The sequence below is a fragment of the Chroicocephalus ridibundus genome, chromosome 1 (genome assembly GCF_963924245.1).
Source record: "Chroicocephalus ridibundus chromosome 1, bChrRid1.1, whole genome shotgun sequence".
In the NCBI taxonomy this organism is placed as follows: Eukaryota; Metazoa; Chordata; class Aves; order Charadriiformes; family Laridae; genus Chroicocephalus; species Chroicocephalus ridibundus.
This window is the reverse complement of record NC_086284.1, coordinates 85,621,835-85,758,439: the sequence shown is the minus strand read 5'-3', so window position 1 is coordinate 85,758,439 and position 136,605 is coordinate 85,621,835. Positions and strand designations below refer to the sequence as shown.

The 136,605-nt window shown below is 42.0% G+C and overlaps 3 protein-coding genes across 5 annotated transcripts in view; 2 read left to right on the top strand and 1 right to left on the bottom strand.

The window, feature by feature from the left end:
* Positions 1-11,673, top strand: part of CLTRN (collectrin, amino acid transport regulator) — a 22,208-nt gene extending 10,535 nt beyond the window's left edge. For both annotated transcript variants that reach the window (XM_063342254.1, XM_063342243.1), the window contains 3 exons: positions 2,652-2,768; positions 5,554-5,748; positions 9,860-11,673. In XM_063342254.1, coding sequence (XP_063198324.1) covers positions 2,652-2,768; positions 5,554-5,748; positions 9,860-10,016 — 469 coding nt within the window. In that variant the 3' untranslated portion in view covers positions 10,017-11,673. The remainder of the gene's footprint in view (positions 1-2,651; positions 2,769-5,553; positions 5,749-9,859) is intronic.
* Positions 11,674-20,713: 9,040 nt separating this feature from the next.
* Positions 20,714-46,243, top strand: ACE2 (angiotensin converting enzyme 2). The gene is made up of 18 exons (XM_063351789.1): positions 20,714-21,041; positions 23,740-23,898; positions 25,832-25,925; positions 26,552-26,695; positions 27,971-28,083; positions 28,636-28,744; positions 29,474-29,571; positions 31,057-31,226; positions 32,278-32,504; positions 33,303-33,447; positions 35,043-35,141; positions 35,806-35,928; positions 36,289-36,461; positions 37,867-37,925; positions 42,108-42,208; positions 43,191-43,307; positions 44,581-44,775; positions 45,427-46,243. Exons 1-18 carry the CDS (start codon positions 20,859-20,861, stop codon positions 45,548-45,550), a joined length of 2,433 nt encoding a protein of 810 aa, XP_063207859.1. The 5' UTR covers positions 20,714-20,858; the 3' UTR covers positions 45,551-46,243.
* Positions 46,244-48,048: 1,805 nt separating this feature from the next.
* BMX (BMX non-receptor tyrosine kinase) lies at positions 48,049-79,890 on the bottom strand. 2 transcript variants are annotated; one of them, XM_063351580.1, is made up of 19 exons: positions 79,830-79,890; positions 78,988-79,134; positions 77,891-77,995; positions 72,976-73,057; positions 72,279-72,398; positions 70,405-70,466; positions 65,528-65,706; positions 63,461-63,523; positions 62,418-62,477; positions 61,631-61,685; positions 59,970-60,049; positions 58,703-58,830; positions 58,217-58,291; positions 57,302-57,473; positions 56,166-56,382; positions 53,269-53,333; positions 52,203-52,321; positions 50,078-50,235; positions 48,049-49,103 (listed from the first exon to the last, which is right to left on the bottom strand). In XM_063351580.1, exons 2-19 carry the CDS (start codon positions 79,123-79,125, stop codon positions 49,029-49,031), a joined length of 1,953 nt encoding a protein of 650 aa, XP_063207650.1. In that variant the 5' UTR covers positions 79,126-79,134; positions 79,830-79,890; the 3' UTR covers positions 48,049-49,028. The 2 variants fall into 2 exon arrangements, with proteins under 2 accessions (XP_063207650.1, XP_063207725.1); XM_063351655.1 differs by lacking the exons at positions 58,703-58,830; positions 61,631-61,685.
* Positions 79,891-136,605: the final 56,715 nt, after the last annotated feature.

Sequence of the window (136,605 nt, the reverse complement as noted above, 5' to 3'; positions counted from 1 at the left end):
AAAAAGTGGCAGTGAAGCCAAGTTTTGGGTGCTTAAAATCGAGCAAGGATTTTAGACACAACAAGGAGCAGGAAGAAGGCAAAATTTACATATCCTACTGCGAGCCTTGCTACCTGACACATTCAGTACTGTTTGTTCTAGAGAAAGAGAAATGCTGCCCCAAATGATGACTGACTGCCCTATCTCAAGTTGAAAGCCCTTGACACTGTAGGGAAGACCCCAGGCTGAAGAGTCTCTGAGTCTCTGAATGAGAAAGTCAGGGTGTTCTGACAGTCTTTGTCTATCAAATTTATTTTTCTCTTTGGGGATTGGACTTTCTGCGCTCACCCCATTTTGAGAACATCCGTAGGGCAACATGAACACAGATTTTCTAGCTGGACCAGTTTTTGATTGTGCCACAGAAATTCCAGCTTTAAGAACTGCAGAAGCATGAAGATTTAGGTCCTATGGTTATAAATTCTCCTCATGGAAAACTTCCTCTGCAGATACAATTTTAGATATTCTGTGAAGTCAGCAAGAATTTGTCAGCCACCAGCCAAAAGTAGACTCTTCCCCTCCCCCGCCCTCTAAATTTTGTGCTTTGCTTTTGTTTTGCAAGGAATAAATCTGCTTTCATCTTTTGACTGTTGCCAGCAAACTGATGTGAACATCTTTTCAAATTCCAGAGGATGGCTTTCCTCTTTTATCCATAAAAATTCTGTATTTGCAAAACTGACATTGTTCCAGAGAGGTAAAAGTGGATATTTCAGCTCTGCAAAATCATTGCTTTCCATTTTACTGCACGTGTCTAAGGAATATTTACCTTTTCCGTAAAATGGAAGGTTGCACTACTCGAGGCATCCAAAATACCACCTCCAAAAAAAGCTTTCAGCAGTAAGTAAAATATTTCTGCAGAATATCCATAATGAACTGCTGTGATCAAGCCAATACCTGTCCCACTTTAAAAGTGGGATGGAGACTACACATTCATCGGTAATTTTGGCTCCCTTACATTCCTTCCTACCTCATGCTTCCTGCTTCTCAGGCCGCCGTAGAGGTTATTTAATTATGTTTGTAATTAGCCAGCAGATGGCACTACAAAACAGAGCTCTGTGGCAGGGGAGATGGCTTGCAGCGGGAGACCTGTCACCCGGAGAGAGAGGAGAAAGAGCAGAGGTGGGAAAAGAGATGTTAAAACTTGCGTTTTGATGGTGGGCAGGCCAAACTTTAAAACCAATTATACTAGTTAGTAATGAGCATTACAGACATGACTGTAGTTAATTAAAAGAGGAACTGCATTCTTCTTTGCTGGCTCACAGCGGGGTTTCCTTCTCCAGAACAGCAGGTAGTGTCTGAAGACTGATCATCCCAAGCAGGGTCTGTCAAGAAAGGGCAGCTGTGGTGTGTTTGTGGCCAGGTAGACCTCATGCAAAGGTGAACCAAGTCCAGGCTGCTCCCTGGAAATAAAAATGATCCTAATTCTTGGTTCTGGACTTTCAGAATATCTGCTCGCTGCTTGGATACGGCCAATAAATCTGAATCCTGAGCAAAATTCTTTGGGTTGTTTATTAATGATATAGAACTAAATATTTTTTTCCCGTTTTTATCTCTCTAGTTATCTGTCATTGAATTTATAATGGCTTTGACTGTCCTTTTATGATACATGCTGTGTTTCTTGCCGTGCTGTAATAAATGTCACCTTGTACAATTCCTGTATGTTACACAAGTTTGCCTGGTTTGTTTCTTAGTTGCGTGAATAAACTAGGAACAGATAGAAGAACACAGGGGCACTGTCTTCCCTCATTCGCTGTTGATATTAATGTATTAGCCTTCACCTATTTAGTTTGAATACTCATGATGATGTAATTCCACGAGGTTTTTCTAATGATTGTTCCACCGTTTACTAGTATTAGTGGTAGAAAACAAATTTGTAAGAATCTGAAAAAAAGGAATTTAAAGGACATTTGCACACTTTTTACATAGTATGCCATGAGAATCTGCGTGCCTGTGCCCTTCCAGTATTAACTTCACATAAAGCTGAGCAATCTTCTTTTAAAACAGATAAGTATTTGTTATAGCATAAGCTAAAGGGCATAGGCTGGTGCCAGTAAAATGTCTAAATTTAGCCTGTTGCCTCCACTCAGTGCCTGACTCTGTGAACAAAGATGTCAAAAAGAATAACATCAATTTCATTGCTCTTCCCTCCAACAAATATATCCTGTAGAAGGAATGCACTCACTTGAAAATCATGTGGGGAATCTCCCATGCTTTGTTCCTGTGGTGTTAGCTGTCAAAACCAAAATTCTTAGTTCACCAATGACTTTGCCCTATTATATGGCCTTTGTCACAGCCCTGATGATTAAGATGCAAATATGTATTTTTCCATTTGATTACACTAAAAGAATGTGAAGACCATGCAAGTTTGTAATAGATTCAGAAATTTGTTTGAAGACTCAAGTTTGGTCTCAATAAGCTTTTTTTCTTTTTTATCATATTGGAAAATGGGAAATGCTGTAAGCGGTATTTCTTCTTTGAGCATTAACTGTTAACTTTTTTTAAAAGTAAGACTTTTCCCCTCTTTAGATGAAAGCAATACTTGAAGAAAATCTAAAATATGTCAATTATTCCTTCCGTGCTTCTTTGATGATGATTTTTGTTTTAATTATCTGCAGAATTTCCAATGTGCTGCTCTGCAATGTGACAGATCGGGTGTCATTTTGGTTTGTGGTCACAGATTCTTCCAAAAATGTGACAACTGTTCCTGGAAGTGAGGTAGAGGCAGCCATCAGGTACAGTCACTGCTTCTGCAACCTTTTCTTCCTTGCTGATTGAGGATGCTTTCTCTCTCTGGGGCTTGTATAAATGAGCACTCTGCCTCTTTAAGGATGAACTAATCCAAGTTGTTACAACACCAGGGGGTCAGTACTCTTTCATGCATGTGAGGTTAGAAGGATTTTTAACAGTCCCACAGAATGCAAAGCATGTGAGCCTTGGGATTATAACCTCCGAAGGAGTCTTACTCTTAATGCTGGAGCCTCAGAAGAAATAGAGTCCCTTTCCAGAGCCCTACCTGTAATTTGCTGTACAGTCTGTGGCACATACACTGCTCTTATCCAGCTGCTACATTTCCCAGTGAGAGAATCTTCTCAGATGACAGAATTGCACACTTTCTGGGTGGGATTTATATCATTTAACTTTCTTTGTGTGCCACATGCACATCCATACGTGGACTAATGACCATAGGCTCCCTTTCGGTGCTTCTTGTCTGACTTAATTTAGAAGTCAGTTTTCACATGAGAAGAGCTCGTGTGAACTCTTCATGAGCAGAGCTGGCTGTGTCCCAGCTTGGCTTAAACAACCTTATACTCACATTCTTTTCATACCAGCTCTGTCTAGAATGCCAGTCCATATCTTAGCTGAGCATTGCTTGTACAAAGTACCATGCGGTACAGATCAGTTTGCTTTCTACTAAATATTGCATTCTGTAGACAATAAAAGCAAGAGTGTGGAGCTGAAGAGGGGAAAAAGAAAAAATGGGTAATCTCACTTCAATAGTTCACCAAACCTACATAAGGGGTTTATAGGGATGACTCCCACAAGCAGCATAACGCATGTACATTTCTCGAGCACGGAGTGGAAAACAGACCTCTTTGTTTTCAGGCATTCTGTACTTTGTCTTGAAAATTCATGTTATCTCTATGGAGGTGTAATACCTAATTCCTGATGAATGAGTATGCGTTCTTTTGGAAAGATTAACTTTTAAGCTTATGAGCAGATTAAACTATTTCCTACAGAGACACCAAACAATAGCTTCATAGCATTAGTGGAGGAAGCAGATTATTTATTCACTGAAGCTCTCTGTAAGAGTGCTGGAATGCAGGGTTTTTGCATTTCTGTTATTCTTTGATACCTTCAGTAGCATAAGCTGATTTATTTAAGTCTTTTATGTGCCCTGTTTGCCACAGAAATTGGATGCTATTATAGTATGTTTGTTTTTTTAACTGTTGTCTGTCACCCAATAAAGAATATGCTATTTATGAAAAGTTTTAATTCCTGCCTAACTTAGAAACAGAAAATAAAATGGTCTATAAAACTACAATACTTTTTATTCAGCCATTTCTGATTGCAGGCTTCCATGCTAAACCATTATTCTAATTCTTCATACTGCAGTAGCACATAAGAACGCTACTCATGGACCAGAATTTTATTGTATGAGATTCTCTACAAAGTAAGAACAAAGAGGAAGGTAAATCTTCTCAGAGCTCTGTATGAGACCCAAGATCTTGCATAAGTATACACAAGATATATTTATGCATATACAAACATGAAATGCACCTGTAGTTGCCTGCATGTGGTTCAGCACATAATTCTGTAACTCTAGCCGTTAGATGAGGGTGAACAATGCTTATTTCAGCTGTTCACAATGATCCTTTCATCATCATAAGGATGAAAATCTTTTCTAAATCAAAGACGGCTTACTGTATTATGAGTCTTATCATATGCAATGGCTTTCAGTCCTCTCCAGGAATCCTAGCTTTCCATTAAGGCTAAGAACTTCCTGTTTAAGGGACAGTCAAACGTTATGATTTCCAAGAAAAGAAATTTGCAGAATTTCACCTCTAGTTCCCATATATCTGTTCTTAGGAAATGCTTGCTCTATGGTAAATAAATTGAATTGTATACAAGAAAGAGCTGCTGTAAATCATACAACTGCAATCGAAAAGAAGCTCTCAAGACCAATACATGAAACACATTTTCTCAAAAAATGTTAACATTTTGGAAAAGCTAATGAAAGATACTGCTAAAACCTCTTAAGGCTGCATAGACTCAGATCCAGAAATACCTGCAAATGCTTAGAAGTAGTGAATGTGGCTGAAGATATCCATTAAAGGATAGTACTTGTCCTACTCATGTGAAAAAGCGTATTTCTCAGACTTACAGTTTATCTAACGGAAAAAATATGCAAAGTACAAATCCCTTTAGCTGCATCCTGCAGGGAAGAAAGGCATGTTGGCAATAGGGGTGGATTCTTCTGGACCATCTTGTATCCTGTGCCTCATGGACCTACGAAAATCTATAGCAGCGAGAGCAGATGTACTGGCCCTTAGCATGCAGGATGGTTCAGTTTGAGGAGCCAAGGGGCACTGATAAGTAAATCCTCTGAGCATTGCAGGGTAGATCTGCCACTCCCATGCTAATCTTGAATGCTGCATGAGCAAGACAACACAGCCACCCTTACAGATTACAACCTGCTATGTCTTTGGCACATGGTCCAAACCAGAAATAAATGCTAATACTGTATGTACTTTAGGTCTCATCTATATTTCTACTTTTTCAGATAAATACATACATAAGTCTGGTGTTCAAAACCCTGTCTGTGGGTGTCTATGGATTACTGACAAGGTCTATGTTAAAAGTGAAGGTCTCTGTAATCCTACCAACATCATGCTGGATCCAATTCAGCCCTGCCAGACTTGAAGCAGACACATGAAAATTCTTCTTTTTTTCTTGTATCTTTTTAACTTATGGAATACCGTCATAAAGATTTGTGATATTCTTTGTGTTTTTATGAAGGATGAACCGGAACAGAATCAACAGCGCATTCCTACTGAGTGAGAAAACGCTGCAGTTCCTGAAGATAACCTCAACTTTATCACCTCCTGTTGAACCGTCCACACCTGTCTGGCTTATCGTATTTGGTGTTGTTCTTTGTCTCATTGTGGCTGCAATTGTTTTCCTCATTGTTGCAGGGATTCAGCAACGCAAGAAGTAAGCGGCTTAGCCTTACTTCTGTTTTCACTGAATACTGACTGGCAAGTTAAGTCAGCTGGGGTGGTTTTGCTTTCCAGATCAGCCTCAGAGAAATTATAGCTGTGCCCTACCCGCCCCCTCCCTCCAGAGGTAAAGAAAACCCATGTGTCCTTTACTGAGGAAAGGGATTAAAATTTTCAACTGTGAAGTATAGTATATCTTAGTAATGCTGGGCTGTAATGAGGAAATAAGTATAAGAATACGATCCAACAAGCCACGTATCTAGAGATGATAGCTTTACAAAGAGATTTGCTGTCATTCTTCTCAAGGTTTAATGTGCCACAGGTGAGCCTCCTCTCACAGATTACTCAAATAGCTACCAAGAGGGAGAAGGCTGGCAGTGACTGTGTCTCTTCCTGTGTCAAAAGCTGGCGGGGCTAAAAAAAAATTTGCTGCTGCGGTTTGAGAAGCCTCAGTAGAGGACACAATAATGATTAATGTATGGCTTAAGAGGGCCTGCTCAGTGGAATGGTGGTGCACGGTCTCACCTACCATTGACCTGATGAGTCCAAAATACCCAGCCCTTCACAGTTCATGACCAGATCTCCCCATGAGCCTAGGAGTTTGCTGTTTGTCAGCAGGGTAGGAGAGAGATACTCTCTTTTCCTTTCAGTTTCTGCCCTGGGGTGTCACTGGTGAAAAAGGGAAGGCTCTTCATGCTTCCCTAGTGTGAGCATGTTGGAGCAAGACAGTGAGTATGTGGAGTTTTGGTTCTGCCATAAGGGGTAGGAATTTCTCAGCTGAGCTGAGATTCTGCCACAGAAGTTCAGCTGCTGCCATGCTTTAGGCTGCCATGGGGGTTACGTTAACACAAAATTAGGACTTCAGCAAGAGTCGTACCGGAACAGCAGAAGAACTTAAAAAGGGTAGATTTCTGCTGATAACTAGATAATTTTAAAGTTGTTGACTGTGTGGTAGACTGCATCTGCAAATATATCAGAATAAGGGATTAGTATATGAAAAGTGGTGTGTTGCAGAGACTTTTCCTTTCTGCCTCCTTATCACCTTGAAGAACAATGTTAAAAGACCTGAGAAAAACAATACTTACTGTGAAGGATAAGTGCTTCTCATAGACAACCCTTAGTAGTGTAGTCAGAATCTCTTCAGTTACATTTTGCATTCAGAAGAGTTGCATGAATTTGCAAAAACCCTTTCTGTTTTCCAAAAAAAAATTCAATAAACAATAAATGAGAGATGCTGTTGGGGAAAGCCTGGGTAGGTACTTGGGTTCTGTGAGTAGTTTAAGCCCTGTCACAACCTTCCATGTGGTATGGGCTGAGTTGTTTTATCCCCTGAAGCTAGGCAAACTCTCCTGTAAAACTGGAGAACAATGTTGCTACCTGGAGCCCATACCTGCCCTCTGTGTAGTTTCGTGGCTCTGTGTGTCTATATAGTGCCTAACTTAAAGGGGGTCTTTGAACATTTCAAATAAATGTAATATAAATAAAATATGCTAAATAGCTATGATTTTTCTATCTAAAATAATCTTTTATTTCTTCTTAATTCTTCTAATTTCTTCATAGTTCTTCATATCAGACTGAAAGACAGCATTTTCCCCCCTCTGTTTTCAAAATAACTCAGCTGAGCTTGAGCAGTTCCCTTCAATATGGTGTAAACTACATGCTCTTATTGTCATATTACCAGTAATATGGCTTGTTGCTGCCTGCCTACAGCCACTTGGCATCCTCTCTGTCTCATGCTCTTGTTGTCCTTTTAGTTGTTTGCTCCTTTTCACTTCTGCCTCTGCTTGCCTACTCTGCCTTTACGTATCGCTTTTCCTCAGAGCAGATTCATCAGTGATTGAACTCTAACCCTCCGTTCACATCAATGGCATCTACCGGCAGGGGCGGGGGAGTGAGAGGGAGGGTAGGACAAGCATGTATTTCTTCCATCTACTGTTGCAAAGACTGGAGAGGTAAAAGGGATGGTCTGGGCTGTTTGGCTTCTCGAAAGAAGAGCCAGACATCAGAGAAGAGAATTTTGAAAGTTCTCATCTCTTTTTCAGGCACTGAAGTATGTGACCAGGTTGTCAAAGACTTCAGCATGTCCAGTAATGAGTTTTCTTGAAAACCTGTCCAGAGCTGGCATAATGGCAGCTCTGTTGCCTAGTAAACTGTGTTGGAAATCTGGCCCCAGGGATGGTGTTGACTTCTCATAAATCTGGCATTTTGTCTTTATAGGCCTTTAAAGTACCAGTTAAATATCTTTGTTCAGATAAGCCCAAAAGCACGTGCTTCAGGCCATTCTTACTCAGGGTGGCAGGGAAACACATGATTGGCCTATAATGGAGTTTCAGTAATGAGTTAGACTCATGCGTCATTTCTTGAACTGAAAGATTTTCTTAATTAGGTCTTCACTGTGCATCCCTGCCAGCATATAAAATTCCAAGCCACAGCTGCCTGCAGCTTGAAGAGCTCTGTGTGATTATTGCCCTTGACCCTACAGTGAGCCAGATCAGACACACTGTCTCCCAGCCTCATGTTTGTTCTGCTGTCATTGCAGCAACAGGACACCTCCCTCTCCGATAATGGATTTGGCACGTACCCAAGGCAGAACCATCCTCTACTGGCTGTGCTGAACTAGGCTCAAGTCTACCCCTACCCTCCAAAATACCATCTGCAGCAGAGGCCATAAACATTTGCCTTGGGAAAACGGGAAAACAGAATAAATGCACACAGTGTTTCCCTCTATTACTCTCCCAGCATCTGATTTGCAGCTGGGGACCTTCCGAAGCTGTATTTGGTCTTCGTGTATTGGGTAACCCACGATGTTTTCTCTTCCCTTAAATTGTTGAATCTCCCCTTGGACACACAGAAATTTTTAGCTTCTCTGAATTCCTGTGTCAGTGAGTTCCACACATCTCCTACTCCTCACATTTCTTTTGAACCTGTGTCTTAGTATCTTCTTTTATGTTCTGCCCCCAGTTTTTGTATTAAAGGACGCTCCTTTTATCGCTGTAAGAGCAGATACAGCAGACAGAGGTCAGAGGTTTCCACTACCACCCTCCCCCCATTTATTTATAGCAAGTCTGTAATGCCAAGAATCTCCCAAAGGCCAATAAAATTTTATTATTGTTAATATCGCTGTTATTAGCAGTTATACTGAGTCAGGTTGTTACGATTGTCCTGAGTCAGATTGTTACAGTATATGTTGCGGGATAGGAAGAAGCAGTGGAGCTGACCTTTGAGTTTCTTATCCTCTGAAACCGCTGATGCTGCAGGCTGTAAAGTACAGCAGGTTTTTCAACTATGAACTAGTAGATCTTAAGGTCAGAATAAATCTGGAGTTAAAGGAACAGCACGACATGTTGACTGGTATTTCTGCATTACATCTTCTTGTGGTTGTATTTTTTGGTAATTTTATTCAGCAACTATTTTAATATGCTTTTGATGAGAACTGAAGCCTGGAAAAGTGAAAGCCGTGCAATTGCTTGATCTAGAAAACAAAAATATAAAGTACTGGATAGGAAGGTGGCTGTTAATGAAGTTTGAGCTAAAAATGCAGATTTGCAGCATTAAGAGTACCTAACTTCTGGAGAAGATCATCAAGGAGTGTGAGGGCATTCAAGTCTCCACATTTGGAGTGTATAGTCTAAAGTTGATCTGTTTCTAAAATGTATGTTTTAATTTGTCCACATCATGGGGTGAAATCTATGACATGCATAACAGGGCCAGATTAGGTGTTTAGTGCAGTCCTGCCTCATGTAAAGCGAAAACCGATTTAGAGATTTTGTCCATTTTTTTTTTTTACAACAGCTTTTCCTTCTGCAACCACCAGTCATTTTACAGAATAAGGAGGTTAAGTAATATTTATAACATACTTATGACATGATTACTCTAGGTTTTCTGATTCCCAATCCTGATCTCAGACCACTAATAAGGGCTTCCAATTTGTGGGCCTCCCACCTTCCGTGGTATATTTGCAACAGCAAAGAGGTGCGCTGTTTTATGCCTTTCAGAATATAACCTATGATAAATTTCTGTCTAAATGTCCAGTTTTCTGTCTGTGGAATCGTGGTGGAGTGCTGCAGGTCAACAGAATAAGATGATTTTCTCTTTCTTGTTTTTAGAAAGAATAAAGAGTCAACAGAGAGAGAAAATTTAGAAGAGAAAGACGAAGTGACAGTAACAGTAGAAAATGGCAGTCCTTGCGAAGCGCTGGATTTAAAAGCAGGCCATGTTAATGGAGTCTTTGCAGCAGATGATGAACGGTTCACGTCCTTATGAAATGCTGCCATTGCTATCTGGTGTTTTTTGAAAGACTCCTGTGTCTACCTTATCTCGTCACTACTCCTGAATGTCAAGCATGAAGACAAGAAAAATGTCCTTTCACTTAATTTCCCTCGAGAGAACCTTTTGCTGATAACACATCCACTCGAACCTCCATTGCAAAGCTTTTGTTCATGAGCAAAGCAAATGAGAAGACCTCAGATTATATCCATTAAAGATTTCCAGAAGATGTGTGGCCAAACAGGGGTGAAACCTGCCTTGTGTCAGACATTTAATTTTAATGATTATTTAAATATGTCCATTGCTTGTTTTTCCCTGAGGTGAATGTGAAACGGCATTATTCCTGCATGTCACGGGGGAGATCATCTATCATTGTCAATTCTTGCTGGGCTTTCTTTCAAGCCATATGCAAAAGTTTCTCTGTAAAATGTAAAATTCTGTTTGCTGATATGCAGTAAGCCTTTGGATGGAATAGTGATCAGTGCATGAAAGTTTTCATTTATTGAGGAAAAAAAAAAGCAAGCTTTGGCAGCCTCCATAAGAGCAAGTTAAAAAGCATCTGGGTCATCTATAGCTTTAGGGCTAGCAAAGATCTGGTGCTTAAAGTGTTTTTCACTTAGCAGTTAAAGTCACAGATTACATGACCTGGAAATCAAAAGTTGCAAAAGTTTGAAATTTGTTGAAATTAAAAGTTGCAACAAAGGGCAGATTTTCCAAAGGTGCAGTCTCTGCTTAGTGGCCCAGCTCCCAATAAATCTATGAGGCCATTTCACAGCTCTTTGAAAAAATCTTACATTTTTAAATAATAAAACTAGAGTAGATTTCCAACACATAGCCAACCCGGGGTCAGATGAACCTTCATGTGACAGCTGGATAGCTTTTGAAAGACTCGGTGCTTGAAACACCAGCTGCTGGCCTTGGTGCACCTGAGCTGGAGGAGAACGTGTAGGTGGTGGTAAGTTGGCAAAGACCATTCAGTTCTGTGTTTCCTTTTTGCGTGGCTGGGAGTTGAGGGCATCAAATGGTGCCAGACCCTGAACTGCATTGTTGGATTACTTTGGAGTCCACCATACATAGAGACTGCGCTATCTGTGCCCTAATCGCATTCCCATTTAAATCAGTGATAAAATTCTGACTGATTTCAGAACTGGGCCCCAGTAAAGGGGAGTTGTATGTGTGGGTAACTGTACACAGAGAATGGAAGTGTGTTGAAGCAAATGATATCTGCAGTCACCAAATAGCTGCCCACGTTACTGGAGGCAGGATTTGACCATTAGCCATCCTGTTTCCAGTGTCATGTTTGGAGGCAATATTAGAAAACCCATTTACTTATGAGGGTTATTCCCTCAGACTCCTCACCAACAGGAATGGGGTAAAACAGGGTAAAAGCTGCTTGTAAAGGACAATCCAGTGTTCTGAAGGATACAAAGGTTTCTTGTCTCCCAAAGTACAAATTCTTCAGCATTTTGGCTGTTTTGAGCACCTTTGGCTGCCCATTTGACTCAGTGCTGGCTCTTGGGAACGGGGTGAGCAGAAGAAGAGGAATGGAGAGGAGAAGGGGAAGCAGCAAGAAGGGAAGAAGCTGAGCGAGGGAAGGCTAGAGGAGGCGGGGAGAGAAGGGCTAAATGCAAAATAAAACTATGGAACCCACTGATCATTTGCCTCACTTGGTCTCATCTGTCATGGTTGTCTGACGTCCTGCTGATGGGTCCCTCTGGACAAAGGCTGCATCTTCTCCGTGTCCCAGGGGGTGCGCTGCTCCATTCTGTAAAAGGATTAATAAAGTCAGTTATTAGTGATAATATCTCAGTGCTTCAAAATTGCCATCCACAACTTGGAGATGTATTTCTGACAAGAATGTCAAAGATTAAGGTTACCAGTGCTTAAGATCGTTTATAGAGTACGGTGTTATTATTGCATCTGCAGTCATTGCTCCAAGGTCTTTCACTCAGGCAGAGTGTTATTGAGGTAATGCAGATCCCATCGTTTCTAAACCTTCACACTTTTCACATTCGTCGTATGACAGATAGCTACACTGCAGTGTGACCACAATGGATTGCCGTAACTGCAGCACCTCTGCCAGAACCTGTGAAGGATTTTGGTGAGAATATCTTGGCGGTGCAAGAGCAACCTCAAGCTATCAATTAAGATTTACTGTTATCCTGTATTGTGGTATATGATACCGAAATAAAATTCACGTGATATGAAAAAGGGCCAAGCATATCTGAGCATACTTCTTGGGGCCTGAGCGACGGTTCAATTCAGCCCATGGCACTGGCCAGCGATTTGAAAATAGACTGAAAGCCTCTGAACAAAACATTATGTGATGTGGGCTGACTCTGGTGCTAAGTATTTAATCACCGCCTTCCTCCCAGCTCACCTTTTAGACGCATAATTACTTTACAGCAATTTGGCGTCTTTTCCGCTAATGATGATATGGGATTCACCCAGAGCATACATCCTTTCTGCTGACAGAAGATGGCTTGAGAGGAGCAAATGATACATGAACAGGGAGGTATCACGCTTAGCAACGCTTTGAAGTCAGTGTTGGCATTAGCTCTTTCAGTGAAACAGGTACCACAAAGTAGGTTAATCAAGGGCACGGTGCTACAGAAGAAATAGATCTCTGTTCTTCTCTCTGTGCAGCAGAATTGTATTAGGAAACAAAGAGCACTTTGATTTGGTAAAGCCTGTCCTCCAGAGCCTGCAAATGTTACGATGACAATTTATATCCCTTGAGGATCTGGCCCAGATGTTTTATGTAACTTTCACCGTTTATTTTCCCCAAACCACCTGCCATCCAACGACCTGATAATAAACAGGGAAGTGAGTTACAAGCAATACAGACTATACTGTAAACTACTCCCTGAAACAATGAGTCGGTTCTGCTTTCAGTTACATTTGTGCCATGCTAATGAATTTCGACAAAGGAACATGGTGTGCCTGAGACTGAACTGTTTCATTTTCAAGAGCTGCATTTGAGAAAAGAGAGGAGAAAAGAAAATTCAATTAAGTGAAGGAATAAAGCCAGAGAAGTTCTGTTTGAAGAAAATCTGCAATGCTTATTGCTAGCTCCACATCCCCAGCGAGTCGACGTTTCAGGAAGGACACTACAGTTCTGTTCAGCTTACTTGAGAGAGAGAATTGATGTCTAGCTTAGAATGAGCACAAATCATGCAGGAGTAAGTCGTTTATGATGTCCATCATTAGCTACACATTTGGAGGGCTGGAGAAAGTCAGGAACTCCGCAGGGCCCTCCTTAAATTAGGGACCGCGTTGGTCGTGACACAACCATTTGCTGTGTGCAACCTTCGGCATTGTACTGGCCAGAGGCTGGTTTTGTGAATGAAATTAGTAGTCCTTGTTTATCAATATTCGTTTAGGAAAGATTGCAAAGTGTGGGCAGATGCTGAAGTCCTTACTTGAGCCATTCTGCCACTTGCTTTTAGGAAAGCTGACCACTCTGTCCTGCAAGCTGATGCTTACTCTGTGTTGGAGAAAACTAGACTGAAGCTTGTTCTGTCACATCAGCGTTTGCCTCTTCTCTTCCAGGACAATGCACAAAATCTTGAGAGAGTCTTGTCTGTGGCACTCACCCCTAAACGTCTCTCTATCAGCCCACCTTGAAGTCTGGTACTCACAACTGGACCCAGCATTCCCCCAGGGCTCTGCTGCTGCTGAAGAGCCCAGAGGGCTGACCTCATGGGCCGCTTGTAGACCGTATGCTCCTATTTGTCTGTCCAGGTACGACATTTGCTTCTGTTACATTGACCTTCACAGAGAGCCCTTTGCTGGCTATGCCCTCGTAAAGGGACACCTCTGTTCTGCATTTTGAGGGAAGACATAACTGAAGCCAGTTCACTGTTTCTGCTGTTTTTCACAGAAGAGAAGGGTGAAGTGGGCACAGCGAGACTCAGGGCAGGATTCAAGTCTTGTTCCATCATCACTGTGAGAATGAAATAATTCCCAAATTAGCATCAATCACAGCATTAGCACAAGAGCTTCTGGTTTGATAATTTGGTTCCAAGAACTGGACATCAGTTTTGACCAAGCAAGCGTTATCACATCTTGACAGAAAGATTTTTTCATGTGTTACCTCCCACATGTGGGAAAACAAAAAAAATTACTTTAAAGTTTAGGGCAGAAGTGCAACAAAGACCTAAAATAACTCCCAGTGAAAAGTGTGAGTCTATGTTTCTAGATACTCTTAAAAACATGGCTCAGATGCCCTCAAAAATTTGGTGGGTTCATCAGTGCAGTAACCTGTGACTCATGAAATGAGCTGTTTTAAATGCGCCAAGTTTTTATAGAAAATTCATTGACCAACTGTCCACAATCCATTAGCAATTGAGCAATCTGTGCTTGGTCTTCTATCAGCAGTTCCTTTTGGCCTCTCATGGTTTTTGTTTCCTTTTAATGTGGCGTGCAAGAAGGCATGTGTGCGACGGAGTGACACCGCATTTTCCTGTGCTACTGGGCAATTGCTAATGAAAAATTTGCAGTGTTAGATATGCCTAATTTGACAAATTGAACTTGCTAGTTTTCAAATCACATGAAGCTAAAGTACGTTGGCGGTGATGAGCGATACACACTTGCCAGCACAAATGTGTCAGTATATTTGGTTTTGTGAACACATTAAGCACTGTGGATGCACTTAGCATAATGCATTTACGTTTTAACTGGATATTCTGTGGCTGGACTGATGTTTGCATCAATCCAGTGGAATTCCACCTTTGTATCATTGATTCGACTTTGTTCTCAGTGAAGTCAGCAGGTTCAGTAGGAACTGAATTTGTCTTAAGATTAAAAAGTTTGATTTTGCTAGTCTGTCCTCCTCTTTCCTACTGTTTTTCCCTTTCCCATAGAGGTGGCAATCTGAAGCTATCAAAGCATATTAGCTACAGCAATGGCTAAATAGAAAGCATTTAATTGGAGAAATGGCGAATGTTCTGGCATTATCTTTCAGTTTCTGCCTTTCCACTATCATTTAGATTCTAATTGCTACAAGTTACAGTGCATAGCTTTTATCAGTTGTGGACCATCAGGAGTTTTTGACTTTGGACTACTGTTCTCTATGATGTTATATCTAAATGACATGCTGATGTTCACGGACACATGGTCACTGTAAAATGAACTGGGACCATTCACTCCCGTCTTAGTAAAACTGAAATGAGAAACACAGGTTGCCTAGATGAAAAGCTGCATTTCACAGGATCGATACCTTTCCCTTCATTGGTGGGCATGGTGGCTCTTTGTAATGGACGAGGTGTAAGGAATACACAATATTGTGCCTCTGAGGGGTTCCCTCTCCTCTGCCTTCTTAACGTATGGTCTTGACTTAACATAGGGTTTTGACTGTGGCCTTCAGCAATGACACTTTATGATATGCTAATTTAACCTGCCAGTTTGTACGCTCATCTGCCTTCCTGAAAATCATTCAGCTTCAAAGCTTTCTCCTTTCTTCCTGGTGCTTCGGGCAACTGACAGCACCGCTACGCACCTCCTGACGTTGTCTTCAGTTCTGGGGCTAGCCCCTGCCCACGGGCACTTTCCCCCTTGGTGATGCTGGGCATGCTTTGAGTCGGGAACAGCCACCAGCCTGCGCCTCCCTTGGAGCCCAAAGGACCGGTGCAAAGGCAACACCTTCTCTTTAGGTCTGGCGTCCAGGGAGCAAAGCAGCCTGTCTTGGGACAGGAGGTTATGGAGGGATACAGATTAGTCATCCAAGGCACTGGCCCCAGCCTTGCGCCAGAGGGGTGCGAACCCCTCCCCACTTGGGGTGGTCACTGGGATATGGCTGCACGGACAAGCCAGCTGCAGGAGGTGGGTGCAAGCCAGGTGGCAGCTCCCCCTCACTTCTTCCCCTCTGAGACAGAGTCCCCCAGTGGGTGGAGAGTCTCTGTGCTCTGCACTCGCCGCCTTGGCCTCCGTTCCTGCTGGGCAACAGGGAATTAATCCTACCAGCTGCTGATCTGCCCTGTCTCTTTTCTGCAGAAGAAGAGCCAGCTAAACCCAAACTGATGATGCTCGTGCCAAGGCTGGCTGCTGGTACGTGCCTTTTGCACGGGAGCTGGTCCTGGGTGTCTCAGAGGTCGAGCAAGATGGTGTGTGCCTGCCTGCAGAGGAGCAGAAACATCCATCCCCCTCGCTGCCACACAGCTCTGCTCCCTGCCACAAGGATTTCATGAAAGCCCCCTCTTGTAGGAGGGCTCCCAGCATGGGGAAAACCCCGCGTCGCACGGGCTGAGGGCAGCTGGTGAGCCAGGGAGCCAGCGCCCCCGCTCCAGCACTGGCAGGAGGGCTTTTGTCCGAGAAAAAGCGGATGTCACGCATGCAGAAGAGTTAGTCATGTGGGAAAAAGGCTGCTCGGGGGATTAAGAGGACTATTTGCCCAGCCCCCAGTTCGAAGCGCGAGGAAGAGGGAGAGGATCTGGGATTGCCCCCCCAGAGATGCCCAGGTGCGGCTGCGGCACCGTGTTCCCTCTGCAAGCACTACTGCCCTGTCAGGGCGATGTGTGGAGGGGCTGAAGCCACCCCCGGGCCGTCCGCTTCCTCCACAAAGCCACTTTACAGGGAGTCCTCAGAGCAAGGATTTGACAGGTATTTAACTGATGTGAACTGCTTTTTGGCAAATGGCAGAGGAGCTGCGGCTGCAGCCCTGCGCAGGCGGTGGGGTGGCTGTCCCCTGGCAGCTCATCCTCCCTGGGGATGCTCCAGGCCAGGCAGCCCCCGGCATCGTGCAGTGACAGCCCTTCAGAGCCCCCCTCTGCAAATCAATCACCGAGTAATGCTTATGTCCCTCTTTTATGCAGTAGGCAGAATGACAGAGTATAGCAGAGAGCTTAAGCAGTGCTCCTGCCTGACAAAAATGGCCTGACGATGGTATTATAAGCAATTTTAAGGGTGTGCGGTGCCCAATACGCATCACGGTGGTTTCTTATTGAGGCATGCCCTAAATGCAATTCTTTGTTATTGCAGTCCTAGTTGCATAGCACAGCTCAGCCAACAACATGAGTGATGAGGCAGAAAAGTGCTCTAACAGAGCCAGGGTACCGCTGAGCATTGGTGGGCAGCTATTTAAGCAGATGTCAGACAACTCCGACCCTGCGGGCTACCGAACTGGGAGTACCAGGTAGGAGCTGGGAGCTGCAGCTCATGCGGCAGACCTGAGGGGTGGAGGGGAGGACTGGCACACACCGGAGGAGAACGAGCCTGTGCCATCATGTCAGGGCACCCACAGCCTCTGCACTGTAACGGTGGCAAAATGACATAGTCGCCTTTGCTCTGAGCCAAGCAGGCTGGCCGCCATCGCGTACCACAACGTATTTGCTCAAGACCAAATTTTAACTCCCAGTTGCCCCGTCTCCCATCACCCAAACACAATGGCTGCTGCTTCGCTGCCCTTGCTGGAGGTTTTTTCTTTCCTGGCAGCTGGAGGTACTTCCCTTTTTCAGTTCTTTGCTGTTTCTTTTTTGGTGTGGCACAAACTGTCTCCATGCTCTTGCCAGCTTTCCAGACCAGCCTGAAGGTCCACCTCGAGAAATGCTCCCAGCTCATCTGAAGACGGGCGCATCCCCTCCCCCTGGACCTGATGTCACCATGTCAGGCTACACAAATCACTCCCCGCTTGGAGCCCGGCCATCCTGCAGAAAGCCTGCTGTGGTAGTAAGGCTGACGCAAACCAGTCTGTATCCAGTGGTCTCCCATGTGGCCTGCTCCATGGGAGCAAATCCTTCCATGAAAGTGTGATGTGTGTGGGGCTTAGTGGCTCCCCACTGTTGTAATGCTGTTTTTCAAAACGTAACTTTGTGCTAATTCATCTCACAGCTTAATTTTTTTTTTCTCTTGTGTTAAGGCAATGGCAAGAAAGATGCAGTATAATTCTTGTATTATTCCTCAGATACGATATCAAGTATTGCATTTAGGTACGCAATAGAAAAGAACTTAGAAATAAGGCTGAAAATTTGAAGCATAATTCAGCGTGACTCTCCCTACTACATTTTCAGCTCACCACAATGCTTGCACGCACACTCCCTATATGAAATAAGGTGACACCCTTCTCTCCCCTCCAGGTATCCCCCAAATATCCCGTTGCTCGGGGACCCCTGGGTCGTGCAGGCACCCCGAGGGGTTTCAGGGCTGTGCAGGGGCAGGGGGCAGCCCCAGGCTGGAGCGAGGTGCCTGGGTGACTCCTGCACCATGGCAGGGAGGCAAGAGCTACCAGGGCTGCCCCTGAGGAAGGCACCAGAGCGCTGTAAAGGGTGGGGAGAAAATAACACCTGTAAAGAGGGAATTTTGGATCAGCCAGCTCTGTTTTAGTACCCTAAAAAGTACTGAGTCCAGTGATTGTGGAGTTACCTTATCAGCATAGAAAAGAAAATACAAGACTTAAAACAAACTGGGGTTGTTCAGCCTAGAAAATAGAAGGCTCTGGGGAGACCTTATAGCAGCCTACCAGTACCTGAAGGGGACCTACAGGAGAGATGGGGAAGGGCTGTTTGCAAGGGCATGTAGCGATAGGACGAGGGGCAATGGTTTTAAACTAGAGCAGGGTAGGTTTAGATTAGACATTAGGAAGAAGTTCTTTACAATGAGGGTGGTGAGACACTGGCACAGGTTGCCCAGAGAGGTGGTGGAGGCCCCATCCCTGGAGACATTCAAGGCCAGCTTCGATGAGGCTCTGAGCAACCTGATCTGGTTGAAGGTGTCCCTGCTTACTGCAGGGGGGGTTGGACTAGATGGCCTTTAGAGGTCCCTTCCAACCCAACATATTCTATGATCCTATGATTCTATGAAATAGTCAACACAGTCCCTGTTCTCTACCAGTGGAGAAGGAATCATACCGAGGTAATAATAGACATAATTGTGTGCTCTGACAGACAACAGATGAGACAACAGGACAAAAACCTTTCAACATTTCACCATGTGACAGTCTCACTGACAAATTAATGAAAGATGAGGTAGACAAGAATCACAAAAGGCACATAATTACTTAAAAACCATGCTGCATGGTTCTCAGTCAAGGAGAGGGGCCATTTTAAGTGATAGCTCTCCCGGGCCTTGCTGTATCCCATTCAGTCTGGGTGTGGGAAGAGAAAACCTGTTAACAGGTTTGTGGGCATTGCCAAGCTGTGAGTCCTTTGAAGGATTACAATTCCAAATGATCATAAAAATTTGCAAAAATGGTCTGAAATCAGCGCAATGGACTTCAGCGCAGACAAATTCAAAATGCACTAATTAGTGCCACCCTAGAACCAGATGTACAGGGACAAAAAAGGGATGAGCTGAGCAGGTAGCAGTACTACCAGAAGGGTCACCACTGGAACATAAGTCAATGTTGGCTAATGTCACCAGAAAGATGGTGTGTATCAGCAAGGTACAGCATGTAATACGCAGACGGTGATTGCATTACTGATCGTTGATTAGATTTCAGTTATGATGGAACAGATGTGGACACCATGGCTGAGGAAGCACAAAACGTGGCGAGTCTGAATATCACCAAGAAGAGTAACGTGATTTAGGGAACATGACCTTTGTGGAAAGGTTAAGTGAATGTTGTTGTCTTTCCCTTGAAAAAAAAAGATTGTTAGCGGATCGCACACGGATGAAAGAGATCACTTGTCCTTGGTCCACAGGACACGGGTATCAGAAGATATTGAAGCAAGGTGCTTCCTCAAGGTCCCTCGTTTCTGGCTCTGCTTGCTGGGGAAACCTGTTGCTGGTGTTCAGCCCATCGCAGGTGGGAGGGATGGAGCTCCTTTCTTGGGGTTTGAGAGTGAAGGGGCTCATTGCTGCTGCTCCCACATAGACAGACTTATAGTGGTTTTGGAGAAGCTCTGCTGGGAACTAGAAACCAACACCATGGATGTGGCTGCAGAGTTGTGTCTCAAAAAGCCTCCCCCCCACCCAAGGAAAAAACCAAACAAACACAAAACAAAACCAACCAAGTGATTCTGAGCAGAAATAGGCTAATTTAAAAAGTACTAAGGTATTGTCTGATCGATAACACTCAACCCAAGCTACATTTCCAGAACTAATTTATGCATCGATTTTCCCATTGATTTGCAGTAAGTGCTACGTTCCCAGCTAGATTAGCAAAGGTATTTAGATATTAAACTGGAGTCATTTTAGTAGTCTTAGTCACCTTAGTACTTAAATCTAGTTGATTTATAGTTCAGATTAAGTCTCCACACAAGATGCTGTTGACCCCATGGAGTCTCTTGCTACTTTTTGTTAGTTCAGTGAACACATTTAAAAATCTGTTTTTAGCTGCGCCAGTTGCTTTGAAAATGAGATATATTCTCCAAATCACTTAGGCTTTGCAAAGCCTTTTAAAACATGGGCCTAAACACCCAACCAAGTACCCTATGTCAGGCTAACTGGGGTTTCTTCCTGCATGGGAGTTAAGGTTCATGGCTTGGTGTTCCAGTGAAGTTTCCAAATATTTTTACAGTTTATCACCAACCTGTTAAAGGATTCACAGATTCTGAGCTACCAAAGACACGAGCAGGCTATAGATAGAGTGACCAGCTGTATCATTGACAGCACACTTGGGAAACATTAACCAAAAGTAAAAGCCTTTTATAAGAAGGCCATAAAATGGCAGGAGTAATTATGTTTTTCCAAAGTTAATAATTGACTTTTGTTTATTTGACTTTTTATAAAAAACTTTTTCCTTTCTCTCCTACAATGGATAAAACCTATAAAAGGCTTGGCAAATTGGATTCAGCCTTTTTTCTTCACGCTAGCCATGCTTAAAGGCTGATGAGACAGAACCTGACAGAGAAGCTTGCCTGAGGAAACGTACTTCGTTGGGAGGTTCTCAGCCTGGACACGAATATGTTGGCCCACCTCTTGCTTCTCTGTGGACTGAGCGCTGTTGTGACCCCCCAGGATGTCACACAACAAGCCCAAATGTTTCTACAAGCGTTTAACGGGAGGGCAGAAATTATCAGCTATGAGAGCTCCCTTGCCTCATGGAACTACAACACCAACATCACTGATGAGACTGCCCAGAAAATGGTAAGTGCTCCATCCTGCAGGGTTTACTGTTTTTTTTAGGAATGTGACAGCTCCTTTCTACTTTATTTTGGTTCCACCGAGTTTGGCTGAAAGTGGAGTGCTACTTCTTTGGTAGCTGTGGTTTATTTTCAGGAGAGTAGAGGGGCTTGCTTTAACGTACCAATGCCTCATTGGAGGTGCCTGAGTTACTACCAGCCTCTACCGCCTAGTGTTGGTGCTTGCACTGCATGGGGACAGCCAGAGGCTGGACTTCTCCCTAGCCATCACCCTGGTAAGCAGAGGGAAAAGGCGAGGGAATGCTGCATGATTGGCCCCAAAATCAGAGCTGGATGGAGAGAGACACCTTCTTCTGCTTGGGGTCCACCACCACCAGTGCCTCCTGGTGTGGCGTCGCTGTGCAGGGCCCAGTTCCTCTTGGAGAGGGCACAGCCTGGAGGGATGGCCTTCTCCCCAGGGCTGGGATAGGTGCTGCCCTGCGGTGCGAGGGAACGGGATTCAAATCCTGTCCCCACATGAGCTCAGGTCTCCCACTTTTCGTAAGACTGAACTAACACTGGGCTTTTTACTGACACGGACAATGCTCTCTCTTCACTGTTGCTGAAATTGTTTTATTTCTCACTGAATAGGCAAACATTTTCTGAATTTAGGCATTCTTTTAAAAATGTTTGCGGATGGTTTTATATGGTGGTCCCCACCCTTTACCCAGTGGGGGACCTTCCCCCCTCCACCTCCCATCACTCTTCACATAGTCAGGGCTGGTGCTAGACTGCCTGGAGGTATTAAACTGGGAAAAATTAAGTGAGTTCATGGATTTCCAATTGCCAGCAGTGGAGTTTATAGTACAGTGGTCTAGTATGTTGGTTTGAAAGTCAATTTCTATCTGCAGGAAGGACCAGAGCATTTGTACTTATGCTGTCTTGCAGCAGTTTGTCCTACTTCTCAACACCAACCTCTAGCTGTCCCAGCCAACGGGGTCTCTAGGCAGGCATCATGTTTATCAAGAGCAGTCAGCCATGATCTGCCTGGCTACCGATACTGCCATGCCTCAGCTAGCATCTTGTAACCTTGGAGTTAATCTCAAAATGAACAAAAACACCTTGAATTTTGTAGCTGTGTGTATTTTAAAGTCAACTCGAGTTCTAGAGAAAAACAATTCAGAGCATAAAATGAAGCTGAACGTCCTACATCTTCTTCTGTGTAATGGTTTAAGTCTTCCACTTTGTGGTTTTATAGCTTAATTAAAACATGGTTTAATTATCATATTTCCTAATTAAAGCAAGGAGACTGGTTGCTGGAAGAAATCCTAATGGCTAATCATTGTCAATCTGGAATGTTTTCTGAGGCACCGGGTACTTAAACTGTAACGTTTCCAAACACGTAAAATGAAAGCCCCGTATAGTACTTTCAGCATTAATGAGATGATAATAAAATACATGAGGAGATACCAGCAATAAGAAACAATTAGTCCAGTGCTCAGAGAGGACATTTTCTCATGCTTGTTCTCTTCAGTAGCGTTGGTAATAAACCCACTGCTTCTCCTCCCCGCTTTCTGCTGGAGGAGCAGAGTTAATGAATACTGTCCCTTCTGGCTCCTACCCATCCATTTTCTTTGTAAATTGGGCCACAAACGCAGTAACTGTTTCTCTGACTTATCAACCAGTTCCTCTAATTGGGCAAAAATCAGAGAGTAAGCTAACTTCTTTCCCCCGGCTTTTGTAGCCAAAGAGCCCCACTCTTCTGCCCCGCCACTCCTAAAGCTCCTCTCCATCCTTGCTCCTGGTGGAAGCACAGGGATGAAGTGTGACTGAAAGAGCTCGTCAGGCACAACATGACATTTGTGTTTCCTGATGCCTCAGCAGGGAGGCACGGGTGTTAAAAGGTGCCCTCTCCACAACCTGGGAAGTTCTGGCATGAGCACAATTAATTCAACTCTCCAAAGGACCCAGGTTAATTAGTACTGTTCTTGTTGCCATTTTGGATGGGTGGTGATGTGCTAAACTCTGTACAAACACATTAAAAAAAGGTGAATAAGACAGTCCCAAATCCAAATAACGTTGTTACGGTGCTACTTTGTGCGCTGAAATTTGTGAGCTTCATGTGTCACGGAATGTAATCGGAGCAGGGGTAGAAACAATATCTCATGCACAACATTCAGGTTTCATATGCCCAATTTAAGCATCTGTTCAGAGCCTCCTGTGCCCAAGTATAATCTTGTATTTACCAAAACTTCAGGCAAAAGTGGTATTTGTATAATGAAAAGACTCAAGATCAATATCTCGTCTGCTGTCTGTCACTGCTACTGAAGCAGAAATGGGGAATGACGTCGGGGTCTGGGAGCTCTTATGCCCTGGCTTGTATGCGGTTTCTGTTAACCAGGGGTGAGTGAAGGAAAGCACTAAGGGAAGAATACGTGGTGATTTAGAGTGGCAGGGAACATGGCTAGGTGATGCTGGATCAGTTATAACAAGCATGGTGTGAGGAGCCAGTCCTGCTTTTTGCTATTTCCAAAGAAAAATTGTTATCTGAGTATGCAAATAAAGCCAAAAACTGCTTCAATTGTTTCACTGCGCAATGTAAGTGCTCAGCCCGCAATCTGCAGGTGGTCTCCACAAAGTAAGTTCTTCCCAGAAGTAATATTTTTGCCCACTGCTGCAGTCTTTTGGTGGAGTAATTCAGAGTTTGTGTGAATCCCTTTCAGGCCAAGGCAGATGCCAAGTGGTCCGCATTTTACGACGAGGCCTCCAGGAACGCCAGCAGCTTCCCGTTAACCAGCATCCAGGATCCTCTCACCAGGCTCCAGATCCAGGCTCTCCAGGACAGAGGATCATCTGTGCTGTCACCGGAAAAATACAGCAGAGTAAGTTGCTGAATGTAGCTCATTTTTGTCAGGCAAGTTGAGCTGCCTCCCACAACAGCTCTGAGCGAGGGCATGGTGCTGCGGCCACCCTGCTTGTCTCGGGGTGACGCTGTCTCCCACTGTCGGTATGGAGAGCGAACCTGTGCAAGGTGCTCATAGCAGGACAGGGCTGCAGGGGGGTCTGGCTTGGGCAGCTGGTTCCCATTCAAGTCAGCGCTTTTGCCATGTAACCCATGGAATGAATTCCAAACACACACACACACGCCTCAGAGTTGTCCTTGCACAAATGGCCAGATTAGTCATAAGAGGAAAGAGGACTTGGAAGTGCTTGGCTAAGTCCAGACCTAGGGCAATGAGCAGAAAGAGATGGGTGAAAGGACGTTCAGTGAGTCAAAAAGGTGGAGGTAGAAGAAGTCCTTCATTCTCTGCACGTGTTGCAGTATCAAACTGTGCAAAAACGGGGATGTTTCTGTGCAGGGGACACCCCAGGATGCCTGACTTTGGGGAGGGTTGGTGACCTCCTTCCACAGAAAGCTGCTGGAGGCCATCAAGATTTAGCACGATTCACAATGAGATTTGATATTTCCACTGACAAGTTCATGTAAAAGGCATGTATATGGATAACGACTATATGTGGAATTGGAGCGAGCAGCTATGCAGACACAAAAGGGATTTATAACCAAACACTTGAGGGTTAAATTAGTTTCCTTTTGGTGGAGATCAAATTGAAAGACAGCACTGAGTTAGGGGATCCTGCAGTCCTGGTTATATAAGGATCCCGAGATTTTTCTGCTAAAATCAGCAGTGTTAAACCACTGCGCAAGAAAAACAGCGAACTGGCTGGATCTCCTGTCTGACCCAAATGAGATGTGTTTCTGGAAAGACAGATTACCTTGGTAGGAATGCTGACAGTTCATACAAACTTATATTTATTTTGGAGCACAGCAGTGCACTGATGGTAATACTGTCTCAGTTGAGGAGGAAATTTCTTTGGTATCCTCCCTGTTTAGCCACTTGCAGTTTCCCATATAAATTGACTTTGGGGCTGAAATTGTTGATTCTTTCTTGAAAAGTGACTTTTTGAACAGTCTGATGGGATTCCATAGGAAGATACTTCATTGACACAAAAATTTCCCTGGGCGCACACTTATTTTAATGCTGACAGAGATAAAGTTAGAGCTAGTCATTAACAACCCCTCCCACTGACAGCTCTAAATAGTTCTTATTTAAAGCTTTAAATGAGAAATAGCATACTCCTAAAGGAAAAACTAAAAGTGGTGCGTGTTTTTCTTGAGGTATGAAAACCTGAAAACAACAAAAAAATGAAAACAGAGCTATGTAGCATAGTTTCGGAGATAGTGCTGGATGATTTCAGATGCATTTGGCCTTCGGCTGACCCAAGACATAAGCAATAATTTCTCTGCAAAGGAGTGTATATATATATTTTTTTAAATATATATGTGCAATCAGTGCGTTGCAATGTTAAAATCCACAAGTAACAGTCAGCCTGGCAGCACCTGCAGGAAGGGACCCTTTCTGCTGCCATTCAAAACTGCGACCTACCTGGAAAGTTTAGGTGGGTTTGTGCTTACAGAAGCACATCGCTAAAGTTTATTGTTTTATTGCTGCTGTATATTGATAGCTTTCTTGTGACAGTCTGTGCTCATTAAATCCAGAGCTCTGTCTGACTGGATATTAAGGACCTGTAAATTACGTCATATATTTGGGAGATTATCTGTCTTTTCCAGCTAGATCCTCATTCAGTAATGCATTTAGGCAAATTCTTTCATTAATCTCTACTGAGCTTAAACATATGCTTAAATGTTAAGCTGGTGGGTGAAGTGTTGAATCGAGCTCTTAAGGAATTAGCATAATTGGCTGTTATTTTGCACAGAGTGGGTTTCTAACGGGCTATCTCGCATCTAACTTGCAGCTGAGCACCGTGCTAAATACAATGAGTACCATCTACAGCACCGGGACCGTCTGTAAAATCAACAACCCGTCTGAGTGTTTGGTGCTGGAGCCAGGTACGGTACTAACCACTGCCCCTGCTGGGTCCTTTACACTGAGGGTTCAAGGACAAAAAAAGCCCAAGGGTGGCTCCTGACTGCAAGAGAACAGGCTGAAGTTCCAATAGATATACCCTGCTATCTAAACCTTAGTCATATTTTAATTGCACCTTGCAGTTCAGGGACCTCCAGCAGGTCTGCTGCCCACGAGACATAGTGTCTCCTTCTTGGAGTAGACAAAATTTGGAGAGGGCTGCTCAGCTTGTGTGACAGCCTGCCTGTCACCTGGGGTTTGCGTATGCCACAGAAAGTCTATTTTTCTTCCCCGTCATCAAAGTCTTGTTGGACTCAGTGTTGCCTTGAGGCCAGTCCCAAGAACGCTACCAACTTAAGGGAAGCTAATGCAGAGAGAGCACTAAAGGGACTCATGATCTGCTCCATGTCTCTTAAAGAGAAGAAGGGGAAAACCTTAAATCAGAAAAGGATGCAATAGAATAATGGAATGTTTCAGTATATCAAACACAAAGTGTTTTCTTCTTAGTTAATGAAATTTCTCTCGGTTTGGCTCATTTGCCTGCTGTGAAAGAAAAATAAAAAGATTCTGCTTTTTCAAGAACTAGTACTGATTTCTTTTGTTCTGACAGGTCTGGATGTTATTATGGCTAACAGCACGGATTATCATGAGAGACTGTGGGCCTGGGAGGGCTGGAGAGCTGGTGTTGGCAGGATGATGAGACCATTATACGAAGAGTATGTTGAACTCAAAAATGAGGTTGCAAAGCTTAATAGTAAGTCGCAATTTTTATATTTTTTTTCTGGCTTCCAGAAATTAACAAACATACCACAGTCTTCCACAATTTGCAGAGGAATTCAAAACCCATACTTTTTTACACATTGATAAGCAGTGCTTTGCACATAATTTGCTCCCGGTGTGCACATTGCAAAGTGAGACGCCAGGCAGACAGGTGCCATTGACCAGCCTGGAAGAAAAGCGGGATGTCTTTGTTGGCACCTTTCCCAAACACCATAATGTATTGGTGCCCTTCATTACATGCTGTCTTACCCAGAACTGCACTGCTTGTGACTTATGGGCAAGCATGCTCAATTTAAAAAACTTCTGAGTGCTGCTGAGTCTTCGCGACATCTCCTCTTTTCTATCGGCCTTGACCTTCTGGCACCAGCCAACATTTATAAGGATTATGCCCTAACTGGAAGGATTTTGCACTGAGGGAAGTGTGCTTCCAGTCAGAGATCTCCAGACAAATCACAGGGAACTGTCTTTTCGAGGAATAATGGCAGATGGCTGCTAATTTTCTTTGGGGGTCTTCTAAAATAGTTTCTGAAGTAGCTACATCATCTGGGTCTTGGCCAAACTGCAGCTGTATCACCTACATACCTATGCTCCCTGTGTTCTGAAAATTGTCAAGCTGGAGCTAGACACCAGGAATGAGAAATTATGGTCCAAATAGTTAGACAGGGAAAAATCAAACATTAAGAAATAGTCATTATGACCTTCCTCCATACGACTAAGGAAGAGACCTCAACTATGAACCATTTCTGCTCCAGCTTTGATGGGGCTCAAGGATTGGAAGATTTAGTGGAACTGGGGGCTGAATTTCAGTCCTAGTGTCTACACTTGCCCTGGTGGTTTTGTTGCTGGAGGAGGGGGCCCATATTCAATGTCCACCAGCTTATACCTTCTGTGAGAACCCCTTAGTATCCAGCCTGAGCAGAGGCTGCCCTCCCTCATAGCCACAGGAGCTCCAGTCAGGAGAGACGATTTCCTTTGACCTCCATCTCCAGTTGGAATGACCCTAATTAGCAGATAACCGTGACTGCAGTTTCCACCTTTCTTGGATATCTCTGGTGCCTACGCGTTCATGGGACAGAGCCTTGGGGGAGCACTCTCCTCACCACTAAACCCAGAGCACCTCGTGCTTTGCCACTTTGCTTTGGGGGAAAAGCTGCAGGTCTGCATGTGGTCAGCAAGGAGCTGCATGGCTCCTGCAGACCTGAGCAGCGTCGTGTGTGGTGTCCTGATGTGATGCATCCGTGCTTTACAGGCTATTCTGACTATGGAGATTACTGGAGAGCAAATTATGAAGCAGACTATCCAGAAGCATACAAATACAGCCGTGACCAGCTGATTGAAGATGTGGAGAAGACATTTGAGCAGGTAGAGGCAGGAAAAAGCTGTCACCTGGGTCATGGGATTGTGTTTGGTGATGGTGGGCTCACGTGTAAATGTTGTGAAGGAAGATGAGACCTGCTCTAAACTGGCTAATCTCAGTCTACATGGGGTTAAGAGATGTTGGGAGACGTACATGACATTTTTACCTCTGCAGCCTTTCTAGGACCAGCTTGGTCCCCTCAGACTGCACAGCACCAAAGGCTGTGAAAGAGGGACCTCTGCAGATCCATGTCTCTCCTCCAGGTAGGGCCCATGGGGAGAGGTATGTTTCCCATAGGGTAGGTGGCATCCTTGGTACTCCGCATCTAAAGTTAGCAATGCTCCTTCCCTCCTAACCGAACAGGACTTCTGGAGATAGGATCTGGACTCAGCGTTTGAGCCCCCAGGCAGTGGACAAAGCTCAGCTGCAGGTTTGATGTGCACTTACCTGTCGGGGGAATTTCATCAGAGACACATTCGAGTTTCTTTGTTTAGGAGGGATGAGTGGTGTAGAGCAAAAAGAAAATAATTTATTTCCTTGTCCTCCTCTGCCTCCAGATAAAACCTCTGTATGAGCAGCTGCATGCCTACGTGAGGCACCGGCTGGAGCAGGTCTACGGTCCCAGGTTCATCAGCTCCACGGGATGCCTCCCTGCTCATTTGCTGGGTATGTCAACGTGCTGTGTCACACAAGCCTGACTTTGTACATGGGACAGTCACCTTCAAGGCACATGAGAACTGAGTAATCTGCTTGTTTAATCAGGATATTAACAAACAGGTTACAGATAAGAGAAGGGGAGAAGAGAAATGGAGAAGTCGTCCCTGGCAGAGATGACACAGGTGCTTAGCAGCAGAGGCAGGTAGGGAAGGCAGATGTCCTCATCCTCAATGGAGCTGGCACCACCCAGCTCAAAACTCCAGCACTGGGCTGGGACGTTTCTGCAGCACTTGTTTTCCTTAGAAATGAGAGTTTCAGAGAGACTTGTTTTTCCCTTTAAATCTTATCCTAAGCTCCTATGCATTTCATGACTTTGCTTTCAAAGCATTCAACATCAAGCTGCCGTAACTGTAATGTACCTGAACACGGCAGCGGCAATCACATGGACTGGCAGCATGGATGTTCAGTTGCAAATAGACTTTTAGGAAGGTGAGGTGATCAGTCCTGAAACTGTTTTGTACAAGAATAGCTGATCTTGGGGAATAAAAGGATCTTTGATCTAAATTGGACCTGTGCATGACTTCCCCGAACTGCTCCCCTCCACATCTGGATCAAGCCTGTTTAGATGTACAGGAGTCCCTATTTATGACACTGCACAATTTATAGAACTGTCCGGACCTTTTGAACAATATGTAATCAATCATTTAAAGTATTTCTACGTTTCTCTCTTTTTCGAAGGTGATATGTGGGGTAGATTTTGGACAAATCTGTATGACTTGACCGTTCCCTATCCAGCCCAACCAAACATTGATGTAACTTCTGCAATGTCTGAAAAGGTAAGACATGCCTTTATGCGATAGCCATTATGTAACAAATCTAGATGGTATAAAAATTATACGTCAGATGTCAGCTGCTCTCCAGAAAACCATAGCTGTCCTAAGGCAGACACGCCACCAGCAAAGCATTGCTTTCCTCATCCTTTTTTGCTCTTCACCGTAATGTGTTCATGCATTTTCCACTGTACCTTTTCCCTTAGCTCTTCTCTCTTTCTTCTCCACCCTCTTTGACTGGCTTAATATTGGCTGCAAGTCTGTTTTCCTCAGAGACACCCATCCATTAAGAGATATATTTTGTACATATAAATATTTCAGCTCTCATGTAGCTGGCTGCTATCAAATATGACCTTTGCCAGCCATTACCATAATCAAATAGTTTGTATATCGCAAGGGAATTTTTTTGCCAGTCTTGTTTATTTGGATACAGCTAGGAAACTGCAATGCTGCCTGTTATCTTTTGATAACTGCATAGTACCATAAGGTCCGTGTTTGAGATCTGTAGTACCGTGTAGTTAGCTGTGACAGCACCTTTACCAGACTGAGAACATGGGTGAAGATAACTCTCCGTAGTCTTACCTAAGCTTCATGCCTTTTATAAAATAAAAGGTGGTCGATGGAACCTGATTTCTGAAATGTGATTATTCACCTGTAATCTATCCTCCTCTCACAGGGAGCAGTCCGTGCAAATGTTATGCTGGCAAGAGAAGGAATAGCTAAATTTGATTCATAAACAGTTTGCACAAGTCCGCATTACTCTCACCTCTGTTTTACAGTACTCACACCCTTGTGGTCATAAATGTGTATATATTGAAGTACCACCATGAGGAGGGAAGCATTACTCACAGAGCCTCGGGCAAGAGCTGGACTCATCCTTGGTGGGGGTTGTGCCCAATTTAGGTTTCTCATCCAACTGATCTGACAGCCACCTAAATCTCTGCAAAAACTCGGCACAGGAAACGCAGAGCTCCTGCTATACAGAATAATAAAACTGCTGAATGGCAAAAATATTCTGGACATTAACACACAGTTACAATCTTATAAGCAACTCCTCTGGATACCTTCTGGTGGAGATCTCCTCTCACACTCATCTGCTGGGAGCGCAGCTCCACACCCTCAAATGACTTGCCCCTAACTGAAGTGGCTGAAGGGTCGGATCCCAGATCTGACATGCTACTGACAGGAATGCCTTTTTTATCTCCTCTACCTTATCTTTTATTGAGGGCTTCTCTGGTCTGAGTCAGGTGCTATCTGCTGAACCTCTGAGTGCAGAAACCTGTTTTGTTTGAGGGGAAAACACTTAATTCCAGTTCCCAGCAGAATTTACAGAAGTGCCGAAGGCAGACACTACCGTCTTACTCTCAGTAAGTCAGGTGCTGATCTGAAGTCGCTGGGAGATAAATATGAAGTCAGCTACCTTGAAGAGATAAATATGAAGTCAGCCAGCCGTGCAGAAGCAGTGGTTAATGGTTGCATTGTCTCTTTCAGAAATGGGATGCAATTAAAATATTCAAAGCCGCTGAGGCCTTCTTCACCTCCATCGGCCTCTACAAAATGACGGATGACTTCTGGAATAAGTCCATGCTCACAGAGCCGACTGACGGCAGGAAGGTTGTCTGCCATCCTACAGCGTGGGATCTGGGGCAAAATGACTACAGGTACTGCAATTACTATGACCCCTTTTTATACCATCTCCTAGAACATTCATATTTTCACTAATGGTGCACCATGCTGGTTTAAATTATAATTTTCCTTATTTTTATTTTCTTCTGGCTGATAAGAGGGGAAAGGAAGATGAGAGAGCAGGGATCCTGTGGGACTGTAAACCATTCTGTATAACTTCTTCTGTGAAGACCTAAGGACTACTCTCAAATTTAAGCAGAGCAGTAACTATTATTTATATGAATTAGAGAAATAATGACTGTGTTCTAGGGCTTAAGGAATAAGCAGAAGTGCAGGTGCTTGTGGATACCGGCGAGATTTGTGCACACCTGAACATTCTGCAGCAACGGCACAGGGTCCCTGGGTAGCAAGTGAAAACCTCCTGAGAGCCCACCATCTACCTTTAGCAGATATATCCAGTTTCGTGGAAACCTATCAATCTCTTCCATATTTGGGAAAGGAGAGGGGCAGCAAGTTCCCACACAATGAAGTCTCCTGGGGAAATTTTGTCCTCTCTTGCAGTCCCTGCAGTTACCCAGGGAAAGAGGCTGGTCCTCAGCAGAGCCTTAGTGAAAACTGCCAGCCTCACACCTCAGCCATCTGGGGAAGGTGAAAGGAAACCCTATTTGGAAGAAATTCCTTCATTAAATAGTACCTATGCGAGGATGAAGTAGCAGGAGTCACTGACACGCAGTTTTTTTTCACGCTACTGCCTGCCTAAGTTTGATGGTGGGTACTCACTCCAACACACACAAGGAGTTTATCGCCAAGTTTCAGAGAGCAGCTGCTTCTCACAAAACCAGAAATTTCCTCTTGCTGCCAGCACAATTTCAAGGTGGCTGAAAGTGTTTTGCCGAGTTCACCTCCAAACCTCGCTCTTGCTGGAGGAACTGTAGCCCCTGCTAGGATGTGGCCGCCCAGGTTTTGCGGGGGGCGTTTGCAAGCTCTGGAGGCTGCTTTGCTCCCTGGTTGTGGCAGGCAGGGCTTGGTCAGCAGCTGGGTGAGCCACCATCTCTCTAACCACAAATACTTCGCTTTGGTGCGTAGGATCAAGATGTGCACCAAAGTGACCATGGACGATTTCCTGACCGCGCACCATGAGATGGGCCACATTGAGTACGACATGGCGTACTCCACGCAGCCCTTCCTGCTCAGAGGCGGCGCCAACGAGGGCTTCCACGAGGCAGTAGGTGAAATCATGTCACTTTCTGCAGCCACTCCTCAGCACTTGAAATCTCTTGACCTCCTAGAGCCAACTTTCCAAGAGGATGAAGGTAAATAAATGCATAAATATTACATATTTAAGTGAAAACACTTGCATGCCTTATTTTGTAGCAGAAGATTGTGTTTGCAAACTGAGTCATCAACTTAGAGGCTTCTGAAAATCTTACCCCACTAACTTATCAGAAATACTATATTTTTTCCCAAAATCACATCATGAAGTAAGGATCACTACTTTATAATGCTGCTAAATAATTTAGAAACAAGTAACTAGCGCTTCATTACCCTCAGTACTGAACAACTCATCCCAAAATCTACATAGGTCATTTAGATGAGGCTCCAACAGTCTTTTCAATTTCTGTTGCATGAATCCGTACATATATATCTACCAAGGTATGTATTTAGCAGTTCAAATGAAACTGAAACCTGGAGATTTACGTCTCCCACTTAAGTGAATATTGAGTGGACAACATAGGTAGGCCCTTACTATAATGCAGTTTGTCTGGCTTCTCTGAGTATTACTTTAGAAGGATGGAGATGTACCAAAGTCTTCAGCTCAAAATTCCCCAGAGCCTGGGAAGGTTTTCAGTGGAGGATAATGAAATGTAATTGCCAAAGGGATGAGTTATTTAAGAAGTAGGGGTAAAGAAAGAGAGACAAAACTGTACACAATACCTAAATGATCTTTTCTTGTGGTTCTTTCAGTAGTGTTCTTCCTTCCACTTTTTCCTTAGTGAAAATCTGTAATTCAAACCAGATGTAAGCATTAGCTGTAAAAGGAAGCAACTTTAGCTGCCTAATCAGATACTAATTGCTACCATAACCATTACCTTAACTGCTTCTCTCTTCAGAAACTGAAATCAACTTTCTGCTCAAACAAGCACTAACGATTGTTGGAACAATGCCTTTTACTTACATGCTGGAGAAGTGGAGGTGGATGGTGTTTAGGGGTGAGATTACAAAGCAGGAATGGACGAAGCGGTGGTGGGAGATGAAGTAAGTTTGAGGAAAAAAAGAGGATTTTTTTGCAAATGAACCTGCAAACTCAACCCTTCATAGTTACTCAACATACTGAGGTGCTTGTGCCCCCATAGGGCAGGATCTGTCTCTTGGTGTTTCTACAAAGCCTAGTAGGGTGCCACCTAGAAACACCCAAAGTGATACAGACAGCATCTCACAAGCCATGCATCCCCATTAGTACTGCATACTGCCCTGGGAAGCTTACCCTGCCTCTCAGTAGACTTGCTCCTCATTTCTAATGTCAGCTTTTCTGAGAAAGACAGCCATTTGCCTTCACACAGGATGTTCAAGATCCCAGGATCAACATTGCTGTCCCCCCGATGCATGCCCTGAGACATCTTTGTAGCTTAAGTACAGCCCTTCCCTAAGTCTCATTGGGTGTATGCTCTGGTTTGCTCCCCACCTCCTTAAGGACAAGTGAAAAGTGGAGTTCATCATACTTGCCAGCCTGAGAAGCATACAGATCTCAATCTACCAAATATCTGTGCACACTTCTCTGCTTTGCGTTTCCTCCCCATTCTAGAGTGGTTTTGGAGGCAAATTGTCTGAAAGACTCCAGACTGATTGTTTCCTTTCTTATGTATTAAGGTACCACCTTTTTTGGTCAAGAAAATACAGTTACCTTGGCAAGTAAGATTCGGAGGTGTCTTTTCAGATTATGTCCAGCAGCCAATCTATTTTCAACACCTTGGAGCTCAAGATTAAAAAGTGGTTTGATTCGTACTGGAGTCTGTCATTTCCCGGGTTGGTTAACAAGGAGGCGTAAAAATGCAAAGAAACTAAACAAGCCCCACAGTGAAAATGGAGTCTGCACTCTAACATGAACACAGTGAGCCTCCATCAGCAAACAAAATCTATAATAAAACTTGATATAGGCAAGCCTTCTGACCCACTGTAAAAATCAGTCAGCTTCAATTTATTCAAAAGTAGCAGGGATGTCAGAGAGATGGAGAATGACAAATTGTTCAGGGAAGCTTATCACATCTGTTGTAGCAGCACTGCAAAGCTCTCTGCTGGAACAAGACCTTGAAATGCAGGTTTATGGAAGATATTTCCATGTAAGTTTACTACCATTTTCAGAATTTAGAGCATGGGTTTGTTTCCATAGTACTGCTCAGGAAACACGCTCTCAGGAGAGGAACATAAAGAGCAACCTCATGTCCAGCCCAGTGGCACAGCAGGCTATACACCTTTTGAGTCACCCAGTCTCTCCATGGACTTGCCCAGCACAAAACCGCAAGTGTTAGTCTCCAAACTTGGGATGGCCCAGGGCATGAAGTGTATGTGTGAAGCTCATGTCTTGTAAGTTATTTCATACGACTAATTACTCCCTGCATGCCCTGCCATCATACGAATCCCCTTCTTGCACTATCAGTTTAAAAGCAGCTTCTCTGTGGTCTCCAGCTGTGGAGCAGTACTCATTTGGGGTTACTGACAGCTGTATGGACTTCTTCTGTTTGGAAGTGAGAGAGGTGCCCATACGTATCAGACAATACAGAGGAAGAGAAGAGTAAGATTATTTTTCTTTATTACCTGTTAACAGAAATCCTGTTTTTTTCCTTCATCCCCAGGAGAGAAATAGTTGGCGTTGTTGAACCAGTCCCTCATGATGAAACCTATTGCGACCCTGCAGCGCTGTTTCATGTGGCCAATGATTACTCATTCATAAGGTAGCTCAGTGTTTAATTCATGACTTACATTTTGGCTACAGAACAAGCCCCGACTACCTAAAGCATCTACTGGAGAGTCTCAGGACACAATCTTATTTGTTTAAAGTCCTGACTGGAGGCTGCTGATTTCAGTGGAAGTTTTTCTGTGGACATCAGGGGCTGCTCCATAGCAATTTCTGAGCAGCGAGGGGGTTGCTGAGCTTCTAATTGAATAGAGAAGCTTCACGCTGCCATCAAACCATTGGGAGCACATCTGTACGAGGCGCTTGCCTTTTGGGGAGACAGCGTGTCCTGTACCACTGTCACTCGGGCCGTGCACGTGCAGCCCTGAAGCAAATAACTCTAGATGTCCCTCTGTGTCCCAGCCATCTCATTTTAGAGGACTCAGCCCAAGCAGAGACTTGGGCCTTAAAAGCCTTACTTGCTCCTGGTTTATGTGGCAGCAAACAGATTTGGGGCTCTTCTGCTGAATTTGATCTTGGCATTTTGTTAAACCTGAGTTAGCATAGCCTATAAATATCATCTGGCCTCTCTCCCTGCAGTGCAGCCTTCCAAGCAGGAACACTGGCTGACACAGCAGAGCATTCCAAAGGCCAGGGGCTTGTAGGTTTCCTTGCCAGATGACTAACAAAACCCATGCCTTCCTTCTCCTTACCTCGTTTAGGTATTACACCCGGACCATCTATCAGTTCCAGTTTCAGGAGGCACTTTGCAAAGCAGCTAACCATACCGGCCCTCTTCACACATGTGACATTACCAACTCCACAGCAGCTGGTCAGAATTTGAGGTAACAAAGCAAATTCCTCACACATAATAAATCAGATCATAACAAAGCCTAATTCATTCTTGAAAGTGTCTGGAGTCAATAAGGTTGCATCAAGAATGATCCTAGCTTGAAAATTTAGCATATATCTGCTCAGTTTATTTTGACAAGTTGACTAAATTTATATTCACTGAGGATCGAAACATCAAAGATTTAATTGCCTATTAATGAGAAAAAAATTTATTTTTCCTAATAGGAATGATGGGAGGAAAGAGGGAATTCAAAAGCAAAAAGAAAACGTTGATACCGATTGCAGATTGTTTTGCTAGATGTCCAGACGGAACATGGCAATAACATATATTACCCCTCCTTTCACATACACAGAGAATTGCTTGAATTAGGCAGATCCAAGCCCTGGACTCAAGCACTGGAAAGCGTAACCGGAGAGAAATACATGAATGCAGCGCCCTTGCTCCACTACTTCGAACCTTTGTACAAGTGGCTGCAAAAAAACAATTCTGGCAGATACATTGGTTGGAAAACAGACTGGGCTCCATGTACGTATGGCTTGTGGGTGAATTAAGTACCCTTGACCAGCAAAGTCCCTCTCTCTTGCAGCTGTTGAAAGCTCTTCTGCCTAGGGAAGCAGGGTTATGGGAAATACACACCGAGCAGTAAGTTTTACTCTCGGGAAGGCAGACAGGCTTCCTCATGGCCAAAGCTGGAGAAGTCAGCACATGTGGGGTTTGTCACAACCTCACCCAGTTTTCAGAAATAGAGTTTATTTTGTTATATAGTGTCAGCGCTAAGAGTGTGGGATGGCTGTGCAGAGGGAAGAAAGGCCAGAGGCTTGGACTTGCATGACGCTTGCCTGAGAGCAGTATGCCTGTTCTGCAGGGCTGGGAGCCACCAGTCCTGGGAGCCAGAGGACCCTGAACTGGGGGCATAGGGGCAAACCAGTACAGAAAAATTACTATTATTTTGTTTGCTGTCATGTGCTAATCAAAGAAGGGGAGGAGCTCACGGGAAGGAAAAGGAAGAGATCATGGAAAAATGGTCCAGAGGAGGGCCATGAAGATGATCAGAGGGCTGGAGCACCTCTTGTATGAAGACAAGCTTAGAGAGTTGGGGTTTTTCATCCTGGAGAAGAGAAGACTCTGGGGAGACCTTATAGCAACTTTCCCGTATCTGAAGGGGGGCTACAAGAAAGCTGGAGAGGGACTGTAGTGATAGGATGAGGGGTAATGGCTTCAAACTTGAAGAGGGTACTTTTAGATCAAATATTAGGAAGAAATTTTTCACTGTGAGGGTGGTGAGGCACTGGAACAAGTTGCCCAGGGAAGTTGTTGAGGCCCCATCCCTGGAGGTGTTCAAGACAGGGATAGATGGGGCTTTGAGTAGCCTGGTCTAGTGGGAGGTGTCCCTGCCATGGCAGGGGAGATGATCTTTAAGGTCCCTTCCAACCTAAACCATTCTGTGATGCTATGCTTCTATAAAAATGCATTTTTTTGCCTATTGTGGAGAGATTGAGTGTTGAACCATGCAGGTCATATACGTGTAATCACTGCCAGTACTGGAGGGCACCATAACTCTTACAGTGCTGCGCCAGTCTCTAATGGTGGGATTCACCTAACCAGACATCAACATCTGCATCTGAGCTGCTCATGCCCAATGGTGGAAAAGAGGCATTTCTTTAGGGAGATGTCTAAAGAAGACCAGAGGACTGCACTCTGGTGATGTGCTCGCTCTTTCTGTCTACTACAAAGCCAGACTTGGGGGACTGACAGCTCAGATGCGAATGTTTGCGGTAGAAGTGGCTGAAGGGAAACAAGATCAGTCCCACCAACCTGGCCTGGGGGAGCAGGGGAACCTGTAAGGAAACTCTAGCTATCCCAGCATTTCCCAGGGACAGACTTTCTGTCGCTGCAGCTCTGACACGGCCCTTCTTTCTTTCTAAACCAGATTTTGACAATGCCATCAAAGTGCGCATCAGCCTGAAGTCAGCACTGGGGGACGAGGCGGTAAGTGTGTTTGTGCTGTGGCACTCTTCCCATTGCTCGGGCAATAGAGATGTTGAGCTAATATCTCTCAGAAAAGAAGGCAGGGTATAGCTGATCTTTGTGTCTGAAGAGTGGCATCAGATCAGGTGAAAGGTTATCCCATAAAAGATGTCTCGTCTGCGTTTGTGGTCAAGACTCCCTCTACAGTTAGTGGAGGGACCTCTCCAGGGAGCAATCCCACCCATTTTAAGAGAGACATCTCAGCTAGATGAATTGAGTTATTCTGTGGAGGTACCAATCATTTTTTACCTGCTAAACAGGTAAAAACAGGCCTGGAGGGCTAGCACAGAGGAACCCATCTACCTGAAAACAACAATATTTTTCTCAGCTATGCTGATGCATCTAAATAAAACTTCTACCTAATTTCTTCTAATTTCCATTATCATAGCTATGGTGGCTGCCTTCAGAAGTTATTATTAGAGCAGCTACTTCATGTTTAAATGTGGGCCTAAAGCAGAGGGACTGAATCCCATTCTCTATTCTGAAACGTTCTTGATTTCACACTGGAACACTTCTGTCAGCATTCCTTTGCAGAATTTTGTTTGTTTGTTTGCTGTAAACTTTCCAGGCTCTGGAATATATTCGGCTGCCTCCTTGCCCTCCAACCTTTATGCAGAGACAGCTTTGTTATTAAGATTGCGGGGGGGCAGTGCAGCCGCTTCTGTTTCAGATGAGAAGGGCTTTCCTTCCCAAGAGTTTGTCTGCTTTTCTCCAATTATACCAGCTGGTCCAATAAAACGTAATACAGCAACCAAAAAAACTCATCAAAGCCAAAGATGGTTTTTAAGATTTTAAACAGAGCGTTGTCTTAGCCCATCTGCTTAACCCAGGCTGAAAATTTGCTCCTTACTCTGGCTGTGCCTCTCTATGCTAATCTCACAGAGGCAGCCTAGAAGGCTTAAGTGCAGACACTTCATTCCCGTTAATAGCCCTTTTCACCTTGCAGAACATTAGTAATTTTCCAAGACTGAGTATGTCATCAGGCAGGTCATTTAGACCTGCGCGTCGGAGCCTATTGGACTAGCAGGGACACAATACCATGAGCTCATTCTTCATATGAATTGATGCTCTCGCTTCTATCGCTCTCTCACATGCGAGCCCCACTGGAGTTTTATTGCTTCCTAGACCGCTGAGTTCAGTTAGATACAATTCAAAACTGATATCAACAGCATGAAAATGTTCCATATTACAACACGTTTATTAGTCATTATGGTTAATGTTTAGCTTAATACCATTTTTATGCCTTCCTTTTGCCATCATGGTCTTTTGTTGTGCAATTGAGCAGCTGTAAAACAATCTCATACAGATTACTTAATTTGAATTACTGTATGGACGGTAGGTTCCTAAGCTCTGAAGAGCAAGCCATGCGTTTTCCTCTCAAAAACAGTCCACATCAACAACTTGCAAGAAACCTTTTCCATTCAGTCGCTTTCTGAGTCCCCACAAATTTCCCTTACGCTGAGCTCCCGGGAACGTGACTCTCAATGCTGGAATGCCGGCAGTGGGTAATGGTACATGCATGAACTGTCACAGAAAAAGGCAGGGGGAATCTCGGGCAGGAATACGTTTTGGCTGCTTTATGCGGCTCACAGCATACAGAAGCCGGGAACCCAGTGCAACTGTTTGTTTAAGATGTTATTTCGAGCTGCTTTGCACCCTTTGGACAGCAGAAAGCATTCTGAGTGTGCAGTATTTCTGCTTCTTAGCACTGGATAGAGCAGAAAGGGAAAGACACCCCTCCCCCTTTTCTGCATAGGGAGCTTCCCTGGGGGGCAGCGGCAGCGCAGGCAGTCCTGCCCCTCTCAGCTACATACCCTGGCTGTAACCAGTAGGGAGGATTCAACAGCCCAAAGTTCTGACAAATTAAGCATCCAGACTCATGGATGGGCTTACACGCCAGCTGTGCCAGAGCGTGTGTGCTGCCGCAATTACCCTACTAATTGTTTTCAGGCTGATGAGATTAAAGCTGCAGCCTTGGCATGGCTGGATCACCAGTGTAGCTGATGAGGCTGAAACACCCACAGCTTTGCTTCAGCTGGGGCTTTATGCAAGTGCCCTCCCAAAGGAAACTGCTACAAGACCCCTGCTGAATCACTCGGGGTCTGTCTTATTTAAAATAAAGGCTTCCAGGAGCGTCAGTCCCCTGACCGGCGCTTGAAAACAGGAGCCCTCTTCAAACGTTAATTCAAAATCCCCCGCTGGGGTCAATGTCATACGTGTGATTACACTGTAAAAGGCTGGCACACAGGACGGTGTTAGGAAACGGAGAGCTGTCAGCCTGCAGGCATTTTCATGTATTTTACAATGGAAAATCCCTCTTTTGAATTAGAGGCCAGACTTGCACTGTCTTTCAAGCCACACGTGGGGTCTTGGAGGGAACGTGCTATAACAGAGCAGGGTTTTGGCAAAGTTCATTTCGCTCTGAAAGGCAAAGTAGCCTCTAATGAACAGCGAGCGTCACGGTAGGTTTCTGAGATGTCTAGGGAAGGCGTGTGGGTAGTCATTACTCAGACACAGATCAGAAGCCAGCTAGGTACTTCCCATCCACACAGCCTGTAATGGTATTTATAAAAGCACTTCAGAGGCACAGCGGCAATTAGAATACATTAGAGTTAAAAAGACAAAATATATGCCACGGAAACAAATAAATGATTAAAGATGCTAAGTACAGAAAGCAGCAGTAGAGGAATCAAGCTCAATTAGCTCCTGGGTAAGAAAAAAAAAAATAAAATAAAAAAAAGCACTGCAGAGCCTAAAGATGTTGGGGATAAATGAAAAATGGAACACACCCCCCCCGCAATGGCATTGTCGGCTGTGACGGTGAGCACTGCCAGCTGCTGGAGACAGTGGCTGTAACAACGGGCCGTGGTTCAGCGCAGGGCTTTGCCTGCCCCCCAGCAAGACAGAGAAAGCCTGGGGCATTTGCCCAGGCACAGGTGACTCACAGCATCCACCTTTGCCAGCGGGAATCGCTGGAGCTGGCGCAGCCCCTGCCCTCTGCCGGGATGGGGCTGGGGGCTGCTTTGCTGGCGTGGGATTTAGGTCGCCTGCATCTTTCCAGGGGCCTGATCCTGCAAGGAATGACAGCAGCTGGCTCCTTCTGCTCTTTTCTCCCCTGAGCTTTCCCTCTTCGCTTTATATCAGTGTCAAGAGGAGGACAGGGTTGAAAAAGGTAGCTGGGTTTTATACAGCCTGTTACCACGGAGCCGCCTTCTACCACACCTTTCCCGAATGATACTCGAGTAAGTCAGGAGCTGTGTAAAACTGTCACTGACAGCAGCTATAGGCATTCCTGCTCAAGTACCGTAAGTGCAATCAAATCTAGGCCTCCGGGGGATAAAAAAAAAAAAAATCGCCACAGAGTTCAAACAGGAATTTTCCCTCCACGTACACGTGGTGTTGCACAACAGACCAGGCTGCATTATCAGGTGTTTTTTGCCCCTGTACGGCTCCCAGTTTCTGCCCCAGAGAAGCTGTTTTTGACTTCCACTGCAAATAACTTTGGACTCATAAGGCAGGCTGGGAGGTGCCTGTGCAATGCATTTTTTATATCACCTATCTATTCTGCAGTGAAAACCAACAAATATATGCCTGCTGCAGAAATACCGATGCAAAGAGTTTTTTACCGAAACAAAACAAACCTCAAACAAAACTCCCAGCTCATCAAGCAAATAAATGAGCCACTTTCACACAACAACCCCGCCTCGAAGCTCCTCCTTAAAGGACAGGTCTGCAAATAAAATTATGTGATTAAAAGAAGATCTAAATTATGAAATCTTTAGACTTCAAACAGAATGCATGATATTTACTGGGAATAATGTTGCTCCTGCTGCCTTTCCCCCCCTAAGGCAGAGAGATGGGCTGGGACTGCAGCATCTTCAGCAGCCCCACCTAAAGGTACCAGAAAATGCAGTGTCTGGCAGCAGAGGTGCCTGCTTGGTTATTCTCCTGCAGAGCGCCCAGAATAACAGAGCTAAAAGGTTTGAGTAGGTTCCTGAAGTGCTATCATGGTGCAAATAAATAATACTGAAGTGCATGCCATGCATTACAATGGCTATTTCTTTCTAGAATGATTTCTTAGTGTCAGATAACTTGCTGTAGAATTACCATCTCTAATGAATTTCTCTTGCGCTGTTTTTGCAGTATGAATGGGATGAAAGCGAGCTCTTCTTGTTCAAGTCATCCATCGCCTATGCCATGAGAAAATACTTTGCGAAGAAGAAGGGACAGGAAGTTAACTTCGAGTGAGTGCCTTGCTTAATTGTGCCAGCTATGTCTATATTGCTTCTGGTTCACTGGTGGCATGAATTGGTGGAATTAATTGTGCCTTCTGTCAAATGTAAGGCGATAGCAAACAATGTCAAACGTCAGCTGGTTGTAAGAGGCAAGATGCCAGCTTGGCTACAGGCTGTCTTTTCTCTTTACTCAGGAGCCTGAAGTTTAGGAGTAATGTGCTAAAGTTAGGTAACTTGAGTGGATTCAGAAGGCTTTGTATCCCGCAGTTTACCAGTGGTGGAAGTGAGCCTTTAGAATTTGTGCCTAACACCTCTATACGAATATCAGGGAAGATACGTTGATTAGAAATAAGAATTTCTGACAATGTATGTTTAAGATACTGAACACCCAAGAGGTTTTGGGCCCAGGAAAGATAAACTTGTTGATTATAAAGCACTAGAATTCCGTGCAGACTTACTAATCTTATCTAGGTTCACTTACAAACATAAAATCTATCATCTGAAATTGATTTTGGTAAGAAAAAAAACCCTTTTTATTAGGTCTCTTCAAAAATATTCAGAAGCTATCTACTTAAGCTATTTGATATTACTTTATGGAACATCAGTCATGTAATGCCTAGGATCTATTCCCAGACAGTATAAGGAAGAAGGATTTTTTTTTTTCACTTGGTACTTCATACATCACTTCATTCATGAGGCCTGCCCCAAACACTGTTCTGCAGCTGATTATGCCCTTTGGAAAATTACACCAAGGATTGTCTTAGCTACGGGGTAGACTCTCTCCATCTCAAATTTGAATTAGCACATAGAAAAAGAAATTCTGTCAGGAAAATTGATTTTGCTTCCCAGTTGAGGTCACTAGGAATCATTTACTCAGTATAAACTAACCTCCTGGCATTGCTGATCAAACACAACTGTTCACATGCCTGAATTTAAAGCTAATGTCATCTCAACAATCAAAAAAACCCTTTCTCTTCTCTTTCTCATGCAGGACCACAGACGTTCATGCTGAGCAACAGACACAAAGGATCTCCTTCTACCTTACTGTCAGCATGCCAGGTAATATCAGTGATATTGTGCCCAAAACTGACGTGGAAGATGCCATCAGGTGAGTTTTTGCTCTCTGGGGAAAAAAAACCACCAAACAATCAGGTGAAAGGGTGGAAGGAAAAGCAGTGCGCAAGTCAGCAGAGGCAGAAGGGGTCATAAGAAAGTCTGTTCTGCAGTTAGCATAGAAATAGTGAGATGAGAGAAACTGTTATGACAGAAAGAAAACAGTCCATCTATCTGATGGTGTCTTGGACAACAGCCAGCGTAAAATGCTTCAGGGGGACTTGTAAAACTGCTGTAACGAATCTAATTGCATCATACCTTGCCAGGAAATATCATTGCTCAAACTTTAACAGGAATTATCTAATATTCTGAAATCCAGGGCACAGTAACAGTGTGTGCATGCACGCGTGTTTTCTTCCTCTCGTTAGTGAAGATTCAGTGCAAGAATTATTGTATAGCAAGGACTCCAGAATAATGTATTAGAAAGAATGATGTATTAGAAAAACAGCCAGATATATTTGATCATACAGAAAAAGAAGAGGTCAGAGCAGGAGCTAGTTCCCACTTACGTGTCAATGAAGAGCTCTTTTATAGCACAGTATGACACCACTGTAAGTCATTGCTGTAAAAATGATAAGCAGAACTGCAGCTCTGCAGGTGGTCACGGGTAACGTACAGTGGGAAATGAAGAGGGCACAAATCTAAAAGCAGCAGCAACATGAGATGGGATTGAAAAAGCAGTTAGAGATGTTGGTGAACCAAGGGAGAAGAATATGGCTATGAAAGTCACTGTCCGGTTAGCACCCAATAGCAGAAGCAGAAGTTCAGGGAAAAACAAGGCACAGAAAATATACCAGGGAAAGGGATTTCAGGGCAGTGGAAAACACAAGAACCAAAACCGTGGAAGACTGTAGAGTGGAAACAGGTGAAAAAAAAAATCAAAGCTGTGGTTTTCTGTCACATATGCAAGAAGCTTATGGATAGCCAAGAAACTTAGGGTAAAGAGAATGAGGGGCAAAATGCAAATAAAGAGGGAGATCAGAAGGCTGTTTGCCTCATTTTGATAAATTTTAAGAGTAGTTTAAGAGTTCATATAGTGTCTGAATGTGTCAGTTAAGCTGCAACAGGTTAAGGGCTCAAGATACTCTGCTTGTCACCCACCACCCTGTGCCAGAAGAAATATGGGTTTAGCAGTACCCTCAGTGCAGCCTTCTCAGCTGAGCAGTTCAGGGGAAGCTTGGCACACTGGAGGTTTATAAAACAACTGAAAACTGTTTAATTCCTTCCATTAAATGTGTGAAACTCTTTGAATTTTCTCTTGATGGCAGAATGTCTCGGGGACGAATCAATGAGGCTTTCAGACTGGATGATAACACCCTGGAGTTTGTGGACATACTGCCAACGCTGGCCGCGCCTTATGAACCACCAGTCACCATCTGGTTAATTATATTTGGGGTGGTCATCGGCATGGTTGTCATTGGAGTTATTGTCTTGATCATCACTGGGCAGAGAGATCGAAAAAAGTGAGTAATATTTTTGATACTATGATCATGACCATTGGGAGACATCCTGATGATTGAATCATTAGGTTCCTTCCAAATGGTATGCCAAACCTAACCGAAGAAAGTTAAGGAATTAAAGCTTATTATCCCCCTCCCATCAACCGTGATGGTTAAAGGTTCAGGTCCCTGCCTTTCAGTGCAAGACAGCTTTGGTAGAGTACTGCAATTTCCCCGTCAGCAGCAGTTTAGCCAAGGCAGCTGGACACTGTGGCCGCAGGGAGCCACGGTGCGGCCAGGCTTCTGCCAACCCCACTGTGAGGTGGATGGAGTAGCCCGCAGGGAACACAGCGCTTTCTCCAACAGCAGAGTTTGCCCACATTCCTCATCACCTGTGGTTTTCAATAATCTTGTTGGAGCTTGTCCAGTAACATCATTTTCCTTAAATATTACTGCATTAACAGCAATATAGCTGGGTTGGTTTTCTACGTCTCTCCATTAACGGGGTTTCTAAGAACATAGCAAGTTTGCTACAGTTCCCCTTAAAACCAACACAATTCCTTTTTGTATAAATATTCACAGTTAAGCACAATATTATTTACAATAGGTTCTTTTCGGGACCCATAAGGACTCGAACAGAACAGAGGCTTCTAATAAAATGAATTTTCATTACAGGAGAGCGAGAGGAAGTGGGAATGACGCTGGATCAAAATGTGAGGAGGTGAACCCTTACGCTGAAGAGGAGGGAAAAAGCAACATGGGGTTTGAGCCATCTGAAGAGACACAAACAACATTCTAGAAGACACTAAGGGTTTCTGTTTTTTTTCATTTAACTTTTAACAATAATGCCTAGCAAGGACCAAAACACTATGGGTGTTATCAAACATAATGTCTTCTGCTTGACTGTTAATCTACCAGTTCATAGACAACAGCAACTAAATCTGCTGGTTTTGTGGTAACTAGAAAACATGCAAAAATTGAAGAGGTATGTGTCCTGTGGCTTTTCTATGAATTATGCGCATAATATTACACACTATTTGTACTGCTTTTCCTAAGTGAGCTGCATCCAGCTTCTCTTTGTTTCCTCTGTAATGAGATCCAAAAGCTTGGAAGTAGAGAGTTGTATACAGATCAAGACAGACGTAAGAATAACACATACTCCTGATGCCCATGAGGAACATCTTGATCTTTCCAGATGGAGACCTCAAAAGTATATCTAATAGAAAGTGAGAAAGAAACCTGATCACCAGAAGAACCTTAGTGATGAAGAACTCAATTTGATATGAAAAAACTGCAGTTTTTGCACCTTCAGGAAATCTGTGTCCATGTAAAGCAGATACTGAATGAAGACTAACAAGCACTGGAACTTTGTTAGGAAATTGTAACATAAGTTATTTTTCTAACTGTTTGCTTGATAAGTATTGTTGAGACCAAAAAGCCCCTGCCCCCTCAGAAAAAAATATTTTAAAAATCTGTGTTTTATTGTCATCTAAAAATGGAATAAACTTCCTTAATACTAAATGATCAAAGTTCCTTTTTTTTTTTGTCCAGTACTTTAGCCATTGCCTCTACTATTACAAATGCTGCATACTACAAATACAAATTGCACCGTTACATACAGGGAACAGTAGACTGAGGCTTGGAAGGTTCAGGTTGCACGTGCAAAAGAAAAGCTGTTCACAAGAAGGGTAGTGCAGCACTGGCACAAATTGCCTATTCCATGCTGTGGGAGAGGCTGTGGGATCTCCACCTTTAAAAGTGTTCAGGGCTCAGGTAGACAAAGGTATGGCTGATCAAGTAGTGGGGACAGTCCCACTCTGAGGGAGAAGTTTGGCTAGATGACGCCCACAGGTCCCTTCCAGCCAGCGTTTCTATGATTTTATGTCTTGTACGTCCCTTGCCAGACCTGCCACCATGCCGGTGCAGTTGTTCTCTGCACACCAGGGTGACTGAAAGCACGAGGTGTCTACTCAGTCCTGCACTCTGACAAAGACCAGTGGCAAACACGAGCCTGCATGAAAAACATTCAGCAAATGCACAGACTCTTGAAGTCCAAAATTATCAGAAACTGTAAAAAGCAGTCAAACATATATCTGAAAAATACAGCTGGAGTCTCTGAGCTCATTAAACGCTTTCCTAGTGCTCCACACTCATTTCCTATTTAAGAGACAAGACCCTTAACTGAGACAGTTCAAAATGGTAGGCAGATGATACTGATTAACTGCAAACTAGGCAAGAATATAAAAGAATTAAAATCATTTTTCTTTCAGTTGCCTACCTACACCACATATCCCATTGTCATAACATCCCCAAACTTAGTACTTTAGCTGAACCTTTAAGATAAATAATTCAACTCTATGTGAACTTCCCACTTACTGTGCAGTAACAGAGAAAGGGAATGGCAAAGCCGGAAACAATCAAGTAATGTAATTAGTCATGCCAGCCGTCTTCAGATCTGTTGTTAAGATTAACACTTCCATTAAGGCAAAGCTTTCATTTCAAAGCAATTCGTCTTAAAAGCTGTGCTATGAATCAAAAAACACCATTCACAATTGTCAACACATAAAACCACTTAGAAAAATATAGCAGGATGTCGGAAGAACAGAAATAAAAAGACCATGTTTATATTGAAAAGCTCAGCCGCATGCACTACCCCCAACAGTCCCTCACACCCTCTGTGCCGGGGTGTCCACCTTCCTCTCATATTTCACCCGTGCCAGCGCTCCTCCCAGACCCTTTCCCTGGATCAGCACTCCTTGCCCCAGCTTGATGCACAGGCAGCACCACACCATGCCCTACATCTCCCTCACGTGCAGCCTCCCATGGCCCCCCCAGGCCTGTGCAGATCCCCACATCATGACCCCAAATGCTGCTTTCCCCCAAACAGGCGCACAGCTCCCCAGGCAGACAGGGATGCGCTCTGCTAGCCAGCTTCCAGTGGTGGGACCAGGCAACGTCAACAAGCACCGGCGCCAGAGCCTCTGGCTGCCCAGACACCTTCATTTTTTTCTCCCCTCCCCTCTCCCCACATGTCCGCACCCTGCGTTTCTTGCTCCTTAGGTTCAGGTAGGCTCAAACTGGAGCTGCAGAGGGCTCCCCACTAGGGCTGGGCCAGCTCCACCAGGGAACGGGGGAGCAGGCGTCGCTTGGAGTCTCAGAGGCATCACCCACTGAACTACCTCAAATACAAGGAGAGGAGAGGATTTTTTATTTTTTCCAGACCTTACTTTATTTTAAAACCCCTTTGATACGTATTAGATCAGCATTTTACAAATGTCAGTGTCTGAGTTTAGACTCCTCTGTTATAGTTATGTAGCTTCAGATGTATTTGGTATCTCTAGACTTACTGAAGTTAGCATTAATTCGTGTAGTGCTATGCACATTTGAAAGTTGGGTGCTCTTATTTAAGAACTCACTGATAGCATCAGGAGCCAAATTTCAGCTCCTCAGCAGGAAAATATTTGGCTAAGCAACTATACTAATAGCATTTTCAATTCCCTTAAAATCTTTGCTCTTCAGGTTTTATAGAGATCAGCAAATTTACCATTTACGATTGCAATGGCTATGGAATTCTGCATTGAATTTTTTTTTTTTCTCCCTTTTTACCTTTAGGAGGAAGCAATAACAGTCTAGTAAACACCTCATATGTTGCTAAGTTGCAGATATCTCAGATAGGTAGCTTGGAATAAATTCCAAATCAAGCATACACCCCGAGGGCCCAAACTAAAGTCAATAGTACTGGTAAGCAAACTGATATAATATTTTACCATCAGTAATTTCTAAATAATTGAAAGTGAGACTATAACGATTTATGTTGCTGCCACTTGCAGCAATTCTAAATTTGACTTCAGGTGTCAGCTTCGAGTGATTATAAAGAAAAAACACATTCAGATGAGTTATGATAATCAGAAAACCTAACAAGCATATATTTCCCGGTTTACATTTCCAGTTAAGGCCAAATAGTGACAGCTTGGACGCACTGAAGGAGAGTACGCAGTTGGTATATATATCTCAGTGTCTGAGAAATCCTTTGAGACGATGCTAACAAAATGAATTATATTCTTCCGCAGTATCCTTCCAAATTCTGTCACCCGCAGAGTGTCACAAAAGCTTTTTCCATACACGTCTTGGTCAACTCCCTGATTAAATGAGAAGAACACTAATATACAGAATAACAGGGGGGGCTAATGTCAGGCAGATTTCAGATTTAGCTCTTGTACAGAAGACAGGTGATATGGAACCAGCGTGAACAGTCATCTGTTTATGAATCTTCCTTTTCAAGCTCTGCTGTCTTCTCTCAGTGCCTCAAAAAATGACAAGAGCTGAAAAAAGGCAGGGCGCTTTTCTGGTAGCTAAATGAAGCAAAGATGATGGGTATGGTTATTTAATTTTGAAATCACTCAAGAACTGTAATTTGCATTAGTGTTTCTTGATTTTAGCATGCAGAAATTCGTAGAGACAGTGATGCTTATGAGGCAAAGAAAATTGAAGTTACTTTTAATATCTTTCTTATGTTGTGATAGTGTAATCTTCTTTCTTTGCATTAACATGTCCTCAAATATAAGTTTTTTTTCCTCATTTTTCTGACAATTATCTCTAAAAAAATCCCAAATCACTGTCATTTCATGGTATCACCAGTAATGTGCCAAACAGTTCTTTGTTGCTGGTGAGAAACAAATCACATCCGCAGACAGCTGACTAAAATTTAGACGAAGAAGAACAACAAATCAGGGTAATTCTTGGCACCGCAGACACTGATCTCTCAAAATAAAATGAGCATGATCAGCATTTGACTTACAATTCCTAGGGGACTCACAGATGGGGTAACACATCCTTCCCATTCTAACAGAGGGATTATTTCAAGCAACATTAGATATCTAAAAAGGTAGAGGTCTAACAAAATTAGTTAAGACCTCTATGCATGAAAGCAGATACCTTTTATTCTGTGGTGGCTAAGACAGAAAGAATAAACGAGCATGGAGAGGTACCAGTAATGATCCTGTAATTATGGAAAGGATGTAGACAATCAGCTTAGCTCAGCACCCAAATTTTAAACCATTAAAACTGGGTGAGAAGAATCTCACTCTGTATCTTATGTTGACGTTGAAGGGTATTTTTGAGAAGAAGGGAGGCAATCTTCCTTTACGCCCTGTTCCCTGTACTAACAATGTCCTGAACTAGACTGCTATATAGAAAGTACTACACATAAGCAATGGCTTTTATAAGAGATATTTTCCACTATGAACATTAGTTGGTCTATCAACAGCGGCTCCTAGTGACCCCTATTATTTTGTTTTCTCCAGTTTGCATGTGCAGATATACATACCTCATGCCAGCAGTTGTACATTATCTGGTAGATGACGTCGGAAACTAGTTGTGGCCTATAAAGTCTGTATCCTTGCGTCACTTTCTCAATCACCTGGATGTTGTCATAAAGCTCATAGGGCTGCTTTCCCAAAGTGAACACCTCCCACATTAAGATACCTGCAAAAAATATTCACGACAATGGAAGACAAGAAATGAAAGTCAAGAAATGCAAGATAACCCCTTTTTCCTGGAACAAGAGACACATGCAACATGTGAGCAATCAGACTCTTCACAGAGAATATTGTCCAAAGAAAAGCATGGAGATGACTGACAAGTGTGATTCTGTACCCAAATGTAAAACAACTTCTACACTAGTAGAAGGTGAAGTTAGATTATACAATTAGTTATAAAATATATTTAATGTGGGCAATAAAGGACAAAACCTAAGACATAACAATCCACAGATTGTAGTTTTTACAAAATACATACAAACATCCCCTTAGCTGTGTGTGTCTGTAAACAGAGAGGGAGAGAAAGGGAAGGAAAAACAAAATGACAGCTAGAGGTATCTCTTGTTTTTGTAGAGTAAATCATAAGAAAATTTTTACTGATTTTGTGAAGTGAGTGGGACATATACTCCTTTGGTATCAGAAAGATTTCTAAACGCTTTATAGTGTTATCTATACATGCCTATAAGAACTGGATTACACTGAAGCAATAGAAACACTGGATAATATCATAATAATTAATTCATAATGATAGCATTGCAAGAAACAGTTTTTGCGCAACTGAACATATGTGATAATTGTGCCAACTGTAAAGTAAAAAAATAATTGTGAAATATTTATTTCACAATGGTATATAATACTGGCGGCAAAGATTTTTTTTGTGAAATAGATTTATTGGACCTTTGACTTCCCTCCAGCTTGAAGGCTGGGGCATTCTTGTGTCACAGTGGGATCAGAATAAAATGGTACCTGAATCCCCGCTTTCCCTAATGAAAACATTAGTAAAAAGATTATTTGTTCTCTGACACCTGCTTTGGGATATGAATACATCAGTTCAGTTCTTTAGCTCTTTGAAGTTTCATTAGTTTAAAACAACCAAACAAGAACTGATGGATCCCACTCTCCCCTTGCTTCCACTGCATCAATGGAAAGTGTTAAAATGAGAAATGACCTTCTAAGGAAAAATAAGGTTTCTCACTGAAGTGAATGACAATATTGAAGTTAACGACAATAAAGCCTGGAGCCAGGATTTCATTGATAAGAGCAAAAAGAAAAGGTAACAGCAGAAAATCCAAGTCCTGATTTAATTGTATATATTATAAACAACTTGTAAAGGGCATGAGCGAGCTGTTTCTCTGCCAGAGTCTCTAGTTCAGAGACTAGCAGAAGTTAAAGATAAGAAGCAGCCCAGCATTTGGAAACACTTTGGTCTGCTTTATTCATCATTGTTCAATGTCAAGAACAGTGGGTTGCCAATCTTTCATTAGCTTGACAGCCGCCAAAATTTTCCTACTGGAGGACCAAACCCATGTAAGTGTAATTTAAGCCCGTTCACAAAAGGCTCCCTTTCCTTTGACAAGTTTTGCGGACTTTTAGAAACACTGAACAGACTCCAGGGATTTGAAAATCAGAGCTTGAAAACCACTGAAGTAGAAGTTCAAATGTTTGAGATTCCTGGGTAGAAAGTGATCTGCAAATGCATCTTATTTTTGCTGAGATACAGAGTCCCAGCTCACCCAGACCCTCTTCCGCAGCTGGCTTAGGCACAGAGCGCACTCTGACCTCTGCAACTAACAAAAAAGCTCTTTTGACTCGGGCAGAACTGATTTACGGCCTAGACACGCCAAAGATACCGTTTGATCTCCGCTGCCAACAGTTCACTTTACCATATTAAACAGGTATACAGCAAATGGGGAGCAGGCAGAGTTTCTACGGGCCTAAAAGAAAAACAGTGGGGCTAAAAAAATCCAAAGGGGATCGGGCTTGGATGCATAAAAATATTAAACAAGAACATAAGCTGTAACTGCTTTGTACATTCCTTCAGTGTCTTAATGTCTAGCATTTCTGCTTAGTAAGCGGAGGAAACCCAAATGTAATGGCATATATACATATTTATATGTCAAATTCCATACATACCAAAGGCCCACACATCTGACTTGCTGCTAAATTTGGTGTAATGAAAAACTTCTGGTGCTGACCACTTCACTGGAAACTTGGTTCCTAGTGAACTTATATACAGGTCATCCAGAACATACCTACAAGGCAAGAACCAAACTTGGGTTTAACAGAGTTACAGTGAAATGCTATTTACTGCTTCTTCCTTGTGTATCACAAGGTTCCTAAAAAAAGCCTGGGCAGAATCCCAGATTTCCAAAGGATGCTTGCTAGGGGTATTAGCTATAATCTATAGAACAGATCACTGCTATCAACTTATTAGAGAAATAATGCAGAATCATAGAAGTGCCTGTTGTAAGGCCATCTAGCCCAGCCCCCTGCTCAAATAGGATTACTCCCAACAGTAGGTCAGGTCAGCCATGGCTCTGTGTACCCAAGTCTTTAAAGCCTCCAAAGACTGCAATGTCGTAGCCTCCCTGACAGGCATGTTTCACTGTTCCACCATCCTCCTGGGGAGTCAACTTCTCTTACTGTCCAGCTTGAACTTCCTGAGCTACAGTGTGTCTGCTGTTATATCACCTGGCATTGATAAGACTTATTTGGCCCCATCAGCTTTGTAACTGTAAGTAGCTGTAGGCAGCTTTTAGATCCCCTCTTAGACTCCTCTTCACCAGACTACCTCAGTCTCTTCTCGGGGGACATGTTCTCTATGCTGCTCATCCTCAGATGCTTCTCTCCATTGAGGCTGCTGATTAAGATGGCTGGCCCCCAAATTTGCAGGGAGAAGGAGGGGGGCTAATGTACAAATTTGTGTACAAATTACTTGTACACAAAGTAAACTCTGAGATTTCTTTAACAGACCCGACTAGTGAACTCCGGCCTTTAAGCCTTAACTTTTTGAGACAGCAGAATGACTTTATTCTGACCCCATAACAGCTTATGGTCATTAATGGAAAGGAGACACAAAGAGCTGTATCGCTCCCTGTGGCTTAACTTTCCTAACAGGAAGTTGCTACCTGATCAGTGCCAATAAACTGTAAATACACTAACATAATAGCTTCACAAGGCTCCCAATTCTTTTACTTACCTAGTCATCCCAAAGTCAGATACTTTCACAGTAAGATTGCTGTCAACCAAACAGTTCCTAGCAGCCTTTAGTAGAGAAATGAGAAAAGAGATGAGTGGAAAAAAATATAAAAAGAAGCAAATAATGTCATGCCTTGGTAATTTGTTAATAATAATTTATATCCTCTAGCATTTCAGTGAATAATGGCATTCTTTGATTGAAGCAATTAAGTTTGGAACTGTAAGGGAACAGTAAGTAGCTCTCTTATTTCGCTTTCTGACTATTGATCGTAAAACATTCTTTACCATTATCCCAGCTTTATGAATAAGGACATTGAGGAAACAGAGGTGAGAAACAAACATTCACCTAGAAAAATAGCAACAGATCCAGAAACTAAACCCTGTCTTTCAAATTGTGTCCTACTCCAGGGTCTTTTTCAGTAGTCTCAGAATTTACCAAGACATCAAAAAGTGAAAAACATTGATTGGATTATTTGCAATACACTATAAACAGAGTGGAGCAATGAAAGGTGATTTAAACAGCCTGTTTTATGAAAAGTTCAATATAAGCCTAGTTCTGCAGATGATCACTTGATAACATTTATCTAAGGCTGTATACTCTGCCCGCATGTTTATTAATTTCTCTGATAGAGTTTGCACCTACAGTCTTCAACCTGAAATCAAGCTCAAGTTTTACTTCTGTTTTCCCATGGTGTACAGCCAGGTTTTGGGAAACTGACTTTATATTTACAACTTGAATTCTGCTACCTAAGCTGTCTGATATTTGTGATTTCTGAATCGGGGTGTGAAAACTGGTGAGATAACAACTTTATTTATGCATAAAGATAATTCTTTGAAAGCATCAACAAGACATTTAAAATGCTACCTGAGAAGACCACACCCCTATTAGAAAATGAAGCAAATATGTAACAGAAATTGTCACAATTTTTCCAACACATTTTCGTCTAGAGCTAGAAGGCAAAATACTGCTACTGACTGTGAAGTGCAATACACCAGAAATCTGGATAGGCTCACTTTTAGTAGGCCAATAAAATAACAGCTTATTTCCCCAAAGACTTATGCCAGTATTCTAGAAAGCTAAGTTTTGCATAAACTTTGGGTCTAAGTCCTTGAAAGCACTGATCATCTTATTAAAAGCAACTTGAAATACTTGCTTGAAAACTGGCAGATAAATGTATTTAAAAGAGCTAGGCAGCAGCAGACTTTCAAGTTCTGCTCCTGCTTGCAATACACCAGAGTAAATTCCAGTTTATCCTAGTAGTGTTCACACTTATTTTATAAAAGAAATAGTTCCCAAATGGATAAATCATTAAAAACAGTCTAAGTGTCCCAAGTCTTTAATATTTCACCTCTTTCTCCTGGAGAACTACAGCACCATTGGACAGAACCCTTTACTTCAGTGGACTAATTTTACAACTGGAGGTCTGTGCCGCTGAGTGATGCATCAATCCTTGAGGCTAGAGCCCGTAAATGTGGGCAGGGCAGTATGCAGGGCTGTAAGTCTGTCAGTTCAACTCCGAAGCAGAACATATTAGGCTTTTGACGCTGTCTCTCATAACATCCTCCTTAGGAAACTGAGGAAGTGTGGACTAGACGAGGGGACAGTGAAGTGGGTTGAGAGCTGCCTGCGTGACAGGACTCAGAGGGCTGTGATTAATGGAGCAGGGTCGAGTTGGAGGCCTGTAACCAGTGCTGTCCCCCAGGGGTCAATACTTGGACCAGTATTGTTTAACGTATTTGTCAATGACCTGGACGAGGGGACAGAGTGTATCCTCAGGAAGTTCGCTGATGATACCAAACTGGGAGGGGTGGCTGACACCCCAGAGGGCCGTGCTGCCAACCAGTGTGACCTAGACAGGCTGGAGAGCTGGGCAGAGAAGAACCTAATGAGGTTCAACAAGGACAAGTGTAGGGTCCTGCACCCGGGGAGGAAGAATGTCAGGCACCAGTATAGGTTAGGGGTGGACCTGCTGGAAAGCAGCTCTGAAGAAAAGGATCTGGGGGTCTTGGTAGACAGTAAATTATCCATGAGCAAGCAATGTGCCCTTGTCAAGGCCAAGAAGGCCAACAGAATTCTGGGCTGCGTAGGGAAGAGTGTGGCCAGCAGGTCAAGAGAGGTCATTCTCCCCCTCTACTCTGCACTGGTGAGGCCACAACTGGAGTATTGTGTCCAGTTCTGGGCTCCCCAGTTCAAGAGAGACAGGGAACTACTGGAGAGAGTCCAGCGTAGGGCAACAAATATGATTGAGGGCTTGGAGCATCTCCCTTCTGAGGAAAGGCTGAGAGAGCTGGGACTCTTTAGCCTGGAGAAGAGAAGGCTGCGGGGGGACCTTATTAATGTTTACAAGTATCTAAAGGGTGGGTTTAAGGAGGATGGAGCCAGACTCTTTTCCATGGTTCCCAGTAACAGGATGAGGGGTAATGGGCACAAGCTGGAACATAGGAAGTTCCGTTCAAATACACGGACAAACTTTTTTATGGTGAGGGTGACAGAGCACTGGAACAGGCTGCCCAGGGAGGTTGTGGAGTCCCCTTCTCTGGAGATTTTCAAGACTCGCCTGGATGCAGTCCTGAGTGATGTGCTCTAGGCAATCCTGCTTCAGCAGGGGAGTTGGACTAGATGACCTCTAGAGGTCCCTTCCAACTCTGAAATTCCGTGATTCCGTGATATTAGCTTGTGGGCAGTGCTGTTTACATGGAGCTTTAATGCTTTACTTGTACAGAGCTGCCTTGTATTGAGCGTCTCTGGGTGTCTCTGCTCAGCAGACCACACTGCTTTTTGGGGTGAGTGCCAACAGAGGCGGTGCAGCTGTGGCTGATCCTGAGGGGTAGGACTGCCTGGCCTTTTATGTCATCCCTTTACCTTTCCTGTTCCACTTCTCCCATGGGGTAGCTTACCAAATCTCGATGTATGAACTGACAGCTCTCCAGAAATGCCATAGCATCACAAACATCATAACATATTTCCAGGAGCTGAAGGGGCTGTAGTTCCTTCCCATGACTCCTTAGGTAGCTAAGCAGACAGCCATTAGGCATGTATTCCGTCACTAGATAGATGGGATATGATTTTGAGCATACACCATACAGTCTAACAAGTTTGGGATGGTTAAGTTTCCTGAAATAAAGAAAGATAAAATAATCAAATAATAAATAGACATGATTGTGCATTTCTGTAGGTTTTGTTCTTCAAATATTAATACAAGGTACTGAAAAAGAGACTGGATACAGTCCCATCTCAGACTTTAAATATTCTTTTTCAAGAAGAAGTGGGCGTCCTTCTGCCTATTACTTTGAAACTCAGTATTGACAATCAAAAGAAGACTCAGTATTGATGAAATGACAATTTTATAGTCAAATTTGAAATAGGATTTAGCAATTTAGCAGCACAAAAGTGCAACTTTCTTGGTGGGAGAAAATAGATCTGAGTTGGTGGGGGACCTTAGGTCTTAAGATTTTCTGCTAAAATCATGTTGCAAAATTTTCAGATGGAGAATCCTGATCATATCAGCTAGTTAACTGACAGGAATGTAGTCCCTTCCTCCAGGTTACGAGATATCCAAAATATTCTTGAATTACTGGCTTCAATTATCATGTCATGGAATTTCACTGGAAAGTCTAACATCTTTACCTCTTTGGAGTCAGACACTAAACTTCAAGTCTAGTTCACATTTCTGGCATTTCTCAGTTATTAATCTGTCTCATTCCTACCTGCAGGATGGCAGGAACAGCTTTTTAGCTGTTTCTGTATATATGCTAATGAAACATAGTTTTAAGTGACATAGATGGAACCTCTGAAGTTGTGGAAGAGATGTTAACTGAAAACTTTGTAGATGACCCTATCAACCTTTCTGAAGTTCCTTTGGTAATACTTCACATATCCTGTGTGGGTACCTATTTAGCTTGTGCCTAAGGTACTCAACACTACTTAATGCTATTTTTAAGAGGAAATTCTCTTTCCTGTGTGTGCTATACATTACCGATTAATGTTTGGAAAGATCATTATTTCCAAATAATTAAGCAATGCCATAGCTTACATCATGGTCTGAGCTTCTTCTATGAATTCGTCTTCTGACATTGCTCCCTCTTTAATCATCTTTATGGCCACATCGTATTGTCTCTTCCACTTTCCCAGATACACCACTCCAAACTGACCACTCCCTAGCTCTCTGAGCAGGACAATTTCTTCTCGTTTCAGCTCCCAGATTCCTAGTGGGACAAAAGAAATTCCTTTAGCAAAAAAAAATAATGCAGACATGGTATCCCACACATGCAATGATGTTGTTTTCTCTAGAGGGTTGCAGAACCGTGCAGCACTGAAGCAACATACCTGTCTCTTGGCTTTGTGTTTGAGTAATGGAAGGAGACTACACTTCTACAAGTGCTGGTTGCTACTCCTAAATTTTAAGCATTATAAATACTTTTAAGAAAGATTTATGCATATATATAATGATATATTTTCACGTAGGGGATTGAAGAACAAGTATTACTGTGCCAGGTAATGTGGAAAAGGGAAAGAATGGCCATGACTTGGATGTACTGGGGAAGGAAGCATGAGAGGTCTTGCACTGTTGATAAAACTTGACATAAAATGCCTTAAAAAGGGCACAACATAAAAGTTGATATAAAATGCCTTTGCATTCACCTTGCCCTGGATGTGGACTAGATGCACTTGTAGGAAGGGATACCCTATTTCACAGAACCATAAAGTCTCAATGCTATAGTGGACAAGAAGAAACCACAGGAGGAGCTATTGACTGAAAGACCATCCTTCCCAAATTCTCACATTGCCTCCTCTGTGGACAAATGGAAGTGGCCATGAAACAGTGAGCTTAAAGATCCTGTGTAACCTCCTGCAAGCCTGAAAGCAATAAGAATCATGATTTCCTGGTTATTCTTTTCTTGGTGACCAAGACAGACATCAATTTCAAAAAGGAAAGTTATCTTCATACCATTTCCTAATGAAGCTGTGGTTGGGACTTTATTTACTTGTGTAGATACCGCATGCCGCAGTCTTGTCACCATACCTACAAAGAAAACCTGTTAAAGGTCACGAGTCTTCTGAAATCAAAGAAAATACAGGGAAACTAATAGCTCCCTCAACCTGTCATATTACAAGCATCCAGATAACGACAGATATTCAATATTCAATATTCAGCATCTGCTGCATCATGACACAAAATTGAAAATTTTCTGTGCTTAAGGGCTAGTCCAGCAAAGCTATTGCAAGAGGAGGTAGTACAATACCAAAAAGCATTGTACGGCAAAGGAAAGCAACTATATTGATTGTGAATATGTTAGATCAAGTTCCACCCAAATTCTCCCAAAAGATGTTTCAGTATGTAGAGCATTCAGTATCGGAAGAGATTCACCATGACTCTGAAAAGTCCAGAAGCCTAGGCCAAAGTCAATCAAGTAGAAAGAACATATAGGATTACCGGCTGAGTTGTGCTGATGGTAGTGTATAAGCTTGGGAATTGATTCAAAACAGTAATTTTCAGCGAGGTAATACTTGTTGTCAGGAGTTTTGTGCACATGGTAATGTTTTACTGTTCCTTTTTTACTTCTGAAAAACATCACAAAGTGCTGTATAATTCAAAGCTTCGCAAAAGGCCTTCCAGCCCACCCGTTAATAGATTAGTCCGTTGCTGCATGAACCGCAACACATCAGCTGGCCAAATAACAAAATATGTAGTAGGTGCCACCAGGAAGACTGTTAATTTTGCTTCAGTCCCGTTTTTCCCCCCTTTACAACTGCTGGCTGTGTAGTACAGGCTTCTAGCACGGTGGAGACTTCTGCTGCATACTCTAATGTAGTCTGATGGTTAGTACTTGTCTCTCAACAGTTACATCTGGAGCAAAAGACTTTCATATACTGCCCTTGCAATATTTCTACATTGAATTTTGAACACATTTCCTTTCCCTTCCCTTTCCCTTTCCCTTTCCCTTTCCCTTTCCCTTTCCCTTTCCCTTTCCCTTTCCCTTTCCCTTTCCCTTTCCCTTTCCCTTTCCCTTTCCCTTTCCCTTTCCCTTTCCCTTTCCCTTTCCCTTTCCCCTTCCCCTTCCCCTTCCCCTTCCCTTCCTTCTCTTTCACTCTTGAGACTGATCTGGTTTCAGCTGGGATAGGGTTAACTCTCTTTCTAGTGGTTCCTGTGTTTCAGATTTGGTGTGAAAGGAATGTCAATAATGCATATTTGTTTAGTTGTTGCTAGGTGATGTTTATTCTATTCAACAACTTTTTTTCAGCTTCCCATAGAAGCTGAGAAGAAGCATAGACAGAACAATGGAATGGCCAGTAGAATATTCCATACCATAGACATCATGCTCAGTATATAAATGGGGGTTGCCTGGGGGGCCGGAATCCACAATCACTGTTTGGGATGGGCTGGGCGACCAATTCACTGGGTGGTGAGAGTGATTTGTGCTGTATTACTTTATCTTGTATATTATTTTACCATTATTATTATTGTTATTGTTATTTTCCCTTTTCTGCTATTGTTCTATTAAACTGTCTTTATCTCAACCCATGAGTTTTTTCCCATTCAGGGACCCAGGGACATATATGAGTTCAGGTAACTCATATGACCTGAACGTGCCCGAGGTTCACCTTTAACACAATGTAGAGAATTTTTTGTTGACCAGTGACACCAAGCAGCATGCCCACAGCATGTTCATAGAAATTATACATATTCTTTGGATACTCACTCAGAAACCTTGCTGAATACAGACACAGTATACATTCCTGCTTGGCTAGATTTCCGAACCATAAAAGCACCTTCTTTCCCCTAATTTAAAAAAAAAAATAGTTACAAGGAACAATGATATTGGGATTCATTTCAGTGAACTTTAGGCTTTTACACTGTAATGTCCACAACGTATAGAAGGAGACATGATTCATCGGACCTTCTTTAAGGACTGCATTAGGATAAGATGAATTATGCCTTAGAAATATTTCTTTCTCTCCACTAGAAAGGGGGTCTAGGTAGCTGGTTGTGGTATCCCACTGTAAATCAGGTGAGTTTTACCCCAGCCCAGACACGAAGCAAATAATCTGCAATTTTGTTTTGGTGCACAGATAAAGATTTATAGCTGGGGAGATGGGGAGTTGTTAACCCCATCTCCTTCTGCATGTCCACCTCCCGAGGTAGTACATGGTACCGAAACACTGCCACATGCATCCCATCTGAATTAGAGCTCTATCCACCACACTCAGTTCCTTTACATAATGCACTAGATTGATGTATTTTCTGTTGCCAAAGTATTTCTGCATTACTGAATAAGTAAAAAGATTTTTGCTGCACTCTATTATATTTGGACTATTTTTAGCCTTTACGTGGCATTCCAGTCCTAACTTTCACCATCCGCTTTTACTTCTGTTAATGGTTTACCATACTGGGCTGGAAATTCTGGTTTTCAGAGTTCATTTAGCAGCTACACCTCTAATGTACTAGGAATGGCTATTGTGGGGATGAAAGAAGACATTGGAACCTCACATACAGGCCAAGGGCCATTGCTGTGAAGTTCAAAGGAAATTTCATGTCCCCTTAAAATTAACTGGAGTCTGGAGTATCCAGCACCTTTTGGGAATGGGACATTCTTCAGTCTTTCTCCAGTGATCTGCCACACTTTAATTTCATTCCTGAAACCTATGGTGGGGGTCTAAGGGAAAGGACACTGAGCCAAGGCTCCCAAAGGGTCCGGTTATGTCAAAGTAGTTAGTGGCTAAGCGCCAAGGAGACAGGCTGTGAGAAAGCAGCAAAACATGAGGAGAGAACTTGTTTACACAGCACACCCACGCACGAAGCACAGCTGAGGCTGCCTCTCCTCCAGCGAGATACATGGACAAGCCCTTCTGCGCTCGTATCCTGCAAAGACTTGTACACCTGACTAGTCCTATGGTGGTATCCATCCTTGCTCCTAGTCAGCTGTGCCCAGCCAATGCTCGGTGGGCATAGCCTTGGAGTTTGGTCGGGGTGGTCTGCTTGTCTGGGTGAATTTCTTTTACTCCACATTTGTATATAGTAAAACCATCACGGAGAATTCCTCTAGACTGACCTGCAGAAAGAGCCACCCTGGAGCAAACAACACAGGCCCAGAGGTAAAATCTAAAAGCAGAGCTTTGAGGGGAAATGCACTCAGTGTGGCTTTGTTCCAAGCCTATTTTAGAGGTGTATCACTTATGCATCCAGACATTTTTTGAGATCTGTTTATCAACACTAAGTTAGCACAAGAGTTTCTAGCACTCTCTAATACTACAGCTATTTAAAGAGCATCAGCATCCTCTAGCTACACAGTATAGCAAAGACAACAGACACAGAAACATTTCCATGGTTCTTCATATACAAGTGATAAAGGATATGTAGGACCTTCTGACGGAGCAGCTGCTCACACTGGGCACGGGAGATATTACCAGCATACCAGCTGCAAAGAGAAATATTGGGCTTATTATTGACGGGCTGATTTCTGAATAGGGCACAGCAGACACGTGAAAAATGCCAGCCATAATAAATATTTTCAAAACTGCTTTTAAAAGCCAGAGGGTAGACTTGGGACTTGTCCGTCTGCTTCCTCTCATCCAGTGGGTGTCCTTGTCCTGAAACATCCGTGCCCACTCTGTGTCTCTGACTTTTTACATTATCTCTTTAGAGGAGGATCCTGCTGCCCTAAAGCTCTGGCAGGAGCCCTATCAGAAGTAGTTTGCTCTGCCTCCTGCAGACCATAACACAGCTGTCTCCCTAAAAGCTGGGACGTGCTTAATTCTCCTCTAACCTTGAACCTTCTGGTTGTTATAGTATTTAAGTAAACTGAGAGATCCCAAAGGGAGGAAACAAGCCAAGCACGCTCTGTCAGATCAGTTCAGGGAGTTCCAATCAAGTCCTTTTAATAGCAGTTCACTTTTATGAAGCATCCCTTTTATTGGCGTACAAGATTGATCTGTCTAAATGACTTTTTTGTCTGAAAGCAAATACATTCACACCTTTGGAAGTCCCTGAGCAGTGATCTTGCTGATGACAATATCTATAATTACTATATTATTATAACAGCCATAAGTAGGATACCATTGCCCTAGATATAGTGGATTTGTGAAGTGGAAAGACAATCTCCGCCCAAAGAATCTTTTGGTTCTCATAAAGACGTATTCTATGTACTCACTCATGATTAGCAATACTCTGCTCTTCTGCCAATGTCTGTTCACTGACACTGGAGTTTTCCCTGAAAAGATAAAACGTGATGAAATTGTGAAAAACTAGTTATGAAAAATACCTTTCTTGGTTTAAAAGTCATACTACATGTATTTTTTGAGTAGTTATGCCATGGTCTAAGGTGAATATTTAAAAAACTTGAGAAATATTTAATTGTCTGGATTTTTTTATGACTTGGTAAACACTTATACAGCCTTTCCCCTCCAGTGTGCAATGTGTTGGAAAGCCAAATATTCTCTGTGCATGCTGTTACAGCCAATGAAACTACACATCCCTTTAGTGACCTTATGAAGAGATTGCATCTACCTATTCAAAATTTACATAGAAGGTTTCCAAATCTGCGCAACCCTAGACTTTCCAAATAGTTGTTCTTAGCATGACAGACAACAGAAGGCGTTCATGTGGCAGACAAAAGAGGCCTTTAAAATAACGTCTTGTGCAGAAATAATAATGATTCTATTTATGTTGTTTTTTTTTTAAGGAAACCTCTGAATCTTGTCCAGTATGGTTTACTATGAGACAATCTGTTACGTTTCTGTGAGATTTTTATTCAAATACTTACACATGCATTTAACGCTTACAATGTCATGTCATCTCACTAAAAAGGAAAAGATGGGTCTGATGTATCACTTTGACAGACCTGGACTCCCTTTGCCCTGTACTGGACTACTCACGTACATACAAAGGCATGAGAGTGCTAGCAAGGCTGCTTTAATGCGGAAATAAGAGCACAAAGTTTGAAATCCTAGCATTATCGAAGTCAGTGGCAAAACCCTATTGATTTAAATGAAACCAGGATTTTCAACTGATGTTTTCTGCCTTAATGTATGACTCAAGAAGACAAATTGTATCTGATTCTATACCTTTCAGGAAACTTTATGCTTGGTAGTCAGAAAGTTATTTAAAAAGAAAAATATTCCAGAAACATTGCCTAATCTTTACTAGAGTGGTGAGGAAAACATTTGAGCAGTGGATGGCTGCATATTGATTCACCTTGGCTCATCATCATTCAGAGATAACTTTCTCAAGCAAGTGCTTGGTACGAAACCTTCATTCCTGCAAAATAAACAGTTCACAGTTTAGCTATCGTACATGGCTGCATCTTCAATTTGGTCACTTAAAATAGGAAAAGGGATTAATCAGAGAGTCACTTTTCAGAATGTCACTAACAGAAATGCTCATGGTTAAAACATTTCTGCTGTTACTTACCATGTGGAAAAATACAGAAGTAATTTGTTTTAGAAAATTACATTTCAATGAAGTACTCTTTTTGCTAGTCTCTGAAATGGCTTCTTCCTCTGTGATCGGTTTCATCATATGGAATATTGGAGCAGCTGTTCCACAATATCATTACATGCCATCTCAGTTGCTGTGATGAAGGACGCCAGTGACTAATGGGTTCCAGCAGAGTATCCAAGATTGAATGCAGAAAGTCAATAGGTGGGCTCAGCATTCTTCCCAACACAATGCCGGATGCAATTGAGAAGCTAAGCTAAATGAACATGGACAGTTGAGCTACCACTTAAAGCAACTGGCAGCATGGCACGTTCGACCTAAGTTAGGGGGACCAACAGGCACCTGTAGTTGTAACGGGGTGGGCTGTACACTGTGCCCATCAGAATAATAAATAGAGAGAATAAATTGTATATTTGAATATGGGTTGACATAGAAAGGAAAGGTTTCTTTATGAGATCTCAGTAGAGTGAGAAGAAAACTAAGAGTGTGTGGAAACAGGTGAAACGTGTAACTCCTGATGTTTGTTCCTACTACATTCGAGAAAACAAGATCTTCATTTTTTTTTCAAGCAGAATGTAAAGGTTTTGTTACGATGTATATATGACTTGTAGTGATGCAAAAGTCTCAGTTTCTCAAGCCAAAGAAAAAACTGTAAATGTCGGCCCTTTCTCTTGATCGCTCTCTGCTCCATTCATCTTAGAGCCCTCCACTCAGGGTCTAAGCAGAGCTGCCTGTATCATATGCTTTTACATAGCCATAAACAGTCCAGTGAAGGCATTTAAAAGCGTATCTCAGTTTACTAATTTATTATTGTCTTTGAGTTGCAGGGATTGTGTGCTGCTTTCTTCATCCAGAACAGCATGGCAATACTGTGAGTTATAAAGTGCAATAAGTTAAGGCTGCTTTATTTGTTGGTTTTCTTGCAGTTGTAAACTTAATCAGTGAATTATGAGTGGATCAAGTAATTACATTCTGTTCCAAACCTGTTTGGGCGTCCCCTGGCTCAAAAATTCTTCCCTTCCTCAATTCTATCACGTACAAAAAATCAAACTCAGCTAGCATCCATCATGAGACAGGCAAGGAATCTTATCTCTTCCAGGCAGCTCCTGTTTGTTGCACTTCCTTTGTCTCCAGTGTACTCCTAGAGCTGTTTCTCGTTTAATAACTCGAGAATAGACTCCCTCTTCTGCCTCAGCTGGATATTAACCAAAAATAGCTTATTTTGAGGTGCTGAAGGGGATTCCTCCACTTGTAAGCCTCAAAGAAAATAATTAAACTCTTCTTGTTTTGCACAAGATGGGGGTGCTCTGTCTCTGTGGAAAAGTATTGCTAAAGCTGGGGAGAGACTGAAGTAAGAAGTGATTCGCGCTTCAGCAGTTCTCACTGGTCTCCCTGCTGTCACTGCTATTGTGGTAGTAACAGTGATAGTCTAAAAATGGTTTAGTGCAAACAAAAGAGGCAGCATTTGTGAGGAGAAGTTTCATCTTTCTATTCACTTAAACTAAATAGTTCGAAAAAATGGGCAGCTTCTGTATACACAAGCCTTTCTTCAAGCACATATCAAAGTTAAGGCCACTGGGTGCTGTCTTAGTGTACTAGGCAGTGACTGTTGTAAATCTTACCCAACCTGGCAGCTAAGGATGATAGTGAAAATGGAGTTGTACAGAAGACAATGAGGATTCTAGAGCAAGGTTTAAAATCTACTAAGGTAATCCCAACATAGATCCTGAAAGGTACCAGGACTGGCTGCAGTGCTGTCTATGAAGATGGGATATGTGAAAGACCATAGTCATGGAACAAAAGTATGCTGCAGTGTATACTTACCCCTCCAGGTCCCTTACTTTCCACCATTCGGAATCTTCCTCTTGCAACACATAGTATTTATTGCTTCTGACAAGCCGGAAAGCTGAAGTTCCTTTGGGGTCATAGTTGCATTGGGCCACAGCCATTTTCAGGACTGACGTGTCTGGTGACAGCCCCTGGGGCAGGCTTCTATGCTTCCGCTTTTGAAGACAGAGGGAACAGAATGATAAATAAGGAGATGCAGCACAGGGCACAGTAAGAAATAACACATGACATGTACACAATCACTTATATCTTCAACATGTATAATGATATTAGGCAAATTAATCAAAGCTAAGAAGATGGGCACAGACAAGCAGGTTTTTCCTCATCCATTTAGAAGCACAACCCAGATACTGTTGTCCAGATTTGTGAGACAAGTGAGGACAGAACCAAGATCCATCATGATGACACCAGGAGCAATTAACTCTGAGTGGAGGATGACACTGCTGTAATAGGAAGATCTCATCACCAGAATTATGTGATAGACTTGATTTGTATCAAAAGCCTGCCACTTACCTGAAAGTGACCTGTTGCAATTCAAATGCTTTGGACACCAAAAGACCAAATTGTGCTTTACTATAACTAAGTGCGATGACATCCTGTTGTATCAAAAGACCCTGTCACAAATAACTTTGGGTTTTTTTGGATGGTGTTTGATCAATAGTAATGTTACCAAGAAGCCCAACAAGCATTAGTCAATTGTTACTACTAATCACTGAAAGCAAAAACCTATGCTAATTCTAAATCATTCCCTTTCATTACCATCTTTAATTGATGTTCCTCTGCTAAGCATGTTGGATATAAGGAATCTCACTCATTGGTGCCTAACTTTCCCTGTGCAGAGTTAAACAAGTGTAGGTATGTAACTATGGGATTCATCTTACCTAACTTTGACCCATGTCTTCACGTGAAATATGTCATCCTACAGAAGTGCCTACCTCCCATCACTGGTTGTTGAAGACGTCTACACAAATAACTTAGATGAGAAGCCTGACATTAAAGTGAGATGACATCAATCAAATCATGGGCAAAAGAGCATCTAAAATTAAGGCACTGAAATGCATTCAGAAATCAGGGAAATGTCATAACTGAGAAAACCCAGACACTACACTTGAAACACAGAGCAAAGGACGAGGGAAAATAAGACAGACTTAGGAGAAAAGGCTCCAAATGCCACCTATTTATTACTGAAAACCACTGTGATGCAATGCAAGGGAAGAATGCCAAGTGTCCTGAAGCAGGCTGTGATTCCTTTAAATCAAGTTCAAGTGATCATGACATTGTATGTTTGCTTGCTTGTTTGTTTGTTTGTTTTTATTGGCATTTCTATACTTAATTTAAACAAGGAAAAACCAAAAAGCCAAGTGAATGCTTGATTCAGTCCACTGAGCCAGAAGACACACATGATCTCTTCCTGCAAACAGACAAAATCTCAGTCTCCACCAAGAACCTCACCAAGCTCCAGTGGAGATACTAATTTTTAAAGAGGTAGCACTCACAGCAGCGTCCTCCTCAACTGACTAGAATTAAGTCTCTTGCTTGGCGAGTACTACTACTTGAACCCAATATGGGTGGTTCCTGTTGGTCATATCTGACTTCAGTGGAAAGGAGCTTTTATAGCTTGAGGGCCAGTGTTAGGCTGGAGTTGAGTCTTTGACTGCCTGTTCGCTTTGTGGAATAGTGACAGAACTAGAGTTGCCTTCAGCTGTCAGAAAGACAGAGAAAATTGTAATACAGAGATTAAACTGTTTTATCTTTAAAGCGTCTAGTGATGTTAGAGCAAGCTGATATTCAGTAAACGTGTTTATGAGCTGATGCACACCTCTGAGCTTTGTCCTTGGTAATTTTTGGAGATCAAACTGTTCTTTCTTAATTTCCTGTATTTCGCTTACAGAACAATCAAGGTGTCATCCTTTGATGGAGCTTTCATCTTTTTGTGTGAACAAAAGAAAGTGCAAAGCATTGGCCAAAGTAAATGGCAGAAAGAATTATGATCACAGAAATGAATTTTGCTTTGTCCAGCCTGCCTGGGAAAGGAACCAGCCAAAGATGAGGACATCAGATTTGCATCCCTTTGGGTTTCACTGCTGGATGTGTATTGGTCTGTTGCAATATTCTGGATGGACTTCATTTGTAACCTCGTACAGATTAATGTCCTGATTTGTGTCCATACATACAGCTTTCCATTTCCAGCACTGGCTAAAAGCCCCAGAGCATTTCCTAATAGTAACTGAGTGGATCTTATTATTCCCTTTATGCTGGCAGTGATAGCATTGTGGTTTTCATATTGATGACTGTACCATTGTCATCTAGAGAGCTGTAGGTGACAGTCTGAGATTCAGCTGTCATGTGCATATGGGGAATGGCCACCATCCGCAGAACTGCACCCCTGACGAACAGCTGGAAGCATGTGCTGGATCACTTCAGCTTCCATAAACCTTATTCAATACATATGCATGAGAAGATATGTGTGCGCACTCAGTGGACTTCTGTGATCCGATCTACTGAAGTACTGGTCTGACCTACATGAACCATTTGCCGTTGCAAAGATGGTGGCTGCCAGGCCCCAGCAGAGGTCAAAGTGTTTCTGAGGTAGGAAGCTCCTGCTTCCTGCTGTTATTAAAGCACAGGGGAAGTGCCCACTGGTTCCCATGAAGGGACATTTGTGCCCACTATTCTTTGTAATGGCACCACTCGTTAGGAACCAGCTCGTCTGCGGGAGACTAGAGGCATAACGCTGAACCGGTGACAGGGACAGAGGCATCAAAGGTGCAGGACGTAAGCAGGCAAAAGTAATGCCTCATGCAAAATTCAGTGCCTCTGGTCAGTTTTGCCTACATGCAAAAGCAAATGCCTCTGGTCAGTTGGGAAGCAAGCAAAGGAGCAAGACTTGCAGAGGCTGGAGAGGCGAGGGACAAGAACTGGGAGAGGCGAAAGGAAGGCTGGGGCTATGGTGGTACCTCCGACGATCAAACTGAGTAGATAAAAGGGCAAAATAAAAATGTGCAGAGAGCTTATAGAAGTAGCTCCGTGGCTAAATATAGACTGTTCCTCACCATGAGAAGTCAGTATTAGCCTCCTTAAGCTTGGGAAAATTAAGTCAGGTTGTTCTAACCAGATGTGGTAGCTATTATATCTGCATTTACTGAATCTGTTTTAGAAGTACCCATCTGCAAACTGTCATATGCTTGCTTTTTAAATTTCCCTTTCAAAATATCTTCTCTGAACTCAAGCAGATAATAAAAATAAATCATAAAGGCCTAGCAGAAGCCAGCATGTTCAGCAGCAGATTTGCATGACTGATGATCTCTCCAGATAGACAAAGCATCCCCTGATGGAAGCCAGGCAAAACAGACCACGGTATTCAAAACAAGTTACGCTGCTGCATGTTTACAATGCTATTACTTTCAGATCTCATTATGAGAAAAAATGTCAAAAGGTTCTTTGTTCATAGCTTCTTTCCAAGGCTTTATTATTATTTTTCTTAAAGCTCCCTTTTACAGCTTTTGTGGTTTTATCTTCTATCTCTTGATAACCTACGTGTTTCTTAAAGCCCTGTCTGTTCATGTCAGCTGTATAGACAAAAATTCCACCTTTTTTTCTTTTTTGTTAAGTTACTTTCTGATTAACAGAGAAACTAGGAAATAGACCCAGACTGTATTCTAAAGATACAGAACAGAAGACAAATTAAAATAAAACAGAAAATACAGATTTAAAAACGGCATGATTTGAAGCCAAATCTGGTTTAATTTGGAGGAGGCTGGGGTAACAATCTGTGAATACACAGGGTTTTTTTAAATAGATAAAAACATCATAACTTAAACCACTTTGTTCTCTTCTATTATGTTGTCAGTTACTTCCTTTCTACCTACAAACCTCAATAATTAGGCTAGGCAGTAAAACTAAGGTCAAAGATACCACTATTGCCCTTGTATTTGTACAGGAGGAGATAGATGAGGAAATAAACACAGAAGTGCATCTTCCAGTCTTGCTTTTATTTATAACCCTGCCAACTGTTGCCCTTCTTCATCAAGTGACTGCTGTACTAGAGGACTCAGGCTGAATCGAGCATGAGCAGTGCTTTTTGGCATCCTGTTTTTTTTTCTTTGGGTCTGTGAACGCTTAGCTTTCTCAGACGGACAGTATGGCCCAGTGGATGCTGGTGGGACACCACACTCTTGGGTTTCTGTCTGATATAAAGTCAAGATACAGGCAAGAGCACATAAAGAGCTCAGATGCACTTCCCAATTAATTAACTTAGAGGCTGCCTCTGTAGAGTTGGGCTAAACAGACCTTCCTAACCAGCCGTCTGTACTTCTGACCCAACCCTCTGGGGCCACATCTTGTGACTTGCCAGGGATATTTTCAGTTCATCCGCCATTTCTCAGCCGTGTAAAGGAGGTATATTTGTTCACATCTTCAGTTACAATGTTGAGCACCGTTTTCACTGGGGAGGGTGGTGGAGGGGAGTTTTTTGCGTCTCTAGGAATGGGGACCTCCTACACACTAATTTTGATGGCATTCCCTGATCCCACAGGAAATAAGTGTATAAAGTAAAAGACATCACTACAAGGGCTGTGAGCAGTACTGCCACCAGCACATTAAAGTGAACTGAATGTGGCTGAGACTTTCCCAGTTTGGGAAAGTAAATGGAAAGTCTTTCCATTTACAGCACATGGAAGAGGGAGATGAGTCCTTCCCTCTGACATGCTGGTGGACACAAGGAAGCTGAAGCTGCACTGCAGATTAGAGGCGTACATCAGCTTCCAGTGAGTGGTGGTTTGCCATTCTCCGTTCTATCCTACACCCCTCCCAGGTCTTTCCCTGTAGCCAGATACTCAAACGTTTTCACCTACCAGTGTTTGAGGGACTGGAGGCAGTGGTTTCACAGACCCAGTTGTGCAACACAGAGTCACATCTAGAAGAGAGGAAGAATCAAAGAAAAAAACCTTGAATTTAATTAAGGCTTTATCTCTGGAGGTTTCATCACTTGCAGATCTATGCAGTGGCAGCAACAGCATCAGGCCAGCTGGCATTTCACCTCCCTGAGGTATCGACTTGCTTTAGCTCTGTATTTTCCAACTTCCTCTTAATTGAAGCACCACCTCAGTATCTTTAAAAACCCCATTAACCATTGTTCTCATCTATGCCAAAATACAAATTCATGGAAATTTGTGGTTGTATTTAGCTTTGTGGTTTTCTCAGTTCTGCTAGCTTATTTGATTACATACAGAGAGAAACATATATATGCTTTATTTTTATTCTGTTTTGTTTTTTGTTTTTTTTTTTTTTTTTTAATTGTTTCATTGACATTTTTAATCTGTGAAGCAGTAATTAAGAAATACCACTTTCTATTACCCGGTGATTACAAGACTGAGGCTGTCTGGAGTCATCCCTACATAGACAGTCTCCCTGTGCTCCACACATCTCTGTTAGCAACCTCAGGAATTTATTTAGGAACAAATTTAGAGTAGATACAGCACATTATCCTGCATGCATTATTATCTCAGACATAAACGAAACATTCAATACACAAAAACCTCTTTCTAATTTGCCTCTTGGCTAAGCCATCCATGACTGGTAATGAGGTATTTCCTTGTCCTTGCCACTGACTGGGGGTTTCATGGCCTTGTTTGCTTTTGTAATAAGTGGTTTTGCAGCTGTATGAAGCTATTCAAATTACTGTTACAAATCATCTGACAACTCTTTACATTATTTAGTGTGCTACAATAATGAAACCTGTAGTAATAGTAGATAAGCCTATATCTTTAATGTCAAATTTCAAAAGTAAATGCTATACTGTTACAGGCAGCCTCACAGGTATAAGTCAGGTTCCTAACTGCTCACACCTACATTTTTGAATTTAACATTTAATTTTGGATTCATACTTTTTTGATTGGGAGTGCAAATGCTTAAGACCCAGGTTCAATCATGACTGAAATCAGTAGATCTAACAGTGCTCTATGATTCCAAATAATCGAGCTTTAGAAGGCTGGAGCCCAAACACTCAAAAACTGCCTTGCCCTCTCCCAAACATGGAGTTTCACTGTTAAGCATGTACACAGACATGCAGGAATTCTCTTCTGAAAATGTGAAACCTAGGAGGGTGCCACTTTACAAATTTTCCTCTCTCTCAGTCATTCCAGATAACAGCTAAAACGCCTAAATAATTGCAACTAAGTTCTACACAATAACACTTTAGAAAAGCACGTCAAAATAAAAAAAAAATGCTGCAAGTTAAATCACAGTTTAGAAAAAAGAATCATATAAATATAATTATATATTAATATAAGAGTTTTACTTCTATTTAGTTATGAAACTGTGTTGTGTTACCCTCATACACACTCTTGTGCTGAATTTCTATTGTTCCTACCCATCCAGCTTAGGGGACATCATCACTAGACGGGTCTTACAGCATAATGCTACAATTTAGCTAGAGATTTTAAGAATAAGGAGAAAAAATAATCCCATCTGGTTTATTTTGTACATAAAAATATCACTAAATTTTTGATCAAACACTCATATATAGATACAAGATATAATTTAGTGTATTATTTCCCCCAGTTATACTATAAGATACAGTGCATAGCAGCTATGATGTTAAAAGGAGCTTAGCACATACATGAAAAAGTGTAAGCAGATTAGCTTTTATATTGATTATACTGCCTTAAGTGTCCATGTGATTTGGCAATACTGTGAAAAACATCAAAGAAAGAAAAGAACACATTACGTTTCTCCCAAATCGTACATCCAGGGGCTGCTTTACAGGTCTGGCTGCAACAGAGAAACTTCCCGTTGATGAAGAATCCTTTATGATACTTGTTTAGTAAATCAGAATTGTCTTTAATTTCTGGAAAGCACAGAGAAACCAAAGAGAACATGACAGGCTGCAAAATGCAAATGCTCCTTATGATCAATAGAGTCTGCTGAACCAGACCCCAGAATGCTTTCTGACTTCTAGCTCTAGACACATAACCTGGCCACGTTTTTATCTCTATACCATATTTCTCTAAGCTTCATTGAAAACAATAGAAACATCCTTGAAAAAAAAAGAGGAATATAAAAAGGAAAAAGCAGTAGCAGTATTGATTATCAAAAACGTGTTCATGCAGGTAAGCACTATACTAGTCACATCAGCAGTGTTTGTGCTCTATTAACCTGCATCAGTAAAGGCTGAACATATGATGAAGATTAAAAAATGCCCATGAAAAATACAAAAATAAGCTTTATTTTCACTTATTTGTCACTGAAACTTTCAGCTTTTGGTCCATTCTTGAAAATACCATTCATGTCAAGCAGCTGGTGATGAAAAATGAATGAGACTAAAAAGAGGTGACAAAGTATTGCACAAAATGATGAAGCAGGAGCATTTTCCTATCTCTCCTCATATTATTTGAATATTTTGGTATACAAGAGAATAGTGTTACCTCTATGCAAAGCTTCAAGCCACCGCTCCCGGCTCTCTTCATTAGCTGCATAGACATAGAGAAGGCCACCCTTGTACACAATCTGGAAGAGGTTGGGAAAGCCAGCATGGTAAGAGTGTACTCCCTGAAAGTGCGTTACGATGCAGGAGGGGAAAGGAGAAGGAGATGGAAACTGAAAAAATAGGCTTTGTGGACCCATATCAAACTCTCACATCTTAGTAATGTTTCTCAGAGGTCACGTATATTATTGCAATTTCATATAAATACTTAATATTTCATATAAATACAAATACAATCATAGAATCATATAACCGTAGAATACCAGGTTGGAAGTGACCTCAAGGATCATCTGGTCCAACCTTTCTTGGCAAAAGCATGATCTAGACATGATGGCTCAGCACCCTGAACAGCTGAATCTTCGAAGTGCCCCATGCTGGGGAATCCGTCACTTCCCTGGGGAGATTGTTCCAATGGCTGATTACTCACATTGTGAAAAGGAGAAAATATGAAAGAGAGAAGTAAAAGGGAGAATGTTCTTTGTTTCACTAGCCAGTCGGGCCCAAACCATGACAGTGCCATCAGAATCTTCCCAGGAGTATCTTCTACCCATCACCCCTCATCTTTTACATGTGACTCCTTGTAAAAAGGGAGTTTCCGTTGTCTTTGTAGCCACCCTTTAAATACTGGAACATGGTGATAAGGTCTCCCCTAAGCCACCTTTTCTCAAGGCTGAACAAGCCCAGTTCTCTCAGCCTTTCCTCATATGGCAGGCTTCCCAGTCCTTTGATCACCTTGGTGGCACTTCTCTGGACCCTTTCCAGCCTGTCCACATCTTTTTTGTATAGTGAGGACCAAAACTGAACGCAGCATTCCAGGTGTGGCCCGACAAGCGCTGAGTAGAGTGGGGTAATGACTGCTTGATCTCTGCTGGTGATGCCCGTGTTGATGCAACCCAGCATCCTGTTGTCTTTCTTTGCCGCAGCAGCACACTGTTCACTCACATTGAGCTTGTTGTCCACCAGGATCCCCAGGTTCCTTTACACAGAGCTGTTCCCCAGCCGGGTAGATCCCAGCCTGTCCCACACTCCTGGATTATGTTTTCCCAGGGGCAAGACCTTACGGTTGTCCTTGTTGGACTTCATGAGGTTCTTGTTAGCCCACTATTCCAGCCCATACAGGTCTTTCTGCAGAGTGGCTCACCCGTCTGTAGTGTCCGCTTCCCCGCTCAGTTTGGAATCAGCAAATTTCATTAGGGTACACTTGATCCCATCATAGAGATCACTTATGAGGATATTAAACATCGTTGGGCCCAGTATTGATCCCTGGGGGACCCCACTTACGACAGGCTGCCAGTTTGAAAGGAGCTATTTACCACCATCCTCCAGATGCAGCATGTCAGCCAGTTCCCCACCCACCGCACAGACCACTTGTCTAGACCGTACCGCATAGGTTTCTCTAGGACAAGGCTGTGAGGAACTGTGTCGAAAGCCTTGAAGAAATCCAGGCAGACAATGTCCACCGCTCGCCCCACATCAGCCAAGCAGATTACTTTGTCGTAGAAGGCAATCAGGTTTGTAAAGCAGGAGTTTGCCCTTGGTGAATCCATGATGAGTTTTCCCAATCATGTGCTTCATTTGACTTGTGATAGCCCCCAGGAGGATTTGTTTCATAACTTTCCCAGGGACTGAAGTAAGATTGATGGGCCTATAACTTCCTGTATCCTCCTTCCTTTGTAGATGGGGGTGACATTACCCATCTTCCAGTCTTCTGGGATGCCCCCGAGTCTCCATGACTTCTCAAAGGTTATGGAGAGTGGTCTCACATCAACGTCAGCTGCCTCTCTTAACACCCTTGTGTGAGTAATGTCAGGGCCCATCAATTTGTAGGGGTCAAGCTTCTGCAATAGTTCACATACCAACTATTCCTTCACTGATGGTGGGTCTGTGTTTGCATCAACCTTGATTTTTGTTCCCAAGGCCTGGCACCCAACAGTGCTGGGAAAGACAGAAGTGAAGAAAGTGTTGAGAACTTCTGCCTTTTCAGCATTGTTTGTGACTAATTCACCTCTCCTGTTTAACAGTGGGCCAATATTTTCCTTCCGTTTCTGCTTGCTGTTTATGTACCTGAAGAACCCTTTCTTGTAGTTTTTGACAAGCAAACTTTTTCTTGTAGTTTCAATTGGAGCTGAGCTTTTGCTTTTCTAACTGCATCTCTGCATGCGCTGGCAATACCCTTGTAGTTCTCCATGGGCATTCATCTGCTTTTCCATCTCTGGTACTCTTCTCTTTTGGTTTTGAGCAGACTCATACAAATATGTACTGCCTTAACAAAAGTGGTTTATGTCCTAAGGCACAGTTGCAGAAACAAAGGACAGCATAGAATATTTCTAATATACCCATCTTCTATGTAAAAAGACCTTAGAGCCCACATGTAAACTCTTTCTTTTCACTTCAGTTTTTCCAGATTTATCTTCCGGATTTTGGCTGTTATTACACAAGGCCAGACCAAATGCTCACCAAGGCCAGGAAACTGTCTCTGACGGCATCCAGTAACAACACTGAGGCAGAGGACATGCTCAGGACAGCTGTACAGTGATCAAGGAATCCTGATCCAAAGGTGATGCCTTCATACTTAATACCCTTTGAGATGTGTTTTTCTTCTGTCAATCAGTTCAGTTGCCCTTTTAAGCAAATTACTAGTATCCACAAGTAAGCATCCCGCAGTAAGCAGTCCTACAGCTTAGCTACACAATAAGAAGTCAGCTGCTTTTGCTTGTTTTCAGCCTATCTTCTGCTAGCTTCATTTGATGCCTACCTAATAATTACTAACATCTGCTTTGCTTTTTTGGATGATGTTTAGTACTAAGCTAACTCTGTGTGTGTGTGTGTCTGTGTTAAGTCAGGGTTTCATTTCCCTGTGTACCCTTTCTTTCTTCTTTCTTTCTTTCTTTCTTTCTTCTTTCTTTCTTTCTTTCTTTCTTTCTTTCTTTCTTTTCTTTCTTTCTTCTTTCTTTCTTTCTTTCTTTCTTTCTTTCTTTCTTCTTCTTTCCTTCTTTCCTTCTTTCCTTCTTCCTTCTTTCCTTCTTTCCTTCTTCTTTCTTCTTTCTTTTTTCTTTCTTTCTTTCTTTCTTTCTTTCTTTCTTTCTTTCTTTCTTTCTTTCTTTCTTTCTTCTTTCTTTCTTTCTTCTCTTCCTTTCTTCCTTTCTTCCTTTCTTCCTTTCTTCCTTTCTTCCTATTCTTCCTTTCTTCCTTTCTTCCTTTCTTCTTCCTTTCTTCCTTTCTTCCTTTCTTCCTTTCTTCCTTTCTTCTTCCTTTCTTCTTCCTCTTTCTTCCTTTCTTCCTTTCTTCCTTTCTTTCTCCTTTCTTTCTTCCTTTCTTTTCTTTCTTTTCTTTCTTTCTTTCTTTCTTTCTTTCTTTCTTTCTTTTCTTTCTTTCTTTCTTCTTCTTTCTTTCTTTCTTTCTTTCTTTCTTTCATTTCCCTGTGTACCTTTTCTTTCTTCTTCATCTGCATTGAATTTCAAATGCCACTTTATTGCTTTTGTTTGTTAGACTGAAGAGCCCTCATTATTAAACATGTACTCCCACTGGTAAGTATACACGACCGATCAGTTTGCTTCCTGTCTCTTTATTTAGTTAAATGGTGGAGCCCTGCGAGCTTTTCTCTTTAACATGTTATCCATCCAATCTATTAGTCATTGTCAAGTCTCTCCTTTGACCTCTCTTCAGTTTACAACATCTTTCTTCAATTAAAGTCACCAGAACTAGACACAATACTCTCCTGGTGATCACAATAGTGTCAAAACATATTGAATGCTTTACTCAATATGTGCCTGTTTCCACGTCTAAGGATGTCATTAGCTCCTTTGGGCACAGTATCACGCCGGGAATTTATGTTCAGCTATCATGATCCTGAAGTCCTCTTTGGAGATACTGTTTCCCAGAACAGAGTCCTCCATCCTGTAACTATAGCAGACTCTCTTTACCCCACTTAACTGAATTATGCACTCCTGACATAAACACAGTAATTTAACATAAATGCGTCATTTGGTGCCACAAAACTGGGGGACGGAGAGAGGAAAGACAGACTGGAATGACACCGAGGATCAACCAGGCTGTGAAATATTAAGTATCTCTCATGAGGCTGCCCTTGGGCATGTCAATTATTGTGAGGTCATGAATTAATGCACTATTCAGCAACTCTGTTATTCCCCCTAGCAGCCTGCTGCTTGTGGTTGTACGGTTTGGCAGAGGCACTCCAGAAGAAGATCTGTGGCCACTTCTCACATCTGCATATCCCACTGCCCATAGAATTGAGATTGATGGAGGCTCTTTAGAGGAACCTGAGCTGGGCAACTGAAACAGATGGAAGGCAGCAAATTTGAAGTTATGTTTTTCTCATCGCATGTAATTATTGAACATGTGTACTGCTTAGTGCAGCTGCATCTTCTGATACATGCACAAAGGATAGTCTTGGATTTCTTGACTGTGGCACATTTGAATGGTAATCAAGCAGTCAGGGGTCAAATCATGCACTTGGTATTGAGGCAAAAAACAAAAATGTGGAAAGAGACAGTGAGAACTAAAATAAGAATTTTAAGTGCTTAATTCTGCCTTAAAATAAGTGATAATCACATAGTGTTGTGATCTATGTATTCCAGAACTTATTAAAGGAAGTATCTGATAGACCTTTCAACATAAAAGAAACAAGACTTGACCTAAATCCTATCACAGTCAATGAAAAACATTTCAGCAAAGTCACAACTTGAGTAATAGGGACTGATTTTCTGTTTGCTGTAAATAACTGCAGCACTCGGCAATAACACATATCACCACTCAGGATAGGAATGATCAGTGTACCCTTGCAATGGCTGGAAAATTTCACATGAAATGTAACTGAAAGAGATTTCATAGCTAACCTGAAAAGGATATTGTCTCGCTGGAGGTGTTGATTCCTCAAGATTCACTGTCTCAACACATCGGATTTTCTCAATCTCAATTGACCCCTTTTTGCTTCCTTTTTTCTAAGAGGGAAAAACCACAACAAACTGTAAACTGCTGTTAACAAAATAGAAATGTTTTAGTTTGACTATTTTGTGCAATTTCATGTTTCAAGCTGGATAAGCCATAGCTTCAAGTTTGTTAAACTTTACAGGAAAGGTAGTAAAAAACTTCCTTGGTGCCCTACCTGCACCTAATATACTGATCAAGTTCCTTTCTAAGTCAGTCAGGTACAAGAATTACAGGACACAGCCCTATATCTGAGAAAACATCAGCTGCAACTGCAGGGGTACAAGGCAGAAGGGGAGACTAGGAGGAAAAGAAGGAGGAGGAATTAAGAGGAAAACACCTTAAGTGCAAACCAGAAGCCTAGCTGTGGCATTCATAATTTCGTTAAGGTAATGGAGCTTGTTTTCACTGAGCCCTGCAATCTCCTAATGGGATGTAGCTCACAGGAGGTGTCCAAATGTATTAAAAGAAGCAAAAACTTTAAAATAAGTTGCCTGGGACATATATTTGCATTCCCGATGGGAGATGTGCTGTGTGAAAAGCCACCCTTTCGTGATATACAGTCACTCCTTAGGAAATGGATAGTTTAACCATCTGCTTTGTGCAGCTGAGGGATGAGATTATGAACTAATTATGCCTCATACAAGTAACTTCTGAAAGCAGTTATTTGCATCAGTTCAGAGGGAGGCCTGAGCAAGGAAAACATTACTATTCAAGACAATGTGTAAACATATGCCAATGTTAATTACTTGCTTAAGTTTTCTTTGGAAGGACATAAACAGATGCTCAATGTAAGAGCTGTGCTGAATAGAGACATCCTTAAGACTGTGGTTAAATGTTTTCCTGAACTGAAACTACGATTTGATACCCTATAATTCTACTCAAAACAAAGTACACCTGCTGTTCTAAATCATAGTGTCTACTCAAGTTCCGCAGAAGAAAAACAGAGGAATAAGGTGACATTGGAAAATCTTAGAACAGTTTACTTAAAAAAATTATTTCTTACCCCTTTGTCATACTCATAATAAGAAAGGGTTGCTTTCGTCAGAACAAACAACCTTTTCTTGTAATTAATTGGTGATATTTTTTTCTTCTGTTGTGACTTCTTTAAAAGAAGTTCTTCTAGAATCGTTTTCTTCTCCATTATATATTCCTAAATGAACATTATAGTTACTTTTATTACTACTATTAATAAACATAGCAACACCAACTATAGAAACTGCAATAGTGAGTATACCAAGAGTCATTGCCTTCTATATGTTTTCTAAAATTTTTAGTAATATATGGTTACAAAGCATGAGTTTAATACTGCTTAAAAAAAAATGAGGTTGATTAGCTTATTCACCCAGTAAAAACAATCATAATATATAAAAATTAAGCTACAGATATATTGTAGTTCTAAACAAGGAGTCTCTGTTACTTTATTGTCTGAGTATCTCTGCTTTTAAAGCCATGCACGCTTTCTGGCGAAGAGCACAGTCTGCTTTATGCACAAATGTATTACATCTCCAGCATAACACTGAAGTCATTACAGACGCAAAGAGAACGGCAACAAAAAAGAAAACCCTTCTATTTACAGGCCAGAAAAACACACCTAGTGCTGACAAGTGTGTTCCCGCTACTGGAAATTTCCCATTTCTTTCTTTCAACTGAAACGAATGCATGTTTATGGGAAAATGACACATGGTAAAGACCAAAAAGTAAAAATGTTCTTGCCTCCCATATATATACACGTATCTATACTTATAATTACGTATTTTTAATTTGCCTTGATAATCATACAGTAGAAAATGCTAAGAAGGACCCACTATATTTCTACAGGTTTAGTGTGGTTTCAGGTTATCTTACCCAAGCATAAGGAAAGCGTGTCACGTCCTTTGCCCTGTACGTTCTGGAGCTCCAAAGGGAAGTGTCGTGCTAAGCTACCCACTTCGCTATGTCCCTATTCACTACAGAGGGCCCAGCAGAAAGAGAATATTTGCATGACACTCATCACACCCACTTGTTCTATCCACTGAATCCTATCCGAAACCAAAAAGCAACAATATCTAGTAGGAACAGTCTGAAGAGGAAAAGGGGGGGCTTTACTAGGCATTGCTCCACCACGGATATTTGGATACCCTCCCTGTGGACAGGATGCCTACTTACACCTTCCACCAACTCCCTTTTGGACAGATGAGTGTATGCTAGTGCCACTAGTGAGTCAGTTTAAAGGCAATCTTGCCATAATGAAGTTGTGGATGCCCCATCCCTGTAAATGTTCAAGGCCAGGCTGGATGGGGCTTTGAGCAGCCTGGTCTAGTGGGAGGTGTCCCTGCCCAGGGCAGGGGGGTTGGAACTACATGATCTTTAAGATGCCTTCCAACCTGAACCATTATGTGATTCTATGACATGCGACATCTGAAGGAGATATGAGCTTGGGGTAGGTAAAGAAGGATTAGGGGCTGAAATCTTTCCATTGAAATATCTGCTCTCGTGTGGAGGAAGGGAGTGCCCACCCCACTTTAGGAGAGTGTTCAGGTGTTACAGGGTAGGTACTTGCCCTGACCGACTGTAGGAATAACTAGCACAAAATTAGGAGTTAGTTCAATGTAGCTTAGAGAAGTTGTCTTTGCATTGAAAATACGATGTTCAATAGAAGATCTAAAAAGCTAATCTTTCCCACAGCGGAGCAGTAAGAACTCCTGCTTTTTGTAGCAGCGTGTGCTTTTGTCTCCTAACGCTCGGAAACATCCAGTTTTTAGCTCCAACCCATTGAAGTTTATGGAGCTCACAGGGATTCTGGAGGCCAGAAATAAGGATGGGTGAGATGGAATTCCAGCTACTTTATTTTAAAGCATTATTTGCAGGTCCTTTTTCTGGGGTTATTGCTGTGTGATCTTTACGAAATTTCTTAACTAACTGCTGCTTTAATTTTTCTGAACAATTACCTGAACTCCCAGCGCTGATAACATTGCTCCTGTGAGACCAGGTTTCTAATCCACATCGGCTCTTAAACTGTGACCACTGAGACCCCAGGGAACATCAGCTGAAGCCAGAGTCACTCGACTGCAGCGTAGGCTTAGAAAAAAGGCCAAGTACTTCCCTTACTGCTTGTAGAAATACTAACAAAACAACCTCCGGGTCTGACAAAGTTGTGGCATGAGTGCACACCAGGAACTGAGTAGGCACAAAAGGATTTATCATGATATGTAGTTTCATTTAAATATTAGAAACTTGTGTTCTATAAACTGTACCTTGCAACAGCTATTTGTTAATAAACAGTATTAAAAATACAGTAAAATATATTAAATATATCTAATACAAATTATGAAATAAATAGTAAACTCCTACAAGATTCATTAAACATTTATTAAACAAAATTATAAATATTTATAATAGTTAAAATTTTGGTTTCTTGATATGGGAAAAAACACATAGTCTTCTTTCTAAAGTAATTAGCTGAAAACAATATTCTGTTAAATTTAGGAACTCAGTGTCTCTGGGTATGTCCTTGCTGACTGACATACGGGATCACCTTGTGATCTAACAACAGGCCTTCTGCCCTGTTGTCTGTGGACCTGTAGCAAGAACATCACCTAGTTCTAAGGGTGCAATAGAAGGTGAAAGGTACAGGTTAAGAGAAACACCTAAAAGACTCAAAAAAGCCTACAAAAAGTATTAAATCCCTTAGTTTCTCTGGGGCAGAACACTGTGTATTCAGCCTTTGAGGAAGCAGCTGCTTACACTGCAGCATATGTAGGCACTTCATTACTGGACTGCTCTGGCTCAAGTTTAAAAAAATGTTTTCCAGATTTTGACTTCTCATTACAATTTGAGATAGAAAACAATTTCAATCTCTAAAAAAAAAATCTTGACAGCGAAACTACTTCCTGTCCAGATCCTCTGCACAATGCTCTTCTTTTTCTGCTTGTGGAAAAGAAATTACAACAGCTGAAATTATGCCAAATGAAGTATTCAACTACTTTTTTTTTCTTTTTTTTTTTTAAATGATGTTGCAGCTCCAGGAATAAAATGGGGTTGTGTTGCGCTGCCTTTTCACTGCCCGGGCTGCCCTTCCTCTGGGAGCAGACTCTTTCGTGCTGAGTCAGGACACGCTGGCACTAATCGTTCAGTCGTGCTGAAGGGATGATCCTTCGGTGCAGAAAGTGCACAGAGTGGCCCGTGCTGTGTACAAATTTCTGCCTACCTAGAGAATTGCAAGGTAGGGTACCCTCCCTCTTTGCTGGATGGAGCGCAAATCCTTCAACTGTGAAATCTAATTTCTCCCTGGAAGAAGATAAAGAGCCATATGGAATTAGCTGTAAACATTGGTTCCGTATGATTTGAAGAGACATGAAGGATCTAGGGATCTTTGATTGCTTTTCAATGGCTTGAAATTTATGTCTTGTGTTCCCAACAGTTGTGCTTTTACTGAGGATATTTGCATTTCCTTTGCTTTCTGTGACACAGTGACAAATATAAAAGGTTTGTTCCCCCAACACATCTTTAAAGGCTTAGAAACCACCCTGTCTTTCGGAAAGAAGGCTGTTGTGAGACAGTTTATCAGAACTGCACTCAACATGGAATGGGCGGAAGGACATCCAGGAGACAAGAGGCACTTTCTCTAGCATGAGCTGATTTTTTCTGTTTCCTTCTCTGGCAAAGTGGTTTGGATATGTTGGTCACAGAGAAGTATTTTCTAATGGTAGGCTGTGATGCAGAATTCAAGCTGCAGGGTACTCTGGCTTCTTCCCTCTTGGCAACCTTATCTTCAGAAGAGCGAGCAGCTGGGAAATAAGAAGCAAAGGGACAGCAGATTTGACAGGACAAGCTTGGAGAAGAACCTGACTAACCTACGGTGGCTGGGGAAACAGCCATACTGGAAGCATGACTCCTGGCTCAGAAATGCTGGCAAGGTGGAGCTCCTGACTCCCAACCAAGTAGAAACATGCATGTCCCTCCCCTGGATGAAGGAAGCAAACTTGGGACGCACTTGCCACTGTGGCTTGGCTCCATACCCTCAACAACATGACCCAGCAGGGGTAGACTGGGGGTGGTGGGGATGGATGTAGAGGGACCAGGACAGGATGATGCGGTATGGGGTTGGCCAGGAGAGAGGAGGCATAGGGGCAGGCAGGACAGCAGGGAGACAGGTAGAGCTGGGGAGATGGGACAGAAGAACAGGTTAGCTACAGGAGCAGCTGCCTGCAGCAGGCGGGGGCAAAGGCAGGACCTTGTGCAGCCCTAAGCAGAGGCTTGGGCAGCTGGTGGGGAAAGTAACATGGTCCTGGGCAGCAGGTGAGGCAGCTGGCAGGGGCCTGTGTGGCTACTGGGGTAGAATATAGGGTCTGAGGCATCTGTTGCGGTGGCAGACAGGGTCTTGTTGGGGGTGCAAGCAGAGCCATGGTAGGGTGTCAAGCAGAGGAGGGTGGCCCAGCAGCTGGTTGGGGACAGCAGACAGGGGTCTTGTCAGCTGGTGGAGGTGGTAGGGTGGGGGGCAGCAGGCATGGCCCTGGGCAGCTGGTGGGGTAGGTGGTTAGATGGCAAAGCAGGGCCAGCTAGAGGGGCAGCAGGCAGAGGCTGCATTGTGTGGCCATGTGTTACGGTGTGGGCGTTTGGTGGAGAAAGTAATAGGGTCAGGGTCTGGGCAGCTAGCAGGGCAGAAAATGGGGTCAAAGTAGGCAGGAGAGATGTCAGGCAACAGCTTCAGGGTGGTGGGCACATGTCCATCAGGGTAAGCTGCTGAAGAGATAGATTACCCCAACTCTGCTGCATGGGCTATCTTTGAGAGACTCCATCAACTCCTTCCACCCCTGCCCAGGGACATGCCGATTTGTGTGAGGACACCTCACCACAGCAGGCTTTGTTGGCATTCACTGTACAAAAGATGGCCAAACACCACTTCATTTCATAGAAATACTGAATCTTCCATGGCGTTCTCTCCTGCAGGTTGAGGGGGAACCCTTTCCTTCATTTCAGGTTAACGATTTCAGCTCATTAAGCTGTTCATTCGTAGCTCTGAAACAATCCAGGATTTGGAATAATACAATTTTTCTTCCCTCTTCCAAATACAGTAGATGTAGAGGGTGAGAGTAAACAGTGCATAACCAACCGCATTGCCTCCTGAGATCAAGCAACTGGCTTAGTGGGTGCAGGGAGAACTGTGGGTATCAAACCTTGATATTTCACAAGGTGTTTGACATAGCCTACCCTGGCGCCCTTGTGGACAAACCGGTAAGATACGAACTGGGCAGGTGCGCTGCAAATTTCATAGGAAACTGGCTAAATAGATCTGAAAGGTTGATGGTTAACTGCTCAAAGCTGAACTGAATGAACGAGTAACATATGGAATTCAAAGGGGTCAACATGGGGTCTGATATTATTCATGTTGTGTTTATGTATGTGACAGTCATATCTCGTCACTCGCTCTTCATGGGTGGTGAGACTGAATGTGCCCTCTCCAGGCTTCTGGAGTACACCAGACCAGGAATCACGGAATCACGGAATCACGGAATCTTCAGAGTTGGAAGGGACCTCTAGAGATCATCTAGTCCAACTCCCCTGCTAGAGCAGGATTGCCTAAACCACATCCCTCAGGGCTGCATCCAGGCGGGTCTTGAAAATCTCCAGAGAAGGGGACTCCCCAACCTCCCTGGGCAGCCTGTTCCAGTGCTGTCACTCTCACCGTAAAGAAGTTTTTCCGTGTATTTGAACGGAACTTCCTATGTTCTAGCTTGTGCCCATTGCCCCTTGTCCTGTCACTGGGAACCATTGAAAAGAGCCTGGCTCCGTCCTCCTTAAACCCACCCTTTAGAGAGAGAGGGTAAAGAGGAGAGGTAGGTACACAGGAAGGAAGAGACATCAACAGACCTTAGGGCCATCAAGGACTGTAGACTGCTGCCTGTGTGTTGGAATAAGCCCAAGCATCCCTACAGCCTGGGAGCTGGCTGGTGGTGACACAACTCTGTGGCCAGGGCCCTGGGGCTCCTGGTTGACATTAACAAGCGTGAACCAGCAGTGGGTCTCAGCAGCAAAAGGACCCTACAGCATGCTGGGCTGTGTCAGCAGGAATATAGCCATCAGAGCACGGTATCTGGTTTTACTGCTCTACACAGCACTTGTCAGGCTGCAGCTGGTATACATGCCCAGTTGTGTTTTCTACATTATTAGAAAGACATTGAATAATTGGGAGAGGGCAATCAGGATGGTTAGCGTGTTGGAGAACTGGATGTACAAAGAAGGACTGAAGGAGTTGGGTTTGCCGAGCCTAGAGAACAGAAGTCTTGAGGGGAACTAGTTACGTTCTTCAAATATTAAATTAATCAGATATTAAATTAATCAATTATTAAATATCAAATATTAAAAGGTATTTCTGGAGAAGATGGAGGCACTCTTCATAAAGATACATAATGATGGAGCAAGAGGCAACAGACAAGTGGCCTCAGGAAATTCTGTCAGGAGGGATAGAAAGGAAAAATACTTCACTGCAAGAACAATTAAATATTGAAATAAGTTGCCCAGAGTTATGGTGGAATCTCCTTTGCTGGAAATAGTCGAGACTCAGCCTGACATACTCAGGGCCCTCCTTTTCCACACGAATTTGGGCAGAAGGCTCTCTGGAGGTCCCCTTCAGCCTGGGGAGCACCCTGTGGTTTCTGAGCTCTCACCAGTCTGTCTTTCACAGGAGAACCAGCAGATGGCACGGTGCAACAGCAGTAAAAGTCCGCAAGCAGCAGTAAGGTGTGTTTGATACTAGGATAAATACTAAAAAACCCGTGTTGATTTAAGGAAAAGGGCTTAATACGGGGTATTCAGCACAATTTAAAAAAAAAGAAAAAGTTTTTTTTATGATCAATTTTGTTTTAAGGGTATGTTTTGTGCCTGTGTGTCCGAACCAGGTAACACTACGCTATTCTGGTAGGCATTCCTGGCATAGGGCTAGATCCGTAGGTTAATGGTGATCTTCCCCAGCTCTCCCTTTCTGAAAGGAAGGCCGTTTGGCCCCTTAAGGAGCATCTTATATGTGCCTTATAGGTAGGCAGTCTTGTGACCTCAAATACACATATGAGCTTGTTGCGGGAATGAAAGACATGGACCCTCCGACACAGCAGGGACATTACAGGTTGGTCCCCAGAAAGGCACATTGACAGTCGTCAACAGGACCAGGGCATGGGACTCTAAGGAGAGAAGGCATTTGGGACCTTGCTGCTCACAGTTTAGCCTGTATCTCATTCCTGGTGAGCGTCTGAGGAGCCCTCGGGAAACACAGAGGCAGTATGTGATTGTCTTCAGGTCAACAGAAACAGTTGTTAGAGATGATTAGGCTCTGTCTAATTTAATTGTTGATTTATTATGGTGGTGGTGTTACCGTACTCTGATACAAGCCACGAATATACCAAAGCAAATGTAACAAAATGAACTATTTCTCCTGATGCAAAAGACTTCTGGTTAAGTAATATTTGCCTTGGTAAAGAGATATGGATGAGAAAAGTGAGTAATTACCATGTACTATGTTCAGGTACATCCAGCACAAGTAAATGTTGCAGCTGGAAGGCTTTCCCTAGCTCTTGTCAGCTTCTATGTATGCATCACCTTAATCTCCGTGAGGAGCTCACAGAAATGAGCAGACATGTAATGCAAATGGTTTTTTTAAGCTCATGACTACTTGCACCTGAAGGCTTTGTTATTACTGTCAGTTTAGAAATTTTAGCTGAGTGCCTGGAGTAAAAGTTTTCTTATCATTCTAGTATTGGATTTTTTAGTAATGAAATGCCATTGCTCCTAATTACACAACAAAGATGCAGGGCCAAACTGAGCTATTTGAAGGTGCTTAATATGATGAAGTAGTAATATATTTGTACAAATGTCTGAGGGGGAGAAACTGAGTAGTCAGAAGTGGCATCTGACTGCTCAGTGGTAGTGGGGTGAATTTAATGAAACGTCTTTAAAATAAATTCAGAAACAATATTCAAAGGACTTAGTGCTAGGCCTGGAAGCCCACCCTCGTAACACAGTGGTCATAGTACTTGTTTTGAAGAGTGGGAGGGAAAAGAGCACCTTTCCTTAGGTCATTTCTTTGCCAGGTTTGGGAGAGGAATTTGAACCGTGATCCTTTCTTTCCTGTGGAGCTTGTTTTGCCGTTGGCTGCAGGGGATTCAGGGTGGTTTCTTCTGGTCTTTGAAACTGCTCCTCTGAAATATGTACTGGATTAAGAGCTGAAACCAAGATCTCTCCAAAGAATTTGTTAATCACTATCACAGTGTAAGTCTCTTTCTCTGTGGCCAGTAGTTGTCTGGGTACTGGAACTGGTGGAAAAAGCATGAATGTAATGGGTCTCCACCTTTGATTAGAGTACGAGACAAAGCTTTAGTTCAAACTTTTGCTCACAGTGAAGCAGAGAAGAAACGTTAACTGCACTTTTCTGCAAAGGTGCCACGACTGCTATGGAGGACATTAGAGGGATTTGAGCGCTGTTTCTCTGCCCTTACGAGTTTAGCCTTGTATATTATAAAAAATGCCCACAATGACTATCTTAAACAGATTGTTTTGGGTTTTTTTTAATGTTATTTTTGCCAAAATCACCATTTTTCAAGTTTTGCATTAACACAAATAGATTTTTGTTTTGATTTAGCCACAAACCCAGGGATCTTCAGTCTTGTAAACACTGTAACAGCATTAATGTGGTGCTTCTCAGCGAGGCTAATTAGCCCACAAACAGCGTGGTTCTGATGTAATTACATTGCTGCTTGTTTTGCAGCTCATTTATTGTGTGATAGCTTGGGGATCTCTGTGCCATACTCCACTGCACAGTGTAAGGGTGCCCTCAGTCATCTTAATGTCTTCCTTATGCCTCACTCACGCTTTCACTTTGAAAAAAAATTACTGCCCCTGTTCCTCTTAATGTTTAGCGCTTACTGAATTTAACAGACAAGGTGGGGCTTCAAAATTGAGTCAGTTAAATGAGTTGGTGGAAATTTACAGCAGTGAGGTTGTCTAGTGGCCAGAAATGAAGGCCAAATGGAGAAGGACAGAACATTTCAGTCCAGCTTCATCAGGCGGGCAGAGTCTGTCGGGTCACTTACAACCATGTGCTGAAGTAGGGAGCTCTTTGCCCCGGGAGTGTTGGAATTTCGGGAGGTTTGTTTGTGATTAGCCCGATAATGTCAGAGCTCCGACACCGGGATCCAGCCATAGCAAAGGGTCATGAAGAATAACATGTGGTTATTTTCAATCTAAATTCCCTTTAATGTAAAAATAAGGCCATCAAATAAGGCCCAGAGTGAGGACAGGAAAGGGGGAGGAGTGGAAATAGGATGCATCCTCAGAAATGTGATGCGCTGCCCAGGAAACACATTCACTGTGGATACATACCCTCACCCTGTGGCGTATGGGTCTGTCCTTCCATCCCCCTGTAAGGATGGCAATGCACATGCACAACGCCAGCACTTCCGAGAGGAAGAAGAAAACTTGATCTGTCCTTTCGCTTGCCCGTGCTTTTTTGATCTTTAAAAGGTGTGAAATGAGAAAGTAATTGAAAGGGCTTGCATGTGCCCCCTATTTACTGAATTGAACCTTTGGATCTGAGCTTAGTGTGGTCAGGACACTGGTGTCATCAGTATTAAACAAGGGAATGCTGACTTCTAAGTAAAAATGCCCAAAGAGCTCAGAGTTGGGCTTGGGGTTCCTCTGTGCTAAGGAGCGTATAACCATAGAGGCATACACTGCTAAAACCACAAGAAAGGAACTGCATTATTGCTTTGCAAAATGCGCTGTCTTGTTCCTGGAGTGATACTGCTGGTTTTGCTCTATTCCTTTATGAAACACCGTCTGAAGAGTTTAAAAGCTTAGATTTCACTTCATGTTTTTCCAGACTTTCTGTGCATGTTAACAATCAAATTTTATCATTCTTGTTGACTCTCTCTGGACTACGTCAATGTCCTTTCTCTAAAAGGCTGCCAAATATTTCACAGATGATTATAAATGTTTTAAAAGAACTAGATTTAATTCTGCATTCTTGTTCACTAGCAGCCATTTGTTGGTGTTGATGGTTTCATGAGTCTTCCTCACACCCAGGCCTTCACTATGTGTTTCTGTAATATATGGTGTTTAGTTTTCATGACCAGTGCAGAAAATTTAGGAAGCAATTCTGCAGTTAGGGTCAACCTCTAATTGAAGTTCATTAGGTAGAAACCCATATAAAGCCGAGACAAGAAAATGTGCTGAATCTCATGCAAATGAAAACTACATAGCGCTGCACACTGTTGTTGATGAGGTTTGAAAGAAAGTGCAACATCCCACTAGCTGGTTTATTTGAAGTTGAATTGTGTTAGTGAGTTGAGACTAAATTGCATAACGGCTTTGTCAAACCGAAATGTTTGCATTTGTAAACTCATCCTCTGAGAGGACTCCTGGCATATTCTGTGTTGCAGATGTTCCAACCAAAATGCTGAAATACATAGAGTTAGAACTGCAGATAATAATGACCTTTATGACCTATTCTGAGTCAAATCTGAGCCTTGATGACTCAGAGTAGTGAAACTGTGAGCAAATATATTGAGCAAGGGACCGATCATAAATGTATAAGGCCATGCATTCTTCCTATCTGAGAGAACCTTTGTTATTCAGATATGTCTGCTTTATGTGAAGGGCTGCAGCAAGGCTAAATGTTAAATCTCAAGATTCAGAGATAATTAATAGCAAGAAAAAAATCTAGAAAGGGTTGCTTTGGTTTATTTTTAACTAGCAGAAACTATAGTAGATTTTGCGATCTCCTCTTGTCATAAGAATAACTTATTGATGAGTTTTCAAATAGCAATTCTTACAGAACAAAAATACTAGCTGTCTGATGCCTCTGCATCTGAGGATTTCACTTAAAAGGAAATTTTTCACTTGGAGATGAAAACAAGAGTCTATGGAGAGCAAAGCCTTTGTTATTGAGTGATCTAAGCACTTCCTGATGCACACACCTCCTGAGAACACGTATAGCATCAGTGGAAGGAGGGAGTAGACTTGGTTGTAGGACTTTGATAATACTTCCTAGAATCTGAAAGGTTTCGTGTTTTTCAGGAAATGGTGGTTTCAAATGGGGGATTTTCTTGGTGTATCAGGCTACCAGTTTAAGCCAGGGGACCTTGAGGAAGATGCTGAGTGCATGGCCAGGAGCTGGATTCCCACTTTTCTCCTGTACCTATCTCATCTCCAAAGATCTGAATTCTGGTTTAAATTTGTCTTTGTAGAAGTGCTGATTCTGGAGGGAACATCTGCCTGAGGCCTTGGCAGCATGTAACCAAAATTGACTTGCATTCAAAATCCAGATCAAGACATTGAATTTCATCTGGCTAGGATGTTGAGCTGGTTCTCAGCCTCCTGTCTCCTGAAGTGATGTTGTGCCCAAACCTTTTGCAGGTTTACGCAGCAGAGAAGTAGCTCTGTGCTGGAAGAATTGCAACCAGCTGTGCAGACGCTGGTCTGCCTCCAGAGCACATGGCTAGGCAATACAAGTTAGAGCCTTGCATACTGGAGTAGCTCATGCTGGTCACGGAGAGTGGGCACGCTGCTAGGAAGAAACTGGTTACCTCTTTCTGTTTAGCCTCCAATTACCAAGTAACTGGCTTCTGGTTAACTACAGGAAACTCAAACCTTGGGAAAACAGAAACAAGTCTGACCAGAACTACTGAATGAAGTTCATGAGCATTCAGAAGAAAAACACCATTTCTAATAGCATGCCTTTTTCTGCATGAGCCTTGTTTACAAAAAGGAAGCTGAGGTAAAGGAGAAAATGACCTATGCAAGGTCACTCAGATTGCTTTCTCCTTGGCGGAGTCTGTTGGTTAGTGGCTCACCTTCCGCTGAACTGATTTGACTCACTAAAACAGCAGAAGTGTCTTCATTTTTTGCCAGGTTGTTTCTGTGCATTGCGTAAGTTACACTGGCTCATGGAGAAATCTGATGGAAGACATCAAAGCTGGCACAACCAAGGCAACAGGGAGTGTGCAGCTGGCAAGAGCAAGCTCTTATGGTAGTTCACCATGTGTCATGACACTGCTTCCGCCGTAGGTCTGGTGGCAGAGCATGGCAAGGAAGGGCAGGTGTTGTCAAGCTTCATTGGTATGGTTGATCTGTTTATTCCATCTGGGAGTGGATAAAGCCAAAGACCCCTCTCTTGATTTCGCGATCTTTTACTTTATTGTAGGCATGTGTGTGTGTATATAGAGAAAAGCACCTCTGTTTTGAGTTGCATTCACATTATATAGACATGGGGAGGTTGATTTTTTTAGGGAGAAAGCATGGACAAACTGAGGGAAAGCAACACTGCGTCCTAACTTGTCAAACGCAGATGGGAGCATTGCAGGTATTGAGCCTCATGCTCATGAGTCAGTCCAAGAAGACATGAAATAAAGCCTTTCACAAATTCTAATTTCATGCAGCTTTTTGCCTTCTAGATGTGTTGAATCATCAGGGTTCGTGTTATCAAATTTGCCTTTCAAACCACAATGGTTTTTTTTTTGTTTGTTTTTTAATGTAAATGAACTTTTCTGGGTTCCAGAGCAGAAGGGCTACCGGAAAACAGCTAGTATTGTGAAATTCACATTACTATAGCAAATGCAGCTGATGCTGAGAGGGAGTAAATGTGCTGGCCAGGGCCTGGGGAGTAGTTCTGGAGAGCCAGGAGCCTGGCTGAAGCCGGCTGAGCTCTCAGGAGGGTGCTCCGCAGTGTGTTTTCTTTGGAGACAAGACGTTCTTGCCCTCTCCCGTCTCCTGGCTGCTCTTTCCTATTCCTGCAACCTTCTCAGTTGTGCTAACATAACTGTTTGTGATTTGTGCCATAAACTCATTTCTATGTGCTAAAAAGAACTTTCATTTTCATGATGAATTGTGCTGCAGGGTTAGGAATAAGGAACTGAGAAGGGAGGAGATGGGAATGAGATGGGATCTTCGTATGCCAGGATTGCTGCTAAAGAAAGAAAATAATGCAACTGAACCCACCAAAGATTCAGAGCAAGAAAAAACAGTCTCAGAGGGAACTGAAATGTAACTTTCTAGCTAGCTGCTGCCTGCTTTCCTTATTCTTCCCAATTCCTTAAAGGGAGCATGGAAACTGAGATGCTTGGCTGATAGGAAACCACCCGTGCCAGGTGCTGGCCAACTTCATTGCCTTGGTTCAGTTGCTGACTCAACTCACTCTTCTCGGTGAAATTATTATTTTGAATTAGCAATATTGTTAAAATATTCCCTTGAAAGCATTTATTCTAGTGCATCTTTTTTAGTTGAGCTTCACATTTACCTCTTTCTCCTCCTCACACCCCATCTTCAGGTGGTGGGGCCTTCCTCCTCTTACCCATCAGAGAAGTTTCTCTAATCCTGCTGGCTCCTGCTCATTGCCTCCGCCTCCCAGCCACGTTTTCTAAAAGGAAAAACTGTCAAAGGAATATTCATGTTAGACACACTTACTAGATTCTCCTATGTGAAAATAAATCTAACAAAGTAGTCTCGCTTCTTTTGTACCCTGAGCCTTGTGTTGTTTCAGTGCAGCAGTACATGTCCATAGGAGGATGTTAGAAATAGTTAGTTAGAAATAGTTTAGTTAGAAATATTGCAGTGTGCCTTCATCCCTAGCCTCGGGACGACAGCTTTTTTTTGACTTTTTTTTTTTTTCTCCTCTTTTTCCATTCCTCTGCAGAGAATCTGGTTTCAAATTATGTTAAAAGACTTAGGGTTTATGTTTTTCTTGACACTGGACCAAATAAATATTTTCCATTGGCAAAAACATTCTTTGTTCTTTAGTCACTGTTAAAGTGGGTTTTATTCCTTCTCCTCCCCCTTTTTTAATCTGGCAGAATCTCCTAGACAGAAAATTATGATCTGATTAAGTCTACAAATGTTGTGGGCAGAGCATTCTGAGTTGCTGGGACACTGTTATCCTATGTGTGTGTCTCATTTGGCTATTAATAAACAGAATTTGTGCGTAAAACTTTCTTCAACTATTTCATGAATGGTTGGTAGTCTCTCTTTGGAGACTGAACTCTCATTTGTTGCAGTGAATGCTCTGATTAAAATCAAGTACTGCTTCAGGATAAAGAATTGGCTCTATCTGATGAACTTTATATGGCACGGCTTAAAGTTGGAAGATGCTTCACATGTCCTTTGCTAATAACAGTAAGTGGTGATTAATGCATCTGTAAATTGTTCTAGCTGTGTGTTGCATTTTAAATTGCCTGAGCCCAGTCAGTGGTAAACCTGTTCAAAGTTCATAATTGTGGAGGAGCAATGGGTGCTTGATGTCTTCCTCCTCAGAAAACAAAGGTTTGAGGGTCTCTGCAAAGCAGAGGTAATGTTTGCCTCTTACTGTTGTTTCTCCACTGTTTTGCCTCAGCAGTATTTCATTTAAGCAAGAGATGCGCGGTCACTTGTACAGAGGCATGAGACTTCTTTTTTTCTGGGTTTCTGGTAGCATTCACACTTGGATGAGCAGCCTCTCTGCCAGTGGCAGCTCTCTGAAACTCACCTTAAAGGGGTGATCCAAGGGTAACTGTATTACCTGTTCCCATAGCTCAGACACCTGGCAGTTCTTTCTTTTGAATTTGTGCACATTTACGCACATTATCTCTAGATGATTGATTGTTAGGTTTAGTAAAAAATCAAGCTAGGTCTTTTAAAGAAAAAGCTGCGTAAAGGTGTTGTTACAAAGTCTAAAGCATCTTTAACTTTTCTGGACCTTTTAATACTATAACAGAATGAGAGGGTGAAATATTCTGTACAAAAGTACCCCGCACAAATTTATCCATACAACTTTTCTCTTGTAGTTCTCCATTCAAGGGCCTGATGCAACATCCGTTTTGTAGTGGTGTAGGACTGCTGACTTTTTCTCGCTGCAGAGTTTCAGTGGCATAAAACTAAGTGTGGCAGTAGTAAATTAACTCTTCTTTTTAAAAGAATAGGTCTCATTATCCTTGGGGGAAATAATAAAATGCAGGTTTTAGTTGACGACTGGCGATTAAACCGTACAAACATAACAGGAAACATATATTAACCAAATGCCTCAGTAAATTTTAAGGCAATTTTTTTTTTTTTTTAAGGCAAGTTTTTACACAGGGGAGAACACAAGGCATCCAAAGTTTAGTGAATGAAGAGGTGGAATATCAGTGGAGCACTGAAAAAAGATGTAACAGTAGAGATTGTAATTCATATTGAAAATCATTGTTTTAACTGGGAAATGGCAACCACAGGTTTTTGGTTTGAAACATTGTTAGGTCTTACTATATAATTCCAGAAGTTCAAGATAAAAGACGTGTGTATTGAAAACAGCAAAATAATTAGATGGAAATTACCAGAGTGTATGTAAAATAATAAATAACCTGCAAAGATTGCATTTCATTTGATTCATGGTGTACTAAAACATCATAAAACACAAAAATCTAACTTTAGACAGCTAGAAATGTTAGCCATACCCCTGTAATTGAGTATACATTGAAGTAACTTGTTATATATCCAGGATAAATGATAGAAATAATTCAGGTTGAAGCTCTTTGATGAAAAGGGGAGGGGGTTTTACTATAACCTCATACATGAGTTGAGTAAGAATATTAATGTGGGTGAAGTTCTGGAGATGGATTAGCTGTCCTTGAAATTTGATTTTCAGCAACCTTTTTATGCAAATGGTGAAACAAAGTCATAACTGTATAAAATACTGCCTCACTGTAGCACAAAAAGAAATTCATGGCTGCAAAATGATACAGATGATTTTGTTGAGGTGGTGACAATTTGTGCAGACATCCTGCAAAAACTGCTTCTTAATATTTTGAAAAAACTTTCTTCGTCTTTATAAATATAAAAAAAAAAGTGTTCTGGACCAAATTCGCCCATGGCATAACTGAGCATATCACTATTCTTGTCTGTGACATGCAGCTGCGAGTTTAGTCTTGTGATACTGAGACGTGTTCCTAATTTACATGTAATTTCCATATTCCTGCCTTCCATCTCCTGGGATTTTATTTCCTCATTCAAAACAACTGCAGATCCCCATCACTTTCAGTGGAGTCCAAGTGGAGCAGAATGGCTGTCATTTTCATAATTTTCTCGTTTAAAGACACTTGCGAGTTATTAAAAAGAAAAAAAAAAAGAAAAGAAAAAATCTTCATTCTGCAGATGTCATTGATGGGTCTGGATGGGTGGGATGCAGTGGCAGAGAGATGGGGCAATGCAAACACATAGACAGAAAACTGAGGAGGCGAAGGAGATGACCTGGGAGGAGGCATGAGAAATAGAGAGTAGAGATGAGACTAGAGGGCACAGGAGATATACCCACTTGCCTGGGGCTAGGGATTTTGTTATGATAGATGGATGGAGCTTCCCTCATATGGAGACTAGAGGACTGCTATTTGCAGCTTCACTTTTGTAGTAACTATTGAGGTCTAATTGTTTACTTACATACTGAAGTTAGGAGGCTTCCTGGAAAAATAAACAGGCACAATAGGCAATGTCTAAAAATGCATATATATTTATTAGAGCAGCATGATTTCTGGAGGCTTGACTTACGGCTTATAAATGCTTAGGATGGGCTGTACTGAGGCTTTCGCTTGGAGCAGGAGGACAGAGGCTTTTTGATAATTGGTGTCTGTGTCAGTCCCTGCATGGGAGATTATATTTGGTTTAAGTGGCTGTTTATTCTAGGTGCCCACATATAGTCTTTTATATTTGACTTACGATCCTCTTCCCTCCCATGTAATTATACTCCTGGACTTTCTCAGTTCTTGGCTTTATTGTCCCAGATCTGTAACTGGTTTGACCTAAGTTCTGCTCAAACTACAATTTCTTGTTTGTGAAGCTGAGCCAGAGAGGAGACAACACAGCACCATTTTGTAGCTTTAGATGTTGGGGCTCACCTGAGGTGAGCAAAAGCAGGTGGACAAATGCGTGAGCCTGCACCCATCTGGCAGCTGAAACCAGCTGAGCCCCAGAGATACTTGGCCAGTGGAAGGTATTCCTTCTCGCCTCGGCAGTTACAGTCCAGCTAATCAGGGAATTCAGCTGCTGGTTCACCCAGATTTAATTTGCAGTTCTTTGAAAACCTCAAAGTGAGCATTATGTGCCTGTAGGAACAGCCAGACCTGCACACTCCTCTGCAGACATCCTGGCAGAGCTTTCGTCAAGATGTTGTTGCAGGAAAAACTGACCATGGCTCGTGTTGCGGCGCTCCTCCTCCTGATTTCCTTGTTGAATGCAGTCTTAGCAAAATGTGGGTTTTTTTGCGTTACCTTTGTAACAAAACCTGTGGTGTGCAGGTCTTAGCTTATTTCTTCTCCTCTTTCTCCTGTCCTAGAAACAAAAGCAAAAAAAAAGGCGAAAGTTCAAAGGTGTAAGAATGGAGATGGCAGAAAAGGTGGAAAAGCTTAATGAAAAGACATGAAGGAAGTTGAGGGATGGAGAGAGCAAAACCAAAAAGTGTGATTTTCACATCAGGTATGGAAACCACACAAATTGACTTCAGCTGCTTGCTGCAGTGGAATAAACTATTTCTGTTATACCACTGCCTATTCTATTAGTGTGTATTTTTATTTTCAGTGTAAAGTATTTGAGTTCGTGATTATTTTGAATGTAGCTAGCACTTGCTGCATTAATCTGTATCCCTTGTTCTTCAAGGTAACTTAACCATTAGTGGTTTTACAGCTTATGATGCTTTCTGTGGACATGCGACTAAACTGAAGACAAACTATTTACAGTTAAGGGAATCTTGACAGAAAAGAGTACTTGATATTTAAGAGGCTTCATCTGCCTTCTTATGTGAACTGATGAAGACTTTGCAGCCTAAAATTATTGCACGTCTTTGTTACTGCATCTCTCTGGTATGCTGCAACCAGCTGTTGAAGTCAGGCAAAGTATCGTACTTTGCCCTCAGAAATGTAGCATGCTTACATTCCAGATGAATTCTCAACATGCCATGCTTTGCTGACAATCTTTAGATTTGAGCTGCTCAAATCTCCACCAGCAGTGAATTGTCATGCTTTCTTGATCTGCTAAAGCTGCTTAACATTTTAGTGGTATTTTTCCGTGCAACATTTCAACATGGAAAAATCAACAGATTTGATACTTGATATGAAGTGGTTGTTGACCTAACTTACCTTCAAATCAGGTGATGGCCTCAGCCATATCCGTTTGTCCCATAAAATGCAACCCTAGTATTTATTTTTCTCCATCCATTCTTCCTCTAGCATGGTCTCTCCTATTGAAGGAACATAGGATGTTTATGATGTCTTTAATACTGTGTGTTTTCCATCTATGTCACCACACTGTGCTTTGTCTTTTTGTATTTTGCTGTGGGTATTTCTTACGCTGGAAAATGTTTTGTGGCACTGCTCCGCTGCTGTGGTCCTGTGTTCTAAAATTCAGTGGCTGGTATCTGTTTTTTTGTGTGTCATGGGTTATCCTTTTCTTCTTTACAGACAAGTCTTCATGCAGACGTTTCTTTCTCAGAGAAAATCGTCATGGCCTGCAAATCTGAATCACCTTGAGCAGATCTGAGAAAATAGTAAGGCCTCACTATCATGAAGCGAAAATGAAGCAATGCCAAAACTCTGCAAACATGGCATAATCCCATCCATCATTGCAAGAAAGATGCTGGGGGCAAAGGTAAATTCGTTAGAACACTGGGACAGCTGGTAGGTACATGCAAGGGATTTGCGTGAGGTAGAGCTTTATTTGTCATACATCTGTAGACAAGTTTAAACATAACTCTTTTGTCAGTTTCCTTATACTTTAAGACTAAAGATTCTCTGGATTTTATGAATAAATTTTGAGGGTTGCAGTTATGCAGTAAATGTTCCATCTTGTCATTTCTAATTAGCGAGATATATTTCTTGCAATGCTTCATTTTATTACAATCATTTCTTCATATGATATACTATAAATCATATTTATGGCATGGTCCTCCACTCAGAATGAAAAAAAGTCTTATGTATATAGGTTGTTAGGGGAAGAATATCATCACTTTTTCTTTGCAAAGGGCTTGTCTGTACAACTCTGACTTGCAGGAATAGTTTGAATCCACTCTGAGTACTTGTCTGAGAGGGGCTAGTTAACGTCAGATTGCAGATACTTAAAAAATAATATTTTTAAAAGGATAGCAGTGTTTCCTTGAAACAACTCATCCTGCTGGGGGGGTCCAGTCTTGCTGACAAAGGGTTCTGTCAATGTAGCTTTTTATAGGATGGGCTTAACAGTTCAGGGGAAGAGTAGTAGGAACCACCAAGTCAGGGTGGGTGGTCTGATGTCATGGTTTGGGCTGGACTGACCACTGAGTGAAGGACAGTTGCTCTCTTAAACCTCTCTCCCTTCAGAGAAGGAGAGAGACAAAATAAGAGAGAGAGAGAGACTTATGCATTGAAAAGAAACATAGCTACTTTAATGAAATATTAATAATAAAATAATAAAAATATAATAATAACAACAACAACAACAACAACAACAAAAATAATGAAATACATACAATATATACAAAACTGTATTGAGTTCCCAGGATGATGATCATGTCACCAACAGGCACTGGGAAAGTCCCAGACTGGACTCAGCGACTGATGGGAACAAGATTCTGGATCTGGATTCAGGAACGCATAGATTGGGATCAAAGGGCAGATGACCAGACAGATTCCTCCTCAGACACTGGCCATTGAACAAAGAGGGCTGATTCTTTGATTCCTCAGCTCTTATACTGAGCATGATGGTTCTGCATGATGTTATCCTTTATGTTGTCACTTACATCCAAGTAAAAGTGGGCGGAATGACATCCTTTCAGTCCTTTCCCACCTGTGAGAACTGATGGTACTGACCATCAGGAAGCCCAGAGGAAGGTGGTCTCCTGCTGGTACCACAACAAAGTTTTGGCCTATTGGCATAGCTGTGTAAAGAGAAGCATTACAATTTGTCTACTTTAAGGCCTGCTGACGTTAATCCCTTCAATTTGACATGCGTTTTTTCCCTTTGGTAAGCAAGCTATTCCTGCAGCTTGTAAAGATAAAACTGTTGACCATAGCTTTTACACTAACTAAAATCCAGATGTGTTTGACTATAATTTCGGCATAAAGATTAGGGTAGTACTCTACTCCTTACAGGAACATGGAATCACGGAATGGTTAAGGTTGGAAGGCACCAATGGAGATGTTTTAGACCAACTCCCCTGCTCAAAGCAGGGTCATGCAGAGCAGGCTACTAGGCTTGTGTCCAGTCAAGTTTTGAATAGCTCCAATGATGGAGACCTGTTCTAATACGCTATCACTCTTGCAATAAAACAGGGTTTTTTTCTTATGCTTAAACAAAATTTCTTGCATTTCAATTTGTTACTGTTGCCTCTTGTCCCATCACTGGATACTGGTAAAAAGAGTTTGGCTCTTTTTGGTGTGCTTTCATCAGGCATTTGTACGCATTGATGAGATCCCTCTTGAGCTTTTTCTTCTCCAGGTTAAACAATCCCAGCTCTGCCAGCCTCTTCTCCTATGTCTGACACCCCAATCCCTTGATCATCTCTGTCACTTCTTGCTGCACTCACTCCAGTATGTCTGTGTCTCTTGTACTGGGGAGAACAGAAGTGGACCCAGCTTTCCAGATGTGTCTCACCAGTAGTGAGTAGAGGGGAAGGATCACCACCCTCAACCTGTGGCAATGCTCCTCTTAATGCAGCCCAGGAGACCGTTGGCTTTTATTGCCATAAGGACACATCCCTGGCTCATTGTTTTCCACCAGGACTCCAGGTCCTTTTATGCAAAGCTGCCTTCCAGCTGGAAGACCCCCAGCATGTATTGGTATCTGGTCTTATTCCTCCCCAGGTGCAGGACTTTGCACTTCTTGTTGAATTTCATGAAGTTCCTGCCAGCTCATTTCTCCTGCCTGTCAACATCCCTCTGGATGGTGGCACAATCATCTGGTGTCAAAGACTCTTTCATGTTTCTTTACATGGTTTTACTTCCCTTAAAAATTACAAAGGCTGCTTATAGACAATGTAAAGATTCATATTAGTGTCCAGATTAGAAGCTCTTCAGTATACTTAAGATATATAAATTAAATGTATTTCAGAAGTATAAATTCCCTTTCACTGAGCCTCAGAAGAGATTTTCTTTCTTACTACTTGTAGTTCATAGTAATGAGAGTTATGTGCATCAGAAAGACAGTGATCTTATTTGTTTCTCGTTAAAAATAGAAAAAAAGCCCCACATTTTTTTCCAAATGTCTGGTCAAATAGGAACTTGTCTTGGAAAATTTCTGTGGAGTACTAGTGTAGTATGAAATGGAAACATTTAAATAATGGCAAAAAAAAAAAAATTTTTAAGCTCACCTGCTTATGTAATTTCCTATCCTAATAATTTCCTAGTAGCAAAATGGGCCTTGTGTTGAAAGAATAAAAGCACAATGAAAAGTGCCTTTGTTCATGTTTTACTTCCTGTTTCTGAATGATCAGAAAAAATAATTCAATCTTTCCTGTCGTTGGGACAAGAGGTTTTGGACAGTTACGAGTCAAGCTGCTTATTTTCACTCCTAATTTTGATATTAGAATGAAATGTGTTATTAGGGTTGGATTGCACACAGGTCTAGAAGCAGATGGAAGAGAGAATCAGTTTCTTCAGACGCAAGGTTTAGGTAAAAAAGAATGCCATTGTGATCTGCAGGAATGTGTCTTGTGAAAGAAAACGGAGTTTTTGTCTTTGCTGTGAACCAGCAGGATGTTTTCATCAGAGAAGGCTGGGAAAGAAAAACAAAGCTTGCAGGGCAGCTTCCCGGTGCCCACTCAGGGAACTGGTGAGCTCACCCTCCTGCTCCCAGCTTCAACCCCGACCTTGGCTCCTGCATTCACCCCCTCCTTTTAACCTGACAGCCAGCTCCGTAGCAAGTCAAGAGCGTGCAAGTGTCTCTGTCAGGAGCACGCGTCTTTTTGGCAGTCCCCAGCCCCAGGGGAGTTTGGTCCAGGTGCCCATTCAAGGAATGGCTTCAGAGGACAGAGCCTGCAGGATTAGAAGAGGATCTGTGCAAAATAAACAGCATGTGTAAGGAAATGTACCCATTGCGTTACACCCTCTAGCGAATCCGAGTGCTTTCTTCCTTGCCATTGCACCAAGATGAAACTTTCTGTGATAACTTTCAGTGCCCCAAATAACTGCCTGCATCTTACTGTTTTGCCTGCAGTTCAGTGAGGATTAATAAGAGGTATTAGTCAGATAAATGATATCTCCAGGCTGTAACTTTTTTCATTCTGAAAGCTTGTCAATTTTGTACTTTTCCTGTAAAGCATGTAGAGCTCTACAGAAGTCACCTGAACATCTGAAGATCATGTGTAACTGGTGGAAAAGAATCATCTTCCTCTATTTTACACGTGTTCTTCAGATCAGATAAACTAACTGTCCAAGCGCTTCTCTTGCTCCAGTGCCTTTACAGAGAGTTAGGCAGCAAAAACTTTTATGTAAAAATATAGGCCTGATGAGTAGTTTTTAGGAGGCTAATGTTAGGCTGCATGTAAACAATGTAGTCTTGAAAGAAAGTATAAATGTAAGTAACAGCGCACCATGACCATCTTATCGAGCACGTCTCTGCTTACAAGCGCATGATATAGAGGGGCATATCTACCTACACAGTGTTTGCAGGCAGATGTAGGCTTCTCTGTCCATGGGACATGTGAACCAGGTCAGGTTTGGGCAGGGGAGCTGCACTACGCAGCTTGGTGCCATGCTCAGGCTCAGGTAATCTATTTTTCACTAGGCTTATCTGCAGGTATCCATGAATTTATCCGTAGGATATCTGCTCCATAGCTGGCTTACATTTGACTTGCTTGCAGTGGGCACAGAATTCAGTCATAAGTGTCTGGATAAATGTATCCAGAGCATCTGAGGAGCAGTACAAAGTGTACAGAGGAACCATTTCCGAACTGAGGAAGTGGGTGGTAATGGGTTCCATCTGTAGTTGCAGACAGATAAATGAAGAGAAGAAAAAGCATCAACAGTTTCAGGAATGTTTAGCTTTTTTTGGCTGTTCTAAAATGTTTCTGATAGGCAGATATGAACTAGTGTACTGGGGACTGTGGATCAGAAGGGATCCAATTTTTCTGTTGCAAACTGTAGCTTGGCACAGGAAAATTCTTCCTCTCCAAGCAGTCCATGAAGCATAGCAAGAGTGTACACAGAGGGGGGAAAAAAAAAACAACGAAAAAAAGGCCAGGCTTTCACTGGGTATCAAGAGTGTTATGGATGATAGAGGGGATTTTTTTGTAGAGTAGCTTTAAAGGAAGTGCTAGGAATCCCGCCAGAGGCGTTCATCTTATGAATGAGGTGTCTCCTGGGCCGTCTTTCACAAAGTGTTACTGTATTTTTCTATTTGTTCTGTAGACCTCTTTCTATTGTTAGTGGATGCTGTCCCAACACACACCTTTACCCTGAAGTCCAGTTGTTTCATACCAGCTCAACGATATGTAAGGTCCATGACTGAAAAGAGAAACTCAAAATTATAGAGCATTGCTTCATAGCACAGAGTCCATGCCATTCAATGAATTTACCAAAGAAAAGTACTTGGAAGACTGATGCACAGCATTCTTCAAGTAGAAGGCACTGCAGCTGGGAATTCCTCTGTGTACAAAAGAGTTGCTAGATATGAAGGTATTTACCTTTCATTTGGGAATTATATCCTGGTTTAGCAGAATTGCACCAAATATATTTTTCTCTTGTATCCCAAACAGAGTATTTACCTGATTGCAGCATATTTAGAAATACTAGGGGTAATGAAAATAGACGTATCTCTGCTGCAAGTCTGGAGACCTTTGTATCTGATGCTACAACAAATATGAATTTGAAGTAAGGTCATGCCACCAAAACAGCTGGAGCCAGAACTGCTCTTAAGAGATGCAGTGTAGGAGTGGATGCTGGATTAATTCTAAGTGAAAGAGTTTGAGAGTTTCTCTGAAAATGTAATAAAATAAAAAATAGGCCTGGATCCATTCCAATTTTAGTTCCTTACCACCTCTATTAAGCAATGCCTATACTTATCATAGCCTTTCTCAATTAAGAGAGGCACCTCCAAGATGCTGTGCAGCCTTGATTATGCTGAGAAGTGCCTCTTCTTTTATCTAGGTAGGGTGGTTGGAGTTACAATACTCTTAACTTTAAAACCTCAGCTGGGAGTGTAACAAGTCTCAGGCTTGCGCATATGCAGGTCACATGAAATGCTGTGATTGAATTTTTTGCAAAAACAGTATCTTCTGAAATAAGCAAGCTGGCTAGGCTAGAGAAAGTATTTCATGTCTTCTGTGTTACTGGTAGATAATTAGGTAGGATTCCTTTAGCCACAGAAGACTCAACCACAGAGAGACTAAAACATGCAGAAAGAACCAGGATTTTATGGACGGACATTCCCCCGGGAAACACTGCCAAACCATGTCGATACTTTTTTTCAGCAAGAAAAGTTTTACCATTGCTGGCTTCACGCTTAAAAACACACATCTGATGGCAGCCTTTCTGAAAAACAATTTCGGTAGAGAGAAGGGGTATTGAATCGACTGGACCAATCATGTGGCACAAAGAGATGGTGCGAAGCAAAACAGCTCAACCCCGTGGCCCTCTTTTTTAACTAATGGAATCTGTAAAAGTGTTTTTAAGTGCTAAAGCAAGGTTCGTGGTGAGAAAAGGTAAAGAGACCAATGTAATGACCACAAAAGAGAATCTAAGGATTTTGATTCCTTCATATGCTTTAGGAAAAAAAGGTAGAGCTGAATAAGGCAAGGGAAACTGTAAAAACAGAAGAACGTTTTGGTAGAGATTGGGGCTTCGGCTGTTTTAACCGTGCAATCATTGTACCAAACAAGAAGTCCTGCAGTCTGCAGCTGTTGTCTTGTAGAAGGTTGTGAATCAGAGGATTGATAGCATTAATGATCATAAGCACTGGGCTTCATTTACAGTTTCCAGAAATATAAACAAGTTTTTTTTATGACCTTTCCTCTCTTAAAGGAGCAAAGCCAACTAGCCAGACTTAAAATTCCAAGGTAGTTAAATTTTGTCTAGGATGCAGTGAATATGTAATGATCACCTCATTAGTTGTGGGAATAGACAAATGGTAGCTGAAAGGACAAATTGCAGGATCGGGATCTATTGCGACATCCAGAATGCTGGACAGATGAGTGAGTGCTTGCCAAAACCTCTCTTCGACAAAAGAGAAAATACAATTTCATGTTCCTGAATGATCTATGTTTAGGGCAGCAGTTTGGAACACAAAACCCCACTGTGTTTAAATTATAACTTAATTTATTATGATTTTTAACTAACTGTCACTTTATTTTTTGCAAAGGGAATTGCACAGGTATGGCTTTTGGTTGTTTTTTTTAGTACCCTCCTGCCACTACTGTGGAGACCTCATTGTTGCTTTTTCTTACATTTCTGGTTTTCTGCAAGTCATTGAAGCAATCCACAGCAGCTTGTCACTATTCCCATATTGCCTTTTCTTGTAGGATGTGTTCAGCTTGCTTTTGCTGCCATCTGTCCTCTCAGCTATTGGTTCAACACCAGAGCACCTACATGGGGCAGAGAACCTGGATGCCAGGTATAGCAAGGGATAAATTGGGTGTCCCATGCTTCCCTTAAAGTGCAGCCATGTCAGAGTTAAAATCCTAGCATGGAGCGTGTGCTAAGGAATGTTTTAGGGGTGTTCTCTGGCCTTACATTTCAGTCATGAACCGTTAATGGCTCTTGATCTGTATCTCCTACAAGAGCAAGTCTTGAAAGGCTGTGCGAGACCAGTCAGTGTCTACATGACCAGTGTCCTATAACAGGAGGTCAGAGATGAAAAAATATTTTGATTCACGAGGCCGATGAGCGCAAGTGTTATAGGATATGCCACTTCTGTTTGCATGCCTTATGTGTCAAGGAATTTCTAATATTCTGTAATTCTAATATTTTTGCATGGTTTCTGTTAAGGGATATTAAAAGCAGTCGCACCTCCAGCATGTTTGAGGCTGGGGGATTCCTCCTGCCCAGCCACAGAGCCCTGCCCGGAGACCTGGGGGTCTCCATCCCAGGCCAACAGATGCAGCTGCTTTCCTGTTTCCAGCACTGGGGCCACCAGAGCTGAGCTCCTCACTCGCTCCGGTCCGCCCGAGCAGCTGTTGTTCAGGATATGCACCGTTCCCACCCAGTGTGTGGCAGCCGAGACTCCCACCTGGATGGAATCTGGGAGCTGGCCCCATGTTCACTCACGCCTGCCACACTGGTTGTGGGCACCTCGTCCCTACAGCGCTTGAACAGGACTGAGGGTGAGATTGCACAGAGAGATAGTTAAGAAAGGATTTAATAAGCAGATAGGACAGACTGTGGTGATCAGGCAGAGGGCTCAGTCATACAAGCATACTGACCAGCGATATTTTACGTGCAACTGGCCCCTTTTATATGCTTTTCTGCCTAGTCCCTCTCTGTTCCTCCCCAGTCCCCTTCCCTTGCTGAATTCCTTAAATTCAGCATAATCTCACTGACCCCCTTGGAATATCCCAAATACTTATGTTCCTCTTGCCTCTATCTTCTTATCAGTTACAAAGCCCAGATTGGCCTTTTCCAAACCTAGGCCTGTAATTTTTCAATGGCTCATCAATTAGTGACTGGGGACTTTTGGTCTTTGGCATTCCTTCTGCCAGTCCTTGTCTACCAGGTTCGTGTCTGTGTGTTCTTGTTCATTGCTTTCTCCCTAATGCATATGCCCCTTTGGCATTGACAAGGTCCTTGATCAGGTAACCTGAATGGCGCATAGCCTTATTTGGCACCTTCCCAAACACCCTTACAATTTCTTTTCTTTTGTGATCTCATTCTGTTAGTCCCAGTACCTATAACTGTTCTAAAAACTTATATGAGAGTACTATCAATTGAAATTTGGAACAGGTCTTCAGGCAGATTAAAAAAAAAAAGCTAATAAATGTTATGGTTTACATAAAAAATAATAGTCAGAGACTGCTGTATAACTATATTTCAGGACCTGGAGCATTAAAAAGCAGTAAATACCATGAGACTTAACACCACTGAAATAGTGTATGGCCTGCTAGCAAATACTAGTGTTTTCTCCTATGTTACATACACAAATCCTTAACAGTTTTAGGACCCTGCTCTTTCTCCCAGTACAGACTGCTTTCATTCCACAAATCTTCTTTTTCAGAGACCTTTTTTTTTACCCCCTGAATGCTCTGATTCACTAGAAAGCTGAGGCCCAGAAGTGAGGACAGTCTGTGGCAGTGGAAGCTGTACACTTACAGCCAGGCCATAAATCCTCGTGGCTGCTGCCCCATCCAGAGACAGAGCATCCACGATGCTGTTGGTGCTGATGGATGTGGAGGCAAAGGAACCTGGGGAAACCACAATCTCCATGGCCTGCCTCCCTCTCCCAGCCCCTTGCTGCCCCAGCAGTGTCCCTGTAAGTGTATTCGGTGTGTGTGTGTCGTCCGCGCTGGGGACCTCTCTGCACAGGGAACTCCAAATTGCGTCTTGGGTCATCTTGGGTACCACGCTGCAATATGAAGGTCTCTCTACTTCACTATTCCTATTACCTGTTTGTGCCATTCAGCAACGCTGTATCTCCTCCTTCGTATTGTATGCATCAGTTTTTTCAGATGAATTCCCTTCCCCCAGAGGTATATTTCTCCCAGACATGGTTTCACCAAGCTCCCACCCTCTGCTTTTGATCAAAGACTTTTTGCATGATCTCTCCCTTCTGACTGCTGGTTGACATTTCTCCCGGTTTAGTAACATCTAAAAACTACGATTACGTGGTATCCCCTTACTTTTCCTGATCCTAAATGCATACTTTAAACAAAACCAGATTTACAATGATCCCTAAATCTTCCATTAGCTGTCTCCCCTGACCTCTGTACTTAGCTATTTATTATTACTCTTTACTTACGTACATGGAGTTTTTCAGTCCACATGACTGTTTTCACGCTAGCTGGCTCACATTAATTTTGCAAGTGAGATTTTGTAATGCAGATCGCTATAATTCAAGGGTGGTATTTGCCGCATTCTTTTAATCCACTAATCTTGTATTTCTGACAGAAAGCAGTCATGAAGAAACAAATGGACGTAGTGCTGAAAGACAGAAGGTGCAGCTGAGTTCAAGATGTGAAAAATCAGGAATTCACAGAGTAATACAGTAGAAACACTGTTCATAGCTGGGGCTTCCACTTATATGCATGCAGAAGTGTTTTCCTTCTAAATACACTCTCTCTGGGTGAACTACTGCAAATATGCCAAAATAGCAAGTAGAGCTGGGGGAGATTTATGGTTCCCCTTGCCAGATGGAGCAAGTATATGTTTCCAGAAAGGGGAATAAAACAATGTAACTGAAGTTTCAAATGTCAGAGGTGGATGTTGAACAGGAGAACTCTGGGCTTGATGCTGTGTGACGGTTTTCTGGAAACACAGAGAGCGGAATTATTTCACCTGATTTTAAAGCTCTCAGCTGTCACTGGAGAAGATAAGGATTTTATTTTTAACTTAGATTTCCACTTTAGCTGAAGCTAAATTCAGTCCCATTGACCTCAGGAAGTACCTTAGATGCAGATGTCTGCATTCTATACCACCCACTTTTGATCAAATGAGACTGCTTCCTCATGTTATGAGAGAGGAGGAGCTTTAGTTGCCTGCTTTACCCCGTGCTGTGACAGAACAGACAGAACAGGAAGGCTCTCATTTCTTATGCCCAAGGCATACCTTTCTCCAGGTCACTTTCCACATTAGGTATAGCTGTTGGTGGCATTACAGACGTCCCTTCAAAGTGCTACCCAAATGCCTCTTCCTGTGCTAGCGAATGGTGCGTGGTCTGGAGGGGTTGTTGCAGACTCTGTCACCTCCTCCTTCTCATGTGAGTGTGAAGTAGGGCCGGAAACCCGTTTCCCCACACACTTTCACAGGCCCCAGACACAGAACTGGAGCTACTGTTGCCACCACTATGAAGATATTTGAAAATATTTCTCACGAGGATGACACAGAAGCAGGTGAAACTCGAGAAATCCCGTTCTTCCTGGATTTGCTGGATGCCACCAAAAATGAGTTAAAGAAAGCCTCATCGCCAAGGAGAAGAATGTTGTTTTCTCCAGCTTCTTCCCTTCTGCAGACAATATTGCTGGGCCTTGTAGACTTAACATGAGGGTGTAGACTACTTGATTTTTCTTTTAATGCCAAAAATTTTGATGCTGTTTTGTCCATCCAAAACAAAATCTTACTGCTTTCTGACTCTGTGCCAGTATTTTGGAGGCCACAGAGATGTGTCCTGGAGCTTATAACCAATTCAGCATATCAAGATAAGAGTCAACTATTTGATACCAACAAAATGGAGCCAGTTTTTTCAGTACGAGTGCCATGGGAGACTTTCTTTGCCAGAAGATAATCGTTGCTTTCACTCAGTTTATAAAAGTGCGCATGGCCTTTTGCATTTTTCATACTTGATAAGGGCATTGCAATTTAGACTGTCGTCTCAGTGGAATGACTGAATTAATGTTTATTAACTAATCATCATTGGCTAATAACTCCCTAAAATTGAACATCTCATTACCTCTGACATAAGCTCATTCCAGGCACCCTTGCTGCATGATGTAAGGCAGTCATATACAGCTCCTTCATTTTTACCCCTCTTTATCTGTTTTGCAGAGATATACGTCTCTGTGGTTTTATTATCTTTATTAAGAATAACCTTTATGGGAGAAAGAGAAGATAAATGCATATTTAAATAACATTTCTATATCTACTACTAACATTGTAATCAGATGCCGTTCAGATTTTCATGGGTTCTCTTAAGTGTGGTGTTTAAGCACAGGCTTCTCATTGTTCTGCAGCTGTGAGACTTCCCCTTACCCAAGGGAAAGGCACATGGGGTGTGGGAACAGCTCAGTCCTCTTGATCTTTTTGTTCAAGCTGGCAGCACGTTTCCAGTTGTGATGGTGGCTGGATGATGTTGGTATCTTTCCTGCTGTGACGGAGACTTCTGTTTACCCCCCCAAAAAAACCCTCAAAAAACAGCGTCACTGACAGAGCCAGTGCAAATCTAAATCCCTAAATACCAAAGAAAGCATGAACTCTGTGTTAGAGATCCTTTAGGCATAAAAGTAGTGAGAAAATAACATGGACAAGGCTGAAAAGGTAACATGAATTTGGATGCATTACATGCATCTTGTATCTTTGCTTTTATAGTCCTGTCTTTTCCAAGGAAGTGAAAAGGTTGATTATGTCTTAGTCTTTCATCAGGGGACATGCCTGTGTGTACCTACAGTATGTTGAACGCTTAGTGGCTGTCTCCTGTACCATCTACTAGATTATTTGCTTTAACTTTGAGGAAAAGCACTTTGTCTGCCTACCTCTCAGATGGTCGTGGTCCATGCAACTTCATCTATAGCATTTTATTATGAACTAGAGACTAAGACCATGATTTTGCACCAAGCTCTTTTATAGATGTCCCTTTTCTGTCTTGCTCCACAATCCCCTGGATGTTGATGAGTGGAGTACAGATAAGGGCAGGAGTCTGCACCACCAGATCTAAATTCAGGTGGTGTTGAACAAAGCCTTCAGTGGTAGGCAGTTGTGGTTACATAGATAGCTACATTCCCAAAAAGGATATTGCTGTCTATACCGGGGCAGAGCACAGAAGAATTTGTAGGCATATTTAAAAAACCCTCAGACTTGTGTCTGCTCATACTGTTCAGATTTCATGTCCCTGCTCCCTCTCCAAGACCAGATGCTTGTTCTCAATGGGTGTCTTTGAACCAACGCAAGAAAAACAGCAGCTGCCCAGCCTACAAGCAGAGCATGAATTGTGGGATGGCCTTGATCACTTTTGACAAATGGCCATTGAAGGGTGGGTATTTATACCCAGGCTCAGTAGTTTGTTTGTTCACTGATCTTGCTATTAGTATTAAGGAAGGAATAAATGAGAGCAAACAAACATTTGGGCAGGATACGCATTTTTACGAGGTTAACTCATCCTTGGGGAAAGAAGGAAGGCTCCAATCAAAGCACAGCCTTATTGCAGAAATCTGACTGCAGGGGTAGTTTCGTTTGTTGAGGATTCAGTCTCTAGCAGGCAGCAGCGTTGAATGATTTAAGACACTGGCCCAACAGAGAGACAACACACAGGAAGGGGTTACCACTGCTGTGAAGTTTAATAGTCCCGAATTAAACTGGTTCATTTTCAAAGCAGGAAATATACTACAGTGTTGACATTTACTGCCCTCTGGCAAGAACGTAGTGGGTCCATGTGGTAAGGGTGTTTTTTCTGTTTTTTTTTTTTTTTTCTTTCCTCCCTCCCTAATAAAAAAGGGAGGAAACCTTCTCTTTTTATTTTACCATTTGCTTGTCTTTCACATATCTTCAGCCAGCAATGGGAAAAATGTTTGGAAAACATGACAAAATAGGGGGAAAATGAGGGACAATACACCAATTATTAGGTCCACTGATAGATAAGGAGGTATCTACACAGCCAGACAATTGGCAGAAGGGTTGGATATAAAGTCTGATCTCCTGAACTTGCTGTCCACAGTGCTCTTTTCAGAACCACCCTTTTATTGCAGCTTGCTATTTTGTAAAATATCCTCACATAAGCTTCCTTGAAGGGATACTCAGTCACACAGTGGGAATGTACACAAATCAATATTTTACATTATTGTCAATATAATCAATTGGAAATATATCATTGTCAGGTTTTCCCCATATTAGCATTCCTAATGATACAAATTACTTTACCTGAAAAATTTTGGAGTGAAATTCTGGCCCTCCTGAAGTCATCAGATATTTTACCATCAACAGATGAAGAGAATATTCTGTGTATACTTCCTGCCTGAGGCAGGTGACGTTCAGATACAACTTGATTGTGTTATGTCTAACTTGTTCAAAGCTGGAACTTAAGTCATGATTCCTCATTATAAAAATAAAGTTTCTGGCGTTGCTCTTGCCTGTGCACAGAGGAGCATTTTCTACTTCTTTGGCATTAAACTCCGTAAGACATCTGTACCCTGTAATTGGCAGGGACTCTTGTTTGCTAAAAAAGGGATGAGGTAATCAAGCAGGGAGTAAACCAGTTGATTGCTCACCAGAACAGGCCTGGAAGGGCACATACAGAAGAAAAGCATATAAATCACTGAAACAAGTAACTAGATGAAAAATTGTGTAGTACATCTGGGTATGGTAAGTCATTGCTATGTAGGGCATTCAGAAGCCCGTTCTGAGCTTGTTGTTTGACATTATTTTGATATTAGCATACCAATGCAGAGCACATGGAGTAAAAGAAATCCTGCCCTCTCCAACTGTCCCATTTTGCCCTAAGCATGTCATCCAGGACTTTATCTCATGTGCTGAAGGGGGAGCTCCCTATGTGCATACAAGAGGCAACCTGGATTCCACTGTTCACTGTGGACTAGGAAGTATTGGCCAAATGCTGTGTTAAATGAATAGACTGTTGGGCTACGATAGCATGCTGTGGCTGCACTACATCTTTTCAGGATGTCTGTGAAGACAGGCAGCTTGACAGAAGCTTGAATTAAGGTGTTAAGATTACATGCAGTGACTACCTGCCTGCTTGCCAGCCCCAGTGGTTCGTGTACACTTTCAATAGTCTTTCTCATTCATTGATGGATTAGTTTAAGAGCTCACAATAATCGTATCCAGAATTACTAATTTACACACGTTCACATTACTAAAGATTCTTTCACGTCTCCTTTATGAACCATCTGTTTTCAGGGATTTTCAGAACGATTTACTGGGGGGGTGGATTTCTTTCATGGTTTTTTTCTGTGTTTCAGAAAGCACCTGAAAATCCTTGGTGTTTTGAGAGTTACACATTTCACCACCTTTAATTTTTATTTTTTTTAAATGTATTGCCTTATTTTGTATTGCAGAACTCAGCAAACATAGTAAAGACATAATCTACTGTAGTGAAACAATGCAGAAAAAGGAAGAAAGTAATAAAAACGTCCTCTTTTTTTCAAGAAGACAGCTTTGCCCCAGTGGAACAAGCCCTCTCCAAATATTTAACACATCTGCAGCATGTGATGGAAACGAGTTTTAGCATATTTAGGACACAAAGCTAACAGGAAATGAAGTACATGGCACTGGTCCTGTAGGTTGCCGTGGGAAAGCCTTGAAGCATCATCACCAAGTGAACAATCAGCAATGTTTAATTTCGCAGAAAAACTTAAACTTGTGAGTGCTTCATGAGCTTTATGTTTCCAAAGTAAGGTTTAATATGCCCTTTGTGTAAAATGCTATCTAAAGTTGGCAAAGATACAATGAGACTGTCCTTCCTATCTCTTTCAGAAAAGGAGTGGCCGATGACTTTAAGCAGGAGTATTTGTATCTTTTGTTAAAAATAGTAAAACGAATACAGCTCTAGGTGCACTCACTGTTCTTCTGAAGACAGTTCTCCTTAATTCTGGTACCCTTTAGTCATCTTGCCTTGGTGATATTAACAGGCTATTTTTTCACAATTGTTTTACTGATATCTTCACTAATTGTTCCCTTTTCAGTTCATAGATGTTCATATGTTTCTTCACATACCTAAAACGAATCAGAAAAATATTTTCAAAGATAGATTACTGATCTATCTTTAACTTTGGAGATTTTATGATAAATAAGGCTCAAATTAATTATGGGTTCACCAGTTAGTCTTGCTACACATTTTTTTAAAATCAATATTTAGGAATAGGTATATGTATATACAGCACATGATTCAAAAAACTTCTGTAGTAAACTATATATAAACTATAATATAATACATATAAACTATAGTATAGCATATATAGTAAACTATGGTAAAGAGTAGTGTTTACAGACTGTTTGGAAGAAATTTTAGTCTCTCCTTGAATATGCTAACATATGTGTGTGTGTGTATGTACCCTAAAACTAAATGGTCATGCTGTGGAATTTTTGTCTTAGTCCTGTTAAGGCTGGTCAAGTAACTTAATCTCAACAGTCACATACTTTTTTGGACATCTTAGCAGGGAAACCATCAGTTGATTTGGCATGGAGACTAACCTTTCACCCCTTGGGGTGGTCCCTTCAGGACATAAGAGAAGGCACATTAAGTGGATTAGTGTGTGGAGGCTTACGTCGCTGACAGTGATTTCCATGAGCACAACATTCTTAGGGTTCTAGCAGCAATACAGCCCTGCATAAGTGAAACTATGCATCTATTTCAGTGCTATTTTTGTTCTGTTCTGTTGTCTTTTCAAACTAAGGTTTCCTGCTGCATTCATATCCTCAGTGCATAGTAACTTCATGTGAATGTGACTAATGAAGAGCAGTATCCTAATGGTGTTTTAAGCACTAATGGCCAATGAGTTGGCTATTTCCTGGCAGTTACTGGCCATCTGGAGGAGATCTTAATCCATCTGGTCATTAATTGCCAGGAAATGATTGACTTGTAGGTTGCTGTTGGTCTTAAAAATGAAATAGATTTTTTTCCTTCTTGCTCTCCTCACCATTATGCCACTGGCTTGCAGTCCTTAAATACTGTCTCCAATGTGAAATTTCTTCTTGATTGCAGAAGGTTTTTTAACTGTCCGAAGTGTTTTCTGCACTTCATAGAATCACACAGATGTGATCCCTGCCTAAAATAGTCTATAATCTGAGGCTACAATTTTGCGTTTGTATCTACATCAGAAAAATCATGAACTGGCATGAAATTATGTTTAACTGAAGGGAGTTCTATGTGCAAAGAGAGATTTTGGTCTTTCAGATGCGACTGGTAGGCTGTCATCTCAGCAGAAAGGATATCTGTTGCAAGAGCTGAGAGTAGAAAACAACAGGAGAAGGATAGTCAACGAAAATGGTTACAATGACCTTATTTAAGAAAAGTAAAAATTAACACGGCTAAAACTAAGAGTTACCTTGGCCATCTTTGCCTTCATCCCACATTTCTTTCTTTATCTGCTATATGTTTAGATACATTCTAGTGCACCCTTTTAAAATTCATCTTTATTATAATAGTTATTTAGGGGAATCTGCATTTCTACATCTCTCCATAAGAACTTGCTTTGCCAGGTTGTCTACAGCAAGCTTGATAATAACTTGAGGTTGTGCTGAGCCTGTCATCACCAAATTGTCTTATTGGTTCCTTTACTGCCCTATTTGCCTGTGCTGATCTTTATCCTGAAGTAAGATGAAGCCATACTATAAGTTCTCTAGGACTTGCAGTCTTTTTATTTTGCATTTGTACAGGATGTGGCAGGTTTGCTTGTGGACGATGCCTGAAGACCTAGATGTTACGTTTCTGCAGAGCTGCTTGAGAAAAGTTGGGCCTGAGACTTAAAGGATTTATGCTGAGAGCAGAGTGGAATTAAAAAGACAGGATGGTTGTGGAATGGCATCTTTGGGTTACAATTCATTAAGGCTGAGGGAAGAAAAGGGGAGAAAGGGAAAGACTGGAAGAATGATACGTACAACAGAAGAAGAAAGGCAGGTGAAGTAACGTGTCAGGAAAAATGAAGTTAGTGCTGTAATATGTGAATCAAACCAAAAGCACAGATGATTGTCAATCTCCAGTTTACTTAAAAAACTGCAATTATTCTAGAAGATGCATTGACTGGATCTGAGTGAAACCCATAGAAGCAGCTGTTAGAAGAGTGGGTCTGCCCAATACAGAGCACTTAAACAAGCAAAACTGGACAAAATCTTGGCTGATCCCCATCCAAAAATCTCTTTGATCACACAGCTTATAGTGTTCCTGGAATTATGAATAACTGTACCTAATACAGTATCTGGATGCAAACTATTTGGTTTCTTTATTCTGTCAGGAAACAACTATTACAAAAAGAAAAAAAAAACAGTGAGGAAGACTAATTCATTTTTTATAATGTCTTAAGACATGGTGTTTCATACTTTAGGTGCAAATTATAATTGGTCAGGAAATTAAACAATACACTGTAGAAATTAAAAAATGGAGCAAGATTGAAGAAAAACATTAAATAAAAATGTCTTTTAAAATATGATTGTAAAATAGTTATGGATACATTTGAAGCCACATGTCAAAAAATTTATGACTGCTCTGGCATGCAGACCCCACTCTGTTTCAGTGTCTCTTCTTTATTTCACTTTTTTTATATTTTGGTTCAGTTTGGCAATAAAACGGGCGTATTAAAAAAGGTTGGTAAATCAGTTCTAATGTGTAAAAGGGGAATTTAGTGTGGACATATATATTCTTGCATCTCATACTTGTGCTAGAAACTCCAGTGTCTCCCTGTTGGAGCGGCTGTGATTTCAATAGGCTGCGCGGCTTATGTGTGGCAATGTTTTTTTCTTGTAATTAAGAACACATTTACAAATAAAACCCAGGAAAGGAAGGAAAGAATGTTAGGGGTGATAAAATTAAAGGCTTCTGAATGGAAACTCTTTGAAGGGCATACAGTATAGGTAATTCTTCATTTCAGAAAGGGAATTTTTAAGTTTATTTTAGTTCTGATCTGTGTTTTTTGTGTGTTTTGAGACTGTGCATTTGGTTACAGTGTGAGGCTGCTTGCTAAGGACCAGTTCCTCAACTGGTTCAGTCCTTAATTAGGGAACTATCTAGTGGTGGTGGCAGAGATTGTATTGATAAAATTACAAAAAGAAAAAGAACATCAAAGATCGTAAGTTTTTAACCTTATTTAATACGTGCTTAGGAGATCGGCTGCTCCCCCATTCATTATCTGCCTGGAGCCAGGGTGCCCTGTGGCCTTTCTCTGTTCCTTGGCAGACTCTCCAGTTTGGAGTGGCACTCCAAGACAAAGCAGACCAAGGCTTTTGTCAGCAGTGAAAAGCCTGTCAATCATCCTCATCCCAAAATAAATGCTCTGGGAAGTCTGTATGAGCCACAGGAGAAGCAACCATACCTCTTTGTATGAAGGGGGATCTGTAAGACTACAGCCTAATCTTCTGGTGTTTTCATTATAGAAGTTTTCACTCTTAAAAAATACAAGTCTGCCTTTCCTTGGTCTGTGCGTAAAATTAAGTTTTAGAGTCTGTAATAAAATGTGTTAAACAGCAAGCATTCTAGAGCTGCCTGGGCTGCATGTGCATTAAATAATGTCAGAACAGGCCATTTCTATTTTAAATATGAATGATGAGGATATTCTGATTTCATGACTGTCGCATGTGTGGCAGAAAACAGAGATTAATTATGTGACAAAACCTAGAAATTCTCAGTTAAAAAGAATGGTTTTGTCAGCCAACTTCTGACATTTTTCCATACTCACTGTATTTGGGTAATCTCTGACTCCTTTCTCTGCAGGGTGAGGAACGGTTCTGTGCCCTATCTTGTCTTATTTAGATACCCTGATGTAAATGACGATTGTATGAACTGGGACAGGTTTCCCAGTGATGTGCTGGAGCCTCCATCCTTGGAGATACTCGAAACCTGACAGCACGTGTTCCTGAGCACTGCAGTAGCTACTTCTGCTTAGGAAGTCCCCAGAGGTCCCTTGTGACCCCAGAGACTGTGATTCTGTGATCTGTTCTGTGCTGTAGAGCAGATGTTCAATCTAATTCCTCCCAAGTTTTTTTTTCCTGGTTTCTTTATTGTTTTCCATTGTGAAACTTCCCTTTAAATGTGTGTGGACCAGGCTCAGATGTAAAACACCCAGTAAAACTCTATAGGATGGTATTTATGTCCCCTAACTTCAGAAGTCCATAGCAGAGGCATCTGCTGCATAGTTGGTTGCCCTAGATACTCCTTACAGTATGTGGACAGATTTTTAGGGTTATGTTCACAGGTGTATTTTTGTTGTTAATTTTAAGAGAAGATGAATAACCTTGTGAAGTGTCTGCTTCTCTCATCAGCTATAAGTCCATCCAAAAGCTATGACTTCAGATAATTCAAGCTATTGGTATGTTTTGGATTGTTTCACAGAGTTTTTTCCAGTGTCTTTTTCCAAAGTTTCAACTATCATTTCTGCTCACTGTTAGTGTCTGAACTTCACCCACTGAAAAAGCCGTGTGAATGGGATACACCATTTTATTATTAGAATAATGAAACAGCACTGTGTCGTTTTTTAGTAAATTCTCATCTTTTGAGGCTTTGACACCCAGAATCATGCTGAAATGGTTCTCAGCAAGTTTGCCGACGACACCAAGCTGTGTGGGGTGGCTGACACGCTGGAGGGAAGGGATGCCATCCAGAGGGACCTGGACAGGATGGAGAGGTGGGCCCATGCCAACCTCATGAAGTTCATCAAGACCATGTGCAAGGTCCTCCATCTGGGTCGGGGCAATCCCAAGCACTGATATAGGCTGGGCAGTGAATGGCTTGAGAGCAGCCCTGAAGAAAAGGACTTGGGGGTGCTGATGGACAAGAGGCTCAACATGAGCCATCAGTGTGCACTAGCAGCCCAGAAAGCCAATCGTATCCTGGGCTGCATCAGGAGAAGCGTGGCCAGCAGGTAGAGGGAGGTGATTCTCCCCCTCTACGCCACTCTCATGAGACCCCACCTGGAGTACTGCGTCCAGTTCTGGAGCCCCTACTACAAGAGAGATATGGACATGCTGGAACGTGCGCAGAGAAGGGCCACGAGGATGATCAGAGGGCTGGAGCACCTCTCCTATGAGGACAGACTGAGAGAGTTGGGGTTGTTCAGTCTGGAGAAAAGAAGGCTCCAAGGAGACCTTATAGTGGCCTACCAGTATCTTCAGGGGGCCTACAAGAAAGCTGGTGAGGGACTTTTAGGATGTTGGGTAATGGTAGGACTAGAGGGAATGGATTAAAACTAGAGATGGGACGATTCAGACTGGATGTTAGGAAGAAGTTCTTCACCATGAGGGTGGTGAGACACTGGAACAGGTTGCCCAGAGAGGTGGTGGAAGCCCCATCCCTGGAAGTGTTTAAGGCCAGGCTGGATGGGGCTTTGAGCAGCCTGTTCTAGTGGGAGGTGTCCCTGCCCATGGCAGGGGGGTTGGGACTAGATGATCTTTAATGTCCCTTCCAACCCTAACAGTTCTATGATTCTATGAAATCTCTATTTTCGTGGGCACTCTTTTTTTTTTTCACATAAAAGTAGACAGGCATAATACAGTAAGTTGTTTACATATTTTAGAAATAACAAACCCTACCTAATAGCACTGGAATGCATTGCATACATTTATTGTATGTTTGCAGTGCTAGATTAAGTCTAAGTTTCACAGAGCATTGCAGCTGTGAATTTTAAATTCAATGTACTTAATTTTTATATGATGCATAGAAATAAATAGTGTACTGCAAGAAGTTATTTACAAGAAGTGGTCTGTTATTTTGGTTTTGTGATTTCAGTAAAATTATGGCTGCACTATTTTAATTAAATATTTGATTAAAAAGTCAACTCAAAGCGACTGCCATGTGATCAAGTGCATAACTTAATTCAGGAAATTGTCACTGTCTGGTTAGAGAGTCCAAGCTGTCCTGCCCAGGCAGAACGCAGAGTCTCTGCTGAAAGATGATTTCTCGCACATGTCCAGTAACTGCTGTGCAGCCTGGCACCTGTGGACCTCCATTTGGTCTGTTTACGGATAGTTAACTTTCTTGTCAAACAGAAGTGTAAGTAGCTGAAATCAATCAGCAGAGATCTGGAAAGATCATGTCTATGATCATGTGATATATGTGAATAGTGTCCCTGAGCACAGAGGATGACAGTGTTCCCTCTTCGCTATCGTCTGGGCATTTGTGGCCAGTTCAGTATCAGTTTTTCCTCGTTGCTGTGTATGGAGAGTTTCGCCTTGTGAAGCCTCCTGTGGTCTGCGAGGAATTCTGTCAAAATACATCGCGGGATAGCATGGGGATGAAACAATAATGCCTTGAGGGCCCCCCAAAAAGTTGCATGAGCTTTGAATAGCTTTCAGACTTTTTTAGAATTCTTAAGAAGAAATATAATTCTCTATTTAGATAGTTAAATTTGACTCGAGGATTTTCTTTTTCTTTTCTTTGTCTGTTTTCAACAAAAGGACATGAGCTCAGCAGCAACTTTCCCAGGAATAATCCCTAAATTGTTGACTTTGAAAAGAAAAAAGCTGTGCCAGAATTGCCAGGTGATCAAACCCAGCAGCGGCATTCCACTGAGGAAAAGGTGATAGAAAAATGTCTGTCAGCATTTCAACCTAGGCTGTTTTCTGCTGACCTCCTCACCCTCTTCATTACTGCTGAATGGCTTAATAATACAACGGTCCCTCCCAGTGACTATCTGGGCTTCTTGTATTCAGCTGCAGAGAGATGAAGGCCGAAGCGCCTCGGGGCTGTTATACAATCCTGCAGGAAGTTCCAAAGAATCCTCACTGCTTTTCTTTTAGGCAGGACTGATGTATATTTTGGAAAACTTAAATGTCTAACTTAAATGGCACTTACACTGTCTTTTTATTTGGCGGAGGGAGGGAAGCGAAAGGCTTTTCTTATGTACATCTGGAATTGCCTCTTAACTAGAAATATTTCCAAATAGGGTAAGCCAAGTAAACACCCACTGGAAAAATTATTTTACTGTGTTGCTGTTCCTAGTGGATATTTTCATCAGTTTTATTTATTCAAGTTCTAGTCACATCACTTGCATGGATAAGATTTCATAATTGCTATTGATTTCTATAAAGATTTTTTTAAAATATAAATCAGTGTGATGTAACCCTTTGAAAACCAGCATTTGCCAGTCAGTATCAGTCCAAGGGTGGCAATTTCTCTGCTTCACCTGTAATCTCTGAAGACAAGCGTTTCCAGTGAAGGGTAATATTGCTTAAAACTCTTAATTCTTCTAAGTTTCCCTTAATTTGCTTCACTACGTGAATGGTGATAGCAACAAGTCACGTGTCCATAAACGCTATTAGTTTATTTCCTTTTTCAAATTCCCTGTTGTCTTCTGAAGAGTTCATAGGTACATAAATACTTGGAGAATACAGAGAAAAATGATGTTGTACTGGAGCTGTCAAGCAGAAAGGAAATACAACTACTGTCCATGACCTACTTCCTTTGTGATGGACGTTACATACTTCTGCTCAGTGTACCCGAGAAAGTGTTTTAAATATTAACCTCGAACTGCTCTACCTCAGCCAGATTTCCCATGTGTGTTTTTTTCTGCTTGATACTTTGGCTTTTACAATGAACTTGTCTTTTTCTGTGTTTCCACATTATTTGTATACAGCTGCCATTGTAGCTTCTATTAGTACAGTCATAATGTTACTAGTGTAGAAATCTTCCTCAACTACTACTCCATTTATCTAGGATGTTACGGCTAACTTCCGAGGAACACAGGAAAGCAAACTGGTTTTGCGGTCCTATACATCTTACAAACTAGCTTCCAAATACGTAAACAATATATTCCTTCCCTGCTTATTCCTTAGCCACATGCAAGTACAAGATGTGTACCTGGACTTCAAGACGGACAAAGAAGTCAAGCACATGCTGCTTTCTTAAAGGTAGGAAGCTTACTATTTTTTGAGGGACGAAAACACAGCAAAAAAAGGCAGTTACCTTTTCCCAAATTCTGCTTCCAGGACAGAGCAGCACAGTGCTTGATGGGAGCTGGGTTCCTGTATATCGAAGCAGTGTATCTCTACTGATCTAAAACATCACCCAAGATCAGATCAAATTCCACTGACTAAAGATTAACAGGAACTGGAAGATGTAATCCCAGCCTGTTTACGTGTGATTTTGAGGTGTTGTACTGGAGAATGGGAAGATACTGGTTACCATCTAGAGGTGACTTGTTTGGAAAGAACTTGGTCTCTCAGAAGGGTAACCACGGATTAACACTGGAGCTGATTTTGTAAGGTTTTAATTGCTTTTTGGATAATGAAAGGTCAAAGTATACCAGCAAGAGGACTGAACTTGTTTGTCTCAACTGGTGATGGACTTGGTGAGAGAAGAAACTTTGTCTTCTTTATAGAAAAGCATGCCTTTTTATTTCTAGGAATAACATTTGCATTCTCTGATGATTCAAAAAACCCTCAAGTGAGAGTTTGGGCCTTTGATGGCTTTACGAATGAAGGCTGCCTAATTACTGCTAATTAAGCACAGTTCCACTTGGTGGGAGTTAAAAAAAGAGGCAGAAGTGAGGTTGTCTACTATATAAACTTGTAAGTGAGGAGGCATTCCAAATGCTTTCATACATACAAGCTGTATTAATGCGAGGGCGGATGAATGAGTGGGTATTTGGGAGAAAGAATTAAACACAGCTCAAACAGTACCGTTTTTCATGTGGTATTTCAAATGTGGTGTTTCATTGTTCCTGTTTTATTTGGCTTCTATAGATTCGTTAATTTTCAGACTGCAATTGGAAGATTAATTACAGATGCTAATGGCAATCAGATGTTTTCATGCATAAATCTACTACAGACAGACTTGGAAAGCGAAACAGCGTAGGATTGCAATGTATGCTTACTTCAGTCTGAAGTACCTAATAACATATGCAAACAACGTATTGCAAACAATATCTTGTTTGCATTTCTTTTAGGTAGTAAGGAAAGACCTTTACTACGTGGAACGTGCCTTTGGTGTCAGTCAGTTCACAGCAGCCTACCCACTGGCCGGTTTCAAACAGAGGGACTGGAGGACGTTGCTCGCAAACAGTTATGCAAATGATAATGCAAACGTCCTACAAACAGGCGGGAGTGGAGGCTCCATTAAGAGCTCTCTACTGAGGAAGACTACAATATGAACTCCACTCTTACTGTCCCCGCAAGGGAGGGCCTTGCAGGTGCCTTAAAACCAGAGGGAAAACATCACTCAGAATTTGCACTTTATCAGTGTCGGGCTGTTCACACAGGAGCGAATGGAAACAATAAATAAAGAGCAACACACATCCGGTAGAGATGAGTTTTCAGGGAACTAGTTGCTTTAATTGCCTGCGTGATTCCTTTAAGCTAGGCATATCTATGAGTTAAGCAGCTGGTCAGTGATTTTTCTCTCACAGAAAGCAGCTGGTTTTGCACAGTATGAGAGCAGCGGAAGGCACTCTGGGGGTTTGAAGGCAGTGCATTCCACCTGGCTTGGGGAGAACCGAGGGCCACATCCTGCAACCCTCACCCATCTGATCAGCCCTCCGCTTGGCAACAGTTCTCCACGCACCATGCACTAGTCACAGCAGTCAAGGGTTGCCCTCAGGATTAGCAGAATCTCGGCACTGCCTAGTTCTTTCAGTTCTGTAGCACAGTACTCCCTGCTAGCTGTATAAAAGGGAATTCACTGTTACCTCCTGCAAGGGGTTTGATTTGCGTAAGAAATTGATCTTATTTGCCATACAAGACATAATTGTTAGCCGCTTTCATGTAAAAAGGGCAGATGAGGGAGAAGATAATATCAAGCATTACAAGCATGTAACACCACCAATGAACTCTTTTGTCTTTACGGGCATAGGTTACAAATTACTTACATATTAGAAGAAAAATGAAGATGGGAAGCTGGGCCTAGTGAATCACTCCAAATTACACACTATACGCATCACATGGGTGTGCATGAATAGACCTGTAGTTGAGTGGTCAGGACTGTATTCAGTTGCTGTAATCAGCGTACCAGATCTTGGCTTTGAATTGCTAGGAGAATGACTGGAGGTGGTCATAGCACATGGAGTAACAGGAACCTATTGAGCAAATACGTTAAATTTAGCAAAGGGTCAGAGTAACGTGGGTATCCATGAATGACCTTGTGGTCATGAATGAGTTAGGAGATGGTGGCTCTGATTTAGCAGATCACTTTGATCACAAATACACTTGCTTATCTCTTCTTGCATAATGAAGTTTCCATGTACATTGGTACGTAGAACTGGAGTTTCTAACCCAGCCCTCTGTGAATGCACACATGCAGTAAGTGGAGGTATCTGAGTAGTATTCTAGTTGCCATAAAACAAGCCACTTTTGACCTGTTGTTTTTGAGGTAAGTTCAATGTCATGGTGATTTTGAATTTAATAACAGGTAGATACACCTCATCTTTTAAACTAGTCATACTGTGCTTCTGTCTCTGCACACTACCATATCAGAGAATTGGTGCAATGTCTTACCGTAGCAAAACCTAAAATATACATAAGGTTTGATTTTGTTGATAGTTTCTTATGAGATTCTTTTGCATATTCTAGCTAAAACTATTGTTATTTTGGCTGCAATGTCTTAAAAAGAAATTGCATCCCAATTGTGCTTTGTATTGCAACTCCGCAACATGGTGATCTTTCTTTTTTCACATTTTGTCTAAGTTTTCCCTGTGTGTTTTGTCACTCTTGCAGTACTTTTGATAGCGGACCTGGCCTGCTGAAGGGGAGAAGCATTTGGCTTTCCATTTGCCACAGGGACTCTTCAGTGAACAATGTTCTGTAAAGTCGTTCCAGGATTTGAGATATTTTAAAAATCATTTCTTTAAATACCTAAAAGCACTGAACATGCTCCCATAAATTTTATAAATTGTGGAGAGAAGACTTTCCTACCTCTTTGCAGTCAAAACATCATAGTTTGCAGTTAACTTATGATGATTTAAAATTGCAGATAACAAAAACACACATGTAAGCAAAAACAGATAAGGGTGATTTATTGTCATTGCTCAAGGTGAGACAAATGCAAAATCATTAAGCAATCCCATGCAAAATAAATATGTCAAGTCCTTTCGGTTTTCATAATCAACACTGCTGTTCATCTGATAGGGACATTGGAAGATGTTTCTTTAACCTGAAGTACCTTTCCAAGAACAAATCCTTTGGGAGGATGCCGTACTGTTCTCTAGGGTAATATCATCCTTTGAGATCTAAGTTGATTTAACACTCTTCAGTCACTCTTGGAGAACGGTATCAGCCAACTACACCAAGCCAAAACCAACAGTCTGCAGTTTGGCTTGAGGAGAACATTGTGTGGCATCCAAAATTAATTTGTAAGGTAAGCATGAAAGAAGTGGGCTAGACCTGGTGTAAACGGATGTTCATACATGAGGGACTCGGTGAGGGATTTAGAGTCTGTAGTGTTATTTAGGAAGCAGGCCTTGATTTAGGAGCTAACTTCAGATGGAGATAAGTTATTTTGAAGGGTCATGGAAGCTTCCCTATTTATGTGTTTCTAGCCATAAAAGTATGGGAGCTGGGAAAAAGAAAAAAAACATAAAAGGAAATTACTGAGGTATACCCTTCATTTTTCTAAATTATTGAGTGGAAGCATAAAAGAATGTATGGGAGGGGAAAAAATAAGGATTTGGAAGGTACAGGATAAAAGAGATCACATTTTTGAGAATTTCAGAACTTAAGTACTTCACCTCTCTCCTCGCTGTCGGAAGTCATCACCGAGAACCAAACGATTCCTTGCACACAGTAAGTGAAGGGAATGTAGAAAAAGTTGTCAGCGTAATTTAGCAGGATTCCTATTAGCTGATTTACTGCAGATATATCCCTGATACAGTAGCAGCTCCCCAAAAGGAAATGTGATGTTTGTTAGCTTGTTAGTAGTTAGCGAGTGTGTGTGTGTTATTAGCATATGACTGTTTCTCCCTGTGGTACCCATCGAAAACTTGAGACACCAAAAATCCTTTTAGTGCAAAGTTATAATTTGATAGCAATATTAACTTGGCTGCATTGAAGAGTAAAGCATAGAACAACGCAAAGGGAAACACTTAAGAATTTTATTAATAATGGTAAAACAAAGTCCTTCTAAAGCCTTCTAACATTAGAAAACATATACCGGTTGTGGAGTGTTGGAATTTAACAGATGTGTATGTAATATTCAGTATAGCATCTCCAGAGAGACGACTATACACCTCAGATGATAGCAAACCACATCTTCTATTGAATGTAATTACTTCTCCCAGCAGTAGTGGCTTCAGTAGGCTGACGGACATCTGAAGGAGTTGTTTACAACCCTGAAGACAGAATCCATCCGCACCTGAATTGTTCACCCAAGACTCACTGTAGAGCCAGTGGAGGCAGTCTAAAGTTAGAGGAAACGAATCCAGTCGTAGGAACCAGTAATTCCTTTTGATACTGCGTGATTTGGCTCAGCGCAAGGAGTTTTAGAGGTTAAGTTAGACTTCAGATTTTCACTGCACGAGGCTGCTGTGTTCCCCACAGCCAAAACTGGAAATACTGCTTTGATATTTATTCCAGAATGCTTCTTCAGAGCCCATGCATACACGTGCATATGGACATATATGCAAAAAAATGAAAAGTATATATACAGAGCTGGAGTTCTCTGATAGGGCTTACACACATGCATAAATGTACCCTTAACGTGGCCTTTGAAAGAGGTGCTAGGCTCTCCCGGGGAAGTTGGTCATCGTCGAAGTTACTTTGCTGACTGCAAGGGAGTTGTAAAGCAGCGTTAAGAATACCCTGAGTCTGTTACGCTGACCCATTTGTGTCTGTGAGGTTGGAAATGAGAAGACACCTCTGTAAATCTATCCTTATTATCCATCACTCAGGTGGCAACTGTACCTAAGGCTTACAGACACTAACCAAAGAGGCATCTGTGCCTGAACCACTCACTGTCCAAGTCTGTGAAACCCCTCAGCCCAGTTCAGTGCAGTTCTCTCTATACGATTTTTAAAACACTGTTCACTAACCTCGACATTTGTGTCTCTCTGTTTCAGTGCTGACACCCCTTATTCACACCAAGCCTGGCAGTGTATATGTTAGTAAATCTCTGTATTCAACTCTTCTTAAAGCTTCCGTTCAGCTTTTGGAAAGTGGCATTCTGGCAAACGACAAGATGACAAGATTTGCAAATATGTGAGAAGCTGCTCTTAATCAAAACAACCAAAGGCCGTGGTTGAGCAGAACAAGGTGCCGGTGATTGACGGCTTGCTGCTTTCATTTCCTCTTCAGCCTCCCGGTACTGCTGATGCTGCCGTGCTTTAAAGAAAAATGCCCACAGAACAGGTTTATATTACGAGATTATTATTTACATGCTCAATGTCACCCATCAGATCTGTTTTGCCACCTGCTGGAACTGATTTAGGACCCAATGCTCTCCACCCTTTTATCTCAGTGGGGCTGCACACTGCAAGGGCCACCCATGGGGAGCAGCCGGTGGGGAAAAGCCATGCCCCCGACAATACGCTTTCCAGCCTAGAGGTTGTACTGCAGCATCTGACAGCTTACCTCTCCTATACTCTCTATGTAGTAAACAGATGATTAGGATGATCAGAACACAGGGACACAGTTTTTTCATGTTCATGTCTGCAGTCCTAATCCCCTTGGTAAGAGATTTAGGACAATCTATAAGTCTGCTCAGTACTTCCAACCAAAAGAAGAAGCGGTAATCAGCAGTTTAATACGTGTGCTGTAGTTTAATTGGTCTGGTCTGTATGTCTCAAGATACTGGGAATTATTGCTTAATCCGCATCACTGGAAGAAGGGAAGCAGACCCAATGGGGATTAAATGCAGTAGCCAATAAAAGTCATACTCTATGAAAATATTACAATAATAAATGAAAGACAGCCTTGCCAGATAGCTTTCCTTGTGCTTTTACAAATGTTTAGACAGCCTAATCTAACCACATTTTTAGAACTGCTATTTTCAGTGAGACCCTTATGAACTGTACTGTTAGTTAGCATTCTTGGCCCAGGTTAGCAATGGAAAATATTTCTTATCTGATTTGGCTGTATTTCTAAGTGAAAGACAAGTAAAATGTATTTTGTCTTTTGAAACTTTTTTGATTTACAAAAAATAACAGGGCTCGTAATGTAACTGAAAAATTGCCTGTGAGCATTTATGTAATTGTCTTTGATGCTACTTTGCAAGTCTTTTGTAAGCATTTTATTTTTAAATAGCAACATATTTTACATATGTAATCTAGGTTTATATAGCTAGTTTTCTCCAGTATTATAAACAGACTTCAGTGTCTGGGGATATAGTCAAAGCTCCGATATTCAACCATAAAGCCAGAAATTGACTGACCAGCAACATTCGTATTTATATGGAATTTGAAATGATCTTTTATATCACAACGTTCCTGTTTCCAGCCATCCCTTAGAAAAGTGAGGAGAGGAAAAATGATCTCATATAAACCAGAAGTTCAATAATTTGGCAAACTGATACTAGTGATGTATAAATCAGAATTCTCAGAAAAGAAATTCTCCAGGAAGCATACTTGTCCTTTATTAAAAGGGCATTGTTGATATGTCCAAATTGCAGATTACTTCATATAAAATCCTATATATCGCTTTGGAAAATGGTATTCAAGGCTTAAATGAATACAGAGTGAGAGTGAGGACCTTGTGGGACAGTTCTCTGCTGACAATGAAATGTCATAAGAATGTAAGGTCTTATTTAAATGGGACTATCCACTTTTTAAGGACTCCTCTCCTTTGTATCATCTTCTCCTGCATTTTAAAACGTGTACTAGAGTATTTCAGACATTTCTTATCTATAGTCCATGCAACAACATGGGCCAGATCTAGCTTAAAAGTGGAGGGAAAACGACCTTCTTCCACGGTGGAAACATTGTCTGTCAACACTGAGAAAGACTGAATCTGAAGGTATTAAAGAAAAAGAATCCTTGAATTTTTTTGATTTTTAAGAGAATCATAAATATTTCTAAGCAAAATAATTTTCACTTTCAAAACACTATCAAGGTGTTTAACATATTTCAGAATATACAACTCCCTATAATTTATTTTCATAATTAAATGTATTATTCAAAGATCTTGATGACGCTAAACAATACGTAGAACTTTGCCACATAGTGTATTGACTGATGGTGGCTGTTCAGTTTGAGAACAAGGTAGCTCTGCCCTAATAATTGCAGCCTGAAGGACAATTCTTGATACGAATTAAGATGAGAGTTATCGACATAGTTGCCATAAACTGTAACTGTGGGCTTGTCACCTTCCTTGCACCTCCCTGCAGCCTTCAAAGTACAAATTTACAAAGATTCTCTCAAAACTTTTAGATCAGAAAGTTCCTAAATATTCTATAATGCTTGTGCTTTTACTAATTGCTCAACATTTTCTTAGTTTTATGATACACATCAACCCCTCAACTTCTGCATTAATTTTTAAGTTGAAATTGGAAAGAGGACCTTTCCATTGATGTCAGCAGGAACAGTTTCACCTGGGCTGATTGTTCCTTTTAAATCTCTTTTGCAATTCTGAAAATTTAAGTAGCCCAGAATAAAGTTCTTCTTTTCCCCAAAATAGGAAAACAGGACCTGTAGTTTCACTTAATATGATAACTATTCTCCAGATGAATTTGTCTTGTGTACTGCCTACCTTTCCAGCCTTGGGGATCGTCTGGTGAGACTCTAATAGGAAGACAGATTGTGTCTTTGGGGAAGTAACGTAGACATCCTAAGTCACTATGAGTCCTGATGAACCTACATCATGTTGGGATCCTCTCATCCTCTGTCTGTCTCATCTGCTCTTTTGCTGTGTTCTGCTTCCTCTCCTGCTGAGTGCTCTTTATTGTATGTAGAACAATGGTGGCTGGGGTGGTATGCATGCCGGAGAAATATTCTTAACGTGGAGTCCAGCTTGGCAGAAAGATTCATAAGTAATTATGTGTTTGCTGTATTTGCTTTGGTCCCTCATAAGCAGAAGACAATTAAAACCAGGGAAGTCAGTGTTCCTTGCATCAAAGGTCATAGAAGATGCAGATCTGTACAAAACTTTCCCAATAGAATACATTTTCTAAGCCTCAGGTAGTCCACTGGATTATAATGTTGAATAAAAGAAGGCCAGGCTCTCTCCCTGTGGTCAAGACACTTAAGTCCAGATTGCTTCAGGTCAACCTGCCAGGCTTGTATTTATGAGCAGGTTGGCTGAATATGCCAGTATTTGGCCAGACGTCTCTAAGCTCCGTGTGATGTTCCTGTGGCTTTAAGTCATAATTGTCCCTTTTTATGACTTTTTAAACATCATTAGCCTTAATGACTTAATTATTAGATCATAATTATGTACCTACCATGCCTCAGGGCATGACAGGAAAACACTTGTGCATGTTGGAAGATGCAAAGCCTGCTTGAAGACTACCGTATGGCTCTGTGTGAGGGGAATCAGGGAATCCCCTTGCTACAGTCTTGTTCATTGATAAAGAGATCTCTGGAATGAACTCTCGCCAGAACCACACCTGGGTGTTGCCTTGGAGTGAGCTAACCTGAGTGGTCCAAAACAGGGCCAGGGAGCAAGGTAACTATGAATTAGGGTGGAAGTAGCAGACATCCAATACTCAAAACTCTCTGACTGTCTCTTTTATATTTAACAATCTAGAGGTATCCTCAGTTCCCCGTCAATACTGAAAGGCATTGATTAAAAACTGCTTATTGGGTTAAAACCTGCTTCTTTGTGTCTTTTATGGAGCATTGATAAATATTTTTTGAAAACCTGAAAATATTTTACTACATCTCCAGTTCTTTAAGATTTAGTATCCATCAGATAAGGACTGATCTTATTCCTGAAGAGCTTTCTGTCAAAGTGAAGCCATCAAAAGAGCAAGAGTTGAAGATTTAGGTAGAGATCATGTATTTTTCGCAGGGTTTTAAAACTGGTTGAAAATTGGATATTAAGTTAACTACTGTTTTCTAACCTGTCACAGCTGTGATACGTTCCCAGAATTTTTTTTGTTAATTAAGGTGTAATTTCCTTTGTACTCATGTCTGCCTGTTTTCTTTGCTCTTTTTTAATTTCTTACTTTTAATCGGTATATGCTATTTCAGAATCGAAATATTGTTTGCTTTTTATATTAGAAATTCTTCTATCAAGTTTCTCCACTTCATTTAAAGGTTAACCTAGCAGTTGATATGAACTTAAGGATTATGTCATTATTTTACTTGGTTCTTGTCATTTCTCTTTTCTTTTAAATGACACAGATTTGCTTGCCATTCCCTGACTGCCCTCCTTAGCCTAGAGGATTTTTTTATGACTAGCCTAGCCAAAAGGCAGTGCTAGAGGCGTAAGTTAACGGTGTATTCATCAAATACCACCAACAGACTAATTCCCAGATGGATGAAAAGGTCTCTCAGAGCTGTTGTGACATTACAAAATACTCTGTGTAAGACCTTGTGGTTTATATGGCCAAGCGCTCTACACCACTGTGACTGGTGGGTGATCCATCAGGCTTTCTGTGTTATTTGAACACAGTTGAAGAATCTTACACTTGTGAGCAGATGTGGGGAACAGCAGGCATAAAACAATAGGTTATGGTGTGAGACCAGCTGGTGCGAGACCAGCAGGCTCAGATACGAATGAATGCCAGGGCACTCTCTGAGCTGCTTCAGGACTCCTTCTGTCCTTTGAGAAGCCTTGGTGGCACCTGGTCTTCTGAACCCTGATGTCTGCAGTGGATGGGCATTAGAGATGTTCGTTTCAATTATGTGACTGACCTGATGATGATGGATCCGAAGTGTTCGTTTGTTCTTGGTATGCAGGGAGACAGAGCTGGAGTAGCAGTATCAACTTGGGGACGAAAACTCTTTACAAAAATCAGTTGGCCAGGCCATCTTTTATTTTGTTTTCAATAGGAAGTGCAGGGTGAGGTTGACAGACTGTGTTTATGTTTATACATTATTGATTGCAATAGGATGTAATAGAGACAGGAAACATGGATTTCTTGGAAAAGCACAGAAGTGCTGTGGTGTTTTAAGTGTGAAAAAAATCATCCTATTAGAGCTAGAGATGAACTTTGTGATATACGTACTTTACAGTATACATTTACTTCTCTAAACATCCTCAAGAGAAAGATCATTAATTCTCCCCTGCTGATGTCAGGGAAATGATTTACCCTTTTATCAGCCTAGTGTTTGTGAATGTTAAACCAGTGAAACCAAATGTAAATAATAAACATTTCATCCCCAAACTTTAAGATTCACCAGATGGGTTTTATTTTCAGATTACTCAGTTGTTACTCTGAAGTGTCCTCAAATAGGTACAAGTCCTGAAATTGACTTTCAGGGCTTTGCTGTCATTGCAAACCACTGCGTGCATACTCTCAGGGTGTTCGCTGCCTGGTCAATTATGCTGGACCTTGTACTTGTTCTCAGACCATCTGTTATATATGCATATATTGCTCCAAGGATGTTGCTTCAGTGTGCTACAGAAGGAAGCAAGGAAATCACCTGTAGAAAATAAATGTATAAACCCTTCTATTGTCACTCTCTTGCTGGCATACCTCCCACCAGTTTGCCTAGGACTTGTATCAAAATTTGCTCCCTCTGGACTTATTTGCTTCTATTTCTCTGCCTGTTTTCTCTGATCTGCTCATTGCCTTTATTTGTGAAAACGTCTGTACGGGGAGTGGGGGGATTCAGTTCAGGAGAAATGCTGGGTGAAGGCAGTTGTTCCAAGGAATTTTTACTGCTGAAAGTTCCTGAAAAATGATGTTTTGTTTTCAATGAAGAGAGGGAGAGGCAGGGAGGGTAAATACAGGTTTCTTTAAGCTACCTTGTGTTTCTGGCTTGGCCTTGGAGTTCCTGGCTAGCCTTGAGGGGCAGGATGTTTTCACAGTATACTCTGCCCATACCCACTGGGTCAAGAGTCTGGGACTTGGGCACAGAAAGTGTTCCCAGGGGTTTGTTTCTGCTTATTTCAAGGCCTCATCTCCCTGACAGGACATCAGAACTAGGAAGCAAGAAACATCTGAGCCCTTGAACTTGGCCAGGTGCTTGAACTTGAGGTATTCTGTATTACTTTTAACTAATGAATTTTTTGAGTAGGCTGGATATGATTAAAATGTCCAGAAAAATGCCAAAGGCTAATTTACATTTTAGGTAAATACATTTGGTTGTGAGACTAATTTTTTTTCTGTGGTACTGCTATGATAGACTAAGTCATGCCTACGGTTCCACCGACTGTTTACGTTGATGAAGTTTAGCCTGGTGCCTGAAGTGCAAAGATGAAACTAATCTTGCATTTTTCACTTCTATCACAAAGCCTGCCTACCTCAAAGAAAAGTCATGATGAGTTGGGTGAAGCTCTCCGGGAGCACTTGAAGGTGATCCTGTGGTAAGGACTGCTTCAGAAAATATCCTTGCATGAATTCAGCTTTAACTGACCAGCCTTGTAACATATATTTGCTCTTTGACCTCTGAGAATGCAACAGTGACTGGACTAAATGAGTATTTTCTCATCTAACAGATGTTTTGTGATGCTATTTTCATCATTTTGAGGCTGTGTCAGATCTCCCTGATGTCTTGTAGCTGCTCTGCTGCCACCATCCACCCTACAGCCACTTGAATTATATTGCTGTAGGACTCTACAGTACTGGATGAGAAAAAAAGGAAATGTTTAAAATACAAACTGTGTTGTTGCTCTTCCACATGGAAATATCTAACATCTTGTTCTGACCAAAGAGTAATTGCAAGCTGGTGCTACTCGTCCATTGCAGAAGGAGCACAGGAGTGTGTACAGCAGGAGCAGAGAAGGCTCTTTAACTTGCTTAAGACATCACCCAGAGACTGCAAGGTTATGGATGTTGATGTCATCTGCAGTCACATCTTTCTCTTGAGAACTTCTAGGCTTGATGTGCATAATACAACAAATGTCTATTCAGTTATGCAAGTTGGTGCAAGCTGTGCATACCCTTAAGTCCCAGGGTGATTTAGCAACAGTGCCACATGTACAGGAGAAAATGAGAACCTATTATCATTTTCTTCTTCATAAGCACCCACGAGTTCATCTGTTTCGCTCGCAACCCATTCAGGATTTGGCTGTTTGGATACTCACTGTGCTTTGCAGTTATACCTCCCTGTCTTACTGTAGAGTATCAGAGGATGGTGTCAGATAGAATTAGACATTGAACTGTTGACGTTGAATCCATCCTCTTGGTAACTGCTTCCTTCCTTGGCTTTGTGAGCCGTTTCAGACATCTGACTTGAAAAGGTAGTAGTCCTCAGACATACCTGAACACCAGCCAGCCAGTGTTTCACAGTCTGGAGGCAGGTCCCTCTCTACAATAATAGGTGTGGAGGATGGCATCTGCTCCCTGGTCAGAGCTCCCTTGCTCCTTCCTCCTCTCTCCTTCTTCTCGTCTCCCCTCCCTCCCTGCTTTTTTCTTGCCCTTTCTTCTCCTTAACCTTGAGACCTCTTTTATCTTTCTGTTTAGCTTGCCTCACTTCTCTGTAAGATGCAGCGAGGACTTATAAAAGTCACAAGCGAAATAAAGGCTTGTGAATGCTATTACATGCCTCTGTAATTAAAGTTTGATTATCGTTCCAGTTGTGCCCTCATTAACGGTTATGTAAACACAGATGGATGTGAAGACAAGCAGACACAGAGCTCCCATTGTTGCAGATAAATATGAATTACAGGAATCCAGAGAGAGGTCTTGCTCTCTGGATCAGGGGCCGTGTAGGTTAGGCTCCTTAGAAGGTGGAGTTACACAGACACAATCGAAGCACGGAAACCAAAGAAACACCAATTTCTTCATACTTGGGCTCGCTAAAGCTGTCCCTCAGCACAGCAGCCATCCCCACAGTGACTCTCCATCTTTCCAGGCGTTGGGTATTACAAATGTGAACTAGAGAAGGGTGGCAAGGCAGCTGTGCTCTTCACGAGGTTGGGGCAGAGCCTTTCAAAGACAGAGCAATTCAGAGGTGTGTTCATCGCTCGAAAGTTCAACCAAAAAATGTTTGTTTGTGATTTTTATCTGCCTTTTGCTGACGGCGCTCCTCCCGCTGCGTGCCATTAACACCAGGGTCCCTCCCCCGCGCTGGGCCGCAGCGTGGTGTGGCTGAGAACTGGAACTGGTGGATGTTGTGGTTGGTATTTGCTCGAGCTGAGGGTATGCCTGCCCTTCAGCCAAGGGTGTGTTTGTAGCTTGTGTAGACATTCCCGAGTGAACTTTCAGCTAGCTAGATTGGGTATGGATAGCAGTTTAGCCACTGCAGCCTGGAGGAGCGCAGCAGGGGCACGGCACCCACTCGGGTAGGCCCGCTTCTCAGCCAGGTTTTTCAGCCCGCACTGAGCTCCAGGTTTGCTGCAGCAAGTAGACAATTAGGCTATCTAATGGCAGGGTGGCTGAAGTCTAATCTTATGAGACAAAGCAGCAGCCTGCCTAGCACGAGGGCTGGCTGTGGAGGTGGCGGGTCAGTGCTGCCCCCGTCACTCCCTTGCACAGCTTTGGCAGAGTCTCCTCGTGCCCTGAATCTCAGACTCTGCAGGTTGGATTTTGCATTTTTTTCTAAATTTTACCAATCCAGCTTAGCACTTAGTGTGATGTTGCAAGCATGCTGCTATTCTATTCCGCAGAAATTTCTGATGCCAGTAGCCATGATACTAAACATTGCTTTATTTTACAAAAAATACTTTAATTTAATAATTAATTGATAATTAATTTAGTAATATGTACTGAGTGACCTCTAATTGCCATATAACTGCTGTGTCATGAGTGTCTTACTAAAGCTAAGTTAGATTCTTGTTTGCAATATTTGAGATAAGTGACCCAATTTTTCTTTTTCTATGTAATTTTCAAGAAAACAGAGGTTCCTCTGTGCGTGGATTACTTAGAGGGAATGCACAGATCTGCTCATAGAATCATCTTACAAATACTTACTTAATGACCTTCATTGGGAATTATGTTATTTCCCTGAACATTGTGCCGTGCTGAAACTTGAAATTGTGCCGAGTTCTCAAGTGCAAAGTATCTGGTAAAATAATACTTTATTTGAAGTAAAGGCAATGAACTGCCTTTATTGATCTCCAATTTTAACTTTGCAATCTGAGACCGACTAATTTAATTGGAGTTTATTTAGGACACATCCTCACAAACCTTCCGTGATCTGAGTAGTCCTATTGATTTATGGCTCGCCTTTGTGTTAAAAGGCCTGAAATATCTTCCTTGTGTGTTTTGTTACATTTCTCCAAATGAAGATGGATTTTGTTTGAGGTGTTTCCCTTTCAGTTTTGTCTGGCAAATAGGGACACTAGTGTGGACCTATCTGCAGGTCTAAGTTATTTTCAGATAGCTGAAGGAATTTACTGCCTCACCTGAAAGAATTTCTGCTTGAAGAATATGAGTTGTTCAGCACTGTCAAGAAATTCTTCTGTTCCCTGGGTGTGTACGCATGCAAGAAATGCCTAGGCTTCATATGGTGCTATTTTTTGAGTTCTAGTCATCTGGACTGGCCTTTATTCTCTTTGGTTGCCGTGAAGCCCAAGTACAGAACCTGCAATGTGCCATGGTAAGCAGTTCTGGTAAATAAACTGCACTTGGTCTTCGTATTCTGTGTCTTAAACATTAGCGGAAGATACCAAGAAAGTACGATTAATCTGTTCGTTGGAATATCTGCCAAGTTCTGGGTCTTTTATATGTTCTCTTCCATCACAAAAACAGAGTACGGGAATCGGTGAATCAGGGTTTCTGTGCAATGTATGTGAGACTGTTACTTCGGAATAAAGACTCGCGTGCTTAAAATATTGTTTGATAAATTATACATACTGTTTGCAGATAAGCAGATTTAAACTTCTTTCCATCTGTATTGTTCACCCATTTGAGACATCAGTGTTGACCAATATTTGAAATAGACTTAACAAAATTAAATTTTTAAGCTTTTCTTGCCAAGAGCTGACTCATTGCCACAGTATTAATCTATTAGCTGCTCACCCAAAGGTGATACAAATGTTTGAATTCTCAGTTAATTACACAATATTTAGTCTAGTTGATGTCAGTGGAGCTGCTTATTCAGTTACAAAAGTAGAGTCATGTAAATAGTGACATTAATTTTATTATAAGTACTTTTTTATACAGTGCTAGATTTTAAATGAAATACCAATCCGAGCCATGCACAGAACTGAGCAGGTGGTTGTACAATAGCAAACTGAGATAAAACAATAAACTAGAATGTTAGTATTGTTAACTTGTGTTCATATATTAAGTGAAAACATAGGGCATAGACCTAGGAGGTGTCTGGTCAGAGAACAAGTCTGTTCACTGCTGTTGCAGGCAGCCTGCAATATAATCTCAACATACTTCTGAGTGTTGAGCTCCAATGCAAAAGTATTTAAATTGCTGTCCGTGCAGAAGTAGGCAGGAAAAATGGTAACAAAGCTGTGTGAGGAGCAGGGCTGAGATGCTGCTAGAGGGAGCACTGATTCGTATCCTGAATTGGAGGAGAGAGACGAGCAACAGGGAAAGGGATGGGGACAGTGGTGCAGGTGGTGAAAAAGCTGTTTCCCAAAAATCCATCATCAGAGTTGGTGTGCTGTCATATCAACTGATTTCTCTTGCTTTGCCTTTGCTTTCACTAACAACTTTGAGCTAAATTTAAAGTCCTCTGCAGTTACCAGAACGTTTTTTTTCCTTCTTTCCTAGTCTCTGTGTCTGAGTCCTAAGGGAGAGACTAGGTATTTTTTGTCTTCTGCCTGCAGCATCTAACTTGGTCTTGTACAGGAGTTTGATTCGGTGCCTGAGGGTCAGTTCAGTCTTCCTGCCAAAAAGCCCACTGAAGCCAGAGATGGGTAGACGTTTCTGATGAACAGTTTGTTTTGAGAAACATGCAAGTTTGGTCTTTCCAAATGTATTTGTAATTCAGAGTTGAATTTGGTAAGTAACAGTGATGAAGTAAAACACACACAAAATATTAACTAACTGAGGTGCTTCCCTCCAACATTTCCAAAACAACCAGGTTTCTTGATTTTCTAGTGCTGGATTGCTAAGAGTCCTTTAAGTACAGTTTGCGGGTCTTGCAAGGGCAGAAAGGCAACCACCACCCTCACTGTCAGGCTGAGGATGTGAGACCCCTTGGGTGTGAATCTCTTTCCTTCTTGATTTAGAGCAGAAACCTGAGGTATGC

Coding starts and splice junctions, on each gene's coding strand:
- ACE2 (XM_063351789.1), top strand. CDS start 20,859: ATGTTGGCCCACCTCTTGCTTCTCTGTGGACTGAGCGCTGTTGTGACC. Junction 32,505..33,302: donor AACTTTCCAAGAGGATGAAG/GTAAATAAATGC, acceptor TTCTCTCTTCAG/AAACTGAAATCAACTTTCTG. Junction 36,462..37,866: donor GAAAACAGACTGGGCTCCAT/GTACGTATGGCT, acceptor TTTCTAAACCAG/ATTTTGACAATGCCATCAAA.
- BMX (XM_063351580.1), bottom strand. CDS start 79,125: ATGGAGAAGAAAACGATTCTAGAAGAACTTCTTTTAAAGAAGTCACAA. Junction 58,831..59,969: donor GTATTCAGCAAGGTTTCTGA/GTGAGTATCCAA, acceptor GATGTTTTTCAG/AAGTAAAAAAGGAACAGTAA. Junction 50,236..52,202: donor GTCAGATGTGTGGGCCTTTG/GTATGTATGGAA, acceptor TATTTTTTGCAG/GTATCTTAATGTGGGAGGTG.